The following is a 141,409-nucleotide window of genomic DNA, read 5'->3' on the forward strand; positions in this document are numbered from 1 at the left end:
TGCGTACTAGAGAGGTAATGTATAATAATGTCATTTGGCTCATTGGAGATGGCACAACAGTTAAAATCAGACATGACCCATGGATTCCACAAATTCAAGGACATCTACCACAATGCATTCAAGAACTACCACAAAACATATTTTGGGTTGCGGATCTAATCAAGACAGACTCTATTACTTATGAGTGGGATGCAGACATGCTTACAACATATTTTGATGAAGCTACAGTTCATGCTATTATGAATATCAGGCTTCCGCAACACAGACAGAGAGATAAACTTATATGGAGTTGTGTAGAAAGTGGGAAATTTTCTACGAAATCATACTATCATCAAATTAAAACTACTCCTATCCTTACAGAAGAAGCTTATAACTTTCCAAGGAAAATATTTGCCGAATTTAACTAACATTAGCTTGTTCATATGGAAATTGGTTCATAATGGTTTGCCGAATTTAACTAACATTAGCAGTAAGGTTGATAACGTACCAAATATTTGCCATCTTTGTGATAGACAGGAGTTAGAGACTAGGGATCATTTGTTTAGTTCCTGCGTCAAATTCAAGGAGCTTATCATACACACAAATATACCAGATCTGGAAGAACTCACTGTCGATTTGCTTGGTACACTCAAAGGTATGCTTTTAAAAGCTAATGAAAATAATATGTGGTTACATGCTACTTATCTTCTCTGGTCATGGTGGAAGTCAAGAAATGACTTGATCTTCAATGAAAACCCAATAGACATAGCTGCTTGCTGGAGGCGTACCCGAGAATCACTAAGGTATGTGCTCTTAAACTCGATTTCTGAAAACCCTAACCAAGATTTGCAGGTCTCACCATGGATCCCACCTCCAGAAGACAAAATCAAGATAAACTGTGATGGATCGTTCCGATCAAATGGTGGTTCATGTGCTGCAGTAGCAAGAAATAGCTTCGGATCTATCTTAAAACAAAAGACAAGACTCATCTTTCCATTAACGACCTTACAGTGTGAGATGGAGGCCATCTTCTTAGGTTTAGAAATTGTGGCTGAAATGGGAAGAGGAGCTTATATAATAGAGACAGATTCTAGGGTTTTAGTGGAACTAATCTCCTCCGTAGATCCAATTATACCTTGGCGCATCTGGACGGCCATCAATCATTTGCGAGACATCTTCTCGGGGGACTACGTTGATATCATGCACTGCCCACGTTTGCAGAATCGGTTGGCACACGAATTGGCTGCCTCTTGCTTTAATCCTCCATGATCTCTAGGTTTTGGTTATGATACCTGATGTTAACTCACATTACAGTTTGATCCTTCCTTTGTATTCCATCCTTTCATTAGGATTAACTCTGTAATATTGTTGGTTTTAATGTAATTCCGTTTTAATCAAAAAAAAAAAAATAAAAAAAAAAATAAACAGTGTTGAACATATCCATTCCTACTCATACAACAAATTTGATCATCAAGATCATTCACACATCTGGTTCCTCCTACACACACAAAGATTGAATTTCAATCACCCAATTATCTCTGAACCAAGTAATTGACGATTAGTAAGCGAACTATAGATCCGAGATCTAAACATTTCAGGAGTTCAAATGGGTTTGATGATTTGATCTTTTGATTTCAGGTAACACAGCAATGAGTGCTTGAGTCACTTCTTAGAGATCAAATGGTGTTGTTTGGGAATTGGGAATTCGATCCACCGATTCTAAAGAACCCATTTCCTGAAAATGAGAAATTTGGACACATTTGGCAAGGTTATGAGGATAGAATGATTCCATATATCATATATAGTACATAGATATGTTTCACAGAAGCTTCCATGGATCAACTCAAGTATTCTGATCTGCTTGATTTCTAGTTCAATTGATTTCATTTTATCTTCTGATATACAGAGCCGCGTTCTAAAGGCATCCTTTTCTGTCAGTCCAAGTTAGGAAGAGAGAAAACTTTTCTCTCTCCTGACAGCACGTTCAAGAGACTTAAAAAGTTTCCGATCTTTTAGTCCAGGTGGCACGGACGGTTCACTTGACGGGCAGTTTAGACGGTCTCTCTAGACTTATTTGTTCATTAATTTGACCCACGTAACATTCTTATCAATGAGTTATGAGGGACTCATTAACTTCTAATAAGAATCTGATACCTAAACCCCTATACTTCTTTGCACTGCTGATGATACCCCATTTAATGAAATGCATTTTATGATCTTCTGTATCATGTCCCCACCAAAAACTTGTTTCCTCTCTTTCAAATTTGTTGATAATGGTTTTTGGAACCATTTGATAGCTGAATGGGTAAGTGCAATAGGAACCTAGTACTGATTTGGTGATGACTGTTCGACCTGTTTGTGACACTAGACCTTGTTTCCATCCTGCAAGAGCTTTTTAAACTTGTCGATAAACCAAATGTGTGTTTCAATTCTATTTCCAGGTTTCAAGAATAATGACCCTAAATACTTTGCCTCATATGTCATTCAGGGGCATGTAACATGGTTGTGAATTGACTCTGAGTTTCAGGAAGGACCCTCGGTCAAAGAAAATAGAGGACTTTTCAAAGTTTACTGTCTGTCAGAGAATCCGACATACTCTTCCATGAGTTGTAATATGGTTGTTAAGTTGGTTTGATTTGCCTTTGCCAATAGTGTTAGGTCATCTGCAAAACGCAAATGAGAGATAGGAGGGCAATTTCTATCTAACTTGTAACCTGTAAAGATATTCTGACTCACATAGTGATGAATCAATAGGGATAGGACTGTGATGTTAGGATGGAAAGGTAGGGTGATAGCGGACACCCTTGCTTGAGAACCTTCGAGGCTTTAAAAGCCCCACAAAGACCCCCATTAATCTGGATATTAAATTGAACAGTAGTAACACAGGATAAGGCTCAAGATGGGTCCATTTATACATGTGGCCTTCAGGACTTGTGTCAGGAACGACCAATGAACTCTGACATAGGCTTTGGCCATGTCCATTTTGAGTGAAAATCTTCCTTTTTTTGCTTTAGACCCCTTGAATATAATGGATCAGTTCGTCGGTACTAACTATGTTATCTAGGATTTGTCGGTCTGGAACAAAAGCGCTTTGTGTCCACATTATATTATCTTCTAAAAAAGGTCTAAGTCTCTTGGCCACCAATTTAGTGATGAATTTGTATATAGAGTTGCATAGGAATGTTGGTCGAAAGTGAGAAGCCAAACTCGGATTCCTGACCTAGGAATAAGGGCAATAGTTGTAAAATTAAGAGTTGGGTCTATAAAGCCCGATGTGAAGGTTGCCTGTATGTATTGAGTAAGACATGCTCCGATTACACCCTAATTGTGTTGGAAGAACATGCACGGTAATCCATCTGGTTCTGGGCTCTTTAGAGCACCCATCTCGAAAACGACGGTCTTTATCTCCTATGACGTTGGGGGTCCTCGAGACGTGGCTCAGATCTTCGTCCGATATCACCTTATATGCTTGTAGTATGTCTATCGGAGGTTGACTCACCGTCTCCTCTGTAAACAAATTCTGAAATTGTTAGTTATATCTTCAGCTATTTCTATTATTTTAGTAGTGATAAGTCCTGATTGGAGCTGAAGTTGGTGGATTCTGTTTTTTTGACATCTCTGTAACATAGCCACATGGAAAGCTTTTGAATTTCTGTCATCATTTTGAACTCATTTAGATTCTGCTCTTTGCTCAAGTTTTAATCTTTCAATTTCCTTTAGGTATAAAATTTCTTCTTGAAAACCATTCCCTATTTTCAGAACTTCAATTGTCGGATCAATAGTTTGATGTGTAGTAGTCGATTCAAACACTCAATTCTGTTTTTGATCATGTTGAAAGTTCTTTTACTCCAACTTCTCGTTTTGTCCTTGACCTCCACAATTCTATCATAGAACTGACCAGAACTAGAGTCAAATTCTCTTGAAAATTGTACGTGTGTTTGGTCCAAAAGGCTTCAAACCGATTAATCTTATTCAGAATTTGTGTCTCAACCCGAGTCTTCATCAAAATAGGCGAATGATCACTAGAGTATCTTGGGAGATGGAATAAACCTGAATCCAGGAACTGTAGAATCCAATCAGCATTACAAAGGACTCTATCCAACCGTTCCTTCGTTAGATGATGCCTAGATTTGTTATTGGTCCAAGTGTAAGCCGTACCGTTAAAATCCAAATCAATCAGACCCCCATTCTGAATAAAGGCTTGAAAATTTTCGAGGAAAGGAATCCTGGTAGAACCTCCCCATTTATCTGTTGGGCATCCCATCACATTCATGTCTCCAATACAACGAAAAGGTCATGTTACACTCAAAATGCGAGTTAATAAGTCGTTCCAAAAAGAAGATCTGTCTTGTAGCCTAGGAGGTTGTACACACAAAAAAGTTCCCACGAGGGATTGATATTAGTACATATAACAGTAAGGTGAATAAGATTAAACGGAGCATGATTAATAAAGATATTTAATGAATCAGACCACAAAAGTATCAATCCTCCGTCTCTGCCATGGGAGTGAACATGAAGCTTATGATGCAAATCCACATTATTATAATTAGGTAAAGTAAACATGTTTAAAAGTTTTGTTTCTGAAATAAAAGCAATAACAGGCCTAGTGGCCTTAAGGAACTTATAGAGAGTGTTTTTTGTCGCCTCGTTCTCTAAACCGCGACAATTCCACGATAATATGCTCATTCCCCCATCGACTTTGCGGTAGCCGAAACCGATGTCTCTGTTGGGTTAGCCGAAATTTGCCTGACCATACGCTTTAATTGTCTGCGAAGTCGTTCTTCTCTTGTCACTTGAACTTCTGTGAGGATACCTTCTCTTGTAACCTTTTGATTGTTTTTTTTTTGAAACAATTGAAACCATATTTCATTCATAAAGTGATTAAATCCCTAATATACATGGATAAATTGATTATTCCTCTTGGTTCAGCGACATGAGAGTTACATAAGTAAATTCTCAAAACTTCGAATGTAAAGTACCTCATGAGGTGAGAGAAATTGACTAGACTCTAATGAAAAAGAAAGAAGAAATATGAAAGAATCCTAAAGATCACGGATTAAAAGACCCTAAAGGTCGACAAAATTATTACAATAATACTAATAAAAACGAAACAAGATGTTTTCAATCCCCTTTCTTTGCACGAATCCGTATTCTATTCGACTATTCCTATCTCCTTGTGTTGTAGATGAAAAGAGACTTAGTCTCACTAAAATCACTTGAATAGAAGAAATAGACTTCAGAAACCGAATGCGGACTGCTAGTAACTGCCGAAAACCGCAAAAAAAAAAAACAGTTGCTATTGCTCCGGAAACATAATCAGAGATTATTCCGATAATCCTCTTCAATATCACTTAACCAGATCTCTTATTAGGCAAGGAAAATTACTGATCTCTCACTGAAAAGTATCAAATCTTAGGTATTCAAAATGATTACCCAAAAGAATCAGAAATTCTTAGATCAGTAGGAGAGAAAGATCAATCTGATTATATTGTGATAGAATTGTGTGTCTGATCCAGATCGAATCGAGATTGTGTGTAAGAATAATAGTATTGGTGGTAGTAGTAGAAGAAGATGAAAATCAAGGAGATGAAGTTGGTGAAGTAGTTGATGAACGAACGGTTATACTGTAAAAGAGAGAGAGAGAGAGAGAGAGAGAGAGAGGAGAGAGAGGAGAGAGAGACTATAAAGAAACTATAAAAAGGTTCCAGCGAAGGGAGGGCCCTTCGCCGGAAAAATCTTCAAGATCTGAAACGGTTTCCTTTTAGAAACTTAGAGGGAGAGAAGGAGAGAAAGTTTTGAATTGAAGTCTTTAATATTTAACGTTCTGTTTGATTGTTAATTGGATCAACAACGGTACTGTTTGTATATCTGATAACCGGTGTGAACTGTGAGGGTTGCGTCCAATTTGTTGTCCCTCCTTGGTATTGTGATAGTCGAGTACGCTTTACCTGCATTAGGGGGAGTCCTTTCCCTCGGATAATCAGACAATTCAGGGAACTCCCCTAAAATACCAACGTTGAGTGACTGATCAAAACAGGAAAATGACCCCAACCGATGTTCGGTTAATGAGGGGTATTTTGTACTGTTCTGGATAGTTCGGCTCCATAACAAGTTGGACTAGGGTCTTGTGGTCTTCAGTGAGCGGTTGTTTTAAAAGGTCACTGAATTAGCTATGACCAGACAGAAATTAATCGAATTTCCGATCCTACCACAAGATGAACAGAACTTGGGAAGGCGCTCCACCCAAAGTTCGACATATATTAGTTGGGTGTTAGACAACTTGAGATTGACTAGTTTTGGGTAGGAGTCGGATATGTTGAATTCGACGTTGACCCTTCCATAGACTGTCCATTTAGCAGCTTCTTTCCTAGTTGTTGGCAGGGGCGGAGCTATAACCCAGGCTATAGTCTGGGCTACTAATAGTTCCGGACCACAAGGTTGACACTAGTGGGATTTAGCCCGGTTGGTTGAAGGCAGCTGCTTACACACCCAACATCATGGGTTCGAATCCACCTAAAAGGGAAGTTTTTCAAATGTTTTTTTCAGCTATTGGAAAGGAGTAATTCAGTTTTGGCCCCCAATTCATATCAGATTTCTGATTTGGCCCTTAACTCGTACGTAACTGTCATTTTGGCACTCAATTTTGTCAAAAACTTCCTTTTTGGCCTCCATATCTTTTTGTGCTTATTCTTTTTTATTTAATTGTTTTTCTTCTTTCATTTTTATTTTCTCTTATCTTTCTCTCTCGTATACTTTATATTTCTCTCTCGTATACTTTATGTTTCTCTCTCGTATACTTCATCTTTATCTCTTCTTCTTCGTCTTCCTTCACTTTCCTATTTTCTCTTAGTTGCTACGCCGAAATGTAGAGTCTCCTTTCTCAGATTTTTCTTCTTTGTAAACGAGTAGCGTAGTATGTTTATCGTATTTTATTTCATTTATTTAGTAAAACAGAATATTTTATAGAGTTAATTCCTATATGGCCCCCTACTTTGTGACCAGCTTCCTTTATGGCCCCCTTTTTTTCGTAAATTCAAATATGGCCCCCTTTTTTGGTGTAATTGTCCTAACTACCCTTCTTAATTCTAAATTGAAAACATTTAAAAAAACTTATTTCCACCTCACCCCTCTCTCTCTCTCCACCTCATCTCTCTCTACAACTCACCCCTCTCTCTTTCCAACTCACCTCTCTCTCTCTCCAACTCACCCCTCTCTCTCTCCAACTCACCTTCATCTTCTCCGATTGAAGTCGCCGGCCGGAGATTTTTCTGGCCGGCGACTTCCCAAAAAAAAAAATTTCCTCTCATCTCCCTCTCTCTAAAAATCCGGCGAAGGGGGTTTCCCTTCGCCGGAAGCCGTGAACAGACCGATCTGGTCTGTTCACGGCAGACCTTCAAAGAGAAGATGAAGTAAACCCACGGTCACTCCATCTGGCCGGATACCCACCCCTAACATTTTCGTGGTTCTGCCAAAATCATTTCTTTGGCTCAAATCTTTCCCGCTCATTTCAAGAAATTCCTCATTTTTTCCCTCATTTTCTTCACACAAAACTACCCAAATTTAAGTTACAGTAGTAGTGAGAGAGAGAAAGTGAGTTTAGAGAGAGAAAGAGAGAGATGCCGGCTCCTGCAATAAGGAAGAAAATACAGAAGACGTTCAAATTAAGAGGTTACATCTTAAAGGTAGAAGCCCTAGATGAGATTCTATCTTTTTTGACCGAATTCGATGAAGACGTCCAAGACGAAGCAATCGGACTCTTAATTGATGAAATCAATAAAGAATCACTCAACTCTGGTACCCTAAATCAATTAAATCAAGCAACAATGAAGAACTTGAATCTACCACACGGAAAGAATAAATACTCAGCTTGAAAAAGAATTCACCCTAAATCATATAGTCCAACCATCTTACTAACAAAAAAAATCCATTGATCAATGATTTATGCCAAATCTTTAACAAAATCGAATACAAAAGTAGCACGACATAACAGAAACCCTAATTCTCACTCCAAATAACGAACGAAGTATGATAAAAGATTAAATCCAATAAACAGAAAAAGAAAACGATGAATAATACCTTATCGTCTGGATTAACTTCAAGATCGAACTTAGAACCGCTAAGGGTTTTCACAGAAATCTTCATCTTCTCTATAGATGTCAAGAGAGAGAGAAAAGGAGAAGAGAAATGAAGTGTGGAGAGAGAGAGAGGGGAATATATAGAAAATCTGAGAGAGTACGAGACCCGTCCGAATTCTACTTGTTTCCCTTCTTCCTGTGTGTTCGCTTCGCCTGATTAAAAAGGGGTTTTTTTTTGGGAAGTCGACGGCCGGAAAAATCTCCGGCCAGCGACTTCAATCGGAGAAGATGAAGGTGAGTTGGAGAGAGAGAGGGGTGAGTTGGAGAGAGAGAGGCGAGTTGGAAAGAGAGAGAGAGGGGTGAGTTGTAGAGAGAGATGTGTGGTGGAGAGGAAATGAGGTGGAATTATAATTTTGTTTTTATTTTTAATTTTGAAAAAAGATTTAAAGGAAGGGTAGTTAGGACAATTACATCAAAAAAGGGGGCCATATTTGAATTTACGAAAAAAATTGGGCCATAAAGGAAGCTGGTCACAAAGTAGGGGGCCATATAGGAATTAACTCTATTTTATATCCTATTTTTTTGTTTATCTCGACGAGTCTAACTTCAAAAAATTTTCTCCGCTTCTCAAATCCTAGGTATGTCTATTAGTAGAAAAATAAGAAAATATTATCATAAAATGAATAAGTGTACAAAGAAATTGTAATTGAATAAAAAAGAAAACGTCGTTATTTTTTGCAAGCACTAATGCGTTTGAATACAAATTCAATATCCAAATTTTAAGCCAGCCCTAGCTAGAACCAAATCCTGGCTCCGCCCCTGGTTGTTGGTTTGAAATTCCCTAATGATCCTGCAAGACGATTCACAACCGTTGATGTTAAGTGGTTGATAGGAATTCTGTGAAAATTAGACCGAAAACCAAGGAGTTTCGAAAACATGACCCCCCGGAGCCTTGTACATTCTTGGAAAATGATCAGTTCTTCAAGTACAACCCATGATGATTTGTCAATGGCCACACCTAACTCTGTCCTTGTCCCGAACCGGATCAGAAATAGGTTGTCCTTGATTTCTGTTAAGATGAATTTGTTTTTTTTTTTTTGTTACTAAAGTACATTAAGTAAACTTAGAGTAGAACATTATTACAGTACTTATGAACTAAAAAAGATGGAACAACTTTCCACAACTTAGACGAATTCTTCTTTCTCGCCCATTTAGCTAGCTTGTCTGCTTTATCATTCAGCTGCCTGTTGGTGTAGTCGAATTGGACCCTGTCCAGTCTTCTTGCAACTTCCTTTATCCTCTTGATGTGAATATTAGAGTACCAATGGATGGTATGCTTCTTGTTATTGAGATGGTTGATGAGATTAATATTATCACTTTCGATAATAATATTCTTGTGATTGTTTTGCTGGGCCCAGAGGAGACCTTTTAAAATAGCAACTGCTTCACCTTCTTCGCTATTTTTCGCTTTCTCCACGGATGCATAGGCACCCAGAAATCTGGAATTAGCATTATGAGCTATGAGGCCTATACCAATATGCTTAGTAACAGAGATGAAAGATGCATCTACATTGATTTTGATGTAGGGGTCTACAGGGGGTTTCCAAGTAGCTGACTTTGAAGAGTTATTTCTTTTCTTTTCTACTACCTTTTCAGGAAAGCTCTTAATGTTAGTTATGACAGATTTGGTATCCGAAATGGTCTGTTGGAAGCAGTTATCACATCTCATTTTCCATATAAACCAAAGGATCGTCGCAAAGTGGGATCCATTAATGGTAGTGGTTCTCTGAGGGGAGTTCTGCCAGGAGAAAATCCAGTCTATAATCGAAGTGATATTTTCTGTGATAACATTAAAGTAGAACCAGATGTTAAGATGAATTTGTTAGGTCCTTGAATCACCCTCGATAGTCCGATTCATGGCTAACCCGATCTCTATCCGCTTTGCACTTAGGAATTTTATCACACCATTCTTATTCACCCCGCTGTCAATTGTGTTGAAGATTTGAAGTCGTCCCAGTCAACAATAGTCTGAATAGGGCTTTCCTCTGTTGTTAAGGCGGCAAAACCTTGTATGAATTAGTTGTTAGGAGTGTCCAGGGCTAACTAAGATCGAAAGTAGACTGAAACAGAAACCGCTATGAACAACTGTAACTGCTCTCCAAACTGTCAATAACTACTCCTGAGACCACACAAGTGGTGGCGCCGCCTGAAACGAAAGAAATAATCGTTAATTTCCATCGAAGATTTCCCCTCATCTTCAGATTTTGGCTCGATTCACCCACCTCATCATCGACCCTCTTCCCGACGATTGCCCTTTGGTCTCTTCTTCTCCGGTTAGTGTTTTCTTGATCTTAAACTTTATTTTTATGTCTAAATTCAGCTCTTTTAGAATCATCTAATCTAGGGTTCAAGATATTTCTCACTTTTTCTTGAAGTTCAATTGCCCAATTGTGAAATGGCTTCTCTTAAATTTGCTCTAATCTAGGGAACCCATTAGATAAACTTGATTCATATTCCTTCGCTTTCTTGTTTCAGGCACTTGATTTCTCTGTCTTGTGAGAAAAGAAATTTATAATGGTGATGGATTTGGATGATCTTGATGACAATCTCATCGGTGAAATCCTAACGAGATTGCCTGCAAAAAAATTAGGTCAATTAAAAGTTATTAACAAAAGATGGTATTCTCTAATCTCAAATCCCCTTTTTGTGAAGAAACATACTAGTCTTCAAACAAATTTTGGTCACCTTTCTGGTTTTTCCCCCGATTTGCCTAAGTTCTATGGCGATGGTTTTGGTGGAACCATTGATGAGTTAGCTTTTGATGACTCTTTGATAGCTAAAACCACTGTTTCGTTAGACTTACCTGAAGGGTTTAGTGACACTGTTATGGCTTTCACTGAAGTTAGTTTTCATGGTCTTCTTTTGATAAACCTTCCACAACACATTTGCATTTTCAATCCTCTAACGAAGAAAAAACTACTTATTCCTCCTCCTCGGAGACGATTATATTGTCGTTACGGGATAGTCTTTGATCCAACTTCATTCTCCCCATATCACTACGATGTGGTTTGCTTGGTTGAAGCAGGACAGACTTTTAAGTTCAAGATTTTCGTGCCCGAGCAAGGGAGTTGGAGAGAATCAAACAAGTCTACGATAAGGTATGGTGGTAATGCTCAATTGTGTCTGCAAACATTTTGCACATGTTCTAGTGCTGTTTGCTTTCGAGGGAGTGCACATTGGTTAACTAAAGATGGATATATTATTGCATTCAATGTGAATATAGATAATATCAAGACGATTGAAATACCAAAGAGTGTAATAACGATAACAAAAAGATGGTGGGATAGCGTATGGTTTGGAGTTGTAGAAGACGAAGTTGGTCTTGTTATAGTCACTGCTAAACTAGAAATAATAATATGGGTTCTCTGTGATTATGAAAACAACAAGTGGGAAATTAAAAGAAAAGGTGTGATGAGGATGGGGAAGAATATGGGTGAAGTTCATATTCAACCCGTGTTCTTTCGTGGGGATGTATTGATTTCAAACCTAATCATTGGTGGGGAAGGTCTGCCGCTATTGGAGTGGCACACATACAATTTTCAAAGTGGTGTGTCCCTGATATCTTCATCAACTTTTAAAAATCATGAACGATGTGTTGCGAATATAAACACCTTAGTTGAGGTGGTCGATGAGCGGCGTCTTTGTGAGATTCGTCTTGAAGACTGTTTTGTACTCTTAAGCAGGTATATCTAGAAACCTATATATACGTAGAGATCTGACTAATCAGTCAACGAGTTCTGTGTAAAACTAAATATTTCTTAATTTTCTCTTGGATAGATTCCTCAATGCACTTGAGGCTGGAGGAGGGGCATCTAAGCTTGCAGAGGATGCTGGATCGACGAATGTCAAGTCTTGGAACTATCCGCTTGATGCCCTTATTGTTGGTATTCGTCAATTGGGACACTCTGGTTTCAATCCAAAAGAATGTATCTGTATTGAGAATGAACTACTTACATGGAAAGAAAGAGGAGTATCTGAAAGAGAAGGTACACCCTGTTATTATTCCGTGTTTCCACATGAGTTTTGAGGACATCTTTCGGTTAATTGTGGATCGTAGATGATGTCTTCTAGCATTTTTTTACTCTTTTTATGTTGTATTGGACACTTATACCTCATCAGGCAGCGAGGCTGGCAAAACTATTTGGGCACTGGGGCTTAAGGCTACTCTTCATAGATCGAGAAGGCTAACCGAAGAATATTCTGAAGTACTCCTTAGTATTTCCCCCCGCAGAGTACAGGTTTACATCTCTATCCTTCCCATCTTTAGGTAGAGGGCTTATAAGGGTACACCCACAATCTCCTTGGAACTTGTCGAAGTTGTCACTATTGGATTCGGGTCGACTCAGTAAAAGTGCTACCTGTCACTTCCAGATTCTAGGAAAAGCTCTTGGGGTACCCGAAAACAGTGTAAAGACATATACTGAAGCTGAGATACGTGCTGGGTATGATATTGTACTTTCTTCTTTGTTATTCCGTTATTCACTAAAACTAGCCTTCTTTTTATCGTTATCAAGATTTGATAGATAAATAAATAACTTCCTACTTGCAACTGCCACGTCCAGTGTGATTTTTCAGGTCTCAACACTTTGTACAGTTCTTTTAAAATCTCTAAGACAGACACTAGGATCACAAGGTTGGGACATTGTTGTCCCAGGAGATGCTGTTGGAACTCTAGTAAAGGTATATTTTAAAATACACCACTTCTAATTTGCGAATTTTCGGAGGATTACATGATTCTGGTTTGATTTGTATGAGAAGACGAACCACGGTTTATTATGCTATTCAGGCAGATCGTATTGTTCCTGGGTCGTTGCCATCATCAGTCACAGAGCCTGTTATTCTTGTCGTCAACAAAGCTGATGGAGATGAGGAAGTTCGAACTCTCTCCCTCTTCATTTTCTGTATCTCTAGATATTCATATTTAGTCGAAGATCGGTTGAATATACATTTTCTGCATTTTCCAGGTAACAGCTGCTGGGTCCAACATTGTTGGGGTGGTTCTCCTGCAGGAATTGCCTCATTTATCACATCTTGGTGTTAGGGCTCGGCAAGTAAGTCCTATACTGTGCTTCTCTAGGGTAACCGTGACTCACTCAATGGAAATGAAATTTTAATGTCGTAATATCTCGTGAAACTTTCAGGAAAATGTAGTGTTTGTAACATGCGAAGATGATGAAAATAGTGTTCACATTCGAAATCTTGATGGCCAAATTGTTAGGTTATTTTCTGTGACATCTTTATATCTGAAAACAAGATTTCATTTATTATTTATTTCCTTCTTTAATTCAACGGATGGGTATCGTTTAGGTTGGAGGCATCCTCTACGAGGGTTGATGTATCACCATCTACCTTAAGTAGCAGTAAAGAAGCTTTAGATATTAGTGAGATTTCCAGTATAACAGAAGCCCAAGAGCCTCAGTTGTCTTTATCCCATGAAGTCCAAGTACCCTACTCGTGTCAGGTAGAATTTGGTATACTGCCAATTCCCTCTCTACCAAGTCGAATCTTTTTAAGGATTTGATATGTTGATTTTTTGCATCTCAGAGTAATGCTGCTTCGAGCGTTCTAGAGCTTGCAGATGCCAATACCGTCCTCGAGCAGAAATTCGAATGCCCGCAGGATGTGGAAGGATGTGTGGTTGGGGAAGACATCAACATAGTTCAGACTCGCCCTACATAGTTCCGACTCGCCGTCAGCCCCTGTAAATCATTTGACAAGAAGAGGTCTCATATCAAGACTAATTGCTCTAACTTTGAGTTCCATCAATGGTGAGTTCTAAATACATAGTTAAGAAGTAAATATATGTTAATAATGACAAGTGTTAAATAATAATTGATCTTTACCTTGTGTATTAATGAAAAACAAGAAGGTAATGAAAAAGGAAATGAAAAAGGAGGTTATTAATAAAAAAAAAAAATCCATGTTTTAACTACTTTGAAACTTGAATTTGGTCTGGCATAAGATTTGAACTATGACTGGAAGTACAAGTTACTTGCTTTTATGAAAATAAATACAGAAATGGTATGATGATGATGATATCTTCATTATATTGTATTTTAGAAACTTTAAACAACACAATTTAATTAGAACTATCTTAATAGTCATAATAAACCTTTAGCTTCTAGTCGAGTGGTGATATAGTTAAAGGGTTTTCTTAAGATGGACACATATTAAGACATATAAATTAGAGATATTGTAACGGACAGAACTAGTGACAGAAGTTGAACTTTAAATTTTGAAGTTGTAACTGGCACTTCACCTAATGATCAAGTCTAAGCCTTTAGAATTAGTTTAAAGGACAAAACAATTGGGTTTTGAGTGAGTCAAGAGGTGATAAATTAGAATGAGGCAGATTGAAAAGCTAAGCCTCCTCTGAAATGAATAGAACAGAAAAAGTTATGAGAGAGAAAGCGGTTACTGATTAGAATTTCGGTTTTGATTATCCTTGTTGGTCTTTAGGGCCTATTTCTTTTGATCTATAGGATCTTCTTTTCTCTCTTGTTTCTTTTGATCTATCTTCTCTTCTCTTTCCCTGTTACCACCTCCACTATGGATTCCGACATACAGTTTTTACAACAACTTGCTACGCTCTCAACAGATGACCCATCACCGGTGATTGCTCAAGGTTCTAGTCAGAAGGTGGTTTCCGATAACTATCGACACTGTTGTGTCATCAAAGTCCTGAGTTACAAACAGTTCAAGGTGGAGCTTCTTCAGAGGAAACTAAAAGGGGTTTGGAATCTTCCGCACCCCCACAACTTCACGGAAGTAGCGTATAACCTGTTCTTAGCAAAACTAGAAACCTCAGGGGAAGTCGAGCTAGTGACGAAAAAATCGCCATGGATCATCAATGACGACATCTATCTAGTAGAGAGATGCGAGGCTGACAAATCTCCAATAGAGCATGAGTTTCATTCAGCATAGTTCTTTGTTCAGTTCCACGGCCTCCCAGTCTCGCTACTCCATGCAAATACTGTAAACCTTCTGGCCAGTAACCTGGGTGATTTCACTCCGGCGACCCAAGAGGAAGCGGCGAAATGGTCGGTGTATGGGCGGGTAAGGGTTAAGATTCCATTAACTTCCACCCTCCCAAAAGAAGTAATTCTACAAATCAAGGAGGCTAAGTCGTCTTACTATATTCAATTGAGATTCGAGAGGATTGGTAGGTTCTGCTTCTACGGTGGCTTTTTGGACACTCCATGGATTTCTGCCCTGCTAGGTTAAAACTCATGGACTTCCTGGAAAAACAACTTACATAGACACAACGAACAACTGGACTAGAAAAACTTGAACCAAAATATCCTTCCTCTTTTGAAATCTTGCAAAATTGAGAATCAGAGAAAAGCCAAATTATCCGATCCAGCGGAATGAAAATACAACGGAGGACGTCCATCCTCTCCGGGAGGAGGCGGCGCCGCCGCGTAGTGACAGTGCTTCTCCCACACCTGCGGTGCCCTCCAAAGATTCCGTTACACAAATTGTAACTGCCTCCCGACGTACTGCTGACCACCACCCCACAAAATCAGGTACACAAACTCTTTCCCTCACTAATTGGTCTTCTAATTCAGGGACCCCACAAGAGGTAGTTATGCTTAAGGGACAGAGTAGTGGAGAATCTCTAATAGAAATTCCCATTAGGTTGTGTTTGATTAGAAGTTGGGGAAAGGAAAAAAAATAAGGAAATTGTTTCTCAAAGAAACATTTTCACTGAGAAAATGATTCTTCTAATATTTTTCTCAAATTTCCACTGTTTGGTTGGTGTAGGGAAAAGTGTTATTGTTTTATCTTTCTTGACTTTACATGGTTTGTTCCGCATGGAGATAAATAGTATTTCGTATGATCTCTATTTTATACTTATTATTTCAATTCTCATTATATTAAAAAGATTTTTAAAATAGTTTTAACATGCATGTATCCAAGGGATCAACAAGAGTTGTGAGAAAACCCAGTAAAAAATTGCTGAAGTACACATATACAACCAATAACTGACAATTTTTAATTTTTTTTCAATAATCAAAGAGTGTATCACATACGAATTATATAATTTTTCTTGTCTCATGCTAATAAGCTATGGTTTTTCAAAACTCGTTCAATGTCTCTCATTTAAATGCACAAATAAGTAGGAGGAGGTTATCGTATAAAAGAACTTCAACATGAATTTATTCCTTTACTACTTCACAAAGCTTTAACCCAAAGAAAAAGTAGGAAAAGCGAGTGGACTTTGTTTGCATTTCGTCGCTTGCTACGCCCTTCCTCGTCTCTGGGTGCCTAGGTATCCACCGTAAGCTTTTCCTTAAGAATGCGACATTGTCTTCTCGTTCTAACTTCTAAGGTCCTATTAGAAAATCATGATCAAATGATCGTTAGCTAGTAATAATATAACATTATAAAGTTCAAAGTTTGATTACATTAACCAATGCTACTGCCTTCTGTCTATATGAGAATAGTGAATAAATTGAATGATCAAGTATAACAAGAGTCTTTATGTTGATTTTCAAAGTCGGGAAAAATTTCAATGAAGCACACTAGTATAAACTTCTGAATAGTCATTAAATGGCAATTTTTAGTCTAATCCTTGTCTTGAAAATGTATTAACTTGCAGGTGTTGAACAAGAATACAGTAGATGTGAGTAACAATACCCTAGGAAAGGCCTTCCAAGATTCATACCCAGGTTTTCCCCCCGTAGTGCAAATTCAAAATCGTAACCCCTTTTTGAAACAAAATCAATAGCTAAACTAACCAAACTCAAAACCTGAACCTTAATCTTATGTCAACAATAAAAAAAATTCTCAAGTAGAAGATACCAAAAACTAAAGCAACAACATCGCGATGACAAGTTCCGACACCAAGATCAAACATTCTCCGACTATTAAATCCCATTGGACATCTGTTCCTACTCAAAATCAAGGAATTAGTATTGTTTTTGTTCCTCACAAGAAGAGATCTTCTTCTTCCATCTTTGAAGAAAACAGATTTTGGACGAAGAAACTGATTGAGAGATGTTGAAGATCAGATTTGATGATGATAAAGTTAGATAGATGTTTACCTCAAGATCGTTCGGAAGCTTTTGAGTAAAGAAGATCATGAAACTTTTCGGCTGAATACATTGGGTTGATTAATTAGTAGGTATATTGGTATATTGGGTCAAAGTTGTTGAGAGGAATATGGGAAGTTGGGAAAGAGATTCTTAGGGGGAGGTGGGTCAAAACTTTCCCCTTTTTTGTGGAAAATTTAGAAATTTTTGTCACGTGAGTGAAAATATATGATTCCCTAAAAATCCTAACAAACAGATGAAAATCTAATATTTTAGAGAAATTGTTTCTATTTTCTCCGGGAAACTTCCAATCAAACACACCATTAGTGAAAAAGATCAGCCAACATCAAATAATGTCGAAATTGAGTATTCTACATCAGACTTGATTGGCAAAAATTTGAAACGACAAGCTAGGGACCCACCCGGACTGGTAGTGGTGAAACAAGCAAAGGGTGAAACTGCTAGCAATGCAAGGGTCTTGGCGCCTGCTCCCAAAGAGCCGCAAAGACGATGTTAGTCCTTTCATGGAACTTTCGAGGTTTTGGGAACTCTGCGACAGTTCGTACTTTGCATCAATTCCACCGGGCAGTGAAACCTGACATTCTTTTTCTGTCCGAGGCTCGTTTAAAGTCATCATCTTGATCACTCAATCTTGAAAGGTATGATTTAACAAACAAATCTATTATCCCTTTCTGTTGGTAGAGGAGGAGGAATTGCTTTATTTTGGACTGATTCAATAGACCTGACGGTCATAGCTAGTTCGGCAAACTTAACTCATGCTCAAATTAATGATGAAGATTTTTGTTGGGAACTGTTTTGTTTATATGGTCCTCCTAGATCAGGAGATAGACCAATATTTTGACAGGAGTTGAAAAATCTGGTAAAGGGTACTTCTTTACCTAGTTTATGTATAGGGGACTTGAACGTTATCTCTTCCATAGGTGATAAATGGGGAGGTTCAAACTCAGCAAACTCTACAACTATTTTATCGGCTTTTATTGAAGAAGCAGGTCTAATAGATCTGGGGTTTAACGAGCCAGCCTACATGGACTAACAACAGGAAATCTCACAAATCTGATTCAGGAGAGGCTAGATAGAGTCCTTGCCGATTCAACATGGTTGGACCATTACCAACATGCTAGGGTATTTCACTTACCTCGATACAACAACGATCATTGTCTAATTTTACTCAAAACTCAGGTGCAGGTGTCAATTAATACCAGAACAGACAAATTCGAGGCTTGCTGGATGAAACACCAGAACTACAAGGAGGCGTTATCTCAAGCTTGGAATAACCAGAATCAGTCATTTAATGCAAAATTACAGGTGACAAAAGGAGAGTTACGAAATTGGAGCAGAACTACCTTTGGCAATACAGAAAGAAGACTTGATGTTCTACGCTCACAATTGATGCAGGTTCAAAGACTACCACCAAATCAGAATACATTGGAGAGGGAGACAACGTTGCAAGAAGAGATCATGTATATGGAGGAAATTCAGAGAACTAAAATAGAGCAACGCACTAAGAAGTTTTGGGCTCTAAACGGAGACCACAATACTAAGGCCTTCCATACATCTATATCTATCCGTAGAAAGGAAAATCATATTCACTCACTTATTTCTTCTACAGGGGTGACGATTACTAGGGGGATGCCATAGCGGAACAATTGGTTGATCACTTTCAGAAATATTTCAGGTCTATCCCAGTGGAACAAGTCCCGACAGACGTATTGCAAAACTATCAGCAGTTGACGGTCGATAATCAGTATTCCCTATCAATGATTCCAACAGAAGAGGACATCAAGGAGATCGTGTTTAATATGGGGCCTTTAACAAGCCCGGGGCCAGATGGGTTTCCGTGTGTTTTTTATCAGAATGGTTGGGAGATCAATAAGACAGCCTTGGTGAACTTCATTCAAACCTCTTTCAATCGAGGGTCTTTTGACCCAGAGCTCAACAGATGCAACCTCGTGCTAATACCCAAAATCGATAACCCAACTTTGGCTACAGATTACCGCCCTATAGCTTTGGGCAATAAATTTTACAAATTCATCACGAAGTTGATCGCAAATAAACTCGGACCCATGCTGGAAGACTGCATTAACTGGAATAAGAACGCTTTTCTCCCTCAAAGACATATAATTGACCACATTGTCATTGCTTAAGAGTGTCTACACTCGATGAACCACTCCAATGCAAGAAAAGGGGCCTTTGCCTTGAAGATGGACATGGCAAAGACATACGATAGAGTAGATTGGTCGTTTTTACATACTGTCTTGACTAAATTCGGTGTTCCAGATAAATTATTATCCCTCATAATGTTCTGTGTTTCTACTCCGACTTACAGTATGGTCGTTAATGGTAATCAATGGGGTAATTTTACATCAACCAGGAGATTACAACAGGGTTGCTCTCTATCACCATATCTCTTTATTCTGTCCTCACAGTCGTTATCTCTTCTGATCGACAGTTATGAAAAAAATGGGTTATTTTCAGGTTATAGAGTAAATTGATTTGCCCCAAGAATCTCACACTTGTTGTTTGCTGACGACCTTCTCATTTTTGGCGAGTCCACTACTCAGAATTTAGATGCAGTTGTTAAGCTAATGGACTCTTATTCGAAATTCTCAGGTCAGGCGATAAATTACAACAAATCCTCATTATTTTTCAGTGCAGGTGTTCCTACTGATGTGAAATCGGCTTTTCAAACCACACTCAACTCTCCTCTGATGAATGACTTTGAAAAATATTTGGGTACTCTCATGTTAAAGCCGAGGAATAGGATTCATGCGCATGAATTCCTCATTGAGAAATTTAAAGCAAAACTGGCCGGCTAGAAAAAGAAGCTTATGTCACAAGCAGGTCGCACCACTCTTATAAAGGCGATATTGAGTCCCATCACAACTTAATTTCTTAGCCTCTCCATTATTCCTCAAGGTACCTTAAATCGTTTGGGGAGGATAGAACGCAACTTCTGGTGAAACCATAATGAGGATGAGAGGAAAATGCATTTTTTGCCTTGGGAGTTGATTCTTAAACCCAAAGAGTTGGGTGGTCTAGGTGTGCGGTCGTTGGCTAAGATCAACGAATCTCTGGTGGCTAAGTTAGCCTGGAGATTCATTAACCAACCCAAAGCCATTTGGGTTAAAGTACTGAAAGCAAAATACATGGTTACAGGAGATTATTGGACAGAATCGAAAAAATATAATGCTTCGCCAATCTAATCGCCCTTGTTGTTTGTCTGTGACACTCTCCGCAAAAAGGTGTGCTTCCAGGGAGGGAATGGTTCAACAATCAACATACATCGTGACCCATGAGTTCCTCCGGTGCAAGGGTTTAAACCAGAAGTTAAACAAAGAAGACATACAAATTTCTTTATGGTTTCAGACCTAACAATGAACCATAAATGGAACGAAACCCTCATCAAAGATTTATTTGAACCAAATGCAGCCATGGAGATCCTCACAATTCCACTTTCGAGATTTTGGACCAAAGATAGACTAATATGGACACCACATCAAAAGGGTGAGTTCTCTGTTAAATCTTACTATAGGGAAATCACTCCCCAAATCCAGAATACCAGAACTTCCTCTCCCTTTCCATGGATGAAACTCTGGAAACTAAAGTGTATTGAACCAAAAATTGCATTATTTCTATGGAAACTAGTTAATGATGGACTACCTTTGCTATACAACATTAGTAGAGGACAACCAACAGTTAATCCAACTTGCCTCCTTTGTGGTCAAGATTCAGAGACGGTGGGACACCTCTTTGGAACATGCTCAAAATTTATAGATATGATCAACTCGGCGAAGAACCACATGCAGATAACAGTAGAATCAGATCCAACACTATTCATCAAGAAGAAAATCAAAAATCAACAAAATGAGAAGGATTTGGTCTTCGGAGTTTACCTGTTGTAGGAATTCTGGAAAGGAAGAAACAATCTCTACTTTAATTAGTAAAATATCAACATTCCCTCCATAGTTGTTCAAGCTTTGAGTAGATCTAGAGGTCATCTTAACAGATCAGGACCTTCGATAAGTATGGAAGCACAAACCACCTGGATGCCTCCAACAAGGGACAAACTAAAGTTGAATTTTGATGGTGCGTTTTCTTTAAATGGAGCTGCTATAGCAGTAGTAGTAAGGGACCATGAAGGTAGAAAGGTTCATCAAAGATCAGAGAAGATAGTAGCGTGCTCGGCTATGGAGGCGAAAGCCAAAGCTTGCTTACTGGCTTTAGAGTTTGGACAAGAATTAGGGCTCCAGCATGCTTTATATGAGGGTGACTGGAAAGTCATCATAGATGCAATTTCGAACGGTTGGGATGATTACACGGAGGATCGAGCCCGATATCCAAGAGGCAAAGAACCTGATGGCTCAAAGGAATCTGGGGGCACTTCGGTTTTGCCCAAGAGAAGCAAACGTGGAAGCCCACAAATTGGCCCAAGAAACCTTATTACTTTAAGTTTGTTCTTGTCTTGAGGCACTCCACTCTATGTTGGGAGTTGTTTTTCTAGCGTTAACTTCGTCTTGTAATCCCTTTTGGCCTTTGTGCCTAATTAATGAAGTTAACTGTTTCCAAAAAAATTGGGTTTTGAGTTGGTATATCCTTCTTTTGTTGTATTTCGCAGTTGCATATAAAATACAACCGAGGGCGCGCTCTCCCAAATTCTTCCCTGGTCCTTCCTCACTCTCACCGTCCTCACGGGTTGGGCAGTCCGAAAGCACTCGAGAGACACTCAAACTGTTTTTGGTCTGCCCTCACTTTTAGCGCATCTCCAATCTTAACCTGTCTTAGGTCGAAAAAACTATTTTTTCATCCAAAATTTTCAGCCTCAACTTAGTGTAAAAAATTTAGCTCCAACACCTGTCTCTCTTTGGGCCTAAAATTTTTGCATGTGGGAAATGCGTGAGTGGGCTTCTTGTAGGTGCGCGAAAAACGTGTGTGATTTTGTGTATGTACGAAACACGTGTTTGGACTATTTTCGAAATAAATTTTCCGTTCAAGGTTAGAAAATTATTTAGGGGCCGACACGTTGTTGGGATGCATTTTAATTATTATTGGGTGAGTTTTTTGTCAGAGTTTAAAAAAATTAATCCTAATTAAAGTTAAAAAAAAAAAAAAATTAAGGGTTATTTTCCAAATAACTCCCAACTTTATGACCAGCTTCCTGTCTAGCCCCCTACTTTATCGGAAATACCCAGATGGCCCCCCTTTTCAGTTACCGTTAGAAATCCGTTAACTAGTCATCACCTCTTTCTCCTCCATCTCATCACCTATCTCTGTCACCTTATCTTCTCGCCACTTCATCGTCTCTCCGGCGAAGGTAGTTGGTCGGCCAATTTTTCGACCGACGACCTTCAAACATAAAAAAAAATATATCTCTCCTGTTCTCTCTCTCGTTCACCAAATCAATAAAAATTGATTTCATAAGCTTCAACTCTTCTTTTGTCATCCTCTCAAGCGTCTTCCATCCAACCCCTTCTTCTCTTTATCACCGTCACCTTCTCTATCTCTCTCTAAAATTCCTCCTCTCTCTCGAATTTCTCTCTTCTGCAAATCAATTTTTGTTGTTGTAGATCTGTTATCCTCCTAATAACAATGGATCTTCAAGCTGAAGAACTCCAATTTTTAACCGTTTCTGACATTTTCAAAGAATCAGTTTCAATCCCTAAGCAATCCCCAAAAACTTTCTCTCTCATAACCCTAACCTTACTTTTCTCTTTTTCTTTCCCTATTCTTGCTCATTCTCTCTTCACTCATCCTCTTACACTCTACTTTCAAACCAAACCTTATCAAACGCTCAATTTCATCAATCATGGACTCTCCTCTTGATCTACCAGTTCTTTTACCTAATCTTTCTTTTCGCTTTCTCTCTCCTCTCCACCGTTGTCGTCGTATTCACAGTCGCATCTCTTTATACTTCTAAACCAGTTTCTTTCTCCTATACTCTCTCCGTCGTATTCCCGAAACAGAAAATGTCTCGGGAAAATGTCGCCGGAAAATACAATAAGAGAATGTTATTGGGCAAGGTATAGTCGCCGTAGGGTTGACTGTTAGTCACCGGTGATCAAGAGGACAGCAGAGGTGAAGGGCGGTGGTGGGTCAAGGAGGAAAAAAAACCTTAATGTTTTCGACGAGATAGATAAAACTCTATTGCAAGAAAAAAAGGGAGATAAACTCTGTATTTTGAAAGTGACCTAGGTTTAAGTAAACGGGTAGGGCTATTGGCTCAAAAAAAATTTGGTTGAAACGGGTGGTGCTTATAGAGCTTTGTTTAATTTAAAGCACTGTTGAGACCACTTTGTGGTGCCGATAGCAAAACCAGACCCCAATGGGTTTAGTACATCGAGGCAGGTTTTCAAAAAAAGAGATGTCAAAAGTCTGACCTTAGAGCATCTCCAATGCAAAAAAAATCTGTATTCGTCCTATGTGTCAAGTTCCAATTGAGATTCTCGCTCCTAGGTGGCGTCAATAGAGATCCTCAAATTTTTTGTGTCTCCAATGCAAAACTTGAAACTTATCTTATTTACTTATGTGTCATAGTTATTTTTGTAAATAAATAATTAGTTATTTTATAAAATATAGAAGACTCGATTTCTATTGGTTGAAAATCAAATATTGATGAGGTGGACAATTAGAGATATCTCAAGAGGACACTCTAGAAATAGATTTCTAGGATTTATGTTGTATGGAATCTTTCTCAGGACTGAGTGTTCTTCATCAATTTTAGTTTTTAGAGAGAGAGAAAGATGTGAGATTCAAGATTCAGGGGACAAGTAGTCTATAAGAAATGGGTAGTTGAAAAATCGGACGGCTGTTAATTGCCAACGGAAGAAATTTCCAACAACGTGGTTCCTTAATAAGTGTGCCGGGTATAGTGGCTGAGTCAGCCATCCAATTCAGTCAGAGTCACTGTTCGATCCAATCGAGCTGCTGACGTGGCGTAGTGTGAAGCCAACAAATATCGAAACAAATAATATCACCATTAGCAAAGTTGGTTTCTACAATCTTACAAAACATTATCAACACATTGTCTCACCTGTAATGTGGTTTTAGAGATTGTGTTGTAAGCAATTAGACATCCATGGGAGACGTGGGAGGGAAATGATAGAGTGCCTAGATAGAATGCCCAAATTTCCTCATTTAAAAATAAAAGCGGTCTTCACCGTAATCAAATTTTGAAAAAACCTTGTCTTTTAGTGAATCCACGTCAGCTGAACATTTTAGTGGGCACCGAGCTGGGTACTTTAGCATCTCCCGACATGGGATGCCCCCTTATAAAGATTTAAACACATTGTTTCCAATGACATTTTAAAATTTTGAGACTATGAAATGTCAAAGCAAGATTTATTTGTAGCAACCATAAATGCTGGTCCGTATGGCGGGATTAGATGAAACAAATAAGGGTGGCAAGAATAGGATCGAATATACATCTTGCTTGGCCTTTAATGCGTCCATATACTTCTTGCCCCTCCACAAAGCAAAGTGACCCTATTTTACGGATTTTTTTATTTTTTTTACCTCAACAAAAAAAAAAAATAAATAAATCAGTAAAATAGGGTCACTTTGCTTTGTGGAGGGGCAAGAAGTATATGGAGGAGCATTCATGATTTCTCCAAGATTTTGCTTTGTGGAGTGGTTAAGGAGGTGGTTGGGGGGTAGATCTAGGAATTGTGTGAGGTAGTAAATGCTAACTTTCTATGAGATAATGCTGAAATAGGAATTGTGCATACGAATAAAGGTTTAATTTAGTTTTTTTTTTTTTTTAGTAAAGCTTATCTTGTAGTTAGTAGACTGTTAAGGGAGGTTCTATTCTAGTTAAGTGGTGTTATTAGTCTGTTTGCCTAACTTGATTTAGGGGGGTATTGGATTGGGACTTTCGTGGACATTTGAGAGTCCGCGAAAGTCCGAAGCATTCAAACCAGACATTTGAGAGTCCACGAAAGTCTGAGGCATTCAAATCCAGACATTTGAGAGTCCACGAAAGTCTGAGGCATTCAAATCCAGACATTTGAGAGTCCACGAAAGTCTGAGACATTCAAATCCAGACATTTGAGAGTCTATGAAAGTCCGAGGCATTCGATTGTCTTCCAAAATGTCTCAGACTTTGGTGGACTTCATAGTTTGATGGATTTTGTGAAAGATTTGAGACAAATTTGGAAGCCAAATGTCTTTCAAAAAATAGGAGACATTTGAAGTCCATCATGTGATCAAACAACAATAATAATATTAAAATAATAAATATCTACCAAATGTCCACCAATGTCCACAAATATTCACAGATGTCTACGAAAGTCGAAAAATATATATTTGAAATGTTAGTATAAATATATTATTTCATGTGATTAAACAATAATAATAATATTAAAATAATAAATGTCTACCAAATGTCCACAAATATTCACAGATGTCTACGAAAGTCAAAAAATATATATTTGGAATGTTAGTATAAATATATTATTTCATGTGATTAAACAATAATAATAATATTAAAATAATACATGTCTACCAAATGTCCACAAATATTCACAGATGTCTACGAAAGTCGAAAAAATATATATTTGAAATGTTAGTATAAATATATTATTTCATGTGATTAAACAATAATAATATTAAAATAATAAATGTCTACCAAATGTCCACAAATATTCACAGATGTCTACGAAAGTCGAAAAAAATATATATTTGAAATGTTAGTATAAATATATTATTTCATGTGATTAAACAATAATAATAATATTAAAATAATAAATGTCTACCAAATGTCCACAAATATTCACAGATGTCTACGAAAGTCGAAAAAAATATATATTTGACATGTTAGTATAAATATATTATTTCATGTGATTAAACAATAATAATAATATTAAAATAATAAATGTCTACCAAATGTCCACAAATATTCACAGATGTTTACGAAAGTCGAAAAATATATATTTGAAATGTTAGTATAAATATAATAATATTAAAATAATAAATGTCTACCAAATGTCCACAATAATAATAAATAATAATATTAAAATAATAAATGTCTATCCCCAAGACATTTTGTTTATGGATCAAATGTCTTGAAATGTCTATAAAGACATTTTTTCTACACACTCAATGTCTTGAAAATGCCCATGAAGACATGTTGTCTATAAAAAGTCATCTGAAATGTCTTGAAATGTCTACGGAATATTTTGTCTATAAAAGTCTGTGAAAGTTCCAATCCACTACCCCCCCCCCCCCCCCCCCCCCCCCCCCCTTAGAAATTAGGGTTGCGAATTTGGGGATCTATGTTGAAAGGAGAGGGAGGAAAAACGTTATATGCTGACGTCGCTCCAGACACTCTCTCCTCAAATATATATTATTTTTTTGTTGAAAGCTTCTCAAAAAACCTAGTTGTCTACTTATCAATCTCGTCCTTGTCTACGTATCAATCCCGTCCATGAACTCCACGAGGAACTCCATGAACTAAAAGTATCTTATGTAAATCATGACTTGAATAATACTTTTAAAACAATTTTTTTTTAGTCCATGGGATTATATTTTTCCTTGGCTCAAAATTTATATTTTTAAGTCAACCGTAAGTCTAAGGAGGTGGAAGGAGACTCATTCAATGTCCACATCTTCTTGAATGGAAAACAAAGCTCAGTCCACTGGACCGCGATCCACATCCTAAAGGAAATCAAGCACCTAGTTTCCTCTTTTGTCTCTACTTCCTTTTTGTTTGTAAGTAGAAAACTTAATAACAAGGCTAACAACCTTACTATTAGTAATAGGAGAACTGGACTGAACATCTTTACTTGTATGTCTAACTGCATTCTATCTCAGCATAGCTCTCACGTAACTCGCCTTCATTATATTCAACAGATGTTATGTTATCAAAAAAAAAAAAAAAGTCTAAAGAGGTACGGAAGAAGTCTTTTTGCTGTTTCTCGATCATGATTTTACAGATAGACTGAGCTAGAACTCCCTACTGCTTAGAGTAGAATTATATACTCTTTCCAAGAGACATCCATTTACTAATATATGTTCTTCCTAGATAAATATGCGTCAATAGAATTGATATTCAACACTGTGTTGTGCAGTAGCGCTATTATTTTATAATTTTATTTAGATATAAATAATGGCTCATGTGACAAATAGAGAACTAATTTTGCTATCTTTTTCTATAGTTATTGATGGTTAAATTTAGAACTTCATTGCATCATTAGCCAATAGCCCTAAACTTTACTTCCTTTTCAAGAAAATGCGATATTTAGGTACAATGAATTATCTATAATTCTCACATTTATTTTGATTTTGACTTTTGTCTATCTTTTGTAGGACAAATATGTTCGTTTTAATTTATGTGCTTTACATAGGACAAATTCTCAATAAGTGACGCAGCGGAAAATTAATAAAAGAGTCTTAGATCTTCGTCTAAAGACTATAGAACCGAAATTGATAACAAGAGCAAGGAATGAAAAATCGAAATATTTCGGTCGAAATGACCGAAATATTTCGGTTTTTCAAGTTACCGCAACGAAACTTCACTTACAGAAGTTTCGTGTCAGGAAATCTCGAAAAGAATGCTAATTTTCGAAAGATCAGGTCAATATATCATACCTATTAGAATCCAAACTTGTTAGAACTGAAAATCAGATCAAAAGATCATACCTTATCTCTCTCTTCTTCATTTTTTGGTTAATTACTCAATATTTCTTCACCATCTCTTCATACTTCTTTATAAAATCTCTTCACTTCTTCACATATTTCTTGTAATAGAGAAGATTATCAAAGTTTTAGGGTTTTAGTTTGAAAGAAAAGCTCGAGAGAGATGAGGAGTCGTTTGATCTTCGACGGCACTGGTTTGGAGATTTGATATTAGGGTTTGTTTTAGGGTTTATTTGTGGGTAATTATAAAGGCGACTTTGTAAAGTATTATTGGCGCCCCTCACGATTTTCTTTTAGAAGGAGACCAAGAATAAATGGGGCGCCAATACAACTTGCCTTTAGAAATTCTCTTAATTTCAAGGGATGACCATATTTTCAGGTAAACCCTCAAAATAACAGATGTTATTTTGTGGGTATTATTTTTCATAAGTATTTCAATTTAGCCCCCAAACCTATCTATTTTAGTGCAGATTAATCCTCCAATTAACATATTTTGTCACATATCTATTTTAGCCCCTTAGATTATGTCTTCATAACAATCTCACCCTCAAATTAACAAATGTCGTTACAAATCCGTCTTCAATAGTGTTATTCTAATATTTATTTTAATTTCTATCACGTAAATGCAGAACCAGTGACATTGGCTGGCAATGTCACAAGATTGCATCTATTTTATGCTTATTGATGATTAAAGAGTTTTGCTATATACAATTGCATGATATTTTTATCGTTTTCATAGATTTGTAAAACTTCCACACTGACCGAAACGTTTCCACGAAACGTTTCCACTTTTGGGCCGACCGAAATTTCCACCGAAACCGAAGTTTCATTCCTTGAACAAGAGTACTAAAATACTGAATTTTATTGATTGAATGAATCACTGAAACAACTTCTAAGCCCTCTTTATATAGACCTAGGGTTTTCTAATCTTGGTCAAACTCCAATAGCAATTCCTAATAAAATAAAATACTAGAATAGTAGTAATCCTAAACTGATAACAATTCCAAAAATAGAAAAAAACTAGTAAAAGTTTGTTTTGAGGCCCTAAACGATGGAATTTGCCCCTCAAAGTGGGTCCGTTGTGGCAAAGCGACAACGAATGACCGGAACGCTATTTCGCACCATCCCTCAAAATTTCGTCCAATTCCGACACACGTAGCTTCGGTTTTGGCCGTTTTAGTCTGTCACCTTTGAATTTAGCCGCTTCTATTTCATCCATGTATTTCTCGGCCAATTCCTCTACATCAATAAGTGTCAGTTACATAATTCAAATTAAACACTGAACTTATTTTGATTATTTTTTTGTTGAAACAGTCTTACATACATATTAACTAGAAAGTAAGGTACATTATGTCAAGTCTTCGTTCTGTTCTTTTTCCTAGTCCATTTCGATAACTTGTCCGCAGGGGAGTTGAATTTCCTGATCGTGTGTTTGAATTGCACCTTTTCCAGCCTATTCTTGACTTCGTGAATTTTTTGTACGTGCATTCTGGATTGCCATTGTACTCCGTGTCTGCCGTTCTTTATGATTTTTTATGATGTTGATGTTGTCACTTTCTATGATGATGTTGTTATAGTTATTTGCTTCTGCCCACAGCAGTCCATTAAGGATAGTTATGGCTTCACTTTTCTCGTTGTTTCTGCTCCTTGTTATAGATGTATCCGCTTCTATGAATTTAGAATTCGTATCATGTATTATTAAACTGATTCCTGTAATAGATTCGACATTTATAAAGGATGCATTTACATCAATTTTCATGAAAGAAGGTTCTGGGGGTTGCCATTTGTCTTGCTGGATTAGATTTTTATTTGTCTGATGGGACTGGTTTTTTGGGAAGTTTTGAATCATATTTATCACCGTCGTAAGGGAATTAATTTCATGTTGGAAGCAGTGATCACATCTAGTTTTCCATATAATCCATAAAATAGTGGCATAATGAATATTATTAGCAGTTTTACTATATTGAGAAGTATTTTCCCAAGAGAAAATCCAATCCGCCACTGAAGTGATATTGCCGGATATGATATTATAGTAGAACCACACGCTTCTTGCAAGAGGGCAGTGGAGCAGCGGGTGTTCTATAGATTCAATTTCTTTGCAGTTAGGACAGTTCAGATTATTGTCAATATATTTACCAATTCTTTCTCTCACCGGGAGAGCTTTAGAGCATATTTTCTAGATGAATATTTGAATTTTAGGCATAGGCACAGTAAGGATAGACCATATAAAATTCCAGTTATTGGATTGGGGCAGGGGGTATTCATGCCAATACATAAGTGTTCAAACATAGATTTAACTGTGAACTTACCTGATTCAGTGAGAGTTCATTTCCTTTGGTCTTCACCTTCCTCATTAATGGGAATAGCTTTGATGAGGTTTTTCGTCGTGGTATCGAAGTTGCAGTTTAGAGTATCGTCGTTCTAATTATTATTCGAGATGAGCTGAGAAACAGTGGTGAGATTGGAATTATGATTATTGTTGGGGGGATTATGAAGAGAGGGGATCCAATTATCTTCCCAGATATTAATCTTTTCTCCGTTGTGAACTTCCCAAGTCGTTGGATCCTCGATGTGATTGAGGTGTTTACTAATGATTTTCCAGTTCCAAGAGTGGTGGGACTTGGCTGGACCAGGGGTCTCCATGTGTGGGAAATACTTGGCTTTTAACAATTGCATCCATATTGCATTAGGTTCTGATTTGAGTCTCCAGGCTAATTTGCCTAGCATAGCTATGTTGTCTAGTTCAGGACGGTGAATACCTAGACCACCCATGTTTTTAGGGAGGCAAATTGTTGACCAAGATTTGGTGCATATGCCTCTGGACCTACCCCACCAAAACGACTTTTGGACAGTCGAAATGCTTCTGCTTGTGCCTTTAGGGATGGCAAAGCATTGCATTTGGTATCGGGGTACGATCGCAGCTATTGCCGAAATGACAACAGTGGCCCCTGCTTGAGAAAGGAAAGAGCGGTTCCATTTTTCCAGTTTGGTTTTGATCTGATGGATGATCTCATTGAAAACCTTCTTCTTCTGTGCCCCTATGAAAAGCTGGGCGCCAAGGTACTTTTCTGAAGTGGACACATATTTGACTTTAAGTGTGCGCACGATTAGCCGCTTGAATTTCGGATGAGAGTTCTTTGAATAGAAAATATTAGACTTATTGTAGTTGATCATCTGACCCGAGGCTTCATAAAAGATGTTAAGGATGGTTTTGAGGATGTAGATGTTATCTAGAGAGTTTCTGCCAAATATGATGCAATCGTCTGCAAAGAGGAGGTGAGAAATCACCAGGCTAGGGTTATTGGTGGCAAAACCTTTGAAATTACCCGTGTCGTGATGAAATGGTAACCAAATAATTGTTTAGGATGTCGTATACATGAAAAACATATAAAATTATCATGTCCCCATGTGATTATGTCATAAAATTAACAAAAAATGAGCGTTTGGTTCAAAATTTTGGGGGGAAATTGGCCTTTTGTCCCTTCTCAGCCAAATATGCATTTCCAGTCCAAAGAGGGAAGACAGCTCACACTTTTCTGTGACAGCTCACACTTTTTTGTGACAGATTTTTAAAAATCCCTCTATTACCCTTCCTCTTACTTCCTGACGCCTTTGTCAGCTGATGGAGAGGGAGCAATTAATACCATTTAATGAGGGATGGAGATTTGACGTTAATTGTTCCAAAAATCTCTCTAAACTCTGGCAATCACACCTAAATATCTCCAAATCTCCTTATTTTTTGCTTATTTCTCTCTCTAAATTCTCTCAAAACAGTTTCATCTCTCTCTATTTCATTCAAAGTTCAAATTTTCAGCCAAAATTTCAGCTAAAATTTGAAAGCCCGCCCATAAGTTAGAAAGATTGAGTCTGAGAAGCTTATTTATACCGAGATTTTGGTCATTATCTTCCCAACCTCTGCTCTTCCTCTGACTTTGTTTTCTTCTTTCAGGTGAAACTTTCTTATTCGTTATTCCTTTGACTTCAATGCTTCTGATTTTTGTCTTCAATGCTATCCTAAATAAGAAACCCGAAACCATGAGACCATTATCTTCTTTGTCTTCAATGTTATCCTAAATATTTCACCTGAATATTTTTGACTTTCTTAACTAAACTTTAATGCTCTCCTAAACCATTACCTTCAAGGTTTCACCCTGAATGTTTCTGATTTTTTTTCAAACTTTCTTATATTCCAGGTTTATTTGTTGGCGTTACATAATGGATGGCCTTGAAGAAATAACCAACCTGTCAAACACAGGTTCATTCACGTATGGAAGTAAATTGATATTGTTATGTAAAAACTGAATCCTTGTTGATAACAAGATTCGTATTCTCATTTTCTTTTCTGTTTTCCTTTCAGTCAAATGCTTTTGAACGTTGGATCAACCGGTCCTCTCTGGTGAATGGATGTTTATGTTACTTTCTTTAATACTTCTCTTTTGCTTTTACATCGATTACTTGAATGAATGTTTACTTGAACTGCTCAGGGTGGAGCGCGACTTTTTTTGTTCTACCCCTCCTCCTGTAGCTGTAGCACACACTAGATATGCTCAACAGGAACGACAGCGGTAGTCTACTTTAATACTCCTCATATTTCATAATAATTCATAGTTTACTCATTGATTTCCATTGCACAATCTGGTTTCTTATAAAGTAGTAATTACCCTATTTAGATAAGTGCGTAAATTGTCTTATTTAAAGTTAACTCTTTGATTTTCAGTAAACCAACTGGTTTCTAGTAAACAAGATGATTTTCTGTCAACTACATAGTTCTCTAACCATATACCTGCGTAAGTTGTGTTTGTTTTAGTAAAGTCGATGTTTCCCGTAAAACTAGTCTGTTTCAAGTAAACTACCTGGTTTCTAGTAAACTTGATAGTTTCTATTCATATTATTTCCCATTAGATTAGAACTTATCCACTTTTCACTGGACACCTAATGGTTTTTTACAATAAACTCAATTTCCTGTAAAATAAGAATTACCCTATTCATATATGTTCGTAGTCTTGTTTACAATAAACTCATTGGTTTCCGGTGCACTAACAGGTTTCTGGAAACCAGAAAGATTTTATGTGAACTAGATTTTCTGGCTATTGACAATTGTTATGTTTCATGCAGTTTCCCACAAGATTTTATATCTCCCTCTTCAACAACTCATGCTGAGGCATCTACTGCGCTCGTTAGGAGTGAACCTCTACGATCAGATAGTTGGCCAGAAGTTTTTACATCCATTGGGCAGGAATTTCCCGGAGGTGCTCCTGCGTTTCGACAAGCTCTTAGTCGATATTCCATAAAACATGGATACAATTATAAATTCCTTAAGAATGATCTATCCCGGATAACTTTTATATGCAAAACCCCCAGCTGTGGTTGGACCATTCATGTTGTTGCTCCTCTAAAGTCCCGTTCCATGTTTGTTCTTAAAACTTTCAACCCTGTCCATACGTGTGATGATTTTGTATTGTCTACTCGTAAGCCTAGGCTGTCTACAGAAGTTGTCAGCCAGTTAATAGCTGATGACATCCGAGAGAATCCTACAAAGAGTACGAAAGACATTATAACATCATTTAAAAAGGATTATGGTATAGCTCTTAGCTACTACTATTCATATAAAGCTCGGAATGCTGCTATTTCTTTAACATATGGTGAAGAAGAGGATTCATATGCGAAGCTCCAGTGGTATGTGGATGCACTATCTCGATCTAACCCAAATAGTCATATTGATCTTCAAGTCGATCCAGTTTCTCGTCGTTTTGTTAGAATTTTTATTGCTCTTGGAGCGAGTATCGAAGGCTACAAGCACTACCGACCGTTAATATTTGTTGATGGTACCTTTGCCAAAACCAAATACAATGGATGCATACTTGCAGCGGTAGCAAAGAATGGAAACGATGGTACGTACGACCTAGTATAGTTTTCGGAAAACTACCTGATTTTCTGACCACTACCCAGTTTTTGAAAACTTTCTGGTAAGAAAATAAAATAAATGTTTGTTGCCTACGCTGACTCATTACTGATTCATTGCAGGATTGTTTGTTATTGCCTACGCTGTTGTTGATGTAGAGAACGATCCAAACTGGACATGGTTTTTCTGCAATTTGGGACGAGTTGTCGCTAATAGTCCAGAGTTGACGTTTATGTCTGGTCGGCACCATGGTATTATAAATGCAGTTTCCAACATATTCCCAGAGGCCCACCATTCATATTGTGTTTGGCATTTACGCAACAATATGAATTCACGTGTCAAAAATGGTGCCAAGAAGTCTGACTACTTCCAGTCACTAATATTTAAAGCTGCTCGGGCGCTAACTGTTCCAGACTTTCAAAAGTACACTACTGAACTTGTTGTCATGGGCGGCAATGGAGTGCAGTCATTTTTGTACTCTGTCAATCCTAAAAACTGGGCCGATGTATATTTTCCAGGTAATAGGTATGGTTTGATTTGTTCTTCTCTATCGGAGTGTTTCAATTCTTGGGTAAAGGACGAGAGAGTTCTTCCCATTTCGGTCATGCTCGATATGTTGCGGGTAAAAATAATGAACATGATGAACGATCGAAGGATTGAATCGGCCTCCTGGAACTCATTCCTATGCCCAAAAGTCAATGAGACAATGAAGTCCAGATTTAATGTTGCCTGCAGTTGGAAATGTCTTCAGTCTTCTGAATTCAAATATGAAATTATGTCGAACCCCAGCCACTCCGTTGATCTTGCTAATCTGACTTGCTCATGTCGTAAGTGGCAAGTTCAAGGTTTTCCATGTGAACATGCTATCTTGTGTATTAAAGTGCATGGAGGTGATTCCTCAAAGTTTTTGATCCTGCTGTCACAACGGACGCTTATTGTAAGACCTACAGTCTTTCAATCAACCCTGTCCCTACTTTTGATGCACCAAAGTCTTTCGATAAAGCCAACATGATACTTCCTCCCTTAACCAAGAAGCGTCCCGGGAGACCGCGAACTGTTAGGATTGAAAGTGCCGGGAACTTTCGGAAAAGACAGAGGGTATGTGGTCGATGTAAACAACTTTGTTATCACAACAGTGCTTCGTGCAACCAACCTATTTAGTGGTTGTAAATGTTCTTCATTTAAGCTGGGGAAGAGTGTGCACCGGGCATTCTACAATTTTGAATAGCTTCTACAGTGTTGAAGTTTTTCAGATTATGAAGAGAGTCTGTGTTTTTTGTTAACATTCTGATGTTCTTTTTTTGTGTAACTTATGTTCCACATAAGTTAGTAAATTTAGTAATGTGTTGGACATTGAACTGTTTCCTGGAATTTTGTAAATGTACTGTCTCTAGGTTTCCTTCATTGTTTCTAGTGAATCTGGTAAATGTACTAAAGTGAAACTTGTAAATGTACTGTCTCTATGTTTTGAGTTTCCAATCTATGCCTATGTTTTTGTTAACATTTTGCTCTCCCTTTCTTGTGTAAATAATGTGTCATATAAGTTAGTTATTTAGTTCCACCAACCTATGTTTTTTAGGATTCTATCTTGTTTCCAGTAAATTTATAAATGTGTTGGACATTGAACTGTTTCCTGAAATTTTGTAAATGTACTGTCTCTATGTTTCCATCTACAACCTATGCCAGTGAATCTGGTAATGTGTTGGACATTGAACATTATTTGTGTACTAAAGTGAAGCTTGTAAATTTACTGTCTCTATGTTTTGAGTTTCCAATTTATGTTTAAAGTAAATTTAGTAGTGTATTGGACATTGAATTGTTTCCGAGAATATGTTGTAGTTAGACACTTTTGAACTTCGATTAATGAACTTAACAAAACAATGATCCAAATATGCCAATGTCTTAAGTGACAAACCATTAATATTTCAAACACCATATAATCCATTCCTAAGTAAACTTAACAAAACAACACATAAACTTTTAGATATTTAAATTTTTAGTTTTCTTCTGCAATACTCCTCCTCCATCCGTCCTTTGACTCCTCCAAAATTTGGTAGGTTACTTCTGCCCTCTTTCTCCTTGCTCTGTCTTCATATTGTTCCTTTTGCGAGCACTTTGGCGGGTAATTATGCTTGATGCTTTCGAGAAATATATCTTCCATCTTTATCATTACGTAGAGACCGCAATCATGACTGTTTGTTTTTAAAATTTGAGGAACACACAGTTAGTTTCATGTACGGAATAACATAGTACTGTAATGGTCCAAAATCTGGGCTCACCTGTCCCCTTGTTGGGGGCATTCAACATCTTTAATGAATGGGATTTTTGAGGCAATTTTTTTCCTTCCGCACTTCATCTTTATCATCTTTGCTGCCAGGATTTCTGCTAATTCTTTTGCATTGTAGTTACATCTGTTTCCCAGGTCGACGTCACGAAGTAAGGAGTTGAAGTGCGTCCATTCGTTCTCCTCAAAATCATACACCAACAAAGTCCAGTGATGGCCCTCCAAAGAGTCATCAGTGGATGCTGAATTAAGTGGAACACACAACATTGCTGTATGATCTTTGATGAAGTGCTGCTTAATCCGATCATCTAATTAGCTTTGATTGTTCTTTCACTGCGCTTCTGCCTTATCATTGTCTGCATTGTGTCATTTTTAGTTTACTATTGAATTCACAAAATCCTCTTTAAATTTATTATAGTAATGGCTAAGAAACTTACAAATAGCAACGATGATAGGAATAGCACTTCACGGTCGATGTTCGAATCTGCCAACATTAAGCTGTCTGCAAACCAATCAATTATTTGAGAGTCACAGCCTCTATTCATCATCAGCTCGTCTAAATCTTTTGTTGTTAGGCAGTGATGCTGTTCCTTGTTCCAGACATCGAGGTTGTACAAGACAAAATACAATTCATCAGTCACTCAGAATAATTAACTAGAAACTGGCTAGTTTACTAACCACAAACCAGTTTACCCGGAACCTTCCTGTGTTCCAGACACACACTAATTTTCTGTCTGAAAAAAAAATTATGAACCAAAAAAATTATGAAGGAATAGATAATACCTTGTCCATCCACTTTTCATGAACTCTTCCATCAATGGTTTTTCATTCTCTTTCACATATGGCCATATCCCCCCTATTCTCCAGTTACTCAATTTCACACGGGGTTCTTTCTTCAGTTTAATCATCTCCAAATCAATAACCTGCACTTCACTTGTCCCTTTTTCCGTTCTCCTCCTCACCCTTGGATTATTCTTAATCCTCTTCACAAGTGATGTTGGTACTAGCGAAGACCCTTTCCCTTTTTTGGATGCTACTCTTTTGGGAGGGCTTACATGGGGTGATTGATATTGTCTTATGTTTGCGGACACTTCTTCCACTGATTGTCTTCCCATTTCAGCGATATATTCGAAATTTTGAGCCTTGGGTGTACACTCTTCATCTTCTTCAATCTGCACGGGAGACTTTTTTGGTGGAGTCCACTCAATTAGTTGAGTCTGGAGTTCCATGTTGAGATCAAAACTAGGATAATCATTGTTCGGATCCACCATCCTCTTTACATTATAATCTGTAAATAAATTACATGTGGAGTATTAAATTTCTAAATTCCGAACAAAACTTAATGGTGGGGACAACTTAATATCAGAACGTTACCTCTTTCTTTTGGAAACTCCTTTTCCATTGTATCTTCAACCCAGCCCCCCTCCTCACTTGACAAATTAATTTGGATCTCCTCTTCATCAGAATCCTCATTACTTATTTCTGTTGTAAATGGATATAAAAGAAGAATTTTAAACTTGATTTTGAGGACCATTTAGTAAAGTTACGTACAAAATTGTGGGTTAAGATAATTGTTTGCCTTGTTTACTCTCAGCATCTCTTTCCTTGCTTTCATCGCTTTCCTCGCTATTCTCTGATATAAGTTCAGTGAAAACAACACTAAGTCATTTCCGAGACATATAATAATTTACTGTGAATCAAAAAGTTTCCTATAGAGGATCTAATGAGCGTAATTAGAATTTCAATACTTAAAACCAGCCAGATGTTTACTATTTTTGGAATAAGAATAAAAACACTTGCAACTAACTGAATACGAAATGTAGAGAACAATATTAGATTAAACCAAAATAAATTCTTAATCTGAAATTAGAGTTTGCCTTTTTTCGCAGCTTTGCTTGCACCCTTGCTTTTTTCCTTTTTTTCATCCTTTGTCTTCTTATCTTCATCCTGTTCTTCCTCACTCGCTTCATCTTCTTTTTCTTCTTTACTGCCTTCTGAATCATCTTCCTCACTGTTCTCATCATCATCTTCTTCACCATCATCTTCTTCACCATCATCTTCTTCAGCTTCTTCTTCCTCACCTTCTTCATCATCCGTATCATCTTCTCCACTTTCGGAATCTTCCTCCTTACTCACTTTACCTTTTTTATTATCTTCCTTTCCTGCAATTTTCTTTACTTCCTTTCCTGCAACTTCTTTACCTTTTCCCTTATCTTCCTTTCCTTCAACTTCTTTACCTTTTGCTTTCTCCTTACCTTTTCCTGCAACTTCTTTACCTTCTTCCTTACCTTTTCCTGCAACTTCTAAACCTTTTCCCTTATCTTCTTTTACTTTCTCCTCTTTTCCCTTTTCCTTTACTTCCTTTACTTCTTTTCTCTCTTTACCCTCTTTCTCCTGAGCCTCCTGTTGTTGTTCTGGAGCATTCTCTGTATTCATTTCCATTACAGGCACTAAAATGCCATCCGCTGATCGAACATAAGTGGCTACTGGAATCATTCCCTCTGCCAGTAGATCTGAATAACCTTTGAATGCATCGTGCCTCTCTTCAATAGCTTCTGCCAGTTCTGCCTGAAGTTCTTCATTTTCTTTCCTAAGCTTTTCATTCTCTTTCTCCAGCTGGTCATTTCTTAGCTTAAGTTGGTCAATCTCAATAATCAAGTCACTTACGTTGGACTTGGTCTCTATTGTTTGCACCAACTTGGTTTCTTCTTCGTTGAGGGGGAAAACAAAATCTTCAGTTACCTGAAAGAAAATGAAAAACATTTCAGTAATAACCATAGCAGTAAACCAATAAATTTCCAGTAAACCAAACAGTTTCCAGTAAACCAAACAGTTTCCAGTACATAAGTTAGTTTACATTCAACCCACAAGTTTAGTGGTATGTAAATGTTATTTTATATCTGTTCAGATGTCAGGCTGGCTAGTTTCTCGTCAAACGTATCTGTTATTTTCACAAGAGACCACCTTACAATCCTTGGGATTTCATCTTTATACCTCTCCTCTCTTTCATAGCATAGAGTATGCTCACAGAACCATACCTTTAAATAAGACAAACACATTTGTAAATTCAATAAGGCACTTCAATTCTAATATATAATTGAAATAAACTTAAACATACTCACAGGCAGGAGTAGTAGGCAGCCTGAAGCTTTAATCGGGTCGTTCGGGTGCTTATTCATGTAGTTTATCATGAATTGGTGCACCACCACTGGCCAATTATAACTCTGAATTGTTTCCATCGATTCCAGGTACAGCAGAATATGTGGTGGAATCGAGTACCCGGTTGTTGAAGGAAACAAAACATTGGCAGCAATGAACATGATTATCAACCTGATGGCATCCAGCTCATCCTCTTCATCAACCGCCATCCTCAGTGCATTAGCCATCATAATGCATGTTACTTTTGGAGGCACCTCTCCAAAGTACTTTACACAAAAATCTTGTTGTGGTTTCTTTAGTGTTTTGGTGGACGAGAAAAGCTCTGTCACCTCCCCTCTCAATGGCATGCCCAGAATCAAAGAAACATCCTGAGGCTTCAGCTTTAACATTTTCCCAGCTAGGTTGAAGGTTTCTGTGGAAGAGGAATACAAGCAGAGGAGTTCAAATATCGCCTTGTTTGGTCTGCTTGTGCTGTCTAGGCCAATCCTGTCATTTAGAAACGCGTTCACCAAGTTGTTGAAGGGAGACTCTGCAAGCAACTCCTTCTCCCTGCTTGTCAATTTTGGATATGTTACTTTCAACTGGGTCCATGTGTTTTTAAGAGAAATCTTGTACACCTTGGACAACTTGGTTGCCAAATTTTCGGGTCTATTTTTTGGCTCACTTGGAGAGCCAACCCAGGCCCTTGCAGAGTCACCTTCAGGTACAGCTTGTTGTGTCTTCTTTTTTGGCCTTCCTTCAGGTTTTACATTTGCCATTTTTCTCTTTCCTTTTGTTTGTGGCACCACTGTTAAGGTATCATCTTGTGAGACCTGAAAAAATTACAAACCATTGTCATTAGAAAGAATTGAATTTCGGGCAATCATCTGTGTGTTTCATAAATAAAACTTAACTATGGTAACCATTCAGTGTACAGGAAATCAACTGGTTTACTGCAACTTTTTGTTCTACCAGAAATCAACTAGTTTACTGCAACTATTTTGTTGTACTAGTACGTAGTAAAAATTTTTGCGAATTCCTCTATGTAAAATATACAACTTTATAAAAAAGAAAACTACAAACCACTCACATAAGAAAGAGTTGAATTTTTTGAAAAATTTATCTGTTTCTTAGATAGTTACGTAAGAAAGAGTTGAATTTTTTTGAAACTATCCAGTGTACAAGAAATCAACTGGTTTACTGGAACTATTTGGTTGTACCAGTACACAACTTTATGAAACAGATCAATCTACAGGAAACATTATTATGTACTCGGAATAAGTTTATGAAACAGAAAATTGTTAAAGTTTTCAGTTACATACCTTTTTTCTAGGGCTCATTCTTCTACTTACTTGTTCTTCAATAACTGTCTTCGATCTGCTAGACCGAGGTTCATCAATGGATACTTTCTTATTTGATTGTTTTGATGAAGTAGGCTTTACCATCTGTCCAAAACAAAGTAATATCACACAGTAACGAAATCTCTTAGTTGTTCATGATATAGAGATAGACAGAGAGAGAGAACATTAGGGCTTTTTTGAATGAAAAATTACCAGAGAAAATAACAATAACGTATGTTCATGATATAGAGAGAGAGAGACAGAGAGAGAGAGAGAGAGAGAGAGAAAACCTACCTTTGAAATGAAATCAGGTGAAAGAGGGCTGAACTAAAATCGGGTGAAAGAGGGCTGAGACGAGAGAGAGAAAACCGTTCCTTCTTGGCTTCTGTTTATGAACTGAAATCAGGTGAAAGAGGTTTGATTTTAGAGGGATTTTGTGGCTTATAGTTCTTTAATGGCTGGTGGTGGAGAAGTTAATAGAAGAAGAGGGATTTTGAGAGAGGGAACGGTTTCTGAGTGATGGAGAAGTTAATAGAAGAAGAGTGAACGTTTTGCTTGCGTAAAGGCGTGGGAGAGAGAGAGTGATGGAGATGGGACGCCTCCACCTGCAACGGTCACATCGGGCCGAATTTTTCAGATTTTTTCGCGTTTCCCGGGCAATTTGAGTGGCAACTATCGTAAATATTGAGTGGCACGAATCGTAATTTTTGAGTGGCACGAATTGTAATTTGTTAATAAAGTAAGGGTATTTGGTTTCTCCAAATTCAGATCTGACACAGAGGACCTCTTTTACATTTTTTCCCAACTTTGGATCGGGCCCTTATTTTGGGCTTAACTTTGGGCCTTTCATCCATTCCCTCTAAAATTAAACAGAAATAAGCTCACGATTTATTTATGATCAAAACTAAAATAGAAAAGCAAAGCTGGATAGAGGTTGAACTAAAACAAAACCCTAACTTTTGTAATATTGGGACAGGTTAAACAAGCAAAATTGGTAGACCATCTATATAATAAAAGACGAACCCCTTTTTTAATCATGTATATTATTTAGAAACCCTTCCTCATTTACAATATAGTCCTCCTTAAAAACAAGCTGACCTATTTAAAAAAAATAATAGAATAACTTAGAGATTAAATACAAAAGGTTAAACAAACAAAACTAAGCCCGTCGCTTACTCAGACGCCATGAGTTTGGCTCATGATATCTGTCGTATAATGGCTCGATTCGTTCCTGTCTTTTCCGTTTGCTAAGTTTTGTAGGATCTGCAGCTTTAAAGAATCTAGGTGCCAAATCGACCAGCCATTTTGGGTCGATAACAGTGACTTCCCGCATATACTCTTTCGTAGTCATAACAAGCTCGTGATAAATTACCCAGTCTGGTTGACGTTGAAAAAGAGCACTGCTCGGATGAATATAAACAGGCTGGTTCTCTACTAACGTTCTGTATCCTTCCTGTGGGTCCTTTCTCGCTGCGTGGAAAAAGAATCCTGCCGCAATTGCTTTTCTAATTTTCATGAAATTTTTCCCGGCGCAAACAACGTCTAATTTGTACCTGAAAAGACAATATTTGTCAGATTCTGTTTTATTGATCTGTATTGGTTTGCCTGAAGAACAACAAAGAATCAGATAATGATATCCCCCAGTAAATATTTAGTCAAACTAATCCAATGTCATAACAGAAAAGTATCCTGAAGAAGGATTTGTGATGCACAAAGTAACAATGACCAAATAAACAAGGCAGAATTGATATCAATATCAATATTGAAGAAGTAAACTCTCTTCTACCAATTTGGTGTACGGGTAGAACTAAAGTTCAGATTATTCGGGTTCCAATTAGGCATTTAGTCACAAGGAGAAAGTAATATGGTACATATTTAACACTATAACAATAGAGATCTCTAGCCGAAAAATTAGACTTGCAAAATAATAATATCATGGGAAAAGTAAATAATCAAGTAATAACAGTAACACCAACCATAGCTAGAGTAGTAGATATACCTGTCCATAATTGTAAGAAGTTGTTTCCTGGCATCTTGTGCTCTCCTCAAAGATCTCGATTGGACAAAATTCTCAAAACACCATGGCCCAGAAAAGTTTTTCGCTTTCCACGCCTCATAAACAGCTAGCAATGTAAGATGATCTCCCTCTGGCTGGAAAAATTTTGCTCTTTTCTGATCAGCTTGTGCTTGTTTCTCACGGGGCCTGTAAAAAATGTTCCCAGTCTGAATCATCGCTATAATTGTTAGTATCTCGTCACTGCACCCAAGGTCGACACTGGCTAGGAGCATCTTTGACAGAGGAGGATCAAGTGGAAATTCTGCCATTTTCCTACCCAATTTTGTCAGAAGCCCCTCCTCGTCGAGAGCTCCCAGACTGTACAGTTGCTCCATGGCTGTTATGAGAGCCTGTGGTGAGGGAGGGTCCATAAAATCGAAAGACAAGAGATCATTTACACCCATAGCCTTCATTGTAAGTGTTGTCATCCCGAGGTTTATTCGTTGGATTTCAGGAATGGAAGTGGGTAACATCTCATTACGATAAGCACTTTCAGTGTAAAGGCGATAACATTTCCCAGGTCCTGTACGACCGGCACGCCCAGCTCGTTGCTTGGCAGATGCTTGTGAGATAGGAGTGATAATGAGTGAATCAAGCCCTTGTTTTGGGTTATATACATTCTGCTTCGCAAATCCAGGGTCGATGACATAGCATATCCCATCGATAGTCAACGATGCCTCGGCAATATTGGTAGCCACAACCACCTTCCTCTTTCCCGGCGGAGCGGGATCAAAAATCCTTGATTGCATTTCACTAGGAAGAGCACTATAAACGGGTAAGATTATCAGCTCCGGTACATTTTTACCCAGCCCTTTCATTCTCTCATAAAGGGAGTGACATGCATGATCAATTTCCTCTTGACCAGTTAAGAAGAGAAGGATATCACCTTCTGGTTCTGTCAAGTGAATCTGCAGAACAGTGATCAGTGAAGCATCTAGATAATCACTTTCGGGTTGTTTCGTGTAGAGGATCTCAACCGGAAATGTTCTCCCAGGAATGGTAAAGATATTACAATTGGAAAAATACCCAGAGAACTTCTCTGCATCTAATGTGGCAGATGTCACAATCAACCGAAGGTCGGGTCTCCGTTTGATGAGCTGCTTGAGTAAACCAAAGAGCACATCAGTATGGATTGTCCTCTCATGAGCCTCATCAAGCATGATCACTGAGTACTGGGAAAGCTTTTCATCAATCAGAATCTCCCTAAGAAGCATACCATCAGTCATGTACTTAATTACAGTATCAGGTCCAGTGCAATCCTCAAACCTAATAGCATAACCAACCTCTTCCCCCAAACGGCAACCAAATTCCTCAGCCACCCTTTTTGCTACTGACATGGCAGCAACCCTACGAGGCTGAGTGCACCCAATTTTACCTTGGGCTGTGTAACCATCTTCAGCCAAATACTGAGTAACTTGAGTTGTCTTCCCTGAACCTGTCTCTCCAATGACAACCAGTACCTGGTTATCGCGCACAGCCTGAACTAATTCTTTCTTCAATTTGTATATTGGGAGGCTCTGCCTTTGCTCCTGGATGGAGAGTTTAGACATTTGCCCAAAAGTTAGTGCTTTCCCATAAGCATCTTTCTTCCATTCAGGCATATCATAAGCTGATAATCCAACTCCCCTAAGCTCCTGCGCGAGATGCCTCTCACCAGTCTCAGGCATTGGGTCCTCCCAAGGACGATTGAGATCCTTTGGAATCGAATCGAGCATTGTTCTCTGCTGCTGCTCTCTCACTTCTCTACGCTCCTTAATTAGAGCAGATTGAAGTGCTGCTGCCCGACTTAAAGATCCTTCAGGGTTCTTAAATATCTTAACTGGTGACATATCTACAGAATACCGGGTCTGACCTTGCAAGAATGCAGGTTCATCTTCATTCAACTCAACCTCGAGTTCTTCTTCTGCACCTTCTTCCTGATAAATCATTCCATCCCCGTCTTCATCATACATAGGGAAGTCCTTAGCATCCAGGACTCCTGATGCAATCAGTTGCTTCGCTTCCCATTTTTCTGGTGAGCTCATTCGCTTCAACGGCCGGCGTGAAGGAACCATTTCATCCTCTTCCACAATTCTAATCCCCGAAAGCCCCAATCTACAAGTAGAACCATGTGTTGAGCTCTGAGGATTTGTTTGAAGGTTTAGTTCATGTGACACAGATTGCGACCTCGGAGGAAGAAGATCTTTCCCAGTGTCCTGATCCACATCCCTCATTGATAGACTCATCTTCTGACCCAACACAGAGATCACCTTGACAAACACATTTTGATCCCTTTTCACTATGTCCTTCGCATTTGTAATCCTCCAAGTTGCAATCCGTGACACATGAACTAAACCTTCTTTACCTTTGAAGTCACACAGCTGCACAAAGCATCCTGTATCCATCACTCTTGAAACCCTACCAGCATAAACCTTGTAGAGTTCAGGTTCATCTGAATGATGCATATCTATCTTCCTGTCTCTAAGATCTCTCTGTTCCTCCCTGCCTTCTCCACCATCCCTGTAGTCATCATTATTGTCCCTCCTTTCTCTACCATGAGAGACTCTTTTCCTCCTACTTCTAGAATCACTTCTACCGCCTTCTTCGACATCTCCTTTGCGCCTTTCACGTCTTTCATCCACATCCCTATCTCTATCGTCCTCGTAATCCTCTCTAAACTGTTTTCTTCTATCAGCCGTTTCATCCTCATACTTACCCCTATGTTTATATCTTCTAATATCACCATCTTTATCTATATTTCTGTCTCTGTTTCTATTTCTATCTCCCTTCCTGTACTCTTCGTTATCCTCTATATACCCTTTCCTTCTATCAACCCTTTCAGCCACATGTCTCTCGCTATCCCTATCCGTACCTCTCTCTTTTTGCTGCTTAGCTTCTTCCTCTCTTCGGCGATCCATGGCCTCTCTCTCAATCTCCCTCTCCAATTCCTTTACTCTCTGCTTACTATCAGCAATGGCAAGAGATCGAAACACAGGTTTATTTCCGTCCGATTCTGGATCGGAATTTGATTTCAAAGGAAGAATTATATGAATAATAGTAAAAAGCGTACGAACAAAGTAATCAGGCATTTCGGCACCATTTTCTTTCAATTTGGTATTGAAATCATCCACACTCCCAGAATTACGACCCATCTCAGTAATAAACTCAGCCAAAACTTTGTCTCCAAACCCTAGATGAGAATCGAGTTCAGTACATACCTTCGAAACTAACGAGAGATACTCCAGTTTCATCATGCCTTCATCCTTCATGCCTTCATCCTTCATGCCTTCATCGTTCATGCCTTCATCGTTCATGCCTTCCTCGTTCATGCCTTTCTCGTCTATTGCCATTGATGGAGCTTCAGAGAAAACTTACAAATCAGAAAAGCTAAAAGAAGTTAGAAGGGTTTTAGGTTTGACGAAGGTCAAAACTCACAAAAACATATAAAAGTTTATGAATCAAACAACAACTAATCCCGTTATATAGTGTGAGGGGTTTCCTAAACTTAATTAACAATTTCTAAATAGTATATTAATACTAATTTTCTAAACCTAATCAAACATAACTACTAAAAGATATAGAAACTACCAAAAAGAAAAATTAGAAACTACCTCAGAATTCCTATAAATTATCTAACTTTTAGGATCCGTTTGATACATTAAAAGGTCTAAGTAAGAATTTCTGATGGGAAATAAAATCAACTTTTTTTCATATGAAATTAGGTTTCAAGTGTTTGATATAAACATAGGAAAATGGAGTTGCCTTCAGGAAATGATCAAATAATTGGGCTTTAAGATGGTGCCTTATACTTTTTGCCTTAATCTCTTCTTATCAACCCTCAAGGCCCAGATTAACCTAGAGAAAGAGAGCAAAAATTTTTTTGGAAGACGACTACGATATACGTACGTCGTGATATTTGGCATTTGATACATCATAGATGTGATAAGCTCGATAACTGCCCACTCAAACATTAACAACATCGGGCCTATAGCTCAACAAAGACAATGGCCTGAAGCCCAACAACTTTATTATACTTACATAATCCCAATTCAAATAACCAAAAATTCCACCTTCTCTAGGATTCGAACCTGGAACCTCCAGGGATTTCTGGAGTTTACGTCAACACCTTGGAACCACTAGGGCTACCAACTGTTGGAGAAAGAAAGCAAATTGGTAGAGAGAGGGAGAGAGAGAGAGAACATATCCTAGAGAGGGGGAGTGAGCAGATCGGGAATGAGGGATACCAGATGCTAGTTGTTTTATGAGGGAAACCTTCCTAACTATATCAATCTTCATGCTTCTTGTCTTCCCCAATACTAAGTCCCAACATCAAGTTCCAATTGTTCCTTCATCAAAACCAGATAGATTTAGGTTTTGAGTTGTCATTGCAAAAAAATAGGAACAAATAGATTTAGGTTTTGAGTATTTAGGGTTAAGCAAGGGGTTCGTCCAATATTGGACATGTTTAACAAAATCATAAAACTTGATTTGCAAGGGTTATATTCTGAGATTGAATCATAATTTTTTATATTTTTTATGGATTTTAGAGACTAGATAGAGAAAGTTAATGTTGTTGAGGTTTGAGATCGAATAATCAGAAATTGTGATTCTAAATTTCGGATTAGAAAGCAGTTTTGATTCTTCTACTCGTTTTTACACCTATGTTTTTGAACTTTGCAAGCTCAAAACGATATGTGAGAGTTTAAGCGAGAGGAGAGAGAGTGTAACAAGTGAAGATGATGGGAAAACTGTTTTGACACCTTTTTTGTGGAAAAACATTTTGGCTTTTTTTCCCACTCTTTTTTCTCATTTGAATTGCACTTTCACACCCTTGGGGGTTATCAAACAGCGGAAAATCGATTTTCTTACAAAAATCGATTTTCCTACCCCATTTTCACACGTATCAAACAGACCCTTAAGTAAAGAGAGAGAAATGTTGTTTGGAGGGAAGAAGGAAAAGCAATCAAATGGGAGGATGCCAAGTGGCAGAGAAAAAGTAAAGACCATGTGATACTCTCTAATTATAGAAATATTATACTTAGATCCTCCAGTCAACAGTGTTTAGCTTTAGGTCCCTAAATAAAAATATGATCTGGACCGTTGAGGATGCCAACAGTCCAGATCATATCAAACGAACCTTAAACCCAAATCTATTACTCCATATAAAACAGAAGGGAAAACGCTGACTAGGACAAATCTCCATATATAATACTAAGATATTGTCTAGAAGTCCTTACGCATTTCTAATGAAGCCCTTTTTTATTTCGACGATCTGGATAAATCATGTCGTTTGTCATTTGTTTATTAAAATAATAGTCGTTTGTCTCACTTCAACTCAAATCCTAACCTTCATATTCAATCTTCCCTAATAAAATATTATATCCATTTAGTCACTTATAATGTCCTATTGATTGGTGGTAAAAACAGAAGGTTTCCTCTTTAAAAAAAATTTCTCACGAAACACTTGCAACCAGTGATTTCTACCATTCTGGTTGATTTGCACCAAACAGACAACTAACTATTTTTGAGATACTGTGAAAGGGCATGTTTTTACAACGAAACAACTAACTATTGTGATTTCTTGAGTAGGAGGGCTTGGAAGACTTCGCTTTCGTTTGCTTTTACAATGGAAACAATCAACTATTTTCGAGATTATTTCTTTTCTTTATTTTAGTTGTCTCTCCTTAACAATGAATATTGTAGTGTCTAGAAAAATATGCCAGAAGTTTCCGTTTCATCCTCATCTCTCTTCATCTTTCATCAAGGTAATCTCTCATTTTTTTCTCTCTTCCGCTTTTTCCTTACGCTTTTGTGATTTCTACCATTTTGTTTCTAAAATTGCTTTCTTTGTAGGAATTAATTGTCACTCTCACTTCTAATGTCGTACTCTTTGGTGTTGAATTCTTTCTGGTCTTAAATCAAGCTACTATTTGTTGGAATCAGAACCGATTTCGGATCGGTTCAAATCGTCAAACTCAGAAACGAAGCATACCATTGTGTTTGTCTCGTTAAGCTTTTAAGTTTAGAGCTAATCACTCAAATCCGATTCCGGATGAATGAGATATTCAAGTCTGAAGTTTGGACGACGTTTGGTTAATTAAGGGACTAAATCGCAATAAGAAAAAGTTGGTTTGGGGGCCATTTCCACAAAGAGAACACGTCCAGAACGGACAGCACGCGTTCACTCCATGCAAATGCGCGCGCCAGATCCAACAGATCGCGTTAAGCCCGTGTCGGGCACGGAGTGGGATCATCCCGAAACTCCATCCAACAACTGATCTCCTTTAGATTTCGGGCTAGTTTCGGGATAAGTCCATAAGATCTAACGGGGGCGTTTCCTCCGCGCTTTTGACCGTGATCCGACGGTCCAAACCCCAACCGACATGTCTGTTGCTAAACAAGTGACCCGTCACTTTACTTTCTCAACATATGCGTCCCAAAACCCAATAGAAGTAACTCTAATTAATGTGTTTATTCGAAACCTATGTATAGGACCCAAATGAACTCCAAAGTTCATTCCATTTTTTCCAGAGCATTAAGCATTTTTAGAAGATCATAATAGAGTGTTTAAGAAGAAGAGTTACCAAAGTTTTCAAGGAGTTTCATTGCAAAGAAGTTTGGTCCATTTGCATTAAGTCAGAGGTTAATATACTTTCAAGTTCGACTGCTTTCTGATTTGAAGTACCATTGAATCGAAAGGTTAATCATTGTATCCGGGGAGACAAATGCCGGTAACTGTTTGGTACTATACAGGACGTCAATTGTCTTAAGGAAAGAGGAATACCTCGCCTCGATTTAAAAAATATTCTTCTCCTTATCCTCCGATTTTTCTTTTCCTTTTTAGTCTATCTGATTTCTTAATCAAAGACATTTTGATTTTTCAAATCAGAAGTGTGTTGTTTTTAAAATGATAAATCAGAAAACACAAAGGGAGTACAATTCATCTTTCCGATCTTAAATCGATAGTGAGATTCGACTATGAATCATCTGTTCTGGATATAACATACATTATAGGTTATAAATAAGAAAGATATTGAGTTGTCATATTCTTTAGTCTTTCCCAATAATTTAGAACGAAAGTGTTTTCAATTGATTTACAAATAAAATCACAGTAGTAACCAGTGATCATGTTAGAGACTCGCTAAGTCAATTCGTTGAATCGGTATACATAAAACCAACAATCTTAAGACAATTGAATTTACTTCGGTATACTGAACTAACCAGGATCATATGCATGAACTAATAATGAACTAGAAACTGAAAGTAGAATATATGGATTCATTTTCCCATGAACTAGATTCCAATGACTTTATCCCGAAGAAGATGAGATCTCCAACTGTTGCTCCTCTACTTGAGACACCCGAGTAAATAACTTGATCTCCCTTATTTCTTGTCTGCTAGAACTCCATTGAAGGTTGAGAACAAGAACCATTCTTCTTTGAAATTTTAGGCTTGTAGTCCAAAAATCAGACCCTAAACACACATTTAGTCCTCTATAAACCTAAAAAAGGTTTGTAAACCAAAATATTAATGTAAATGTATATCTAGTCCATTTGTAACCATCTCGGGAGAAAACATAAATCCCTAGAATACATATTAAATCATAATACCTAAACTAACCTTCATTATATATAAAAAACTTATTTCCTTCAAAATCTCCAAGTATCTGTTTCCACTTTTATCTCCCACCTTATCTCTCTAATCACGATTCTATGAAAAGCAATCATTATCTTCATTCTTCTCCAAAACGTAAACCCTGTTACTTTTCTCTCTCTAAAACCGAATCATCTACTCAACCTCTATTTTTTAGTCTTGAAATATGCTTCATCTTTATTAGACCAGCTGAAAACTCCATCGTTTATTTCGATTTCCATCATCAAAGATTCACGTTCGAACCATTGTTAAGATCAACATTTGCTTCTGGGGTTAAAGTAACAAGTTTAGTCTTTCTTTTTAATGTTTTTCATCATCATCTTTAAAGATAGTTATGATTTTCATTATAATCGATTTCATCTCTGTATCATCTTTTCAAATATTCATCATTATTCATGATTTTCTCTCTCTAAGATCTTCATAACCGATTTTATATGTTAATATTAAATCCTTGTTTACTAATTCATTATCTTCAATTATGTTATGTTTGTATCCATGTATTATTTTATTTTTCATTTGATTTAGGTTACAGATCTTGATGTTTAGAACGTCTCTTGATATCAGATCCGGCAACGATACCATTTTTTATCCAGAGAAGATAACGTACGTTTTTTTTGTAACGGAATGTAAACGATGTGTAATTTGTACGAAATCATGTGTACTTTATTGAACATCACAATTTTGTACCAGAGAAGATTCCGTACATTTTTTTGCAACAGAATGTAAACGATGTGTAATTTACATGGAAGTATGTCCATTTATTGAACATCACACACTTGTACATAGAAGATTCCGTACGATGTTACTGTAACAGAATGTAAACAATGTGTATTGTGGAAAAAATTATATGTACTTTATTGCGCTTTACACATTTGAACCACTAAAGATTTCGTACAATTATACTGTAACCTATGCTTTAAAAGGCGGCGCCGCTTACATGCTATGCGGCATAGAGCCGCTCGACTAGGACTCGAAGTCCTAGAAGATTTCACTAGACGAGTTAGCCGGCGTCTGAGAGCCGACTAGGGTCGACTCGGCTAGTCGGCCAGGCGCCGACTAACTCAGTTACGGCCAGCAGATGAGATTATTTTAAACCCAAGTTCTCAACAAAAAAAAAAGTCCTTTCACGGTATCTTTTTTTTAAGCCCGAGGGATAAATGAAGAGTTTTTCTAGGGGTAAATGAAGAGATTTTCCGGCCGACGACCTTCGTCGGAGAAGAGAGGCGAGTTGGAGAGAGAGAAAGGGGTGAGTTGGAGATAGGGAAAGGTGACGTGGAGAGATAAGTGTGGGGAGAAGGAAATGAGGTGGAACTGAAGTTTTTTTTTGTATTTTATTTTGAAAAAATAAATATAGAAAGTGCAGTTAGGACATTTAAATTAAAAATGGGAGTCATATTTGAATTTATAAAAATAGGGGGTCAAAAAGAAAGTTGGTCACAAAGTAAGGGGCTAAAATTAATTCATTTTTAATTGGAGCGGGTATGGTAATGGAATATCCACCCCTTGGGACGGTTATGGTAAAACCCGCTTACTAATGGGACGAAGTTGGGAAGGGGATGAACGGTTCTAAACCGGCCCAGTTGACATCCCTAGCCACAAATGACCATTCTATTGGTTAACCGTTACAGCTAATGGATTATGTTCTTCATCTTTCGTTTCCCTCCAAAATTCAAACCCTTCACCGGAAAATCACTTCCTGGATATCCATATTCTCTCCGGGAAAACCATGTCACCGGATTTCTCACCGACCCAAAACCCCTAAACACCAAGATAACACAGTACATGAGAAATGGGTTGTTTGAAGAAGCTCGGATTCTGTTCGATAAAATGCCTCACAGAAACACAGTAACATGGAACTCAATGATTCGTGGGTACTTTCAAAATGGAGAATTTAATCAAGCTACCCATTTATTTGATCAAATGCCTAATCATGATCTCTTCTCATACAACACAATGATTTCTGGATTAATGCAGTATGGTGAAACTGATTCTGCTAAGCAATTTTTCAATCAAATGCCATTTAAAGATGTTGTTTCTTGGAATTCTATGATTGCAGGTTACATTAATAATTCTTTGATCAATGAAGCAATTGTTCTTTTTGAAGAAATGCCTGCAAGAAATGTGATATCTTGGAATTTGGTTATGTCTGGCCTTTTGAATTTTGGATCATTGGATGTTGTAGAGAAGTTATTTCATGAAATGCCAAATAAGGATATTGCATCAGATACTATTATGATATCCGGGATTTCGAGTGTCGGTCGGATTTTTTTAAGGTCGTATATTGTTTCAAGAAATGCCCGAAAGGGATGTTAAAGCATGGAATATGATGGTCATTGGGTATATAGAAAATGATAGAGTCGAAATTGCACAAGGGCTATTTTGTAAAATGCCGGAGCGAGATTCAGATACTTGGAATGAAATGATAAATGGGTTAGTGGGTAGTCAACAGATAAATGAAGCTGTGAAGCTTTTCGCCGAGATGCCCGAGAAGAGCCCAAGGTCTTTGAATTCAATCTTGTCAGGATTGATTAGAATTGGGTTCGTCGGAGAGGCTCATGCATTTTTTGAAAAATACCCGCTTAGTGAATTGTTTCATGGACAAATTTATTAATTGGGTATGTGAGTTGGCGGAGGTTGATATGGCTATCCGGCTATTCCGACTGATGCCTAACCTAGATGAAACAGCATGGAATGCGACAATCCACGGATTAGGTGAAAATGATCAAGGAGAGGAAGGACTTAAGCTGTTTCTTAGGATGAAAGAACGTGGTCCTTGCCCTGATGAAGCTACATTTACAAGTATTTTAACAAGGCCTTTAACACTCTTCAGTCTTGCCATCCTTAGATTTCGGGAAACAATCTCACGGGCAGATTATCAAATCAGGTTTTGATTATATTACAGCAGTTTGTAATGCACTTATAACCATGTGTGGCAGATGTGGAAGTATAAGTTCTTCTCTATTGGGATTCTCTTACGCACCAAAACACGATACTGTTTTTGGAACTCGATAATCTGCATTTTCGCAACATGGGCATGGTTTTGAAGCACTAGAGATGTTCAAACAAATGAGATCGACGGGTTTTAAAGCCGACCAGATAACTTTTGTTGGTGTTTTATCAGCTTGTTGCCATGCCGGTTTGATTGATTATGGTAAGTACTACTTCAACATCATGATACATAAATGCTTTATTAAACCTACTTGTGAGCATTGCACTTGCATTGTCGATCTATTAGGAAGATACGGTTGCATAAACGAAGCTCTAAAGTTTATCGATGAAATGAGAGAAGACGGAATTGAACCAAGTTCAAGTGTATGGGGAGCTCTTGTTGGTGCTTGTAGAATTCATATTAACATCGAAGTGGGGGAGATGGCAGCAAATAAGGTTTTAGAAAGAGAACCTAATAATGCTGGAATATATTTAATCTTAGTTGAAATGTATTTGATGAGCGGAAGGAGGAACGACGCAGAGAAGATTCTTGTCAGGATGAAGGAGAGAGAAGTAAAGAAGCAACCTGGGTGTAGTTGGATTGAAGTGAACAATAGTGTGAATGTGTTTCTTGCAGGAGACGGTTCTCACCCAGAGTTCAATAGAGTTTGCTCTGTTTTAGATTTACTTAGTATGGAAATGGAGATTTGAGTTCTCGGACGAGTGTTCTCCAATATTGTTATTAGAAGGCGGGAAAGCACTCAAAGTTGCGACTACCGAATAGAAGCTACAACACAGGCATGCATCTAGCTTACAAACCGGAGCTAACATGCGAAGGGGTCCGAACATAAGGCAACTCGAGAAGACAAAAAGATAGTTTGGATCCAAATAAGTGAAGAAGAAAAGCCTTGAACCGTCCAACTTTTTCTATCCTTTATCTTTAAAATCATCATTATAATGTGAACATGTAGTTTTCTCTATTAGATTTGTTTAGGATGGTTAAATATAAGATATATTTTTCAAGTCCACCTTTGAAAAAAATATAGTTATTTAGGTGGTGTTTTTTTCCCATTGTCTGACTCTAGCTTGTATGAAACTGAATGCTCTTATTAAAATGGAGCTAAAATCAACCCAGGCGAATCAGAATCACTATTAAAGAAAGTATTAGAAAATGTTACTCGAGTCAACTTGGACCTAGAGTTAGATTTCGTGTGACTTAAGAAAAGTACTAATTCTATTTTGGTCTCTCTAAAGATGACTAAACTCACCAAAATACCTTACTAACTACCAAAATATACTCATTTTTCAATTTTTATTCAAATCAACTTCACGGTTCGATGATGCCAACCACTGGTAGCTCAATTGGTCAGCGCATATACTCTGCAATGCGGAGGGCGACTACCCTTTGAAGGGGTGTACTATTTTTCCAAGAGTGGTGAGTCTCAAGAGGAGGAAAGAGAGAGAAGGGCGGTGGCTTGGAGTGAGTCAAGTGGGAGTAGAAGAAGAAGAATAACTGGTATCAAATTTTTGTTCCACAGAAAAGTTTCTTGTTTCTCCAAATCATCAATTTGTTTTTTGGGATTAACCCCCATCGTTTGGTGTATCAGCAAGCACCATCTTCAGGTACTCATCACTCTCTCTCTCAAATCTCTCTTCTTCTCTATTATGAACCAACATCTTGATGTACTTATCACTCTTCTCTCAAATCTCTCTTTTTTTCCATTATGAACCAACAGGTTAATGGTAATGGACAGCCTTGACGACAACCTCCTTGGTGAAACCCTAATAAAACTGCCAGCTAAAACATTAGGTCAACTAAAAGTAATCAACAAAAGATGGTACTCTTTAATCTCTCATCCTTTTTTTGTAAATAAACATACCACTCTTCAAACCAATTCTCATCATGTTTCTAGTTTTTTCCCCAATTTTCCAATGGGTGGTGGAAATATCGTCGAATTATCTTTCGATGAATCTTTACCCACTTTCGTTAATGAAACCACCATTTCTCTGGACTTACCTGAAGAATTCGCCAAGAGTACGACAGTCATTTCAGCTAATTCTAATGGTCTTCTTTTGATTGAGCTTCAAAACTACATTTGCATTTTCAACCCTTTAACTAAGAAAAAACACCTTATTCCATCTCTTCCTTCGGCTTCGGAACAATTATTTTGTCGTTATGGGATAGTCTTTGGTGGGTCAACATCCTCCGCCCCGTATGACTATAATAATCACTACAATGTGGTTTGCTTGGTTGAAGCACAAACGGCTTTTAAGTTCAAGATTTTCATGCCCGAGCAAGGGTGTTGGAGAGATTCAAACAAGTCTACGATGATAAGATATGGTGGTAATTGCGGATTGAATGAATACTCTTTGTACACTAGTTCTAGTCCGGTTTGCTTTCGAGGGAGTATACATTGGTTAACTAGAGAGGGATATATTATTGCATTCAAGTTGGATAAAGAAGAGAATAGGATGATTGAAATACCCAAGAGTGTATCTGAAATGGTAAATAAACCTATTAATGATAGGTCATGGTGGGAATGTAGTTGGTTTGGTGTTGTGGAAGATGAAGTTAGTCTTGTTGTAGTTACCACGAGATTTGAAATAATATTATGGGTACTCCATGATTATGAAAACAACAAGTGGGAAATCAAGAGAAAGGATGTGATGAAAATGGAGAGATATATTGCTGTAGTTGGTATTCAACCCATATTCTATAATGGTGAGATATTGGTTTCAGAGCTCGAAACCGTTCGTTGGAGTCGTATGTCGCATTTTTATTGGCACAAATACAATATCCGAACAGGTGATTCACCAATACCTTTATTAAGTTGTAGAGATTGTGGACGGTGGTTTCCTAATATAAGCACACTAACTGAGGTGATCTTAGGGAGCAACCAAGTTTGACTAGAGAATCAGTAGGAGAGAATGGGGAACTCTATTACCTCACTATGGTAAGAATATAAATTAATGTTTATTGCGTTCGGATGAACTCTAAATTGCAACAGGATTTATTATTTTCCTTCTTCTTTTTTCGGGAAACTGAACTAGTCTATTTATTTAGTTTGACCTATTTCAGAATCCCTTTGCTGCCTATTCCAAGTATCAAAGAATTTACTTAATATTTGCTTGTCCAAAGTTGCCTAAATTTTTATTAATGGATATTTTCTGAGGTTTATGGTCCTGGCTTGAAATTCTTAGTTCTTTAGGTTTACTTCATCTTAGATTCTATACTGAAACCGAACGGCTAAACTACCTCTGATTGCCACAATAGGCTACAGGTTTGCTTGATAAATCACCTACTCCAAGTACCAACTTTAAATCACTCTAACTAGTTTTCAGCGTGCCCACGGTTGAGCAGGCATAGGAATCATCGTTACATAATGGGATGTCTTAGGGCAGAACCGCATCAAACTGGTGTGGGTTACATCAACTGGGCTGTTAAGTCTGGTAGGTGTTACCTATCCCGTTCTGGAATTGTTGTTTTCTTTCGTCACGCTGAGTTACACTTAGTCTCTCACTTCTTCTAATCTATTTGTTAAAGCAATATCCATTGCTTTATTTTCTTTTCTGCCTTGATTGATTCTCTCTGATACCCGATTTAGACGAAACAGCATGAAATCCGACAATCCACGGATTAGGTGAAAATAATCAAGGAGCGGAAGGATTTAACTTGTCATTTAGAATGAAAGAACGAGGTTGATGCCTCGATGAAGCTACATTTTCAAGTATTTTAACGACCTCTTCAGTCTTGACATCCTTGGATTTTGAGGAGCAAGCTCGTGGGGCAGATAATCAAATAAAGTTTTTTATAGATGAAAATAAGAGAAGGCGGAATAGAAGCGAGTAGCAAATTCAAGTGTATGAGGAGCTCTAGGTGGTGCTTGTAAAATACATAAGAACATCGAAGTGGGCGAGATAGCAACTGATCTGGTTCTAAAAATAGAACCTTATAATGCTGGAATATATGTAATCTTGGTTGAAATGTATCTGATGAGCGGAAGAAGAAACAAAGCGGAGAAGACTTTTGTTAGGATGAAGGTGAGAGATTTAAAGAAGCAACTTGGGTGTAGTTGGATCGAAGTGAACGATAGTGTTAATGTGTTTCTGGCAGGAAATGGTTCACACCCAGAGTTCAATAAAGTTTGCTTTGTTTTAGATTTACTTAATAAGGAAATGGAGATTTGATTTCCATGTAGAGTATCCTCCACTATTATTCATATTATTATTAGGAAAAAATATTGTTATTAGAAGACAGGGAAAGCACCCATAGTGTTACGGCTACATACCGAATAGAAGCTTCACACCGGCAGCATTTTACTGGTGCGGGTTACATCTATTGGACTGGTAAGTAATCAAACGACCTCTTCAGTCTTGCCATCTATAAGTTTCGACGGGCAAGTTCTTGGGCATATAATCCAATCAGGTTTTTATTATTTTACTGCAGTTTCTATTGCAAGTATAACCATGTGTGGTAGATGTGAAGTATGGGTTCTGCTCTATTAGGGTTCTCTTATGCCACCTAAACACGACATTGTTTCTTGGAACTCTAAACTATCTGCCTTTTCAGAACATCATCATGGTTTTTGAAGCACTAGAGATGTTCTATCAGCTAATTGCGATGCCGTTCTGGTTGATTATGGTAAGTACCGACCCAACCAAACAATTTTGGCTCGTGGGGTGACGGGACGGATTCCTACCCTAATTTTGTGGGAAGGAATAACCCTAATAAACATGTTATAATGCTAGAAAAATGAACAAGTCCAGTCTGAATCGGACGTAGACAGTCTTTACCCACTTTCGTTACTAAAACCACAGTTCCTCTAGACTTATCTGAAGAGATTGCTAATAGTCGAACTGTAATTTCAGCTAATTCTCATATCTTCTTCGGGTTGAGCTTAAAAACCCATGTTCATTTTCGACCCTTTAACAAAGAAAAAAATACCTTATTTCCAACAACCTCCATGGCGGATTTGTCAAGTATGGGTTAGCCTTTGGTCCAACCGTCCAACTTCTTTTTCCTCTCCAATTTATTACTATAACAACTACAATATGGTTTGTTTGCTTTCGCATATAGACTTGATCTTGTTTCAAGGTTTTCGATCGGGACACTGGGTGTTGGAGATATTTTAAGAAGACTACAATAATAAGCTATTGTAATGGAACTCTGAATGTGTGTATTGAATTTTACCAGTTTCGGACCTTTTGCTGCCAATATTTTCATTATCGTAGATTCTAATTGTTATCTACTTCTAAAAAATTGCTTAAATTTTGATCCGTGGTTTTAGTTTTAGGTATTTGTTGTGTTTATGTACAAGTTATGAAGAATTTCATAAAAAAAAAAGGTTATGAAGAATGCTGAAGTAGTTGTTCTTTTCTTTTTGTTTTTCTTTTTCTTTGTTGAAAAAATTTGCATTAAACTATTATACTACAAACAATACAAAACATGAAAATTAAAATTAAAATCACATAATTGCGTGAAATGTCTTTGATTAGTAAGATATTCTGCATTCTGGTTGCCCAAGTGGTTGATAGTGCTAACATAAATTCTAAAATTGTGGAGGTCCCGGGTTCGATTCCCGGGGTAAGTGGAATCATGGTTATTGAATTTGGGTTATTAAAGGTATAAACAGTAATAAGTTTGTCGGGCTTTAGGCCTATTTAATTATTGGTTTCTCTCTCAGGCGGTTATCGTGACTATCACATCTTGAAGATGTATAAATGTCTTGTAATGACTAACGTAAATCATAGTCGACATCTTAAAAAAAAAATTGTATAATTGTTACATGAAAGATGAAACTTATATCGCCCTATTTAATTATTGATTTCTCTCTCAAGCGGTTATCGTGACTATCACATCTTGATGATCTATAAATGTCTTGTAATGACTAATGTAAATCATAGTCGATATCTTAAAAAGAAAAAATTGTATAGTTGTTACATGAAAGATGAAACTTATATCTTAACATCATGTAATATTGAAGATGGATAAAACTGACACTCAAAGATGATTCTGGATTATCCTGACAGCGTTCTCTAAACAATAGATCGTCTCAACTTGAATCTCACATAAAAGAAATGAGTCAGATACCTGGTAACTGAAACCGTTGACATAGCCTGGGTATAAATATCAAACGAAGCTAGCAAATCTTCGCGAAGGAATTGCTAAAAAGGGTGAAGGTGATAAGGAGCCGAAAAAATAGAGGCAAACCATGTGTGACAACTAGGGAAGTACATATCCCATATATACCCTCGGGAATCAAAGGGAAATCTAGAAAATTAGTATAGCTTGCCGCAGCAAAGGAGCTTGCCGCAGCAAAGGGAGACAGTCCCTTAAGACGAGAATCAAGCTATGATCCCCTGTAAACAAACTTGGGTCCTAGTGTCACGGCCTTATTGTCCCGTTAGGTCGACCCGGCATATTATGCTCAAAGACACGGGTCGATAGTGCGGAATATCAAATCCTAACGTGCCGTGCGGCGCTATGCATTCCCTCCTAACGCATAGCCAGCCTTCCCGAACATATTCGGAGCATCTCGACTATCAAGTCACCTTGGTTCCCAACCAATAATGCGGCATGACACCAACGTGTCCCAAACTACGAGCATAGCTCGAGCCGTCCCGTATAACGCTTCCTTGAGTCATAGACTCTCGCCCACTATAAAGGATACCAACATACGTGCGGAGCACACCAAGCCGCATATGCGGATCTTGCCATCTAGTCTCAAGCATCCGTCACCTATCATCTCGGCTACCATCCGGACATTGGGCATAGGAGCATCCATCTCTGATAAGCTACCTCATGCCCAACATAGCACATCAAGGCTTGGCACCTTGAATAGCTCAATCCTCCTTATGGAATATGCTAGCACGACGCACGCCTCGCCATGGCATGAGAACATGCAACACCTTTTCCAAAGGAACCCGCAGTAACCTATCTCCAGGTACTGTCCCGAGCCATTTCCTATGACAAGGGAACCCGTGCAATATGCTTCTCTCGCATACGCTAGGCCGGCCTCATGGGTTGCGCCACGAGGATGCTCACTTTCGTGCATACCATGCTAAGGATGGGCGAGCTCCCATCCACGAGGTCTTGGCATATGCTGGATGCATATGAGGAAGGGAGACCACCCCCTCCTAAGGTGCAAACTTCTTGTTTTGCCTATTTCCACAAGGAAACATCAATCCTTTTAACCAGGCATACTCTCGTCCAAATGACCCTTCGTATCCTTGACAAAGTCTTGAATGCCACGGGCGTCCCGTGCATGGCCTAAGGAAGCTTGCTTGGCACTCTTGCCCTATCTCGACCTCGTATTTGAAGGATTTATTCGTTCGGTCTGAAGGAGATGTCCTTCCGAAGGAGTGTCCTTCGACCAAGGTGGCAATGCGATCAATTTGTCAGTTAGGATAACGATGACCGCACGTAAAGATCATCCAGTCCGGTCCAATTAGGGGTCGTAATGCTTTGCTAGAAGCCAACTACGATCATCGGATCAAGGAGTTGATTCGAGGCTAACATAGACCGGATCCTACAACGGGTTACACATAAGAGTGGTAACTTGATCAGAGAGTATTGACTAGACGGGAACTGGCTTAAGTTGGATGGGATTCAACCGGGAAGGCCAAAAGGGTCCGAATGGAGATTCGGGACAAGATAGAAAGGAGGCTCTTTGGGCCGGCCATGAGATGGCCGACCAGAGTAAGTGGGCCGGCCATATAAGGCCCATAGTGGGCTGCCCTGGCCGGCCACACTTAAGGGGATTATCAAAATACCCCAAAAAGGGTATTTTGGTAATTATCTTTTCTGTGACCCAGAAAATAGAAAACCTAATCTGAATGAGATTCTAATTAGGGTTTGTCTATATATTGGGTCAGTTGAGAACAGAAAAGGTGTGGATTTTTCTCTAAGGAAAATTATATAGCTCTCTCTCTCTCTGAATATACAGCTATTGGAGAGAGAGGAATATAGAGAAAAAGTTCCCATTCTATCAATCTAGTCAAGAAGAAGAGTTCTTCTCAACCTTCTATTAAGTCCTAGCAGTCTGAAAGGAAGGGAGATCAAGTCTATTCACTCGGTGTCTCAAGTAGAGGAGCTACAGTTGGAGCTCTCGATCTTTGCATGCGATTGGAATGGTTCGAGGGAAAAACGCGTTAAGGTATTTATCCCTCTCTAGTTCATTGATTAGTTTATGCATATAGGTCCTGGGCAATCTAGTGTTAAACATGAGATGTTTGAGATTCCGCTTACAACACTAGGTAGTGTATGAGATACACAAAACCCTACAGTGGCATCACGAGCCGGTTGCATGAAACTATCTCTGACTAGTCGAATTAGATTCGAGCTTGATTGATTAGATTATTTTATGTTTAAATAGGGATTTAGACATAGAATTGATTAGTTTAAATTAGATTTAGACTTAATCTGATAGAAGATTGAAAGAGTTTCAATGGAAATCTTTAAGATTTGGTGTTTTTGAAAAGAGTTTTCAAAATAAAATTTTAAAGTGGATGGTTTTTTGAAAAAGAGTTTTCAAATTGCTGAGTTTTGGATGAAGAATCATCAAAACAGCAGCAAAAGTTGGAGTTTTTTCGAAAATTAGAGGAAAACAGGGTGCTGTCCAGAGACCGGACTGACCAGGACGCGTCTGGCCAGTCGCGGACGCTCAGGACGCGTCCCAGTCCTTCCCGGACTGGGAATCCGAGAGCGTCTCGGATTAGGACGCGTCCGAGAGTTTCTCGGACAGAGGACGCGTCCGAGAGCGTCTCGGACTGGGAGTCCGAGAGCGTCTCGGACAGGGATCCCGAAGGATCCGCGTCCAGCACCTGAGGTCGCGTCTTCCAGACGCGACCACAGAGACATGTCCGGACGCGTCTCGGATTGAGAATCCGGACGCGACCAGGACAGACCTTCTATATAGCGTCTGGGACGCGTCTGGTGAGACCAGAAGCTACCTCGGACTGGGAGTCCGAGGAGCACAGACTTGGGCAGAGCGTCTAGGACGCGTCTGCTGGGATGGAAGCGTCTGGCCTAGGGCCAGGACGCGACCACCTGAGGGACAAGGCACGGTCTGGAACGTGCCAGTCCGGGTCTGACCTTGGTTCAGACCTTGACCGAGACTTGACTGGGTCAAGTCAAAGGGTCCCTTGACCAAGTTTGACTTAAGTCTTTGGAGTTGGACTCGGGTCTTTTGGGCCTTGACTTAAGTGGGAGGTTATTTTCTTCTGCCAACTTTGACCATATTTTTTCCGAAAGCGACCCGGGCCCACCAAAGCCCGAATCGGAGTTTTTCCAAAACGATTTCAAAATCTTTTAGGATAAAACCAGAACGAGCCATTAGTCAGAATTATGAGATAATTAGACTTAAGGCACGTTAGACATAGAGATGTCGGTAGTATCTCCCGAATAGTTATCTAGAACATAGCAAACCTAGATTCGACCTAAGTAAGCGAATCTCATACATACTTGGGTGTTTTATGAATGTCATATTATTATGTGTGTATGGATGTGAATGCGGGTTCTAGTATGGCCATAGAATTGTTCTATCTTGTTTTTAAGCACGGATGGGTGCCCGTTGTAATTAATTTAATTTCAAGTTTTATACGATCTGCGAATCGTTGAGTCTTGTAATTAGAGTTTAAGGGTACAATTGAGTCCATCGAAGAGCCAAAGGATGAGATCGTGGTTCGAGTGGGAGAATTCAATGGATGTTTGAGGATGGAGATCCAGGCGAACGGAGGTTAAACAAGCAAAGAACCTAAGAAGATTAGATCTTTTAGGTTAGGGGCCATACTAGGATCATATCTGCTTGATTTATTTTCTCGCGCGCATTTACTTATTTACGTTTTGTGTGGTGTATGATTATGTTAGAGTTCACAGTAATGCATGCAAACAAAAACGTAAGAGTCCCCAAAAAGAATTTTGAGTAATGCCTACCCAGATTAAGACACCTGTTGCGCCCTTGTTCATCGATGGTGGGTCATGCCAAAGCAGGGTGCCATCTTTTACCTCGGGACAATACGGGTAGACCTATGAAGAGGTCTACATGTCTAAATGGTTATTCTCAACGAGTCAGCAAAAGAGTTTTGGATTTCGAGGCAAAAGGATGAATTTAACACATAAGTGTTATTCATCAACCAAGAGTCATATGAGATATGATCAGTAAGGAGTTACTCACCCAGGAGGGTGAAGTTAAGGGCAGTGCCAAAGTACGCTTAGCTTCACAGGAATGGGGTCTTGGAATCGTATTATTCATAGGGGGACGTTTTTCGTTGAATAATATGGCAAAAAGTGTTTTTGCGAAAACATTGAATGTAGTACTTAGCAAAATCCTTATTTTGTTTCTGTAGAGTAGAGATGGCAAATAGGATTAGTTCACGTTTAGATAGAGATCTATACGACTTTCTAGATTGGGAAGAAGATCAGAGAAGAGTTCTCGATGCTTCAAAGAAAGAAAGCGTAATAGAGCTACCAGAAAGGGAAGTGGAAGTCGGTGCCTATGTTATAGAGGTCAATTTGGCAGATATGGCTGACTCTCCCTCATGGGTATATGATACCGGATGTGGAGCTCATATAATTTCAGAATTAGATGAGCTCAAGGAGGTCAGGTATCTGACAAAGAGCGAGATGGTTCTACGAGTCGCAAACAAGGCAAGAGTTGCTGCTGTGGCTGTAGGAACTTTCGAGCTCAGTTTAGAGACTGGGTTGATATTAGTGCTACGTAATTGCTATTACGTACCGACTATATCGAGGAACATCATCTCTGCGTCGGTGTTAGACAAAGAGGGATATCACGCTATAATAAAGGACAAGAGTTGTTCTTTATACAAGGGTGAGATGTTCTACACCAGTGCTAAGCTGCGTAATGGTCTTTATGTTGTGAACATAGAAGACGAAATCCTGAACATAGACACGAAACGGCTTCGTACTCATGATTCTAACCAAAGTTATCTCTGGCATTGTCGTTTGGGTCACATTAACATGAAACGCATGCAGAAGCTTCATGCAGATGGACTTCTGGGATCGTGTGATTTGGAATCGTACGATACATGTGAGCCATGCTTAGTGGGCAAGATGACAAGATCGTCCTTCAAAGGGAAAGGAGATCGGGTGAGTGAACCCTTAGGACTGATACATACGGATGTATGCGGACCTATGAGTACACTCGCGAGAGGTAACTATGGCTACTTCATTACGTTCACTGATGACTTCACTAGATATGGTTACGTGTATCTAATGAGGCATAAGTCGGAATCGTTTGAAGTGTTCAAACAATTCCAGAATGAAGTAGAGAATCAGCTTGGCAAGAAAATAAAAGCCATTCGATCGGATCGAGGTGGTGAGTATTTGAGTCAAGAGTTTGAGGATCATCTTCGGAGTTGTGGAATAGTTTCACAACTCACTCCTCCAGGAACACCTCAGATGAACGGTGTGTCCGAGAGGAGGAATCGAACATTGATGGACATGGTTCGATCGATGATGAACTTAGCCGATCTTCCTAACACTTTCTGGGGGTATGCTCTAGAAACGGCTGCTTTCACACTTAACCGAGCTCCGTCAAAAGCTGTAGAAAAGACGCCACATGAGATGTGGACTGGAAAGGTTCCAAAGTTGTCTTTTCTCAAAGTCTGGGGTTGCGATGTTTATGTAAAGCGTTTACAAGGAGATAAACTAGCACCAAGATCAGACAAGTGTCTCTTCGTCGGTTATCCGAAAGAGACAAAGGGGTATTACTTCTACAACCCGTCAGAGAACAAAGTGTTTGTTGCTCGTGATGGTGTCTTCCTTGAAAAGGAGTTCCTTTCCAAGAAGACAAGTGGGAGAAATATAGAGATCGAAGAGGTTCGATCTGAGCAACAAACTGACACCGTTGCACCGATGTCAGAAGTCGCGATTCCTAACTATTATGAGCCGATAGAAGAGGAAAGAGGGGATGAGATGGTAGATCTCGGAGATCCTCCCGCGCAGAGCGAATGTGATTCGCAGGAGAACCCTCAAGGAGTTGAGAGTGTCTCACCTGTTGTTCAAGCCCCGCGTAGGTCCGCAAGGCTGATTGAGTTGTCTCAACGACAAGAGTTGTTGTTGGTAGAGGATAACGAACCCAGCACCTACGAAGAAGCTATGACGAGCCCAGACTCCGAAAAATGGCTGGGAGCCATGAAATCCGAAATGGAATCCATGTCTGAGAATCAAGTTTGGAACTTGGTTGATTTGCCCGATGGAGTAAAACCCATAGGATGCAAATGGATTTTCAAGATGAAAACAGACAAGGATGGAAACGTGAGCGTTTTCAAAGCTAGACTGGTGGCAAAAGGTTACAGACAAGTCCAGGGTATAGACTACGAAGAAACCTTTTCCCCTGTCGCGATGCTTAAGTCCATTAGGATTATTCTAGCAATTGCAGCTCATTATGATTATGAGATTTGGCAAATGGATGTCAAAACCGCCTTCCTGAACGGTAAACTGGAAGAGGATGTGTACATGACACAGCCTGAGGGTTTTGAGGATTCCGGGAATGCTGGAAAGGTTTGCAAGCTTCAAAGGTCCATCTACGGGTTGAAGCAAGCAAGTCGGAGCTGGAATCTTCGATTCGACGAGAAAATCAAAGAGTTTGGTTTTCTGAAGAATGAAGAGGAATCTTGTGTATACAAGAAGGTTAGTGGGAGCAACCTAGTTTTCTTGGTCCTGTATGTGGATGACATACTGATCGTTGGAAATGACGTTCCTATGCTTGACTCCGTGAAAGAGTGGCTTAGGAAGTGTTTTTCAATGAAAGACCTAGGAGATGCAGAATATATATTGGGCATCAAGATCTATAGAGATAGATCGAGGAGGATGATTGGACTTAGTCAAGAGACTTATATAGATAAGGTTCTTGGGAGGTTCAAGATGGAAGACTCTAAGAGAGGATTCCTACCCATGACACATGGTACGACGCTTAGCAAGACTCAGTGTCCCCGAGATCCTGATGAGCTAGCACACATGAAAAAGGTGCCTTATGCTTCGGCAATAGGATCTATCATGTACGCCATGGTCTGCACTCGCCCAGACGTCTCATATGCTTTGAGTATGTGTAGTCGTTACCAATCTAATCCAGGGGAGAAACACTGGACCGCAGCCAAAAATATCCTGAAGTACTTGAGAAGGACTAAGGATCACTTTTTGGTGTATGGCGGGAAAGACGAACTAATCGTGGAAGGCCATGTGGATGCGAGCTTCCAAACAGACAGAGATGATTTCCGATCGCAGTCGGGATATGTCTTTTGTCTAAACGGAGGAGCAGTAAGCTGGAAGAGCTCAAAGCAGACTACTGTAGCAGACTCTACTACGGAAGCAGAATACCTTGCCGCTTCGGAAGCAGCGAAGGAAGGAGTTTGGATAAAGAAGTTTATCTCCGAACTTGGTGTAGTTCCTAGCATAGAGAATGGGGTTACTCTATATTGTGACAACAATGGAGCTATCGCCCAGGCTAAGGAACCAAGGGCACACCAGAAATCCAAACATATCCTAAGGAAGTACCACGTGATTAGGGAAATCACTGAGCGAAAGGATGTGGTCATTTGCAAAGTCGATACGGACGACAACGTTGCCGATCCGTTAACTAAACCACTGCCTCAGCCCAAGTATGAGAGTCATAGAAGGGGCATAGGTATAAAGCGCATCGATGAATGGCTTTAGGTTGTAATTGGATTAATGAAAAAGGGTTTTTCATGTAATCAATTAGCTACATTCAATAAAAAGAAATAAAGAGTTTATTTCTGTCGTTAAATAATGGTTTAGTGTTTAATGACGGTCCAAAATAATGAGGAATTCCAGGTGGGTTTATCAGATACGTGATCTGGTGAATGGAACCCCACTAAGTGAACGTGGAATAGATTCATTATTAAGTCCCTAGTCCAGGTCATTGCATGGACAACAATGACTTAAGAAGGCTAGCATGGGAATTGACTGATAGCGCAGTTCCATGGGCTATAGGAATATAGTATTTAAGTCAATTACATGGATGTAGATTGGGGAATCTACATTGGATTAACCCAAAGATGAGAGTTTTTCCAAGGAGTTGGAAAAGGCGTCACAAACTCTCATAGGCAAGATTGGAGAGATTCCGTAAACATGAGTGCTCCACTCATCTTATGTAAGGAATGTCGAGCTTTGGTACTGTCAAACGCCGCGCCGTAAAAGGAGGTTATAAAGGCAGCATACTGGGGGAGACAGGATAGACATGAAGTTAAGTGGGAGTACAAGACTGGATGATGTCCTCCTATTAAGTTAGGGATAAGTATCTCCGGGCCACTTGAGGAGAAGCAACTGGAAATGTGTGGCCACACTCAAATGGATTAAGAGTTAATCATTTGGTTTGACAGTTGTTCTCTGGATCAAGAAAGTCTGAAACGTGTGACGTATCAGATGGGATACTAAGCGACATGGGAATCGAGCATTGCACTTGTTCTAAGTACAAGTGGGAGACTGAAGGATTTATTCGTTCGGTCTGAAGGAGATGTCCTTCCGAAGGAGTGTCCTTCGACCAAGGTGGCAATGCGATCAATTTGTCAGTTAGGATAACGATGACCGCACGTAAAGATCATCCAGTCCGGTCCAATTAGGGGTCGTAATGCTTTGCTAGAAGCCAACTACGATCATCGGATCAAGGAGTTGATTCGAGGCTAACATAGACCGGATCCTACAACGGGTTACACATAAGAGTGGTAACTTGATCAGAGAGTATTGACTAGACGGGAACTGGCTTAAGTTGGATGGGATTCAACCGGGAAGGCCAAAAGGGTCCGAATGGAGATTCGGGACAAGATAGAAAGGAGGCTCTTTGGGCCGGCCATGAGATGGCCGACCAGAGTAAGTGGGCCGGCCATATAAGGCCCATAGTGGGCTGCCCTGGCCGGCCACACTTAAGGGGATTATCAAAATACCCCAAAAAGGGTATTTTGGTAATTATCTTTTCTGTGACCCAGAAAATAGAAAACCTAATCTGAATGAGATTCTAATTAGGGTTTGTCTATATATTGGGTCAGTTGAGAACAGAAAAGGTGTGGATTTTTCTCTAAGGAAAATTATACAGCTCTCTCTCTCTCTGAATATACAGCTATTGGAGAGAGAGGAATATAGAGAAAAAGTTCCCATTCTATCAATCTAGTCAAGAAGAAGAGTTCTTCTCAACCTTCTATTAAGTCCTAGCAGTCTGAAAGGAAGGGAGATCAAGTCTATTCACTCGGTGTCTCAAGTAGAGGAGCTACAGTTGGAGCTCTCGATCTTTGCATGCGATTGGAATGGTTCGAGGGAAAAACGCGTTAAGGTATTTATCCCTCTCTAGTTCATTGATTAGTTTATGCATATAGGTCCTGGGCAATCTAGTGTTAAACATGAGATGTTTGAGATTCCGCTTACAACACTAGGTAGTGTATGAGATACACAAAACCCTACAGTATTCGGCCCTACGGCCTATATGCTCGTACGTGCTCCTAGCACTTGTCACGTCATATGCATGCTCAACAATATGCACGTGACATACTCCCCCACTTGTAATGTCGACGTCCTCGTCGACTAAGTTTGGAGTACTTCAATCTTCTGCCTCAACTCCGATGCTACCACTGCACCTTCATGTCTTCGGCATACCGCACCTCCGTGCGAACTACACAGTCTCATCGTGTAGGCATCCCGCAGGATTACTTCAGTCTTCTACTCTGCATCTTCCAATGCCTTAGGATAATGGTCTTCCGTACCATTCATCCATGCTCAATGTTGCCCTCTTTGGCCTCAAATGTTGGCTCCCCCTCGGGTTCGCCCTCTTCGTACCGGCCCTTACCGCTCCTCGACTCAGGTACCTCACCTCCTCGGCTTCACCTTGAGTTGGCATCTCGATTGTCACTTTCTATCTCTGCTTTTGTGACCAATCTTGCCATGCGTATCGCAGTGAACTGCGACACAACTCATCACCCTGGTACCTCAGCAACCGTTGCCTTCACCCGAGTTAGCATCTCGACGCCACTGCGTCTTGCCATGTGCTCGCAATGTTGCCATCGCGAAGCAACTCGTCTTCAATGTCACTCACCTCTGGATCAGACCCAACGTACCCATGTACTCCACGTTCTGACTCCTTGGTTTGCTTGTTCATTGAGACCCTCGTTTTAACCACTGTCCCCAACATCAAGTGCACTCTAGTACCTACGTATCCACTACTTGTACCCTTGAGTGTATACCACTTGACCTCTTCACAATGTCGCCCCTCTCTCGACGACCCTTGCCTCGTATGCGCCTCCGCGCCTGCACCTCTGTGCACATCTCAAACCCGCGCCTCCGCGCTCGCGCCCCATGCGCCCGGCATCATCCGTGCCATCCCTTCCTCGGGAAATTGTCGTGTTGCCTTCGATGTCCACTGAAACGAGCACGGTAGCTTCTCTCTGCGAGAACTACATGGTACCAAACCATCCACCATTGGCATACTCTGGGGAACGTCCTCTCTGACTGCATCTAGACACACACTTGCCATTTAATCTTTGGCGATGCTCCTTAACCCGAGCATCTTGGTAGGCTCGTGTCCCTCTTGAACACATCCGAACGTACCACCGCATAAGTTCCAACACATCTCATGCAGCACCATACGGCTTACAACTCAACTGCAAACTCGACGTTGTCATATGTATCTGACGATATGAACTTAGTTCCAACTATCACCAGAATTGGACGATGCTCAATGTCACCACGACACACCATCCTGAAATCCCAAACGTGAGCTGATCTCTTCTCAGTCACCACGTACTCATTGCACACTGTAGGCTTGAACTCGGTTCCAACTTACCTCCAATGCATAACTCAAACATGGGCCGATCCACTTCAGATACAACGACCCTCATATTACTTGACGGCTTGAACTCGGTTCCAACTACCATCAGTACTTCACTTGGTCTCGTGAATCTGTCATCTAGACTTCACACCAATATGTCCATAAGCTTCAATGTTGGTTTCGGCTTATAGCACTCATGCGACATACCACACACAAACGTGTTAGCATATCCATGTCTCATCTCAAGTGAGTCCGCTCTCTTTGGAACTCAAATGCGCTTACAATGCTCCGTGCCGAACTCTATCGTGCACCATACCACATAAGCACAACTTGATCTAGCACCAACTTGTCCAACGATGTACTCTGTCCATCTATCTTACTTTTGACCACTGTCTTCTGTAAGTAGCTTGAACTCACAACATCACAAGTCATTCGATGCTACCTTCGGCTTAAGCATAAGAGAGTATCCTTCAACACCTTGTTGCCATACCCTGCTCTAACGCTCAAGTATCCCTTGGATCAACATAGCTCCACTCTTGGATGCCAATCCAACAAGCTTACTCAGACTAGCTTACCACAAGCTCTCAGCCTGACTCTACTTGCCATCTTGGTAAACTTCTATACCAAGCATGTTGTCCACTCCAAGGACTCTATATCATGATGTACCCAATGCGCACCAAATCGTACTGAGCATTACTGCACTAAGCTCGCACACGACTCACCGTGCCATTCTCGGTTCATCCCATCTCTGCACTTGTCCTTACCTCCAAAGGACTCAAGTATATATGGTACCTTCTCGCGCACCAAGTCACACTGAACTCTTACAGCTTGCACATGACTCCTTGTGCTAATACGGTTCCATCTCATATCTAGCATATGTCCTTCTTGTTCAAAGGAACATAGACCCAAGTATAGCTACCACCGTAGCATCCGTGCACACGGCCTATTCCTTCCATCGGGACTCTCGTCGCCTTATGCACCATGCATCCCTCGACAAAGGCCCCCTCTCTTGCATCATAGCTTCAGAGACCATATCATCTTGAATGCATCTCACTCTGAAAGCCTTCTCTTGGAATCATGCTCTCAACACAGCTCTCCATACACACTCCAGTATACCACATACCATAGTGGGAGAATCACTAAGCTCTTCGTCAACTCTTCGAGCATAGATACCATCTCTTTGAACCTGCCCTCCAGGCTCTAGAAGTATGCTTCCAAACATACCACATGTTCTTATGCATATCTTCGGGCTTGTATTCTCAAGCTCCCAAAACACATCCATTTGCCACTATAACTAGGCTCTTGGAACATATCTCGTAAGCTATCAAGCTCTTGATCCATCTATCACAAGGACCAGAGCAATATACACGTTGCCTATCCACTAGGCTATTACACCAATTGTTAAATGGTTATCAGGATGCAATACATCTTCACTCGTGCATCTTCATCCTGTAGCTCAGGCTCTGACATCCATTTCTCATCTAGGATCAGAGCGCAATACTCTTGCCTGTCACCCAGGCTCTGATCACAATTCTCATATGGGATCAGAGCACCATAACCTATAGCCTGATATCCAGGCTCTGATACCAATTGTCACGGCCTTATTGTCCCGTTAGGTCGACCCGGCATATTATGCTCAAAGACACGGGTCGATAGTGCGGAATATCAAATCCTAACGTGCCGTGCGGCGCTATGCATTCCCTCCTAACGCATAGCCAGCCTTCCCGAACATATTCGGAGCATCTCGACTATCAAGTCACCTTGGTTCCCAACCAATAATGCGGCATGACACCAACGTGTCCCAAACTACGAGCATAGCTCGAGCCGTCCCGTATAACGCTTCCTTGAGTCATAGACTCTCGCCCACTATAAAGGATACCAACATACGTGCGGAGCACACCAAGCCGCATATGCGGATCTTGCCATCTAGTCTCAAGCATCCGTCACCTATCATCTCGGCTACCATCCGGACATTGGGCATAGGAGCATCCATCTCTGATAAGCTACCTCATGCCCAACATAGCACATCAAGGCTTGGCACCTTGAATAGCTCAATCCTCCTTATGGAATATGCTAGCACGACGCACGCCTCGCCATGGCATGAGAACATGCAACACCTTTTCCAAAGGAATCCGCAGTAACCTATCTCCAGGTACTGTCCCGAGCCATTTCCTATGACAAGGGAACCCGTGCAATATGCTTCTCTCGCATACGCTAGGCCGGCCTCATGGGTTGCGCCACGAGGATGCTCACTTTCGTGCATACCATGCTAAGGATGGGCGAGCTCCCATCCACGAGGTCTTGGCATATGCTGGATGCATATGAGGAAGGGAGACCACCCCCTCCTAAGGTGCAAACTTCTTGTTTTGCCTATTTCCACAAGGAAACATCAATCCTTTTAACCAGGCATACTCTCGTCCAAATGACCCTTCGTATCCTTGACAAAGTCTTGAATGCCACGGGCGTCCCGTGCATGGCCTAAGGAAGCTTGCTTGGCACTCTTGCCCTATCTCGACCTCGTATTCGGCCCTACGGCCTATATGCTCGTACGTGCTCCTAGCACTTGTCACGTCATATGCATGCTCAACAATATGCACGTGACACTAGGACAGGGGCGAAGTAAGAATGTAAGATGTTACACGAGATTGTTCTGATTGGAGACTAATCATTGCCGACATCTGGCTGATAAATAGTCGGAAAGCTATCAATAGAAACGGATGTTGGCCATAAAACGGATACTAATTTATCCCGGATGCTGGCTAGATGCTTATAGAGTGCTCGAGCCAATGATCATTGACCCGAGTCGAACAAAATCGCGCCCACTAACAACAGTTTTGTAGTATGCTTTTACCAACACCTAAGGTGTCTTCAAAATATTTAACATTTTGGAACAACAAAAACTAAACATACTGATCCACCAATCTAAAAACTACGGCAAGCCACACAAGGTATCTGGCTAATTCTTGTTCCTTTAACTTTACTTGTCCCTCGCGGTGGCGGTAGTAAATCAGTCCGGACTGGAGGGAAACAAACACTTACTCAATCGATCCGGGCGGAACAGGCACAAGTCTTAAGTGTCCACTCGGACATCCGGACAAAATGAGCAGACATTTCAGATTTTTTCCAACAAAGTGTCTGTCCTTTACCAGTCACTAATGAACAAATAAAGAAATTTATATTCGAAATTAAAACTGTTTAGCAGCTAAATACAACTTTCTAAACTCCCAGTTTATAATTTTAAAAAGTAAATAAATACAAAATTAAAAGATAATCATTGAGCTCTCATGGATTACAATCGGTTCTATTCTTCTTCTCATGGATTCCGATCGGTGTATTGTGGATTCTAAGGTTACTGATGAGATATTGAGATTTTGGAACAGAGAGAGACTAGAGAAGTAGAGAGGCAAAGAAAAGATAAAGAAAAGTTATTTCTAGAGTTATATATATTTTTACTCTTTAAATCTAACGGTTATAGCTAATCCTAAAAATCTAAGGCTTAAAATCAATCATATAGGCTGGCGGGTGTAACGGGTAGGATAAACGGACGAGTATGGACGTGTTCGATCGGGCATACTATATAAGCGGGCGGACTCGGTCAGATCACCGGGTAAGGACCTATGCCCGTGTCCGCCCTCTTAAGCTCTTTCGGTCGGGCGAGTACGGACCGACTCGGGCATCTGACGGTCACGGACCCTTCGGACTCGGACAATTCGCGGACGGGTTTCGGATTTCCAGGCCAAAATCCCACCACAGAGTTAATGTCTTCTTTTTACGCAAGTTAAGGTAAAAGCATAGTTCCTTCATTTCTTCCCTCTTCCCTTTATTTTCTTCTCTCTTCAAGAACCGCACTCGTCACTCTCTTTCTCTCTACCTCTGGATCTCTTTTTCGTTTTGTCTTTGTTGTGAAGAAACAACTTAATAATAATAGTGGTGAAGTTGGGCGAACTAGGCGACCATCTTAAGTACGAGATGAATTGGGATGCAACTCTAAATTTGAAGTATCATGAGTATCAGAAGTAATTTGTGTATCCTTTGGTTAGAGATGTATTCACCAAAGGATGTGATGAGAATGGAGAGGAATATTGTTGTAGTTCGTACATGACCCATACATATACTTTGGGGTGATATATTGGTTAGAGGTATGTTCACGGAAGGGTGTGATGAAAATGGAGAGGAATATTGATGTCGTTCGTGTATACTTGTATTCTTTGGGGGTGATATATTGATTTCATACCTAACAGCTCGTACTAGTGTCACTTCGCAATATAAGTGGCACAAATACAATGTTGAAAGTGGCGTTTCACTAATACCTTTATTAAGTTTTAGAGATTGTGAACACTGAGTAGTTCGCTACGGTAAGAAACTATTTTTACGTTTATTGCATTGATATGAACTTTAAATTGCATCAGAATTTGTTTTTTCGCTCTTTTTTTTCAGTTTGACTCATTTCAGAATCTCACCTATTCCAAGTATCAAAGGATTTACTTAACATTTTATTGTCAAAAGTTGTTTGAATTTTGATTAATGGAATTTGTTTGTGAGGTAGTTATGGACTTTAAGTTTTTATATAATCGAGGCTTCATGGTTTTAGTGTGAAATTCTTAGTTCTTCAGATTTACTTTATTTGTACTTAAACCTAACGGCTAAACATTGAATCTTGATGACATAACTGGAGTACGAGATGAACTGGAACGCAACTCTAAATTGAAGTATCATTAGTATCAGGAGAAATTTGTTATCTCGGTTAATTGAGAATCTGAAGCTACTTTCTTAGTATCAATATTGATACCATTTTTCTAACAAAAAAAAGATCTAGAACTTCAAATTTTTAATAAGAATGGTCCAAAACTTGATGATCTAGGATTTTTAATGTCCCGGTACATAAAAAGTTTCACCACCTAAAAAATCTGGACCTTCAAAATTTTAATAATCTTTTTTTTCTGGAACATAAAAAAGCTTTTGAGATCTTTGAAGATCTGGACTTTGAAAATCTAGTAAAAAGACCTTAACGAATAACATGCTCTAAAAAATGAATAACGAGTTCTTTTAAATTTCTTAAATAAAAGTCTGAACCAATAACACTAAACTTTGAAGTTCTTAAGTAAAGATCTGAACCAATAACACGAAACTTCAAAGTCCTTAAAAAAAGGTCTAAACCAATAACGCTAAACTTTAAAGATCTTAAAAATATTGAAGATCTCACAAAAGTTCAGAACGAATAACCCCCACTAAGTTATTTCTTTGTCTCCAAACTAGCAATGATCACATGAAGTTCATGAACTGTAAATTGTTAAGTTTAATTTTTCTTATGTTATTTATGTTTGAACTATTAATGAAATTTTACGTATTCAGAAAAAAAATTGCTTCTCAAACTACTACTTGTCACTATATGTATAAAAGAAATGAAATTTTGCCTCTCTAAGCATTTTTTTTGCTAGTCCAGGATAACTTTAAATCCTGGCTCCGCCCTTGGGTGTTAACCCTTCACGTTCTCTGGACTTGTTGTCTCTTCGAATGAAAGAACGAGGGCATTGCCCCAATGAAGCTACATTCACAAGTACTTATGTTTCGAGGAGCAAGCTCATGGGCAGATAATCAAATCAGGTTTAGACTGTAACCATGTGCGGTAGATGCAAAGTATGGGTTCAGCTCTATTGCTTTTTAAACTCTATAATATCTGCATTTTCAGATCAGTGGTCATGGTTTTGGAGCACTAGAGACGTTCAGAAGAATGACGGTCTGATTAAGTCAATGCCAAGGTGTAAGATAAAATAAATATGAGAGGGAGAGAAGAGTTGTATTGATCGTTTTATTTAGCTATTACATCTTTGGCTCTTTATATAGGCTCTACAAGAGAGTCACAATATTAGCCCATCCAATGTGGGACTATTCATTCAAGACACTCATAGACTATCTATTCTCTAACACAAGGTTTAGACTCAACCAAACAATTTTGGCTCGCAGGGGCGGCGGAACAATTCCCACCCTAATTTTGTGGGAGGAATAGCCCTAAGAATGGCCTTCTTTTAGTTGATTATCGAAACCACATTTGCATTTTCAACCCTCTAACAAAGAAAAAAATACCTTATTTCCCACTACCTCCATGGTGTTGCCAAGTATGGGTTATAGCCTTTGGCAACTTCTTCCTCCTCTACAAATGACTCATTGACTCCTATAACAACTATATTGTTGTTTGTTTGCTTTTGGAGGAACTTTTTTTCGTTTCAAGGTTTTCAGTTGGGACACTAGGTATTGGAGAGATTCCAAAAAGACTACCATAATAAGCTATTGTAATGGCTGAACCAATATTCGGTAATAACCATTCCACCCTTTTGTTTTCGAGGGATTAAACACTCTTTGGTGCGGATAAAGAAGAGAGCAGGATGTTTGAAATACCCAAGAGTGTTACTAAAATGGCAACTATGTTCGCAGTGCCATGGCAGATGATTATTTGGTTGGGAGTTGTAGAAGACGAAGTTAGTCTTGTAAGGTGTAATGGTTACCATAGATGGAGAGGTTACCCCCAAAAATTGAAATAGTAATTTGGGTACTCTATAATTAAGAGAAATTTAAGGTGTATGAAAATCTTTCTAAGTGTCCCTAAATGGTTTAGTTAGGATAAAACTACAAAAATGATTGAAAAACTTTAAAAAGTATCTAAGTCGTAAATGAGAATAACCGTCCATCAAGAGAGTAAAGAAGTCCGTCAAAAAAGAAAAAAAAAAAATTGACTCGAAATGAAGATCCTTGATTTCATTCACGGTAGAGTAAACTTAGATTTTTAGTTTTTTCTAGCATCGCTCTTAAAATTAATGGTGTGTTTGGATGGCGGAATCATGAATCCGCGGATTCACGAGTCCTTCGGATTCATGATTCCACGGATTCACGAATCCAAGTAACATTTTTTGGTATGTTTGACAACTAATAGGAATCCTATGATTTATTATTATTTGAGTATTTTCAAACGCTTCTTTAAAAAATATTGAATCAACTTTGTTTTCGAAACTCGTTTTTTCAAATATCGTTTCATTTGAAAACTCTCAGTTTTCTTCGTAATTTTTTTTGGAGAACCGTTTTTAAACATTTTTCGTGAACATTTTTTTTTCAAAAATAGTCATTCCCGAAAGGCGTTTTTTTCTCATAAAAAAAAATGGGATGACGGTTGTCGAAAAAATCGGATTTTGCGAAAAAAAACAATTTTCGGAGAAAAAACGCCTTTTTGAAGAAAAAAAATGATTTTCTAAAAAAAAAAAAAAACAGATTTTTGTGGAAATTTTTTTTTTTGAAAAAAAACACTAATATTTTTAAAATAATTATTTTGTATAAGGAAATACTTTTTTTTGCTTTAAGTTTATTAATCCAAAATCCTAGTGGGTAGAGTGAGATTTTGGTCCAATACAAAATTTGAATAGCCAAACGGACCAAGGATTCATGATTCTTATCAAATCTCACTTTTGATAGGAATCCCACTTAGGAATTTTGCAACCAAACATACCGTAACATTATTGTTAAAAAAACTATTGTGTCCGGTATTGTGAAAAATAATTGTCCACAATGTGCACCTATTGGTACTATCTGTTTTCTAGATGAGTTTAGACCACATAACTTTCAATAATCTTAGACCACATAAACATCTAGAGAGAGAGGGAAAACTTGAGTGATTGAAATGTCTACATGTCAGCAACACATGACCTGCCAAGTCAGCACTCCCACCCAATCATATTTGTAAATCAGATTGCCCTATCTTCAAAACCAACCAATGAGAGCTAGATAACCAAAAATCCAATTGAAACAACACTCTCAACCACTATTATATCAGCCATTAGCTTCCTCATTCATTCTCACACTTCTTACTTTGGCATTCTTAACCTTAAAGAAAAAGAAGGGGAAAATTCTTGCAGCTCCATGGCTTCTATTGCAGCTACCTCGACAGCCTTGGCATCCGAAATTCTTGGTACACGACTAAATTTCGCCAGCCAGGCTAGGTCATCCCCATCGGCATCAACTCCGTCTACGTTTAAAACCGTAGCTCTATTTGGTAAGAAGCAAGCTGCCCCACCAGCCAAAACAAAGGCAGTAGCTGTGCCGGCCGACGATGAGCTAGCCAAGTGGTATGGTAAGTATTAAAAACGTCGATGAATGACAAATCATCATTTCATTTAAGTTTTTTAAGAATGTGCAAGAAATGTTTATGTTCTAATAATGTTCCATTTGTGTGGTTTAGGCCCAGACAGGAGGATTTTCTTGCCAGATGGGCTCTTGGACCGATCGGAAGTTCCTGAGTACCTCAATGGAGAAGTTCCCGGCGAGTAAGTCTTCAAAAACTTTTCCTCTTTCTCTTTCGAAAAACCACTTAGATTAGTCTTAATTTGCTAATTTTTTCTATTTTTGGTCTTACAGCTATGGTTATGATCCTTTTGGCCTAGGAAAGAAGCCAGAAGACTTCGCCAAGTAAGCATATCCTATATTTTGTAAATGACCAAAATACCCCTTTTCCGTTTCGGTACTAAACAAGGGAGTGTTTGGATTTCAGATACCAGGCATTTGAGCTAATACACGCGCGCTGGGCAATGCTCGGTGCTGCTGGTTGCATTATCCCGGAGGCCTTCAACAAATATGGAGCTAACTGTGGCCCTGAAGCCGTTTGGTTCAAGGTATGAACATCAATAATTCCGTGTTATAAACATCGTTAAAAGTCGAAAGGAAATAATGAAGCATTTTAACGATGTTTTGTATCAGACCGGAGCTCTACTCCTTGACGGAAACACATTGAACTACTTTGGAAAGAATATCCCCATCAATCTTGTTCTTGCTGTTGTGGCTGAGGTTGTTCTTGTAGGAGGTGCTGAATACTACAGAATCACAAACGGCTTGGTACGCAAACTTCTTCTTTAGACCGTAAAATTTCAAGATTCATAACAAAAAACATAACCAATTACCTTGTTTTCTGCTGTTTGTACAGGACTTTGAAGACAAACTTCACCCAGGTGGACCTTTCGACCCATTGGGCCTTGCGGATGATCCAGACCAAGCAGCATTGTTGAAAGTGAAGGAGATCAAGAATGGAAGACTTGCTATGTTTTCCATGCTTGCTTTCTTCATTCAAGCTTATGTTACAGGTGAAGGGCCCGTCGAGAATCTCTCAGCCCATCTAAGTGATCCCTTCGGTAACAACTTGCTCACTGTGATTTCTGGATCGGTCGAACGAGCTCCTACTCTATAATTTTTCAGTCCTGTACTCAGATGTCAATGTACTGTAAATCCAATTTAGATGTTTCAAGGGTTTTCAATCTTTCTACTTGCAAATCTCAACAACTATGTTTTAGTTCATAGAGCAATCCAGTAATCTCTTAATGATCTTGTTCTCGTTGTCGGTTACTTAACAAGATTTCGATTAATAAACGAAACTATTGAATTCATATCTTAAACATTCAGCCTGAATTCAGATAACATATGTAGCATTATTTACAAGTTTGGGAAAGATCAACACGTAACTCAATTCGAAACAAGGCAGGAGAAAGCATAATTGCCCATAAACCAAAAACGAATACTCTATAAATCTAACATATACTACAAGTGATTGAAGAACAATACGACCATAATCAATGCGTGTGCGCATTAACATTAGAACTTGACTTCGCTTTTCTAAGACAAGTTTTTGGCTTTGGAACAATTAGGTCTGGACTTCGCATTATGTTGAGGTAAGTCTTACTTCCACTAGATTCTTTCGGCTCTCTTCTAGTGTTTAACGGGCTTCTAGCTTTCTTCCTTTCACTAGTCTCCTTCGACTCCTGTCTGGTATTTATCGGGCTTCTAGCTTTCATACTGTCACTAGTCTCCTCCGACACTCCTATGATTTTTATAGGGCTTCTAGATTTCTTATTTTCCGTTGTTCCTTCGGGCTCCTGTCTAGTGCTTACCGGACTTCTAGCTTTCATACTGTCACTAGTCTCCTCCGACACTCGTCTGATTTTTATAGGGCTTCTAGATTTCTTATTTTCCGTTGTTCCTTTGGGCTCCCATCTAGTGCTTACCAGACTTCTAGCTTTCATACTGTCACTAGTCTCCTCCGACACTCGTCTGATTTTTATAGGGCTTCTAGATTTCTTATTTTCCATTGTTCCTTTGGGCTCCCGTCTAGTGCTTACCGGACTTCTTCTGGCATTGACAGAGACTGGATTCACCTTCACTTGAGAATTCATGTTTTGGACTGAGCCGTTCTTTTTCAAAATTGAAGATCTCCCTCTGGTTAACATGTTCATGTGTCCAATCATCCCATCGTTATCTATTTCCAAAACATGAAAACGTCTCCCATTAGTTTCAATCGTCAGAGAGAAACACTAATCCAGAGTAGAAAAATAATGTAAGGGAGAACACCCCCCCCCCCCCCCCCCCCTCCCTCCCCCCACCAACTACAAGAAGGGGTCGATAAATCATAAATAGAACATCTTAAGATCGATCGAAGATTGATATAACAAATGGCTAAGTTAAATACCATATTAATATCATCTTAAGCTTCAGTTCTGTCTTGGTCTAATCGTAAAAGTTAAAGAACTAAATGCAGCAATTAGTCAAATGATAGTGGAATCATTGATTACTTCATTTCAGATTACATATGATTTCGGTTTTCTCCTACTCTATTTTCCTCAAAAGGTGAACTCTTTCCTAGTATTTGAATCTATTGAGATCGTAAAAAGTATATACCCGGGCTAGATAAGACAGCACGAGGACGTGGAACTGAACTAGCTTTAGTGTTGGATCCTTTATCATCCTCCATTTGTTTCTCGCCTTTTGCATCAATTGCATATCAAGGTATCGATTTATCAAAATACCACAAACATCCCTCTGTGAAAGAGTTTAGGCGAAAACTAGATTAAGTGAATTTATACCTTTTAATGCAGAAATTGAAGGTACAACTATACTTGGGGTATAATCCTTTGGGATTCTCGCGATTAATGGAGGAGAACCACTTCGATGCTCCTTCCCTACGAATATGGTAAACCTGTCTAGTTAAGAACTTACATACTTCATATGAATGAACCCATTAATCAAAGTCACAAGATTGCAAGTATAATATCTTATCTTAGGTATCATATTACTATTATTAGGGTAAGATCAAAATTGTTTCGCCCCGAAGAAGTCTAACTTAGTAATCGAAAATCCATCAAAGATAAATACACATGAAATCGAATTTGGAAAAGACTTTTAATTCTTAATTTAGTTTGATCAACTCAAGGGAAACTGGAAATCAAGGAGCTCCAAATTGCTAAAAACATAAGCCATCAATTACTCACAGAGAAAAACAGATACCCCAATTATTTAAAAGTCAACTCTTAATCTAAGTAACTAAATCTAGTAATGGGAAAAGGGTATTATACCTAGAGAAGGAATATGATGATCCTTTAATGAAAGGGATTTCTCAAAATCCTTTAACAAAATCAAATACTTTCTCTCTCCTTGTACATCAAAATCATCACCATCTTCTTGGAATTCTTCTCTCACTTTCACCTTTGGGTACACTTCAAAATCACCCATAAATCATAAAATCAACAATAACCCAAATCAGAAAACACATATTTCTATCAGAACTTGATGATCTAAGAAACCAAAAACAGAAAAACTAAAAGTAATCAGAGAAAGAAAATTAAAACCCATGGTTGGGAAACTTGCTTGTTTCAAGGGTTTCTTCTTGTTCTTGAAAAATATGATTTGTTAGGAATTGAGATGAGCTCTGTTTTAAATAGTGAGTTCAATTTTGGGGTACTCTTAAAAGTTAGAAAGATTAAAGAACATTTGATGATTTTGAAGAGTCAAATAGAAGGAATGAAACGGCTCTGAATGTGGGGTGGAAATATAAAATTGAAAAATTAGATCTATGGAGCATAATTTGGTTACCCACTTTGGCAGAGTGGGACCTTCCAAATCTGTAGAACTCTACTTCTGATAAAAGTGGAAACTAATGAGTCAAAATCAGTGCATACTTTACCTAACGTGGGTGAACAATACCTCTTCATATTATTTGATGGAGGAAGTTAGTAGTAACCAATAGAATGGTGGTGTTTTTACCCATGTTAAATGTGAATCTAGCATATTGAAGGGGAAAAAATCTTGCTTTGTTTAGTGGCAATGTCAGATAGGTTGATTTATTCAGAGTTCATCTCATTTGAGATGATATCTTGTTTATCAAGAAGAAAGGAGATGCTCCACTTTGGTATGCCTCTAAGTTATGCTTAGATTACTTCCCTTGGTATGACCTTAAGTTGGAGTATCTAGATTATGCAATCTTATGGTTTTCTCAAATTGGGATATTGTATTTAAGAGTAATGTAATTATGAGAGTCTAGCCATTTGAGTTCTTGTTCAGGTTTCGGTTTCAGTTTCCTCGACTACCTCATTTAAAGATAAACTAAAATAGTTGGATGATTAACATGTCAGGTTAAGATTGATCATTTTAAATTGAGTTAATTCCTATTTGGCCCCTACTTTGTGACCAGCTTTCTTTATGGCCTCTTTTTTTCGTAAATTCAAATATGTCCCCCTTTTCTTAACACCGTCAGTCAACTTTTATTGTTAGTCTTTTTGTTTCCATTATTACCCTTGTTTATAAAAGAGATTTTGGAAATTCAAATTTGACCCCCTTAAAAAATGGGTTGATTCTCAAAAAATTTAAGTTTAGAAAAAAATTAGGGGTCAAAACAGAATTTCTTTTTAAAAATACCAAAACACACTTCTCTTTTTAAAATAGAAAATTTTGATGAAAGGCCCAAATTTTGGGCTCAAATAAATGTAGACTGACTTAAAAACATTATGTTAAATGTTGAAGCATTCTGGTATTTGCTTCAACATTTCTAACTTCTTTTCAAGCAAAGACAAGAATGTCAACAGAAGTAAAAAATTGTGTGAGCATTTACTCACTTGACCCAGCTACTTGGCTCTTTGTCTGCTCCTGGTTTTGCACATCCCCTGAAGATTGACCCTTTACAAACTCATCAGAAATTGCCTTCTTACTCTTGTTGTCAATTTCCGCTTCTCCAGTTTGGGCTTCGTCATTACTTTCTTGTTCGTTGCGGGCTTCTACATTTACTTGTTTGGGATTTTTTTGTGCTACTTCCTGCTCCACTACATTATCTCCACCATCTCCACTGTCTACCTCTTGGCGAACCTCCACCTCCTGTCCACCTTGTACGTCCTGCCCACCCTCCACCTCCTCTCCACCAATCACCTCCTCTCGACCAATCCGATACCAAAATCAAATTCCAAAACATCATTCTTCTCTTCTCTCTCTTTCTTCATCATCTCCAATTCCTCTCTTAATACTTCTCTCTCTCTCTTAACCAACTCATTCTCTTCTCTCAACCTCTCAACTTCCTCCTTCAATTTTTCAACTTCCTCATCATTCATCTCCACCACCACCCTCTCAGTGAACTTTAACACATCTTCCTCTTCAACAGTCTCCGGCACCAACTCCACCTTCACCTACAAGGATGGATACATATGGTTATTATCTCAACACTTCCCAAAATATGCATACATTTAATTAAATGCGTAAACATTCATGAAAATGCTCCAACATTTCAAACAATGTCACTCAAACATCAATTATATTAGAACATTTATTCAAATCACAGAGACATTATAGTAAATGTTAAAACACATTACCTGCTCCTCTGAAATGCTATCCAGTTCTGCTTCCAGTCCTGTAAGGAAGAATGGCTCGATCATCCATCGAGCTATTCTAGGACTTACCCCTACTTCTTCTACCAGGTCCTCATGGATCCTGGTATGCATGCAATACCAGTACTGCAAATAAATTAAACACAAATAGGTCAGAAGTGTTTTTCTGTATCATCACAAGGAATGGAAAAAAATATTATAAGATTCCCAAACATTCTGCAAAATGTTTCAGCATTGTATAAGTCCCCCAAAATAATGATGAAACATATTAGAGAATGTCAAAGCAAACTAATTTTACTTTTATCATTATAAGAAATTATGAAACATTTAAGTGCATGATCAGGAATACTTACAGGCAGCAGAGTCAGGCAGCCTGAAGCTTTGGCCGGGTCTTCCGAGTGCTTGATGATTCTCTCCATCATGTAGGAGTGAATAGCTCTCGGCCATGAAACTCTATTTATCATTCTCTCCGTTTGGAGATTGTGATAAAAACTCCCGACCATCGAGGAGCCGGCCGCTGAAGCAAACAGGAAGGTTGCTGCCATGTACATGATCCAGAGTTTCAAGAACTCAATGGCAGGAGCCTTTGTTCTGGCAGCCACACTCAGAGCCCTTTCGATGCTGGGGCCACCAAACGATGCAGACTTTCCCTCTACAATACAGTCTCTGAAATACTTGCTCAGAAACTGGTCCTTTGTGGCATCTATGGTGACATTGTTTGGGAATGCTTAATATACCTGTCCTTCCATGGGGACTCCCAACAGCAAAGCAACATCTCCGGGAGTGAACTCAATCATCTTCCCTCCGATGTTGAAGGCTTGGCTCTGTTTGTCGAAGTAGTTGAGCAGATCAAATATGGCTTTGTTAGGCTTCTCCATCACATTCTCTTTTCGGAAAGTCCACTGGTCAGTGCCTTAAAGAAGGCCCCGAATGGGGAAGCAAACAACATCTTCTTTTGCTCGTCAGTAATGTCCATCATTGATTCCCGCGCCACCTTAAAAACTGCTTTTAAATTACATTTGTAATTTAAAGCAGTTTTCTTCTTCTGCTCCCTAGCCTATGTTGGTTGAGCCTCCACCGTCGGCTCTCTCGTTTTCGATGTATACGCTCGATGTTTCACACAAACAGTAACAGATATGTCAGGGCATTCAACAAAATGGTCAACACTACACTGAATGCTACATCACTATAAATAAGCCTAGGCCAATGGTCTACACAATAAGCCTAGGCCAATGGTCTACACAATAATGATAGATCATTAAGTGAAGCAACATTTTACAGAATGACAACACACTAACTAATATGCCAAACCATTATAAGAATTGTGAGAGCACAAACATTAATTAGAGGACATTCTCACGGATGATGGCTCTTCACTAGCCCTCTTTCTAGGGCTAGCCCTTACTGGAGTCTGTTGTCTGGTTGCAGGACCATCTCCTTTTTTGGTTGCAGCTTTAACCATCTTTGTAAATTTATCTGCAAAATTTGTTATGTTTGTATTAGACACCCACATGTTTGAAACAAACCCAAAATGTATGTACACAACCAAAATGGCAAAACATAATACTAATTTCTTTTACACAACCCTGAATGTTAAAAAAAAACCATTCATTTCATCAACAAAGACAAATACCCATAAATCCAAAACAAAGTACTAAATTTCTCCACAGAAACCTAACTTTCCTATCAAACCCCTATATGTTAAAACAAACCTAACCTAGAAAATTGATGAAGATTCATAAACACCCAAATTACCTTCTGTGAAGATGCATGCTTCCGAAATCACAAACAACTATCAAATGTCTAAACATAATCCTAAATTTCTTTAACACAACCCAGAATGTTAAAACAAATCATTCATTTCATCAACAAAGACAGACCCCCAAAAATCGAAAACAAAGTACTAAATGTCTCCACAGAAACCTAACTTTCAGATCACAACCCTAAATGTTAAAACAAACCTAACCTAGAAGCTTGATTAAGAACCATAAACACCCAAATTACCTTCTGTGAAGATGCATGCTTCCGAAAGCACAAAACAACAACCAAAATGTTTTATCACAAACTGTAGAGCAACTTAACCCTAAAACTTTTTTTAAAAACAACCCAAAATGTTTTATCACAAACTCAAGATCAGAGTACTGAACTTGAAAGAATAAACCCTAATTGTTTGGAAACACCCCCAAATTTTCGAACACCCCTAAAACTGTACCAACAACCCTAAAATATTACCAACAAACAAAGATCTGAAACAAGAAACCCCAAAAATGTTCTAACAATCCCAATAATTTACCATAAACAGAGAGAGGATCAAGATTTAGAGGAAGAACAAAGACGTACCTGTGTTTGAAAGAGAGCGAAATAGAGAGAGAAGCACCAGATTTGTTGAAAGAGAGCGAAATAGAGAGAGAAATGAGTAGATCAAGTTGCTTAAATAGCTTTGATAGAGAGAGAGAATCGCCTGTAACGTTTCGATTCTCAGGGGTTAATGGCTGCAATGGTTTCGGTTGAAAAAGAGATCGAGGGAGAGAGATAGAGATGAACCGTTTTGAATGAAGAGAGATAGAGTTTGATCGAGATAGAGAGAGAGATAGAGAAGAATCGTTTGAATGAAGAGAGATAATGGAGAGGTTTTTTGTGTCTAATCAAGAGAGATGTGTTTGAATGAAGAGAGAGAGCGCGGAGACCGAGAGAGAAAGAGAGAGGCTGGCATGTGGGTTCGGATCTAAGCAAGTCAGGGAGAGAAAGAGAGAGGCTGGTTGCTGGCGGGAAATGAGTGAGGGACATAAGGGCAACTCCAATGTGGGGCTCGGGCTCCCAATTTTGGGAGCCCCTGAATTTTGGGAGCCTCGGGGCTTAGAGCAACTCCAATGTTGGGCTCCCAAATCTAAATTTTGTACATGTGTGGTGTAAGTGTGTGAGGTTTGTGTTTTAATTTTCACCCATTAAATTTTGGCTCTAATATTTTAAATTTTACCAAAATTTTGGGGGAAATTTGAATTTCAAATTTTACCAAAATTTAGGGGGGAATTTGAATTTCAAATTTTACAAAAATTTTGGGGGGAATTTGAATTTCGAATTTTTTTACTTTTTGTTCACCTATAAATACAACCACTTATCCATTAAGTTTTCTACATCTTGTTTCTATATTCTCTACATTTTCTTTCTACATTCTTTCCATCTTCTCTCTCCCTTCAATGGATGATAGTTATGAGTTAGCAAATTTGATCATTCAACAAGAGTTAGAAGATAGGGAAGATGATGAACTTTTATTTGGATTGTATCTAGAAGAGTTACAAGAAAGGGATCAACGACCACGTTCTCGTCATGTTGGTTCTATTCCGGGTCGTCGTACGATAAATCGTAACAGAAAAGAGGGTCATGAACGACTGATGCGTGACTATTTTGTTGAGAATCCACTTTATGATGCTGCTACATTCCGAAATCGATATCGCATGAGTCGTGATTTATTTCTTTATATCCTAAATACGTTGGTTGCTCATAATCACTATTTTGCACAAGAGCTAGACGCCTTCGGCAGAATGGGTTTATCGTCACATCAAAAGATAACTGCGGCTTTGAGAATGCTTGCTTATGCGACACCAGCAGATGCAATTGACGAATACCTTCGACTTGGAAAGACGACTACAATCGCTTCACTACGAGAATTTGTATCAACGATCGTCAATGTGTTTGGACCTCGTTACTTAAGGTCTTCTAATGAATCTGATATTTGTAGGCTTTTAACACTTGGTGAAAAACAAGGATTTCCTGGGATGCTCGGTAGTATAGATTGTATGCATTGGGCGTGGAAAAATTGTCCGACCTCATGGCACGGACAGTATACTGGCCATTGCCATAATCCAACAGTCATACTAGAAGCTGTTGCATTGTCGGATCTTTGGATTTAGCATGCATTTTTTGGGTTGCCTGGATCATTGAATGACATCAATGTGTTGGAGCGTTCTCCAGTGTTCGATGCAATTGCCACAGGTAAGGCTTCAACTGTTAATTTTGAGATTAATGGTAATCAACATGATACGGGTTATTATCTCGCTGATGGGATATATCCACAATGGGGTTGTTTTGTTAAAAGCATACAAAATCCGTTAACTCCGCAAGAACAATATTTTACGAGACGTCAAGAATCGGTAAGAAAAGATGTTGAACGAGCCTTTGGTGTATTGCAAGCACGTTTTGCTATCATCCGAGAACCGGCACGTCTTTGGGATGTAGAAACACTAGGTGATATTGATGGGCCTAAAAGGTTACCCTAAAAGGTCTCCACCCGCAAGTATACGGACGTCAAGTAATAACCCGGTAAGACCGGGATCGATCCTCAAGGATAGGGGGTAATTCGAATACCGAAAGAGTCTAACCCACCGGTTTAAGTGTCAGTCACTAACTCAGACTAAAAACAAAAAGAGAATAAGTTGGGTTTTTGGATTGATTTCAAATAAATAAACAAATAAGACTAACTAAACTAAAGGTGAGAGATTCGGGAAGAGTCGAACAAGAATCGAATGAGAGGGATACTTCGATCCACAAAGTCGATAGTGACTATTACTAATAATCAATAAGCATGAAAAGTTAGTTAACTTCACCCATTTAATTGGATTGGTCAACGAACTCTTTGTATAACTCAGGTTCTAGTCCATGAACGGTCTAAAAACCCGGAAGATTTCATCATTAAAACTCATTTGTCACATCAAAACATGTATCACGAGTATCCGAATACAAAAGTTAGCTAGACATGACGATATAAATAATAAATGGGAAGAAAATAAAGAAAGACATGAGTTAAGGTGAAAATCTCCCTATTCCGATGAGGCGCGAGACTAAAGATCGACGGGAAATATAAGTGTTCAAGTGCTGTCGATCTCCCTGTAACAGAATGCAGGGGTCCTCTTAACAGTATGCAATGGGTGTCCTCTCAGCAGAACTTGACCTCCCCTTATCAGCCAGTATCATCTTCTTCCTTAAACAAAATCCACCATTAAATCTAGCTTCAAGCTTTCTCTCACTAGGAATTGGCAACCAAATCACAATCAAACACTAAGAAAATCAAGGCAATAATATGTCAATGAAAAGCCCTAAGGTTTCCAACCCAATTGATGGCCGGAACACCTATAAAATCCAACCAAGAGAGATGAGATTCCGGCCAAGAAATTGAAATCCGAGCTGCTCTGAGGTTCGGCCAAGCTTCCCGTATGCGTCCCGTGCTTCACAAGCTGAAACCCGAGCTGTTCTTCCAATACCGAGCTATGAAAGCTCTGTTCCCTCTCGGTTGCTGTGATGTGCTACCCGAGAGCTACTGTTACGAGATGAAGAGCTGATGTTCCGACCTATCCTTCTCACCCGTGAAGCTGCTGGTTGTTTTCCCCGGCCGGCCAAGCTATGGCCGGCGGTTTCTCTTCTCTCTCTCCCTCTCTTCTCAACCCTCAACTTCCCTTCAAACCCTAATTCTCTAATCGAGAAAAAAAATCCAGACTTCTTTTTCTTTTTACTAAAAACCTCCTTGACTTAGTCTATCTATTAAGACTATGTGGACCTAAATAGAGGTGCTCATAGAATCTCTGTTTATGTTTTCTTCTTTGGAATTGTGGGCTTGGGTTTAGGCTTTAATTTAAAAGTCATGGGAGTGCCTTAATCATTCTCTCTACATGTCTAATTTTTAGAAAAAACCAAAATAGCCTTCGACTTATTTCTTCCGTAATTTTTCCGTCCCAACTCCGATTCGACTTCCGTCTTCGCCGCCGGATTCGCCATCGACTCCACTTGCCACTTAACTTCTGATCTCTGCCAAAATGACCAAAATACCCCTGGTCTCTCTTTCCTTCCAGTCTCTTCCACATGAGATAAAATGTGATAAATGTTCCGTTTTATTCCGAATGAAGCGTCAAACTCCAAATAAGGTACCTACCAAGAAAAACTTATAAATAATTAGAAATAAAACACGAAAAGAACTAACTCATCGAAGTTAAGCGATCCAAATGTGGCATTTTAACGCCACATCAAACATCCCCAAACTTAGAATTTGCTAGTCCTCGAGCAAACAAACTTAAAGTAAAATCCTAACTCACTTTCGGAGGAATCCCGATTGCATTTAGCGTATGCAATAAGCCGTTGAACCCCTAGGTTACCCCTAGTGGACGAGTGTCGTCTCGTGAGGGTTTTCAGAGAATATACCCACAAAATTCAAGATTTCAAAGACATAAAAGAGTTCAACATCGATGTAAATAAGATAATGACAACTAATGACACACTCAAGCATGCTAAACAAGCGAATCAAAATCGATAAACGCATATAAATGTTAAAAGTCTCCTCACTAGTAATCTCATCCTAAAATGTAAGCTTCCAATCATAATGAGCATCATCTAAGTCTAAAGTTGCAAAACCTCGATTCCTATCTTAGTACATTTCGCCCCGACTTTAGCCTCACGGTCATACACTCTTAAACATGAAATCACTCAAAAATAGATAATACGGTTCACTCCAATGTGTGAGCATGGAATAAAGAGAAACTCAACACATACAAAACAAATGAGGATAACAAGTTTTAGAACGAAATGATCTCGAAAGAATGGAAATAACCACTAAAATGGAGTGGGGAAGTTCACTCACCCTTCTCACCCACTATACCCTCTAACAATGCTTCCTAAAGGTCAACGGATACAAGTAATGAGATGAAAGTAGTGAAATCCCGAGAATGTCGACGTCTTCAATAAAAAGAACGCTCAAACAACTACTAAATTTAGCTTTTGCTTTGAACACTTTATTATTCACAACACAAACAAAATAACAAGTAAACTCAATCTTTGTTTTTTCTTTTCACTTCTTTTTTTTTCATTTTTTTTTTCATATTTTTTTTTTTTTTTACTTTTTTCATAACAAAACAAGAACACTAGTACTGGTATTCTCAACAAACAACTTTTTTCTTCATTCTCACCTTGTTTCACATTCTTCTTTCTACAACTATCATGTCTTCATTCTCGAGAGTAAAATGATGAATAGATGGTGGAGTATCCGTCTACCTAGACACTATTATCGGGTTTCATGGACTACAAGAGTAAGGTCGCTATCCTGATGTCACTCCTAGTGGCTAAGAAAGTTGAGCTCATGAGATCTTCTAAGCTCTTTTAAAAGTTACGAGGTTGAGTAGCTCTTCATTCTACTCAGAGTTAGCGCAGAAGAGTACACTCGAAAACAATATAAAGGCTCAGATATCTCACATGGGTTTAAGTCTCCACTAATGACTAGTATAGGTCCCTCGGAAATGTTTCTTCTTCCTTAGGATGCTGCTCACATGATCAGACAACAAACGCTAAAAGACTCGACATTCATGAAAAAGACTAAGAACATGCATAACATTCATCAAAACTGAAACACATGCATCAACATACTTAAGCATACCGCTAAAGTCATATCAAATCTACCCAAAATTTTTCAAATTTGGTCGAATTATTGAACCCTCTTGTCTTTTGAAACCCTATGGTCATGGCTAAAAGTCATACCCCATCTCCAAACTTAAAATTAACATTGTCCTCAATGTTTCAACCGTATACTCACCAAAAGATAAGACATATTAATTTAAAGAGAAGAATGGAAAGATATTACCATAGCCGGAGGAGATAAGAGATACTACTACCGAGACTCGTGTATGAACAGGTTCCAAGTTGATGTCGAGCTCGTCGCCATCCCCAAACTTGGAACAAACTATGCCTCAGAAGCAAAACAAGTAAGAAATGCTCCTATGATCAACAAGAGATATGAGAATGAAGCACATAAGATCATGACCATAAAAATGACCACTAACGCGGGTACACACGATTGCATTGAGCTATGCAATTAGCCGTTGATTCTCTTGCTTTCGCAAGAGCACGAGTTCTGTCTCGTGGAGGGTTTCCAGAGATGATACCCACAAACATCAAGACCCATCTCAATCAGTCAAAGATCATACAATAAGAGACGGAAATTTTGGGGGTCAACCCAAAGAAAGCTATATGCCGGTGCTAATCGTCTCACAAAAAGATAAAGAATATGAAGTGCACATGAGACGATAGAAGAAAACAAGCCATCCCCAAACTTAGTGGGTGCACAGTCCACTAAGTAGGCATAAATAGAAGGAACGACAACAAAGAAATCATCAAAAGGATCGACATACATGTGAAGAGTCAAAATATCAGTCGAAGGCAAAAAATCATCTAGAAGCTTAGTGGACAGAATATCCACTATGTCCATAGACGTCTTTGGAAAGACGTCTGAAATGTCCCAAAAGGGATCAACAACCGAGTTTGAGATCATGTGGAAAGTCGAACTAGACTCTAAGGGTAAGGCAATAGGCTCGGGGACCAAGTCAAGGTCCATGGTTTCCTTAGGTAAATAGTCTGACGAACTATCCAACATGTCTCTAACTACTATGTCATCAACATCCTCAAAGGCATCTGGAGCCTCGCAGTCAGTTATAATATCAGGCCTTCCTAGCATTGCATCTAAGACTGACTCCTTACAAGTGTCAAAAATCGGATAGTTCATAATCGTGTCATCCTCAAACTTGCTCGTAGAGCCATCACCCTGAACATCAACGTCTAATGTAGTCCTATCATGGTGAGACGACACTGGTGGAGGAAACAAGACAACAAGGTCATCAGACCGTTCAGGCTCTAAGGTACTATCAGTAAATTCATCGACATTTAACTTAGTACTAGGGTTAGACGTATTACCCTCGTCATCGTACCTAGTACCCTCTTGAGTTTGGGGTGGTGAAACCCCTTCCTCGTCGACGAATAACTGTGACTTAAGCATCTTTACCTGTTGAGTCAATGACTCAATCTCCTGCGTCGTTTGAGTCGCAAATTGTGACATCATCTCTCTAAGACGACTCGTGGACTCTTCAAGAGTCTCCTCATAATAAGGCTCACTAGTGTAATTCAATGACGACTCTTGATCATAACTCTCATCGTACATATTAGGATCATACCTGTCTCTAAAATCATTGGTCTCAAAATAGTGTGGACTATAAGGTCGCTCATACATATTTGGTGTCAGACCATATCCATCACTAATTTGACCATCTCTATACAGTTGTCGGTATTCTCCTAATGTCATACGAAATCGATCAGGTTCTGGTCTACTCCACTCACTAATCGGACCGTTTCTAGACATTCGTTGATAATCCCCAAATGTCATACCAGGTCGGTCAGACTCGTTTCTACTCATCTGCTGGTATTCCCCGAAGGTCATACCAGGTCGGTCAGACTCGTTTCTACTCATCTGCTGGTATTCCCCAAAGGTCATACCAGGTCGGATAGTGATGGAACTCCTCAGATCAAGGTCATCATCAACATGGAATGGCCAACCGTTAGAATAACGTGCCATGATCTCACAATGCTCAAGGAACTAACAAACAAGCTATCAATGCAAATCAAAACTTATCCAACCAATCACACACAAGTAAGAAAGAAAGAGATAGAATACGATACTAGCGGATGCTCCTCTCGTTTCGTTTTTCCTTCGATTTCTTTCTTTTCCTTCGCTCCTATTTCTCTTTTTGGCTTTTTTTTCTTAAAGTAGTTCCTGAAAACAAGAAAGAGTCAGAAACTACGAAAATAAACAAAAACGTCTAAGTTAACAAATAACACTAAACTAATGAACAAAACAAACAATATCCAAACTACTAAACCTATCCCCGGCAGCGGCGCCAAAAACTTGATGGGCCTAAAAGGTTACCCTAAAAGGTCTCCACCCGCAAGTATACGGACGTCAAGTAATAACCCGGTAAGACCGGGATCGATCCTCAAGGATAGGGGGTAATTCGAATACTGAAAGAGTCTAACCCACCGGTTTAAGTGTCAGTCACTAACTCAGACTAAAAACAAAAAGAGAATAAGTTGGGTTTTTGGATTGATTTCAAATAAATAAACAAATAAGACTAACTAAACTAAAGGTGAGAGATCCGGGAAGAGTCGAACAAGAATCGAATGAGAGGGATACTTCGATCCACAAAGTCGATAGTGACTATTACTAATAATCAATAAGCATGAAAAGTTAGTTAACTTCACCCATTTACTTGGATTGGTCAACGAACTCTTTGTATAACTCAGGTTCTAGTCCATGAACGGTCTAAAAACCCGGAAGATTTCATCATTAAAACTCATTTGTCACATCAAAACATGTATCACGAGTATCCGAATACAAAAGTTAGCTAGACATGGCGATATAAATAATAAATGGGAAGAAAATAAAGAAAGACATGAGTTAAGGTGAAAATCTCCCTATTCCGATGAGGCGCGAGACTAAAGATCGACGGGAAATATAAGTGTTCAAGTGCTATCGATCTCCCTGTAACAGAATGCAGGAGTCCTCTTAACAGTATACAATGGGTGTCCTCTCAGCAGAACTTGACCTCCCCTTATCAGCCAGTATCATCTTCTTCCTTAAACAAAATCCACCATTAAATCTAGCTTCAAGCTTTCTCTCACTAGGAATTGGCAACCAAATCACAATCAAACACTAAGAAAATCAAGGCAATAATATGTCAATGAAAAGCCCTAAGGTTTCCAACCCAATTGATGGCCGGAACACCTATAAAATCCAACCAAGAGAGATGAGATTCCGGCCAAGAAATTGAAATCCGAGCTGCTCTGAGGTTCGGCCAAGCTTCCCGTATGCGTCCGGTGCTTCACAAGCTGAAACCCGAGCTGTTCTTCCAATACCGAGCAATGAAAGCTCTGTTCCCTCTCGGTTGCTGTGATGTGCTACCCGAGAGCTACTGTTACGAGATGAAGAGCTGATGTTCCGACCTATCCTTCTCACCCGTGAAGTTGCTGGTTGTTTTCCCCGGCCGGCCAAGCTATGGCCGGCGGTTTCTCTTCTCTCTCTCCCTCTCTTCTCAACCCTCAACTTCCCTTCAAACCCTAATTCTCTAATCGAGAAAAAAAAAATCCAGACTTATTTTTCTTTTTACTAAAAACCTCCTTGACTTAGTCTATCTATTAAGACTATGTGGACCTAAATAGAGGTGCTCATAGAATCTCTGTTTATGTTTTCTTCTTTGGAATTGTGGGCTTGGGTTTAGGCTTTAATTTAAAAGCCATGGGAGTGCCTTAATCATTCTCTCTACATGTCTAATTTTTAGAAAAAACCAAAATAGCCTTCGACTTATTTCTTCCGTAATTTTTCCGTCCCAACTCCGATTCGACTTCCGTCTTCGCCGCCGGATTCGCCATCGACTCCACTTGCCACTTAACTTCTGATCTCTGCCAAAATGACCAAAATACCCCTGGTCTCTCTTTCCTTCCAGTCTCTTCCACATGAGATAAAATGTGATAAATGTTCCGTTTTATTCCGAATGAAGCGTCAAACTCCAAATAAGGTACCTACCAAGAAAAACTTATAAATAATTAGAAATAAAACACGAAAAGAACTAATTCATCGAAGTTAAGCGATCCAAATGTGGCATTTTAACGCCACATCAGATATCATGAAGGCATGTATTATATTGCATAACATGATAATCGAAGATGAAGGACCTAATGCGACTAATGATTTTGATGGAAGAATTCCAGAAGAAGTGGTTGTTGGGGGAAATGAAGAAATGTTCAATCGTCTTGGTCGAGTTACAAGCAAAGATTTGCATACACGATTAAGGGCAGATCTTGTACAACACTTGTGGAATACTAAAGATCGCAACTACTAAACGAAACTATTTCCGTTATTTTACTTGTTTTTATGTATTTCGATTATGTGTTTGTAGGGAGTTATTATGTATTTCGATTATGTGTTTGTAGGGAGTTATTAAGTATTTCGATTATGTGTTTGTAGGGAGTTATTATGTATTTCGATTATGTATTTGTAGGGAGTTATTATGTATTTCGATTATGTGTTTGTAGGAAGTTATTATGTATTTAAAAACAAAATACATAAATTCCGGGTTTAATCAAAAACAACTAAAATTCATACATAATCAAAACAACTAAAATTCATACATAATCAAAACAACTAAAATTCAAACATAATCAAAACAACTAAAAGTCATACATAATCAAATCAACTAAAATTCATAGATTTTCCTTTTGCCAATTTGAGAGCAATATCCTATGAATAGCAAGTTGTTCGGGTTCCATTTTTGAAGTATCTTTGCCCGCCAAGTCTATCCCCATTTTCATCCGTTCAACCTTATTGTTATCTAGTTGCACGTCTAATTTTTTTGCTTCCACCTCTAATTCCTTATGTTTGTAGTCTATTTGTTTCTCTTGAAGGAGCATACTTCCATTGATAAGTTTATCTCTACTATCTTGTTTCTCCATTTTCTCTTTCCAAAATTCAAGCACCGCGGAAATTTCACTACCTTTGGATTTATCTCTAGCCTCCTTGCTTGCTTTTCTTCCAAGTGGTCTTTGTTGGGTTATTGAGGGAGATCCTTCGTCTTGGTCAAAAGAATTTTTTCTTTTGTGTGACGAAGATTGAGATAAATTTAATGACCATTTGGGATGGTCTTTCAAAATTTTATAACAATGTTCGAACTTAAATTCTTTGTTGCCGTTTTGTTTAAACATCGTCATTGCGGATTTTATCTACAAAAATAAAATTTTAAAATTTCAAATATGTGTCAAAAATAAATCATAATGTTGTCAAAATGTAAAATAAGAGTAATTACCCGATCATTATCATTTTCTCCTCTTTTTGGGTTCCTTTGCAACAATGCCAAATACCCACAAAACTTCGCGCATTCCTTGTTAATTTCGCCCCAACGACATTTAAGACCTTTTGGTACACGATTTTGATTTGTACGTTCGTTGAAGTGTTCGGCAATTTTGCTCCAAAAAGTACCCGCTCTTTGATCATTACCAATAATCGCATCGGTGGCAATATGCAAATAAGCATGAACGAGCACAATATCATCATCATTAGTATAACGCTTACTAGAAACCGATGACATTGGCGTTTCATTACAATCAAGATTTTCTTCGACCCTTTCTTCGATCCCATCATTGGATAAATTAACTTCATCGACATAATTGAAATCGGAGTTCAACATTTCCATATAGCCTAAATTATGTAAGTTGGCATTTGGATCCATTGAAAAAAAAAATTAATGGAGGAGAAATTGATAGAGAGAGAGGAGATGAAATAGAGAGAGAGAAAGAGAGAGAGTGAATGAATTTTAAAAAAAAATTGGGGTGGATCCCCTATATTCTCGTTGGGAGTTCCCAACGGGAATATTATTGGGGCTGGGAGCCCCCAGCCCAGGCTCCCATTTGGGAGCCAGGGAGCATGGGGCTCCCAGCTCCACCGGGAGCCCAGCCCCGGGGCTCCCGGGTTGGAGCATGTGGGCTGGGGCTCCCAAATTTTGAATTTGGGAGCCCCAGTCCCCCCACATTGGACATGCTCTAAGAGGTAACCATTTCTTTTGGAGGGATAGAGAGGTAATATCACTTTTTGGGTTTTTTTTAGATATTATTCCCTATTGGGTTGGATTTGGTATTTGGACTCCTTTTTTGGGCCTTAGATTTATCCTCTCTTATTTGTAATTTGATGGACTTTAGGCCCCATGATCTAGAACGTCTAATATCATACCATTATCATATTTATGGCATCTTGATAATATATTAATGACTCGTATAAAAGGGTAGTCAAACTTCCCCAATAAAATATATAATTTGTAAAAATAAAAATTTAGTATATTCCGTAAGCCCCAAACAAACCGCTTTAGGGTTTCTTCCGACCTTATTTCTCCTTTTTGTTTGAAGAACTTGTTCCTCCTTCAATCAACCCTCTCTCTCTCTTCGGAAACAGAAAACGATGGCGTCTCAGAGCAAAAAAGGGGGAATTTCTTTACCAGAAAGGCGTGGAAGTAAAAACGAAGGAATCCTATCTAGGGTTTCAAGCACCGTATCTGAATCAACAATCGTCTGTCAAGGGAAAAGGGTTGCCTCCGATGCAGTTTACGTCGGACAAAAACTATTGAAAAGTACCGGAAAAGCAGCTTGGATTGCCGGAACTACCTTCTTAGTTCTTATCGTTCCTCTCATTATACAGATGGATCGAGAACAGCAGATAAACGAGCTCGAGTTGCAGCAAGCTAGCTTGCTTGGAACTCCACCTGTTCTCCCTCACAGCAAGTGAATTCATTGATTATTCAATCAGGTCAGAAAACAAACTGTTTTTCCCTTTCCCCCCTCTAGGGTTTTTGTTATTGAGATTAGGGTGTTACGGAACTTGTTTGATCGGTTTAGGGTTTTATTTTGATCATCATAAGTATGGGTGTAACAGCTAATTAGACCCCCTGATTTGAATGTTTAAACAAGATTCATAATCTATGTTCTTTGCTTTATGGTAAACTATATGAATCAATACATTTTGTTTGATTAATCTTCTCTTGCAATATTACATATTCAGTGAATTCGTAAATCGTAATGATGATGTATTTGAATTTTCGTGAACTTTGGTTTAGGAGTACTCCTAGTTGAAAAACATACACCCATATAGCCCTAGTTTTATTTTGTGTGGTGTAATAAACTGATAATTGAAGAGGGACAAAACATAGAACCCTAGTTTTGTATTAGTTGGTATATACTAAGTAAGAGATGAGAGTTGAGACGATTTCTTTATCCATCACGCCATTTTTCTCCTTGAGAGCTCGCTCTCGAAATATTCATATGACACTTTATCTGCTTAATTTAATCGATCCATTGTGCTAGTGTGTTTTATACCACAGTCATGAACTCATGATCTTTTTTCCGTACCTTACTCTGATATACCTCAAAATCTTCTTCAAGAGATGGGGCTATCCCTAAAAGAATGGCGACGCCGAGGCTATAAGATAGTCCCATAGCTATACGCTTTTAAGTGTACTTTGTACAGCACATTCCGAGGATAGGTAACATATAATCTCGAGGCGTAGGGAGTCTTAAATATATTTTCGGGCTTGTATTTGTTTTAGTTGTATAGCCTCTTCTACCTTTTGTTTCGTGTCCCTATTTCCATGTATGCCTCAGAATATCGAACCTAGATATCACTATTTCAAGTATGAGAGTTGCTACATTCAATCCGGCATTTTGACCATAGCTTCAAATGTTTTCTTCGGAACTGGATGCTCTGATGAAACCAAAGCCCCATTCGAATATCTTTCTTCATAATCAATTAATGTTCGTCGAACGGTCGAAGGAACAAAGTGGGCAAAAACTGAATAAGGTAGCACCATTGTTGAAGATCTTAGACTATTTGTGATTTTGGTAGATAGCTAGGTGGACAGTTAGAGCCTTAGAGGAGTAAAGGTATATGAGGCCATAAGCTTCATTGAGGGAAAGGCGATGAAAAAGACCGATAAGTTTCCATGGACAATAGAATAGCTCTTGATGATGCTTTTGCTTTTGCTTATTTACGTAATGTTTGAATGTACATCGAGCCTCTAATCTTGTTCTCATAGAACCGTGTCGGACATTCCTCTTCACAAAGTGCTTTAGGGTTTATCTGTTGGAAGAATCTTTTCATTCTTTTTGGCCTTTTGTGTACATCAGGGTCTGCTGAGTTTAACGCTAATCTGCAGATTGCTCATGCCTCTGCCTTCTAGTTTGTAAACTATTATATTTGTTCAGTCTTGGATATTTCTGTTGAGTTTCTAGGGTCATTTGTGCCGTAAGCACGTCTAATCAGTCCTAGTTCCACATACTACCTGGTTTCTCTTTTCTTTGCATATACCCGCGCTAGACTGATCCAGGCTTACCCACTAGACCTGTCTACACCACAATGCACCAATGTGAGGGTCTCCAGCCTTCCCCTCTAGACCTGTCTAGGTCACAATGCACCCAATGTAAGGGTCTAGAATGTCTTCCTAACCGATGTCGGACTAGTTGTAATGTTGTGAACCTTTTCGACGTCACTCAAGTCAAGTGTGAAATTCGAGTTCAGTCATTTGTTGATCTTTGATCTATGCCAAAATGCACCCAATCAGGGGTCTAGAATGTCTTCCTAACCGATGTTGAACTAGTTGTAATGTTGTGAACCTTTTGGATGACACTCAAGTCAAGTGTGAAATTCGAGTTCTGTCATTTGTTAATCTTTGATTTTCAAATTAGGCCTCATATGATTCTCAAATAGCTCCTACCATTGTTCTATTTTTCCATACCTCCGGAGCTATTTCTGGTGCTTGGAATGAAATGCTTTAATTGCATTGGGGAATGATGTTCGAGACACAAAAATGCCTTAGATATCCTATTTCTAGCCGAATAAATTCCACCTTAGAGAGATGATCTTGATCCCATGAAGTTGGTGGATTTGCGATTCTCTTTCTCTTGAAATCGTAGACTGACAAAATTGTTTCATCTCTTGTCCCTCCGTTAGGGTTAAAGTAGGGTTTCTTTAACGGTTATCCCTATGTCCTCGTCTTTCTCCAATATTTTAAATTAAACCCCATGAAATAAAATCAACTTTCATGATCAAAACAAATATTGGTCCTCTTTGGATGAACAATGAGCCAAAGAATCAATTGGGAACAAACATGAAAAAGACAAGCCATGTGAGACTTGAAATGGGCACAACTGCACATGAATGTAGTACAAATTTGTTTACTCAAATCCAAGGCAAAAGACAAGAACTTGTTAGGGTTTCTCTTGAAATCCCAAATGCACATTTAGGTAGCCCCAACAAGCCAGTGAACGACAATACTACCAATACATGCTTTGTCAAATGCCAACCCATCCCCACCTCTCAAAAATAACCTAAGTCCATCTTAATATGCTAAAAAGGTTGCTTATAAAAGAATGTTTTACTTTTGCAGGTCTTTAGGTTAAACCCTACTTTAATCAAATAAAATATGTATAAATCAATGATTTTATTGAAATTTGGGCTAATTAAATATTACACCACTTAAAATTTTTAAAGTTTTAAACCCAAAGAATAAATTATTTTCCGTAGTATGTAGATATGGCATAAGATGTTGTAACTCTTCTTCTCATTCTGTAAACTTTGATCTATAAATAATATGTTTACGGATTAAAAAAAAGCTATGGCATAAGATAATTAATTTTCAAACTAATTTGTAATCAATTGATAATCCAAAAACTCCAAAATTGAGAAACTTACCCAAGTCTGAGTAAGATATGTATATCAAAAGAGAAATTGATTCAGAGGATTTTGAAAATGGAGAAAGAACCCAAAATGAGTCTTCTTTGAACACTCAAAATGATATTCCCTTTCTTTATACTAACATTTCTCATTCTCTCTCTAAACTTTGCTTCTTCTCTTGAGAAAGTGAAGACTTGAAAATTGTAACTTCTAAAACACAAAGAACACACTTCTCTCTTCTAATCATCTGCACATAAAAGCATACAACAAAAAAAGAAACAGAGTAACTAAAACAATAAAAAAAAACAGAGAAGAAAACAAAGATAAAAGAAATAAAAATTGAAAATCCAACTCAATGGTATTTAATATTTATAGTAAATCAATACTTACCATCATGTTTCTTCATTATAGATCTAATGAACATCAAACAAATAGCTCCAAACCCAACACCAGCTGCCCCTCCTACCACAATAGCTATTGTCTTCCCTGTATTCTGTGGTGTCCCTCCTATTATGGTTTGGAGAGAGAGTTGAGAGAGGATTAACGGACGAGTAATGCTAGGGAACAAGAAAAACTGGACAAACTCTGAACTTGCAGTGATTTGCAGTTCAGTCGATCAAAATCATAGGAAACACAAGTCACAACAAGCCACCTAAGATTTCTATCTAGAGTCTGTCTATTTTTTCTTGTTCCATAGCATTTTTCTCAACGAAGAAAGATCAACGAAAACTAAAACAAACCCAAAATCTAAAATGACTTGAAAAACAAAAAAAAAACATACCTCCTGAAGAAGATTTCTTTGAGATACCATTTGGGTAATAAGAATAACTCATAAAACATTTACTAAAATAAACTTGACCAGATATTGAATACCCACATTCAACTTGAGCTCTTTCAACAACTTCTTTAACACATTCACTACAATCTCCATTACTCAAGCTTCCTTCACATTGAGCCATGGCATAAACAGATTCATAACTACTAGTGTAAAACCCATTTCCATTAACAATTCCATTTTCAACTTGTGATAATGCTGTATCTCTTCTCATCTCAAATCCACTTCCTTGAGCTCTTGAATCACCACAAGATTTATAAAGCATTTGAACTCCTGAAATCTGTGGAAACCCAGTATATTGATATGACATATAACAACCATATAATTGAATCCTTCCAGCTATTGTTTTCCCACATAATCTATCTAACATTTCAGGAATTTTACTCACACAGTTATAACAATCTCCATTACTTAAATCTCCTCTACATTGATATAAACCAGTGAAAGAAGTTTGTCCTCCACCATTACCTGTATTTGTTTGATAAAATTTTGATTTTGATGATTGAGAAATCAATGAATCAAATAGAGCTGGTAGAACCCCATTTTGATCTGAAAATGTTTGGTTTGCACAACCTTTGTAGATTAAAGTAGTGGAATCTGGTTCAGAGTTTGAACAAGGAAAGAACCCAAATCCTGTTAGAAGAAGTAAAGTTATTAGAAAGAGAAAATGGAAGGGTTTTCTAGAGGAAAAACCCATTTTTAATGTATGGGTTTTTCTTTACTTTTTGAGTTTAAATCATCTTGACTGGTTTTTCAGAGGTTTAATGGGTGGTTTTGGAGAAATTTGAAACTTTTGAAATGGGTAACATTTCTCTTATCTTCATTCTTTTCTCTTCATGTGAAGGAAGCTGTTTTTACCTACACAGACAGAACAGAGAACATTCTTATTAGTAAATAGTATATTACAGCTGGCATATGATCCCTTGTCACGTGTTTGTCTAGTTGGCAAAACAAGGTTTTTGCTGACATGGCAGAACCAGAGTTCAATCAAACCAGAACAAAGAAAAAAAATTTGGTTCCTTTGGGTGTTAAGTTTCTCACATACAGTGACATGCCAACACACTCTTGAATTGGTATTAGATGGTGGTGTTTTGGAGAAACAAAATAATTCTTGGTACAAAGTTTTAGGTGGAAATAAAAATTCTTTTGTAAGTTTTCGTTTCTTTCAAACATCACCCATTTTTTAATTTTTTGAGTTCTTCCTCCATTTCTCCTCCAACCTCTACCGTCTCCGGCGACCTCCACCACCAACTCTGACGAACTCTACTATAAATTACGGCGATTTCCACAACCAAGTTCAGTCGTCATAGTCGTTCTCTTTTCTTTCCTTTTACATAAAATAAACAAGAGATTTAAAAAATACCAAACAAAAACCGAAAATTTCCATAACACACACACAAGAGTGTTGAATAATAATTTAAAGTAAAGTTTGGATATTGAGATATGGAAGATATATTAGTTGTGGTGACTACTAATATAAAAGATATGGAAGATATGAGACGGATCGAGATAAAGAGATCCGACGATCAAGAAGGGTCCAAGATATATGAAGATGAAGAAGTATTTAGTTTCATTGTATTTAGGATCTCTTGTAATTATCTTTAGTTGAAGATTATATTATTTCTTAGTTTAGTTAGGAGAAACTAGTAACCCCTAAACTCTAATTTCTCTATAAATAGGTGAGGGTTCTAGGATTTAAATCATCGAGTTATGTCTGACCAATGTAATCGATCACCTCACAATTGTATGTGGTGGTTATTAATAAAGAAATTATTTTCCGTAGATGTAAGTCATGATTATCCGACCCAACCACGTTATATTACCATGTCACTATTTAACTTTATATCTCTGATTATTATATAATCGCGATTTTAACATTAGAAACCACTACCCAATTAAGAAAGGGAAAAATCTAGGATTGTTTTCTACCATCATAATTCCAAAGTTGAAAGAAAAAAATTAAAAAATAAAATTAAAACGGAATCAAATCAAAAGAAATAGAACATGAAATGTTCGAAACAGAATGGGCATCAACTTGATTCAATTTGGAGGTTATTACATCACAAAAGAATGAAGAGATTGATGAATGTATTGAAGATAAAGAAAATGTTGTATTTTCGTCTGGTAAAATCCTTCCCTTTCTCTCTTTCTCTCTGCTAAATGTAACGGTGTAGATTGTCGTTGGTGGGGAAGTAAAGGAAGAAGGAAAGAGAGAAAAAGAAAAGAGAGAAAAAGAAAAAGGGAGTGCTCTCAAGTTTTTTTTTTTTTTTTGTTTTTCCACCACTTGAAAGTTTGTATATCGTAAATTTTTCTTATTTTCCCAAAACATCAATTGTACTAAATATATGCATATAATGCATTGCTCTTTTCGGACTCGAAACTGATAGCTTATTTGATCAAAGATGATTAAATAACAGATAAATAATAATATAGTTGGAATTGAATCGTAAAGTTAAGCTAGGTGAAAGATAAGGGAGTGGGAGAAGATAAGGATTTAGAGGGATATTCATCGAAAAATGTCTCCCAAACATTTCAAGACATTGACTTTATGTGCAAAATGTCTTGTAGACCTTTAATTTATGGGTAAAATATCTTGTAGATATTTCAAGATATTTGGAACATAGACATAATATTGAGTGGACATTTCAAAGTATTAAGTCTAAAGACAAAATGGGACATTTCAATACACCAGCAGGAAACTCAACACTCAAGCAGACTCGCTAGCAAAATGGACAAGGAAAAAGAATAGATCCAAGGCTTGGAATAACGTACCACACTTTCTAGTTAAAATGTACTGTAATAATATTTTAATGGATTTTTGAGTTTAAGGTCCAAAAATAGGGGGGGTAATTAGTCATATATCCACTCCTAAATCAATAAATAAAATAAAACCAAAATAAACCGAAAATGTAAAATAAGTCCAAAAATTCACTATTTGGTGGGCCCCATGCATCAATCTTTTAATTTTCTCTCAATTTTGTCCTTTCATAAATATTTTTTAACCATTGGTAAACCAAAGGTTTATAATGGTTGAGTTAATACAATTATTCTTTCCATAAATTTTATGAAAGAATATTTATGGTGGATACTTAATGTTAATCTTTATTTCCAAAACTTATATTTTTCTAAAGCAACCTACCAAATCAATGGATATTTACCTAAAACTAGTTTCTCTCTCCCAAACACGAGTTTCCCTTTCTGTAACTATATGTTCTTTGAATTTAAGAAAATATATTATTTCCAAAACTGATATTTGTCTAAATTAACCTACCAATTCAATGAATATTTACCTAAAACGAGATGCTTTATCCCAAAAACGATTTTCTCTCTTGGTAACTCTATGTTCTTTCAACTTCAAGAAAGCATGATTTTGTGATTTGTTTTTTTTTATCTCTACCTCGATCCAATTAAACATCTACAAATTCTTTTGTGAGGTTAAAAAACAAACTATTTTGCTAGCATCTTACTGATTCTACTAGCATATTTTACATCCTACTAGCATCTGATGAATGAATTAGACAAAGTAGTTTAAAAAGCAAATACTATTTAGCTAGCATCTTATTGATTCTAATAGCAATTTTTACATTCTATTAGCATCGGTTGAATAAATTTGAATACAGTAGTTTAAAAAGCAAGAATATTTTGCTAGCATCTTATGAATTTGTTACAATAGGTTAACAAATACTTTTTAGTAATTTTATGAAAGAATATTTATGGTAGATATTTAATGTTAATCTTTATTTCCAAAACTTATATTTTTCTAAAGTAACCTACCAAATCAATGGATATTTACCTAAAACTAGTTCTCTCTCTCCCAAACACGAGTTTCTCTTTCTGTAACTATATGTTCTTTGAATTCAAGAAAATATATTATTTCCAAAAATGATATTTGTCTAAATTAACCTACCAATTCAACTTATATTTACCTAAATCGAGATGCTCTCTCCCAAAAACGATTTTCTCTCTTTGTAACTCTATGTTCTTTGAACTTCAAGAAAGTATGAATTTGTGATTTGTTTTTTATCTCTACCTCGATCCAATTAAACATCTACAAATTCTTTTGTGAGGTTAAAAAGCAAACTATTTTGCTAGCATCTTACTGATTCTACTAGCATATTTTACATTCTACTAGCATCTGATGAATGAATTTGATAAAGTAGTTTAAAAAGCAAATACTATTTAGCTAGCATCTTATTGATTCTAATAGCAACTTTTACATTCTATTAGCATCGGTTGAATAAATTTGAATACAGTAGTTTAAAAAGCAAGAATATTTTGCTAGCATCTTATGAATTTGTTACAATAGGTTACAAATACTTTTTAGTAATTAAAATATATTATGTGAAATTGTTTTTGTTACATTTTCAGTATTTTACTAGCATTTTCTTGATTCTGTTACCATCTGATATGAATTTGTTACAATAGGCTGATTCTAATAAAATTTTATGCTGGTAGAATCTTATTGAGTCTAACAACATTTTTAACATTTTATTTTAACGTTTGTTTTTTCTTACTCTTCACTACTGTAAATGATGAATGAAACCATCAATCAATTCTCTCTCTCTCCCACTCGATGCTTTCACCTTTTTCACTCGATTTAATTTGGGCGTCGATGATGAATGAAATCAAAACCTAGTTCATATATTAGAAAGTGACGATGCTCTCTCTCTTTCTCTTCGATTTGCTTTTGCCCAATTCTAATAGAAATATAAAAGAAAGTATTCTGCTAAAGGGTAAAGGCAACTATTTTTCCGGAAGGAAAGTTTGTTTTTGAGGAAATCATTTAATGAATCTCTAAATATTATGGTATATATTATTTTAGGTTATTTTTTTTAACTTAGGATAGGTTAGGCAGTAAAAGAGAATGAGGGGATAGACATGTAATTTACTTTGAGTGGATTTATTTTCTATTTCAGATTATCTTTGGTCTCTAGACTCATTGATCATGCGATTTTGGACTTAAAACACATCCCCCGTATTTTAATTCCATGTAATAACTCTTAGTCTTTTTAATAAATGAATACATTTCACAAAAAAAAAGACAAAATGGGTAGACAATAGATTATTAATTATTATTATTGTTGTCATCTCATCATTGATGGACAATTAGGAGATATTTCAAAATTACATTTTTTGATTTTCGCAGATCTATGGATATTTGTAGACATTTATAAACATTGCTGCATATTTATTATTTCAATATTATGTCATATGAAATAACTATTTTTTTTTACAATATTTCAAATACACATTCTTTTTACTTCCTACATGTTTGTAGATATTAATGGATATTTAGTAGGTATTTATTATTTTAATATTACAATAAACATAGTAATATAATAATATTACAACATTATAATAACCTAGTAATACGATAATACAGTAATATAATAACTTAATATATAATATAATGTTATTAATATAATAATAATAATAATAATAATAATTTTATTATTTTCTTTACTAAAATGTCTCTAAAAGTCCACGAAACCAACTTGTCTTGAAACGTTTGTAATTTCGCGTTTCAAGTCAATAATAAAGACACTGAGACATTAGAAGTGTTTCATACGAATAACGCAAACATTGAGAGACATTTGAAATCTATCAAACGAAGACATTTCAGGACATTTTAAATGTCTCAAACAAATAACAATGACATTCGGCAACATTTAAAATGTCCCACATGAATAATATAGACATCTGATGACATTTCAAATATCTACAACCAATAACACTAATATTGGCAGACATGACAAATATCCACGGATTTTTGGACCCACTACCCCTAATAAATGTTTGTCAAATTGGATTTTACAAGTTATAAGAACATCTCTAGTGGGACACTTTGTTAGACACTCTATTATGAGGTGGACACATTTATTATAGAGTGTCTAGAGAGAGAAACTCTAATACTAGAGTGTCTCTTTGAGACTCCCTTAGTGTCACTTTAAAATTTAAACCAACAGAAATCTTTTCTTTTCAACTATTTTTTCCATATTCAATTTAAGAGTAACATGTGTATTAAGTAGAGAGATTTCAAAGATCTCCATTGGAGACCAAAAGAATTTAGAGTGTCTCTATATTGACACTCTAAATTCTCTATAGGAAAGGGAATCTTTATTTGACACTTGACAACTAAATTTTAGAAAAAAAATTTGTGTCTCGTTTGAAATGCTCTAAGAATTACAAAATTTTAGGAGTTCCCTTAGTTAAATAATCTAAACAAATGCCTAGAAATTAAACAATTTTTAATGGGGGAAACATTCATGGACTTAATTTTTGGTTTACAGTTTTGATGTGTTGATTAAGGTCATAAAAGTACTATATCTTGAAATTTACTTGCTACCATTGGTACTTTATAATTTGATTAATTGAGGAACTATTGCTTTTCATTTTTTTATCTTTGAGATGTTCAACATTCTTTGGCATATGGTTGTAAAGTGAAAAAGAGACAAAAAGTATTTACATAGATGATTTATGGGTTACTTTGAAATAATGAAAAATGATACTTCACTCCATTTCATTCTACCAGTCAAACCATATATTCTTAAACGGTTAGTCAAAGGTGTAACGGTTTAACGTCATGTTTAATACTATATTCGTTTAAGTTTTCCTTCCAAAAAAAAATATAGACTAAACAAAAACTACTATCTCTTGTGAGGCAATGCTATAATAATGACAATTCCTATTTCAAATCAGATTAGACTCTAAGGGGGGTAGTGGTTCAGGACATTGGAGGACACTCAGAGACAAAATGTTCCAGAGACATTTCAAGACATTTCGGGACATTTGTCCGTAGATAAAATGTCTTTATGGACGTTTCAGGACATTTGATTCATAGACAAAATGTCTCAGAGACATTTCAAGACATTTGGTTCATGGACAAAATGTCCTGGGGACATTTCAACATATTGAATCATGGACAAAATGTGTAGTAGATATTATTATTATTATTATTATTATTATTATTATTATTAGTAGAAACAATAAATTGGACATTTAAAGAGAATCAAGTAATTATATAGTATACAAGATATTATGAAAATATAATAGGAAAATTTGACCAATTTTCCAACAAATTCAATATTCTCTAGTTCTTGTAAAGATTTGTGATTTTCAGGAAATATTGGCCTTGTAGAAAATTTTGCCTATAATCCATAGGATTTACTCACGTGCAAAAAGACATCCACCTCACGTGCGTAACGAAAAAAACGGACGATATAAATTACTATCAGAAAATAAATAAGAATTCAAAACGAAAAGAAATTCTTTCTCTCAACACCTAACCTTCTTCCCCTCTCTCCCTCTCTATAAGTTTCTCTTTCTACAGTTTACACCAACGCTTCTGCTTGCTTTCTGGAACAGACCTTTGTTCCAAGCTATTAGGGTTAGGGTTTTCATTAACCAATTCATTACATTGTTTCGTCATCATGCACGCATTGAAAGAAAAAGTTGCAGACAAACTCTCTCGTATTCTCGCTGATTCTCCTTCTTGTGATGATTCGCCTGTTCCTACACCTAAATCCGCGGTAAAGTTTCTTCCTTTTTCTTTTTTTTTTGATTCTTTCTATTACTTCGATTCAAAATTGAAAAAAAGTTGATTCATTTCAGATCTGATTTAATGTTTTCGATCTACCCTGAGTTTTAAATTTGCTTTTGATTGAATATTTTGTGTTCAATTAACATACCCAATTTGTACAATTGATTTTATCAGTTGAATTGGATCAATTGAAGATCTTTATTTGGTGTCAATGGTGAATTATTAGCTGACATTGAGCAATCCTGATTGTTAGAACCCTAGAATTACATCTGAAAAATCAGAACTTTACTTAGCAATTAGATCTATAAAGCAGATTTTGGTGAAATTTAGGGTAATATCCTGATTACCCAATTCAATTAGTAAACTTTAGGTTTTGTTTTAGAATTGCTTTCCCTAAAAAGTTTGTATTTTTGTGGAATTTATTCGTTCGTGTTCCTGTATTGCAGCCTGGTCCTCGTTCTAAGCAGGAACGATATGGTTCTGATAGATCGCTTTCGTCATACCTTTTGTCCTTCTTCCCATCAGCTGGGGTTGATGGACAAAAAACGAGTAAGTCTATGCACGACGTTAGGCCTATCCGGTCGCTTCCCACTACATGGAGAAGCAAAAGTTTCACATGGAGAGATAAACCCCTAGAGATTGAAGAGATGGAGCCTGAATTTCAGGCAAAAGATGTACCGGAGATTTGTAAAAAGGTTGAAGAAGATGACCAAGGCGTGACAAACAGTAGTACTGAGAAATGTGAAGAAGCGTGTACCTCAGATACTTACGTGAATAACTTCCAAAATCTTATGGATGAGTCTTCATTTATATCTGAGGATCTGTATGAGTTCTTGCACTCAACTCTCCCGAATATCGTAAAAGGATGCCAATGGGTCTTGTTGTATAGGTAAATTATGTGAATTACATCGTTTCCTTTAATCTTGGTTTTGTTAATTTATACTTTACTTGATTCTTAATTCTATATTGGTTTTTCAAATGAAGGGCAGTACCTTGAAACATGGGATATCACTTCGTACGCTTCTTCGTAAGAGTAACGATCTTCCCGGACCTTGTTTGCTGGTAAGTTCATGTGATGCAGAATTGTAGCTTGATTCGTGATATTTAGCACATTTAGGTTCTGTTTTCTCCGGAAACTATACTATGGACTGATTTACTTATTTGGCACGGCTAATTGTGTTGGATGGCGTCCCTTGTTTTGCAGATCGTTGGTGATATGCAAGGTGCTGTGTTTGGTGGAATGGTGGAGTGTCCCCTAAAACCTACTGCGAAAAGAAAGTACCAAGTAAGTTATAACCTGAAGACGGTCTCACATGCTTCTCTGTTAGTTGTGAGTGATTTGATTCTTTTACATTTTAGGATGCTAACTTCATCTTCTTATTGCTTTTTTTTTGTCAGGGAACAAACCAAAGCTTTGTATTTACAACAGTATACGGCCAACCCCGGCTCTTCAGACCAACTGGTAGGTATTTCCTTGCCAATTTTATTTTACCAACATTCTTTTAGTAGATGACTTGGTGGAGACATCATATTCTTTTATCCATCTGCCGATTATATTAAAATTGAGGTTAACTGTTTAAGAATAGGAAATCAAACTGGCTCTTTGAAGGCAAATCTATTGTTCTTCTTCCTCCCCCCCAAACATCATATCATTCTTTAAATCTATCTCTTGCTTGCTCCGAACTTATATGATTGAACATTAGGGTAGACTAGTTGTTTCTTCTGGATAATTCAATGGTTGACACTGATACATTGACCATATAAAATATTTGAACAACAATAGATCCTTACAGCTTTAAATAGGCACTCATACATGTTGCATTGTAAAAGTAACATGGAGAATCTATGAAGGATAAGCCGTTGAACCTGTACATATCTCAAAACGATATTCATTTTATTTTTATATAGGCGCAAACCGGTATTACTACATCTGTTTGAATGACTTGTTGGCACTCGGTGGAGGGGGCAACTTCGCGTTATGTTTGGATGGAGACTTGTAAGTTACTTGATCCCTTTAAATATGACAACTTCAATCCAGTAACCTTCAAATGAAACAAAATACCTTGTTAGAACTTGTACATAAGTCTGTAAATCTTCTGTCTACTAGGTTACGCGGAACAAGTGGACCCTGTGAAACCTTCGGAAATTTATGCTTGGCAAATACTCCAGAATTTGAGTTGAAGAATGTAGAGGTAATCCCAGACATTAGTTTTGGGTAAACTTCCTATCAAATTCTTCATACCCGGTCCCTCATTTTGTTTCTCTGCTATCCTAGTTGGCTTATATGTTTCGATTAGCTTGGTAAATTACCCTCTCTATTTCATTATTCTAAGCTACTACTTTTGCCATTCATACAGTTATGGGGTTTCACACATTCATCCAAGTACCTAAAATGATAGTCGACTGTTGCAGAGATCGAGGCAGATTTGCGGATTCGGAATATCCCATTTCTTGTTCATGTTTGTTTATCATGACGTTCCTTATTCTTTCTAGTTTTTTTATCTACTTATTCATGGATAGTGTAAACCTCATATATGTTGTATTAGGGTTTTATAGCAGCATGGGCAACATTTGCCCACCCTAAAAATGGATTAATGGTAATTTGGGTCTTAATATATTTGACCCAGAGAGAATTTATTCAAAACAACCAGTATGTACTAGAATGCTATTATTTTTGGCATAACATTTGATCATGTGTTATCTTTATTATAAATTTCACTTTCTTGGATGTTTTTTAGCTTCTTCGTAAGTTTAACTTTGAGAGAGTGTGTACTTTTTTTTTTGTTGAACCAAGAGAGTGTACTTTGTTGACGTAAATATATTCTACCACATAAAAAGTTGAGTAGTTCTAGAACAGGTTACAAGTCAAAGCCTACTCTAGATCTACATGAAATTAGCGATTCCATTTTCAAATCAACTCTCTCTCGATGAATGGATGGATGGACGGTTGATTCCTATGTAGGTCAGGAGTAAATTTACTTTTGTAACTTCTTCTATCATTTTTCTCAAAAATTACGCTTAGTTGCCTAAATCTATTATACAAAACAAATCCTTGTGACTAGGACACAATAAATACTCCTAGATGTGACTAGGACAAAAGAATGGTGAGTTGGACGCTGACTTGGACACCCACATAAATCCATTTTTTTAATCTGGACCGTTCAGTCTAATCTAACATATAAAGCCCCTTGATCTTAGCCGCTGGATCCTACTTGACACAGGTCAATTGAAAAGACTACATTAAATACTTGCCGTTTAAATCTCTTCCTCTTCTCTTCCAAAAAAAAAAAACTCCCCCCATTTGAATTCTCACATATTTCATCTTCTTCTCTAAAAATTCGTTCTGGAAAGACCAGCCCATTGCTTCCTCTCCAAGCCTTCTCTCTTCATTTCGCCCTAAAATTGAAGTAGACGGTTTGAATCGATGGACCAATTGGATTCAATGGAACCGTCAATCGAATGGGTAACCCTATTCTTTTTCTTCACTAATCAAACTAATTTTTCATTCATAATCAAAATCTTTCAAGAGAAGTAAAACATCAGTTGTTACAATCTTCATCTCGTTCTTTACTTAGCTTTATATTTGTAATGAAGAAGGCCCTAATCAGAGGTTACAGTTTCATTTTCCTAGCTTTTCTTATATTTACTACTTCTTGATTTAAATTTTATTTATGGTGTTCAGGATATATCGAGGAGTTCTTCCTGATGGTAGAGAAATTACTGTTAAATTGATGGATCGAGCTGGTAAACAAGGGAAAGATGAGTTCAAAATGGAGGTTTAGTAAATCATACCTTCCCCAAATTCTTCCTTTTTTTTTTCTTGAACTTGATTTTGTTTTGGTAAATAATGACTAAAGTTCTTTGTGTTTTTCCAATTTGTAAGTGGAGTTGCCGAGTCGTCTCCCTTCTTCGTATTTGTTGGCTTTAGTGGGATACTGTTCCGATATCAATCAATAAATTATTGGTGTATGAGTTCATGGCAACAGAGGTATACTTTTAATGTTTTCTCTGTCTTTCTTGTTCCATTTCTACTTATATCGGTGTGTTTCAATGTGAAAAGAAGATCCCTGCTTCAATTGGTACTAACATTTGTTCACCTTTATAATTTATAGTTTATATGTGAATGATTTCTTTCTCCCTCTTTGTTTTTCTTTATTGAGTTTTTTTAATCACAAAATTGAATTGCTCCATTGAGGGTGTAAGGAAAACAAATAATAGAATGAGCTCAAGTATGCATTTCTCATTACTGATTATAAAGAAAAACATCAGAATAGTTGTACCTAATCACAGTTGTAGTTATATTTTCTATGGATCGTTCAGTTTTCAGTAGTTTCACATTCGTAGAAACCTTGAATCCTGCCTTTCTTGAAGTAAAAGAGATTTAGAGCTAAATTTAGTTCTCTTTAATGTATTTAGACAAATGGGTTTTTCCTGGATAAATACCAAGGTGAAATTTAGGTCATTGTGAAACATGAAACATGATTTGCTGCCAACTATGTTGAAGTTCTGCATTGTCTTTACATAGCTAGGTACAACTATTTGTAATGAAGAAGGCCCTAATCAACGGTTACAGTTTCATTTTCCTGCCTTTTCTTATATTTACTACTTGTTGATTTAAATTTTATTTATGGTTTTTAGGAAACCATCGAAGAACGAAACAACTTAATCAGGTAAGAAAACTCCAATATAAGGTTACAGTTCCTGAATTATATTAGATTTTTGGTTGTTTCAGAAAATGAAACTCCAATAAAAGATTACAGTGAATTATTTTAGATTTTCTGTTGTTTCAGGAAACGATTTGAGGGTCCATCGACTTAATTAGGTAAGAAAACCTTAATCGAATGTTACAATTTCACTTTCCTAACTTTTATTGTAGTGACATTGATTTCCTAGCCAATTAGTTCCTGATTTAAATTTGATTTAAGATTTCTCAACTAATAAGTTGAAGGACGCAGCGACTTAATAAAGAGGCACTTGAAGGATGAAATTTCCTTTATGTGAACTTATTATGAACTTAACCACTTGTTGCTTCATAGATGATGTTTTTCCTTCAAAAACCTAATCACATGGTAGGAGGATATCATCTTTAATGGAAAACAATAAAAACAGGACTACCATTCACACCCGAAACTTCATTGTATTTCCTTAATACTATCTTAAATGGAAAACGAGGTTGTTTCTTTAGATGAAGTTTTCCGTAAAGTGCCCTGTATATTCTTCATTCTCTAATATCAAAGTTGTAGTCCTATCGTTGGTGTGCATTGAATTGATACTCTGTGAGCCACTTTTAGTTAAATTATGTTAGTGGTCTGCGGTGATATGATCTCAATAAATATTCCAACTTTCTTTCCACGGTCCTTCATTGATTCCATTTGTTATGAGGTTATCGTGGGGAATGAAAACCAAAATTGTTATCTCTGTGCATTATTTATTTTTAGAGCCCTCTTCTCTTTTTCTGAGAAAGAAGAATAGGAACGAAAGAAATAGAATTGCAATAAGAAAATGAAAAATACGAAATCTAGGCGGTTTAATGTGTTAACGGAAGCAGATGTTGATAGAGTTGTGCAAAATTCACTTCCAATGATTTTTAGGTTTAGTTTCATAAGCATGAGGGTTTGACAGATCATTCTGAAGCCAACCTTCTAATTATAAATGGTGGGTTTCTCCCTCAGCTTTCAGTAAACTTCTTGTCTTTCCAGAATGATTGTCTCCTTATTGTCTTTAAGCTATCACCTAAACTTTTGTTACATTTGGCTTGAGCATTTGTTCCGGAATGATGTGTTATCGTAAGAAAACATATATTAATAACATATTCTCTAACTGTTTTTTTTGTTGTCATAACATATTCTCTAACTGTTGGAGATGAGATTTTGTAGTTGAGGTAAATTTATTTTCTTTTTCAATTTTTCATCTCAGCTCAACCTTCTTATTAGATATGTCCAAAACTAAACTCTTGTTTGGACTCAACTCTTTGAGTTTTCGACTAATAGTGATATTTCAAAGATTTGCTAGAGCACATGTCCCAACAATTCCCGTAGTTGCTTATCCCCCGCCTTAGCGCCTCTACTGCCACCACTCTCACTTTCACACTTTCACTCAAATTTCTGTCGCTCGAGGTTATTACTGAAAGGGTTGTAAGGAATCTAGAAGGGAATCACAGATAAGATAGAAGACCAGGTTAAAGACGTCGTTGTCCTAAACCTGCAACCAGTAACAATGTAAACATCTCATTTTTATCGTCAAAATATTTTCTTTTCTCCCTCTTTGTGCGTTATTCAAGACAATGATGAATTGGGTTAAACACAGCTGAGTGTAACGATTTAGGTTTCAGAGACCTATTTTTTGCTGGCATATTTTCTCCTTCCATTTTCTGTAACCTACTCATTGTTATTTGATGTTGAAGCAGGTATATTTTGATTTGAAATGAAATATCACACGATTCTTCTGCATCTCTCCTCTTGCAGGTTTCTCTATATATTTTTCCAATTTGAGGCCCACCCGACCTGGTCCAGACTTGAGAGTTTATGCGTGCGACGTGGATTTGGGCAGGGGGCATGACTCTAGGTAAGGGATCGACAATTGATGGCCTGCGGTTATTGCATCGAGTTTGTCCTCATGTTAGCCTAAATGACTTGTTTGAGTTTGCTCCTCATCCTAGCCTAACTGACTTGTTTGGTTTCATCATATTGTGGTCATAAGCAAGTGCATAACCCGTTTTCGACAGGTTATGATTTTTTTTATTAATTATGTCATATCAAACTTACACCATATAATTTTTAGTAAATTATATTTATTCATTTATTAAATATCAATAATGTTCAATTTTTCAGATCCAACGATCGACACAAATGTGACGATTGACCATCGTGCTCCCAAGATGACTTAGGTTATTTAATAATCTGTCTTTACTTATGGATTTCTTTTAATTACGGTTCCAACAAAATATCATTAAATAACAATAATTTTTTTTATTTCCTATAAGATGTTTCTTCTTTCCAGTTGGAGAGTTTTTTATTGGAGAGGGAGAATAAAACTCCATAACGATAGATCTTTTTGTGGTAGCTAGAGATTTCTATTTGAAGTTTTCCTACTTGGTTGGAACCTCTATCATCATCCATTTACACATTACTATTGACATTAATGGGTGAAAAACATAGAATTTGACTTGATCATGATTTTTGTTGTTTTCATTCATATTAGCCATGTTTGACCTGTCTGATGCTAAAATAGAAGTGTTAGATATGTCTCTCAAACTATTAGTTTACATTTCAAATAAGTCTGATTTAACTAGGGGCGAATAATATTGAGTTAGATATTTTACGAATCAAATGCTCGATTAGTGATCATTGAGAAGTAAAATAAATTGAGATTAAAATAATTGTAGAATAGTTGAATCTTCTTAGTGGCATAGGCAAAAAGTTTTAACTTGCAACTCTTACAATACGACACATGAATGAGTTTCTATAAACACATAAAATAGAGCACTTGTGAGATATATTTCATACCTCAGAGGTAGATAAATGGAACTACATAATTTGTGTGGAACTTACCACAACTTCAGTCATTTGCAAAAAGAAATTGTGTCATTTGCTTAATTTCTCCATTTCAGATATGTTATGTCATTTATGAATTGAGTTAACTATATAGATGTTTTCATGAGTATTGGTTTCTCATTTTGACTACTCGTAGGAATAAAATAGCACGTGGGTTGGTTTAGGCGCCCCCATGATGTCTAAGATAAAATCAATGTTTATATAGGATGACTAGGACAACCACATAGACATCTAAAGGTGACTAGGACAATTAAAGAAATTTAACATGACAACGTATGCAAAGGTAATTGCTTTATCTATCGTTTACGACATTTTTTTTGTATTTATATGTGATTATAGAATAGTGGGCACTTCGTGATCATTATACCAATAGTGTATTGATGTGTGTAGTAGAGTATTGAGGGTCTATTCAAATATAAGAAGTTTTGTGCACACCACAAGCATTCAGAGAGGATGGATATAGGTAACATAGCTGTTCCACCATCTTCTAAGGGTACTACCATACTTAATTATGCGAGTACATAAATATTTAGCATGGTATGTGGATGTTGTTGAAGATGTTATCTGATATGTGACTATAGTTCTATACTCTCTCTTATGTTTATAACTATAATGTGAAAGAAGAAACATCTTATAGGAAATAAAAAAAAAATCATATTCGGCTGGTGAAAAAGGAAGGGGTTAATTTGATATTATACTTTTACAGTTTGGCACATGAATATAATGTCTGGAGCTCTCATCGTGCAAGAGCTATATTACGACATTTAATTTAAGTAAGTTCATTACATTTGTGTGCCTCTATGTTATCTTCAATAGTTCATATTATGTCAAAAATCTCAGTCGATTTTCTCTTTAAATTAATTCAATTTGCTAAAGAAATTTAACTTTAGGATGATTCTAGAAATTGTTTAAAGCGTTGGTTTCAACTTTTGCCCTGGACAGTAAGAAGTGGTCTCATTTTTTTGTTTAATAAGAATGAATTTATATAATTATATCTATAAAATTCATTCGAGATCTCATTTTGTTTCAAATTACTATTATTCTTACCTATTCGTTTATCCAGTATAAACCTCGTAATTGGATCAACCTAAGAAATGTAGTTGAAATTGTATTAACCATTCACCGTGATAGTGTATACCCAGATTGCTATAACTGGCTCAGAAAATTAAGATGGCAATCTGCAATGGTGGCAGATTTAGTCCCAACGTAACTTTCTCAAATAAAAATCTCTTGCATAAACAAATTAATTGAGGATACGAGGATACCTTCCATTATTGAGCATTTGAATTCATAAAATGAATGGTCATTACTGTTGTTCGCATCTTTAATGAATTAGAATAATAAGATACTTTGAATTTATTGTTGAGCAATTGAAATCAATTTTTAAATAAAATTGAAACTTAAACCTACAAACACGACAAAACGAACCAGATAAATATTGAGAAGTAGCTTACAAAACATCGAGAGAGAAAACTCAATCTAACACGGAAAAATGGGTAACCATAATGAATAATTAAAGAGTTATGTTGCACAAATCAAAAGACTACGAAACGTAAAACTAAACAATATGGACACTTCTTCAACAAAAATAAAAAACAATGTGGACACCTCAATTTCGTGGGTTAGATACTATGAGAGACAAAAAAGAAATAAGTACATTATAAAATACAAGTAGACAATTAAAAAAAATTGAACTTAAAACAAAACCATAATTATCTTGTAGAATGAAAAAAAAAGATTTTCAAAGATGATCTAAATGTAATGGTGTACTGTATTGCCAATTCTTCTTTGTCCTAGCTCCTTTCCTTTCTCAATAGACGCACATTCTATTCTTTTTTTCATAGATTCTCAACGAGTTCATCTTGTGAAGTAAATTATTTTTACAAATTCTTTCGTCTTTCTTTGAGAACTTGATATGTTTTTATTAAAATAATAGATATTTTAAATAAATTTAAGAACGTCAAAATTAAAAATAGTTTTATAGTCTCAAAATTTTATAAACTTAAGATAGATCTTATACCTCTAAAATACCACACTTATCTTTAGAGAGTATCAATCTGAAAAATTAAAACTACAATAAGAAAGTACGAAACGTAAAAGAAAAAACTAAATAATGTTATGACACGTCTACTTTTCCATGTAACGTAAATGGCATTTCCCCGCCCGTAGGGCGGGGATCATGCCTAGTGTTATACAAAATACAGAGAAACTAGAAAGCCATGAAAGGAAAATATGCAAATTTTTTCGGTGGAACGAAAAAGAGGGTTAAACAACCGAACATGCAATTTATTCACATTCGGGGGGCCAAACAGGAATTGGCCCTATAGAAGAGGATTTCAAACTCTTCTACACTTCTCTCTTTAAGCCCTAAGAGACCCAAATCAACAACCCATCCCTAAAATGCGCCAAGGAAACAACCCAATACCAAAAGGAGAAGATCCAAGGTGTATCCACGCCTATACAATCAAAACTGCACCCTATGATCGTTCCCTCTTCAATAACCTAATCTCCCTTTATTCAAAATCAAATCTCTTATCCGACGCTCATCGTATCTTCACTCAAATCTCATCACCAAACGTTGTATCATGGACGGTCATGATCTCTGCCTATGCAAACACAAACAAAGCCCTTGATTACTTCATCTCCATGCTTCGTCATCCTACTCTTCCAAACCAGCGTACTTTAGCTTCTCTTCTCAAAACTTGTGCTTCAACCTCTTCTTTCTCATTCGGTCTTCAAATTCATTCTCTCTCTCTAAAACTTTGTCTCTCTTATTTATCATTTTCTGGTTCTTCCCTCGTTCATTTTTACTCAAAATTTAATCACCCAAATGATGCACTCAAAGTGTTTGATAAAATTCCTGAGAGAGATGAAGTTTGTTATTCTTCAATTATAGTGGGTCTAGCTCAGAATTCCCAATCTTCTAAAGCTCTTTCTTTATTTGCTAAAATGAAATCTTGTAATGTTGGGTCAACTATGTATAGTATTTCTGGTGCTCTGAGAGCAGCTGCTGAATTAGCTGCACTTGAACAATGTAGAATTCTTCATGCTCATTCAATTTTGACAGGATTTGATTCAAATATAGTTGTGGGTAGTTCTTTAATTGATGGGTATGGAAAATCAGGTCTTGTTATTGATGCACGTCAAATCTTTAATGGGTTATTATCAGAAATGAATATTGTTGGTTGGAACTCTATAATGGCTGCTTATGCCCAACAAGGAGACAATAATTCTGTGATTAACTTGTTTGAGGAGATGAAAGTTAGAAACTTTATTCCTGATGAGTTCAGTTTTCTTGCAATTTTAACTAGTTGTAGTAATTCAGGTTTAGTTGATGAAGCTAAAAAATGGGTAAATAGTATGAAATTAGATTATGGGGTTGAACCAGGAATTGAACATTATACATGTTTGATAGGTGCAATGGCAAGAGCTGGGAAGCTTGAAGAAGCAAAGACTATGGCGATAGAAATGCCGTTTAAACCCGATGCTGCTGTTTGGAGATCACTATTATCAGCTTGTGCAGTTCATGGTGCATCCGAAATGGCTTCGGAAGTAGGCCAGAGACTATTAGAACATGACCCATTTGATGATTCGGCATTTGTGATTCTTTCGAATGTAAAGGCAGTCGCGGGTAAGTGGGCTGAAGTTGCAGAAGTGAGGAAGAGGATGAAGAAGTTAGGAGTGAGAAAGGAAGGTGGGAGAAGTTGGATTGAGTTTCGAGGTGAAGTTCATGTGTTTTTAGCTGGTGATAGAAGCCATGAGAGGGTAGATGAGATTTATGCTAAGTTAGCGGAGCTAATGGAAGAGATCAAAAAATTGGGTTATAAAGAAGTGGTTGACGAGATGTTACATGAAGTGGAAACATCGGAGAAAAAGGAATCTCTACGGTATCATAGTGAGAAGTTGGCGATGGCTTTCGGGGTTTTAATCGGAGCAGCACCGCCCGGAAAAGCTCTTAGGGTGGTGAAAAATTTGAGGATTTGCAGAGATTGTCATGAAGCTTTCAAGTATATGAGTTTAGTGATAGAAAGAGAGATTGTTGTTAGAGATGTTAACAGATATCATAGATTTGTTCATGGAAACTGCAACTGTGGAGATTATTGGTGATTTAGCAATAACATTAATAGATTTGAAGAATCATACATTCTTGAATCAGGGGATTGTTGTAATTAACTTCGATTAGACAAGAAATAAAACCTCAACGTATCGAAGAATTTCAATAAGCTAAATCAGCAAAGAAAACCGTGGCAATCAGTGACTAGATTTCAAGATTATTGCCTTGGAGTTTCTTGTTTGGATTGAAAGAATGGGGATTTGGATGCTCTGAAGAAGAAGAAGAAGAAGAAGAAGAAACCGGCACTAAGACCCTGAAACAAGACTAGCCGGAAGCATATGCATTCTTCAGCCTCATCGAAACGCTATTTGAACCCATAGCTTACTTTTTCGTTTATGTATTTTTCGTTTTTGTCTTTCACAATAAGTCTTTGCATATTTTCAATCACAACCTTGTAAAATAAGGTTCCAAGTTTATTTGAAGCATTTTATCTGTCATGTGGAGAAACCATGTAAAGTATCAATCGGAAGAGGGAGACACTTTATTTTTTATTTAATCTTACACTTCTTTTACACTTGTAGGTTTCCATGGATGTTAACCTAAGGGTTGATTCTTTTTGTACGGCTGAGTTGCTTACCATGTAGAATTATCTGTTCAAAATTATAATAACTAGATTACGGACTAAATTTGAATCATTTCCTTGTTGTACTTTCGAAGAAAAGTATTCCTCGTTTTTATGTCATGATTTTTTTTCTCTTTTATAAATACTATCATAAATATGGAGGAATTTAAGTACATAAGTAGCTTACAAACTCCTTAATTTATGTCTATTCAATGTGAAGAATATTTTGAGATCAAAAGTAGCAAGCAACATTGCAATAGAACATGATCCTTGAGGTTCAAAGTAAGAAGGATTTTGTACTGATTTTTGTTACGAACACATGGAACCTTGTCCTTGTTAAGTGCATAAATCGATCGAATTTTATTTAATAGAGCAAAATATGGTGATCCCCACCTAGAATGAAATTAGATAACAAACAAATATTCAAAATGAAATAAGTGATGGAATTTTTAGTCATATTAGGGTAAACACAAAATAAAATTTATCAAAACTTAGTAACAGGAATTTAGACAAGTTCATGTCCATGTTTTTTGATCGAATAGAGAATACTAAACGTGTCGATATAACACTGAGGGACATTTTAAACGCGTTTTTCGCATGGATTCTTGATTAAGACTTAAAGGTAGGGTTTGGGTTTTTTATGACTTAAATGGTAGAAAAATGAACCCTAATAATTAGTGGCTAGCTAGGCCAGAGGGTACAAAATGATTTAAAAGCTAGGGTTTAGTTTTTCTTTGACATTGCATGTGAGTTAGTATTAAGCCTTTTGAGTTCACGACCATAAAGAAAAGAGTTGAAGGGAAACAAAGTTAGAAGCATTTGGAGCTTTAGATTGAGCTTTGTTCCCTTACAAAGTATAGTTGTACTTTTTTTTAGGGTTTTTGAAGCTTCATTAAAGCTTTTCTTTGTTGCTTTCACTTCTTGTACCCCATTTTGTGATTCTCAAAGTTCCCAAAGTGTAACATTTTTGAAACCTTGGAACAAACATATCAATCCTAAGAACAAAAATGATGATAGGGATTCCTTTCACCTTTAGGACCCATTATACCCTTGTCAAATAGTTTGAAGTACAAGTTACCTAGGGTTGAGGTGAGGAGGACCCTATATTGGTTTAGGGTTCATAACTAGAAATTTGTTTCAAGACTGCCTTAATCATTTTTAATTTTTTCAATTGAAACACTCAGTCACTCACTTATTTTATTTTATTTTTGTTGAAGGACTCACTTAGTTGTTATTGAAAAAAACTTTCTAACACCATAGATTCTCTTAAACTAATTATAATTTTATTATTTAAATAATTAATTTTGAAATAAATTAGCTTTTAAAGGAAAATGTCACTTAAGACTACTTACTTTACTTAGACCTACTTCATAAACCGTTGAGGAAGTTGAATAATTTTCTTCACAATAAGCTTCAAATTGTCGGTATTTAAAGTGGAAGTTGAATAATTTTCTTCACAATAAGCTTCAAATTGTCGGTATTTAAAGTGGAAAAAGGTATATATGTTACCACCCAACTAAATTTGACGTTACTCCAAACGCTTATCTGCAAGGATAAATCATGTATAGTTATAGATGCTTTGGTTAGATTAACTCATATTGGATTCTAACCTAAGTATATATTTTATTCTCTATGATATTTTCTTACTACTTCAATCCAAGTTGTTATTCATCTCCATTTCTTTTGCTTTGATATTTTAACTAGTTTGGGTTGAATGATTATGATACTTACTATATAATTGAATTTAGCATGATTAAGAAAAGATGTTGATTTTAATATAATTAGAGGAAGCGAATAATTTCTCATTAACTTAGTTACCTAAGTTCATAGGGGTGTCTTTCTTTCATGTCATTCTACATCACTACATGGTAAAGGAATAACTTTAATCTTATTGCAATTATCCTAGCTACGTAGTATATATACTTGCTTCGCGGATAAAACTCATAGTGACGACTCCACTTCGTATTTGTTGTATAATTCTTTTTACATCAAGTAAATTACAAATTATTAGAGAATATATGCATAATCCAACTGACAAAAATCTAATTTATATTGGATAAACTTAAATGATGTTAAAATTTTATATTATCTCTCGACTGTTGATTAACATCTGTCTTCTCAGGTCTCTGTGTTACAGAGTCATTTTTTAGACCATTAAACACGAGTGAGATTTTCAGATTAATATGATTCTTCGCGTAAATGTAATGTGGGAGTATCTAAAAAGTAAATAATTATTGATGTAATGACATCCTTAAGATATGCAAATAATGTCATAATCTAGAGTTGGTCAAAATAGGTAAGGTCTTGGCCAGGTCAACCCCAATTATCCCTCTTCTCATAAAAGAAGAATATCCACATGACAGCAGGGATGATGCCTTCCACGTCAGATAATTATACACGTGTCAATTTATGAAAGGATAGTCAGAGTTATTAAATGACAAGGTGGCAAACACAGAATTAAAGGAGGGGAGCTAATTTCGGTCATAAATTTAGTTAATTCAGTTATTCCAGCTATGTACGGAAGAATTCTCCTCCCGCCTTATATAACTAACTTTATCCTCCCCTTTATTTTTTACCTTAGCTAAGGTCGACCTAAGCTATTTTCATACCCTCTTCTCTCTCTCTCTCTCTCTAGATTTCTCTCTCTTCTTCACAAATGAAGTCTTTGAGGATTCATATCTAAGAAGCTCAAAAATACACAAAAAATTAAGAAAAGTTGAAAATTACCCTTTTTCTATTAATATTTTCTCGAAATTGAAGTTTGGGTATTTGTGTATATATCAGAAAAGCAATCGAAAATATGTTGCAAGACGTAATTCATCCACCGTCAGAACAACTTCCTATTGTAAGTGTTCATTCATTCATTTTTCTTTCTCTGTTTTTCTTTTTCTTGTTTTTTTTCCATAGTTTTGATTTAGTGTGCTTCTTAATTTAGATTAATTTTGACATTTGCATTTCTTAGTTATATACATTTTTATGCTTAATAATTTGCTATAATTTTAAAGTTTGATTGGGTTACTAGTATTATTTATTATACTAACCTATTCGAAAAACGAAACATGGAGAGATTTAATTAAAAAACGGAAGTACAAACTCAAATCATTAGAAAAAAATTTCGTGAAGTACGTTGGAGTTTTAGTTCTATCGGTTTAGGTTTAGCTTATTGTTTCTGCCATTTTTCCCTTAAAAAAATTCATTTTTTTGACAACTATCTCATAATATTGAAAAGCATTTGTTGAACTTCTTCCCAGAAATATATTTTAAAAAGAAGTTCCTTTATAAAACTTTTTATCATTCTTTTTATCATGCATTTCATGGATGGATCATTATACTAAAAATTAACCCATTGCCTAGTTAGTTCATTATCTTGATATTTAGAAAACTAAAACAAAATTGTGATATTTATAGAACTTATGACTTTTTAAAACTTGTTGTTTAAGCATCCTAATTTTGTTTACCTTTTCCATATTTATCAAGTAATCATCATTAAGATCTTTAAAATGTGAAAATAAAAAAGTTTTAAAACTATAGATTTCTATTGTTTCTCTCTTTTCACACCTTCATAGTCCATTTATTTCCCCCTTTTGGTTGTAAGTTTCTTTTTCAAGAACAACATATCATGAATCTCTTTTATCTTGCTATGGTTCCAACTAGGGTTTCTAAAATTCCTTCATGTCACATGCATGTTTACTCGATACGCTTAACTATTTTCCAAACTATAAAAAGTTATGTTTGTTAGCACGTATTATTCAAAAATATCGATAAAATTACCTTTTCACTTTAAACAACTTTATACATTCTTTAGTGAAAACTCTAAACATAAATAGTTCGATACGTGTTAGTCACATTACCCATAAGGTAAAACGTCGTGTACATACGTTCTATGTTAAGTGAGTTTTTTAGTTTTTATATAAAGTTGATAGTTCTTTAATCTTTCATTTTGAAAACGATTTATTTTATTGATGAATTTAAATAAAATTTTCTAGTTGATGAAAGGCTTTGAACTCAATAAACTAAAGGCATCAAGTAAGTTCATTTCTTCAAAATTGATTTGATTTTCTTAACACATTTATGAAATTTAAAATAAAGTGGTTAAATACTTAAATTACAAAGGTTTTAGATTTAATTTATAGAGATGCAGAGTTTTTAATAAAGGGTTTTATGAATTTCTTAATTTAATTTTAGTATTTGAGTGAAACTATACGATGCTATTAATCTAATTGGATCTACATGTTTTGTGTTGTTTCAGGATAATATTTCAAGCCCGATAAGTGCTCAAATGTTTGAGTTTTGCGATTATGATTTATTTCCCGAAGGAATACAAAATTCTGGCGTAACTTCGTGTTCAAACTTCTGCTACGATGACAATTCTTCTTACACCACAAATCTTTCATTTCCTCCTGACACCCTAGAAAAGTATAACAACAATAATAGTTGCAGTAATAGTAATAATGACAACAATAACAACGATAACATTAATACTATCACGAGTAATAATCTATCTTCAATAGTTTTTGATTCTCACGAGGAGAATGGAAATAATAACATCTCATCGTCAATAAATTACTTTTCACCCCCTACATTTCCTATTCCTGAATTTCTTACAACCCAAGATGACCAATTTGATTTTTCCTCACTACAACCACAAATGCCGATCAACAACGATGCCATTAACGGGTTCTCACCCTATTCTCCTGAACCCGTTCACCCATTAAACGTATCCGGGCCTGGGCCTGGACCCGGACCACCATTGTCATCATCCATAGTATTTGAAGATGATTGTCTTTCTTCCTTACCTTGTTATGGAAACTTAGATCCATCTTCACCTTCTTGTTCCTTCCTTGATCCATCTTCTGCTTCATTTTTACCGGGAAACTTCACTTCTTCGTTATCGGGTGATGGGTCGGGTATTTACCCGGGAGGAATTTTAATGGGACCCGATTTATTACCACAAGATTTGGACTTCCAAGGAGACAATGGTGGTGTTTATGTTTCCGACTCCGTTCAAAGGGTTTTCAGCTCAGGAGATATACAGGTACAAACTGATCGACCTGTACTATTTAAACTCTAGTATTTTTCATTATTTTAGTGATATTTTTGAGTTTGGCTTCTAAATTAAACTATAATCAATCAAAGTTAAGGAAAATAATTATGGGTATTTTAATTAGATAACCCTCTCAATTAATTAAGTTTAATTTGAGATATCTCCTTTGACCATGACTAATTTAAAAGGAAAATATGGGTATTATCTTTTAAGATCATGAAAATATTCCTATCTTTGTTTTTTTCCATGAAAAGGCAAACATAGAAAGCTAAAGTTTAAGGTATCAAATGCTTTCTAGAACATTTATAGTTCTAAAATTTACTAGGTTGTAAAGGTAAATACTGCACTACTAAAACCTAAAAAGAGTGCTATGGAATAAGTTGTCAATTTGTCATGTGTTATTGTCGCCATAAAAAAAAGGTTCCTCCATTTGCAATATGTTTTGGGTTTCCGACCCATAATTATCGTGGCATAGGTCGTTAAGGTGATACACATCTCAAGAAGGTAGTAATTCGAGATGTTATCGAGCTTTCAGTGGCTCAGACTAAATCAGACGTTAAGTTTAGACACAATATACTTCTCCGTGGACCGGTCCACGAGTCTTCAAGAGTGTGTAAAATGGTTATAGAAAGTTTTGCTTTCATATATTAAGTAAATTAGTAGATATAATTATGATAATTTTCTATTTTTTTTTGTTTGAAAAAAGGCCCTTAATAATGATAACCAGCAACTAATGAATGGAGGTGGGAATAGTACTACAACTCCATTAGTATCAGAAATAACAAACCTAGAGGAATCTACCTACAAAGTTGGAAGGCTCTCAGTTGAGGAAAGGAAAGAGAAAATCCATAGATACATGAAGAAGAGAAATGAAAGGAATTTCAGTAAGAAAATCAAGGTATCTCTCTATATATCATTATCTATATACATATAATTTATGTATATAATGTGCAAAGTACATATAATATTATGTTCAAACATTTTAATATGCAGTATGCATGTCGAAAGACTCTAGCTGATAGTCGACCTCGTGTAAGAGGAAGATTTGCGAAAAACGACGAATTTGGAGAGACATCAAGACCAAATTGCAGTTGCAGCAATCTTGAAGATGAAGATGATGAAGTAAGACCTCCATTTTAAATCGTTTGTGACATTCTAACTTTCAAATAGAAAAATCAAGGATAAATACATGCATGTATCCCCCACCAAATAAAAGAAAACATTTTTTGCAACTTAGATATTGTTAATTGAATAATGGTAGTATTTCCGAAATTTAAGCTCACTTTCGTCAAATGATACTTTATATGTCTCTCTGCACCGAAATGATCATAATTCAAAAGATTTTGACAATTGATTACTCACTTTCACTAAAAGATTTTTTTTTTCAAGTTTGACTATAACCTAGACCGTTGTTTTACTTGAGTAACTCATCGAGTGAAAGACTTTGTCAAAATCATTTGTACACCGAGCATTCCCTTTATATAATAAGTAATGACATATAATCTCTACATAGAAAATAAAATGAAAAATATATCAGCCCAATTTCATGTAAAAAGAAATGAATCAATATTTCCTACTATAACCCATGCATATATTATATAGTTTATAGTACAAGTTATTGTTGGTTTCTTCTTCTTGTTTATTGTAATTTTGACAGGTAGTAGGAAAAGAGGAAGAAGAAATGGTTGATTCTTCTTCAGATATATTTGCTCACATAAGTGGAGTTAATTCCTTCAAGTCAACCTACTCTTTGCCATCTTGGATCTGAAATCTGAATGGAGATCATAATGAACTGCACTTTCAAGATAGGGGCATGTTTGTTTACAATTTTGCAATGGGATCCCATTTTTCTTTTTTCTAATATCACAACAATTTGCATCATCCAATAATAATTAAATAAAGGGTGATTTAATTGCTGTTATTTTTGGACATATATTAGATAGATAATGTGTGTGTGTAGACGGGTTAATTTTCGTATATGGGTTTGTAAATGACAGTATTCTAAACTTGTTATCAGTTTGTATATTAGTTGATATATTTTTCTCATTGGTTTAAGTATGTACGTATATTTCTTCATCAAAAAAAAAAGTATGTACGTATATTTATTTTTCGTATATAAGATGTATACTAAACGTATTTTCTATGCCCTTACTCCCGACAAACTTCCAACGTTCAATTTGCCGGATAACTTTATTTTCAACAAATTTTTGTATTTCATGCGGTCGAAAACTTTTGATTTTTGTAGTCTATCTTATATTATCATTGTCGTCTGACATATGGTATCATGGAGTTCCTTAAAGATAGACTTAAAAAAGAGTATGAATTAAGTTAGAGTTATCATTAAAATCATGGTCCCATGATCGAAATTTGGGCCATGCGCTTAGACAAGCTGATCCAGGAACAACCTCAACCTTGGACTCTGTGGATGAGCTGAGCTTACCCCAATAATGAGACCAGGCCGAGGGCCCACAAATATTAAAAAAGAAAAGAAATTTTAACCAATTCCTTTTCAAAAATTCAAAAATCCTATTTACATAAACGGGTCTCCAATTCAAAAAATAAATAAATAAAAATAAACGGGTCTCCAATTTCTTTTCTTTGCCTATATCATGTGTGGGTTAACTTTAAAAGAATGTTTTTTTAAAGAGAAAATGGACAGCTTGAAGAAATTTGAATTTTAACCAGTAAGTGTTATCAAACTCTTAGGTAATGGAGTTCAACAAAAAAAAACTCTTAGGTAATGGTGCTTGCCGATTTGAAATCTTTATGTTGGGTTACTAAAACAATTCCTTGTTTTGACTGGTTTAGTTTCAATTTGAGTGTATGAATTATTATTAAGGGTTTTTTAGGCGAAGACCTCATTTATTTAGTTATATTAAGAGGACATCCCTAAAAATATTTTCGTTTAGACATTAACCCCCAAAGTTCATTTTCTGTTCAAATAGTCATGAAGTAATGGTCGTGCGAATCACATGCTCGCCTACTGACGAAAATACTCCCGTTCTAATTTTTAGTATATGGCCTCATTTATTTAGCTATATTAGGACTACACCCCCAACCAAAATTTTCACTATAAAATTCATATTTTTCTTCAGTTTGTGGATCTGCTGAGTCTAAGCAAATGGATTCTTGTTTCAATCTGGAGTTCAACAATTTCTTGTTTTTGCTCTTCTTTATTGTCAACTTAGGTTCTGTTTTTTGCTCTGAATCTTGGTTAGTTGTTGAAGGACAATCTGAAAACCGATTTAACATGGATGAATTTTTTCTTCGGTTTCTTTTTCTTTGATTGCTTCTCCTTCTTCTTTAATGTCTTCTACTTCTATTCTAGATTTCAATTCAACTCTAGCAAAATCTTCTAAGATTTCATCTTTTCTTCGAAACTCATGTCTAAGAAATGAATACCAACTCCTTAAAACATGATTAAAAGATTCAAGATCAGATTTTTGTGAGAAACAATTATAAAACAGAGACTTTTGAAACCAATTACACCATTTTTGGTACAACTACTACTAGTTGTTCTTCAATTCTTTTTCGTGTTCTGTTTGGTGGATATTATAACTTGAACTTGACCCATAAAAGTAATTTTTGCGTACAACTACCTCGGACTAGTAAAGACATGATCCACGCTATCATCGGAGTACAAGTGACACCTCGGCCAGAATCACTCGCTGATTGGCTCTAGCTTGGGGAGAGTATGATCCAATCTATACCCGAACCTCATACTTATGAGACAGAGAACGTAACAAGGGTGAACCGACCGGAGTCACTCGTGGATTGGATCTAACTCTGGCCTCTGGCTAGGGGTGAGCATGACCCAGTCTATGGGCGAACCTCGGAGTTAGTGGTTCGACGTGTAACTAGGATAATTCAACCGATCGTGATATGAGAATGTATTGGCTCGGGATAAATTCGAATGGACAAAGTATCTTGGTTGGGGGGTGTAGTGCTAATATAGCTAAATAAATGAGGGTCATATACTAAAAATTAGGACAGGAGTATTTTGGTCAGAGATCGAACATGTGATTCGCACGACCACTACTTCATGGCTATTTGAACGGAAAATGAGTTTTGGGGGTTAACGCTTAAACGGAAATGTTTTTAGGGGTGTCCCCCTAATATAGCTAAATAAATGGGAGTCATTCTCTAAAAAACCATATTATTAATATATTTACGTTTTAACGGATTTAAAACTTTTGGATGCTTCATATTCGGTCTAGAAAATTAAATCAGAAATAAGATGAAAACCTGATATACTTACGATTTTGAATGAGAGTGTGAGACTCTGAATTGATGTAAATTAAGTTTATAAATTCATAATACAATATACTGATTTAAGTTCTGATACTGCGATGACAGGTTAATTTTTGTACTTTTCCTTTTGCCAACTCACACCAATGTAATTATAAAACGAGAATTATTCAAAAATCGACCTAACTTTCTCCTTATTTAATTAAAATTAGAAAAATATGTGAATTTCAATGATCCAAATAGTATTAAATTATAAAATTGACAATGGCATAAAAAAGTTTTTTTTTTTGTTGAAGGGCATAAAAAAAAGTTGATGTTGGTTATTTAAATGGAGCATTAGATCTCATAGGCGTAAAAGTTTGTCTCTTTTAGTGGAATACTTGTACGACTAGGATGATGCAACATGGTGGATACTAATACTTAAATAATGAAAAATTGACCAAAAATAATGAAGAATTTCCATGAATCCCATTAACATGGGGAGGTGGGTCAATAAAGTTAACAAAATTTCAAGTTAAAGGCAACTATAATTCATTGAATCTTGTCTGTTCACATGTTTTGTTTATTTTATGATAGTATTTAAATTGGAGTGATACTAAAAAATTAGAAGATAAAACTTCATTAACGTTATAATAACATTAGTGTAATTTATGTCAATTAGGTACATGAGAGAAATAGCCCTCTTCATCTGTAACTTTGTATATTGTTTGGAACTTTGGATGGCCTCAAACATTATCATAATAGATTTTAATTATATTTTTCCAACATTAGGTTGAGGTGCTTTTCTTTCTTATTTTATTTTTGTTTGAAATCATGTAATACTCAAATTCCTAAGAGACATCTTGAGATCCAATCAATACTAACAAGCATAATAGTCGTAAGCAAACAATCAATCAAAAAAGTGTCTTCTTAGTGTGAAACCATTCTTAAAAAATTCATGTATAAATTAGGTTGGGAGATGCTAGAGTGCCCAAATATTTGGGCATTTTAGTGCCCAGCTGATGTGGAATCACTAAAAAACAAAGTTTTTTCAAAGTTTGACTACGGTGGGGACCGCTTTTGTTTCTAAATAAGGAAATATGTCACCCTCTAAGTACCAATTTCTAAGTCACTCTATCATTTCCCAATTAGGTTAGGTAAGAGTAAAGTTAGGCTTGGATGGGTTAAAGTCAAATTCAGGTACTAGAAAATTACATTTCGAAGGTTAAAATGCAATATATGTCATGACACTATTGTCATATACGAGTTTACGTCAAAATGCTTAGTATCAGATAACTGAAAACATTTCAAAACTTTTTTAACAAAAGGAAGAAAAAACACATTTTGAAAGAAACAGTGTTCAACAGTAGTATACAATATATTAATTGGATATGACATATGATGTATGGACATTTGTTCTCTGTTTTTATTCACAAGTCTCCTAATTTGACAAATAAATAAATAGTCAAAAAATCAATCGCATTTCTACCGACAAAAATCAAGTTTTGTACTTTGTTAAATGATATCGTTTACGTCTCCAAATAGATAGATTTTAGGTTTTTTTTTTTTTTTTTTGATGAAAGAGATTTTAGGTTCTTGGTATTTATAGAGCAAAGTAGGGTCTTTACCGAGTAACTTTTTCTTTAAAAAATTACACTTTTTTTTTCAAATAAAATATTAGTATTTATAAATCATTTTAGAGAGTAAAATAATTTTCTTTTTGTGAAAATCAAAATAAAAACGAAATATAATTCAAAAATATTTTTTATTTCATTGTCTATAAACTCCAGCACCAGTAGTCTTTCACCATCCTTAGAGCATCTCCAATGCAAAACTCAAAAAAAAAAAATCTTTATTCATCATATGTGTATCGAGATTCTCATTTTTAGGTGTCAAAAATAGAGATAACCCTAACTTCAATTTTTTTTGTCTCAAATGCAAAACTCTAAACTTATCTTATTTACTTATGTAGCATAATTATTTTTGTAAAGAAATAAGTAGTTATTTAGAAAATATAGACTCGAGTTCTATTTGTTGAAATTCAAAAATTGATAAGTTGGACAATTAGAGATATCTCAAGGGGACACTCTAAAATAGAGTGTTTTCTCGAGATATCTCTATTCCATCCTCGACACGTCATATTAGAATTCCAAATAGAGTGTTGCATTAGAGAGAATTTAAAAAAAAAAAAAAAAAAACTCTAAAAATTATAGGTGGCACTCAGAATTTCTAATGTTGCACTGGAAACGCTCTTAACCCATATCGTTAACCCACAATTTTTGCCTCAACAACAAAAATTAAAATGGCCAGCGCTTTGGGGAAAGCAAAATAGTTTTCGGGGTGTAAAGACTTGGTCAAAAATTGGTCAATTTTGTTTCACAATTTTATTTAAGGGGAAAGCAAAATAGTTTCTCCACCTCAGCTCCCTCTCTCTCCACCTCACTTCTCTTTCTCCACCTCATCTTCTCTCTCCCCACCACTCTCTCTCTTCTCCGACAGATCGCCGGCCGGAAAATTTTCCGGGCGGCGACCATTAAAAAAAAAAAATTCACTCTATTTCCCTCCTCTCTCTCTCTCTAAATTTTTTTTTCTTCTCTCTCTCTAGAATTTCTAGAGAGAGAGAGAAGATCTGGTTGAAGGTCCCGAACCTTCAACATATCTTCTCTCTCTAGATTTGTTCTAGAGAGAGAGAGAAGGAAGGAAAAAAAATAAATATTTTAGAGAGAGAGAGGAGGGAAAAAGAGTGAAATTTTTTTATTTTTTTTAATGGTCGCCGGCCGGAAAATTTTCTGGCCGGCGACCTTGTCAGAGAAGAGAGAGAGGTGAGGTGGTGAGAGAGAGGTGAGGTGGAGAGAGAGTAAGGTGAGGTGGAGTGTTTTTTTTTTATTTCTCTTTAAAATTTATTTCCCCAGAAAATTTCTAAAATTCTATATATTCCCTTTAAAATTTCACACCCCGAAAACTATTTAGCTTTCCCCAAAGCGCTAATTTATTTCCCCAGAAAATTTCTAAAATTCTATATATTCCCTTTAAAATTTCACACCCCGAAAACTATTTAGCTTTCCCCAAAGCGCTGGCCATTAAAATAAGGAAGAAAATGAAGTGAGGGGGGAATGAAAAGAGGAATGGAACGGAATAGTGGAGTAGACTTGCATCATCTCCCAAAAGAATAAAAGAAAACAAAATGCATTTAAAGAAACCTCGGGAAATCGTCCCAAAAGTGAATCCACCAACACTTTCGCATTTAATTTTCTAGTCGTCCCAGGAAATTTGCTCTATCTCTCTCTCTCTATAGATTGATTGGGCCGATCTTTACTTTTTAGAGAGAGAAAGTTTTAGAGAGAGAGCGGGAAAGAGACAAAGAAGAAGAACACGTCAGTTTTAACAGTTTCAGTTTTGTGGTTTGTTCGTGGGGTGAACGAGACTATCGTGCGCACCAGCTCACCACCACCTCCCACTTTCTTCTTCCTTCTAACCTTTCCCCCCCCCCCCCCTCTCCACTTCCTCCTCCTTATCTTCATTCATACTCTCTCTCTCTCTCTACAAACCCATCTCTCTCTCTCTCTCTAGAAACAAACAGTAAATACCTACCCTCCACCAGAAACCCACATTTGGAATAGTAGTAGTAAGAAGAAGAGTTGAAACTTGAAAAAGACATCCACCAAAGTTGAGCAACAACAAATAAGACTTCCATTAAAGTGCCTTACAATTTCATTTCGTACTTCTTACGCCACTTACTATTTTTATTTGGTTAGTTTCATTTCATACCCTCTCTCTCTCTCTCTCTCTAGATAAGTTTAATACATTGAATTAGGGCTTACTAGTGATAGTTTAGTCAATCTACGAAATGGGGGGGTTCTTTTAGTTTTTTTCTATCTCCTTGTGGTTGTATTCATTTTAGTTCTAAGATCTGGTGGTTCTCTTAAGGTAAGAAAAAACAAACCTTGGGATTTTCTAACTTTTAGAACCTTTAGTTTTAAAAAGATGGGATTTTTATCAGCTTTATCTCACCCAAATTTATATAAAAAAGAAATGTTCCACTTTTCAAATTATTTAAAGTAAAGTACTCAAATTCATTCTCATTATTATGATATAAAGATGGGTTCTTTTTGTCTTGGGGTTTTGATTTTGTAATTGTGATTAGGTTATTTGATTTTGATACCAAACAGGATTTTAGAGTTTTTTCTCGATTCTTTTGTGTGATTATGTGATTGATTATTATTGATGATAATTTGTCTTCCTTTGTTGATTAGTGCTTAGAATAAGATATTAGAAAATCTTCAAGTAAACTTTTAGGTAGTAATTTTTTAGGCAAAAAGAAGAAGAAATCTTTCAGTTCACTTTCATGCTTAAATTCTCAAGTTTTGGAAATAGGGTTTGTTTCATAAGCCATGGGGATGTACTTGCTTGAAGAAATGGCAACTTAGGCAGACCCGGAAAATCTGCAAAATTTTTAGTAGTCTACTTTTCTTTTTATGTAAGCTAGCATTTTTCTTGATCTTCCTTTTTCTTCACTTATAATTTATGGGTTATGGTTCAAAATTCGATACTTTTTGTTTGAAAATTTTGAGTATTTGGGTCATTACTCTTGTGTATTTCGATACGATTTGAGGTTATTTTGTAGATCAATTTTGATGATTATGCTTCTTAGGGACAACACATTTTTTGGTCTTTAAATAAATGCACTTCAATTCTCCCAAATGCCATGTTTTTTTTTCCTAGGAGAGGCCATCATGATCCGTCCTATAACATATTAAAATAGCTTTCTTTTCTTTCTCGTATTGGTTCTGGTTGTTGGGTTATGATTATGATGAATAAATCTTGAATGTTCGTCCGTCATTAAGTGTTCGGGTACTAAATGAACTCCGATATAGAACGAACTCCATCCTTCAATTTTGTTTTCGGTTTGGCTAACCTCTTGTGTTATTTTTTCAGATTATTGGGGGTTTAGTATGTGAAGATTACAGTTATGTGCCATACAGTTAGTTGAAGATGGGAGAAACATTTTATAGTAAACAAAATGGCTGTCAAGACGATGGATCACAATTTAGTTTGAAAGAGATAGGATCAATGGGTGAGAATGGTATAGAGATTGACAATATTAAGCTCACTATGTTGCTTGAAACAGTATCAGTGAAACCGCACCATAGTATAACATCTGATGGCGGGCAACTGCAAATCGTTGAAAAACACTCTCGAGAATCATTTATTCCAAGACGACATGGGTTGGATTGCAGAATCCCTAAAAATGTAAGTTTTATAAGTCTGAACGAGAGATATCTTCAACGTTGCTTGGATCTTGTAGAAGATAAAGGATTAGACTCTGTACTATTATGTAGCCTAGAAGATCCACGCAAAATCTCCATGAACCCGAAGTCCCCTAGAGTGAAAATTTTGTTTGATAGTTCGGAACAAAGAAGTAATAGAAGACTTACAAGTGATTTGTGTGGTTTAGTTATTCAATGCCCGCCGGAAGCTGGACTTGAGAAGATAGTTGCCAGCACAGACAGAGATTGGGTAGTAGGTACCATACATGGAAAAAAGACTACGAATAATATCTTGAAGAGCCCACTAATCCACCGTTTTGGTTCTCCTGATAATAACACAAGCTTAGAGAGATTCGGATCACTTGATGTCAAAGAAATGAAATACTCCGAATGCACAAGCTCTCCTTCAGGTCCAAGTGTCAGTTTCCCTCAAAAGCTAGTAAGAGAAACTTCTCTTTTTGAAAATCAGGGGCATGGATCGGGTCCATTGCATAAGAAGCTTATTTCTATCTCAAGTACGGATTCTACGTGTTCAAATGAGCTGCCATCATCTGCTTCTGCAACTATTTCTCAGGGAATACTCCAGTGTATATGGAAGAAAGGTATTCCACAATTTACGTTTTCCATAGACGATCGAAAGGAGGTTTATGTAGCAAATATGTGGAAAGTTGAGTCCTCGGATGATAAAGATCTTGATTATATCTACTTGTTTCATTCAAGAACAAGTAGTCAAAAGGTACATGGGAGCTGTTATAATGCACCAGATCTTGTGGGTAAGATGCAGGTCTCAAATTCTTTGTCTCTGTGCTCGAATAATTCGAAACTTTTGGAGACCCAGTTTGTTTTATATCAAGCTAAAGAAAAGCATTTATGTGAGACACGAAGTTCAGTTGCTACAGTTGGGAAGAACAAAGGGACACCAAAGAAGGTTGTTGATATCTTTAGGACAAACAATTTTTTCAAGCATGGATCTAACCACAATGTCTGTGGAATAGGGCCGATATATGAGGATTTTTCTTGGAACCCATGTGAAGACACGTTCGATAATCTTGATGCACTGGGAAGAAGAAACCTCCTTGAGTGTTCACCCTGTCTCGAATTAGCAGCCATTGTTGTGAAAGAGCTTCTCCATGAGAATCCTCAAGAGGAAATTGTTGGAGGTTGGGGGTTGAAATTTTTAGAGAAAGCTAGGAATCTGCCAGCCAATACGCCCTTAGAACAGTCTGTTTCTTCTGATATTGGCCAGGAGAGTTGTAACAGAAATAGAAATGATTGCTCGACTACTAGTACGAGTATGACTGTTTTAATCCCAGATGGTATTCATGGAGGCCCAAGAACAAATCATGGTGGGCCTTCGAGTCTCACCGAGAGATGGCAATCAGGTGGAAAGTGCGATTGTGGTGGCTGGGATATCGGTTGCCCTCTTAGAGTACTCAATGGTAAAACAAGCAAACAAGACTCGCCCCATGCCGATGATACACAAGAAGAGTGTAAACCAAGGGATTTAGTGATTGAGGTATATTCATCCTTTATTCTTTTACTCTACTCCGCAAATATGGTCATTATTCGAATTTCGAGTAAACATCTCTGTTTTCTATCATATATGTTAATCATTTTAAATGAACTATTTCATTGAAAGGCGAGAACTAACATTACTAAGAATATATGTTTTTTGACAGGGTGGGAAGCAAGATTTACCCGCGATGAGAATGATGCAGATCCAAGACGGATCATACATTATTCATTTTCATTCTAAAACGATATCGATTCTGCAAGCTTTCTCAATAGGAGTGGCAAATATTCATACCCAAAATCCTACTCTTTATCCGAAAAATGCACAGAAATTGAGGAACAAAAATTAGGAGTGAGGTTAATGTAGTTGCAGACTTGCAGTTGTAATGTTTTTTCTTTGTGTATAATGTATCTCGATTATATCGAAAGTAACTATTTAATGGATATTTATTTTGATAAATTAAGTAAAGGTGGTGGATGTGTAGATGTTCTTAACTCTATTTTTGGTTGCTTTGTACTCTCTATTTGAAGAGAAATTATCATTAAATTGGGCTAGCTGCTAGCATCAAGGGGAAATTGAACAACTAAATTGGGCCCAAAAAGGAATGCATCTAGAGCAGTTCAACATCAAGTTAGGCGCATTCAGCCCGTCTCAAGTGATAAAGTTTGTTCTAACCAACTTTGTTAACTGATCAACTAGGTAAACATTATTGAAAAACAAAAGAACAAAGCTAGCTCTTAAGTTTATGATTATCTTCTGATAGCCAAGTGAGTTTTTTTTGCATAAATAGCCAAGTGAGTTGATGTCTTTTTCCTTGACACAAACTAATCACATCCTTCGAGTCTCCTACGAGAAACACGAGTCTCCTACGAGAAACACTTTTTCTTCACCCTCAGATAAATTTCCTCCAAGACACTTTATAGATGACATGACCAACAATTAGTGATTCAGTTCCTAAATATATAAATCTAAATTAAAATATTACGAAAAGACTTCGAATATATTTTTTCAATAAATTTTCACCAACATTGACGTGATGCCAAGAAAGCAGACGGGAATCCGACCTAGATGATTTTACACAAACCATCAAATGAGAGAAAAGCGGGTTTGGCCGTTTAGGTCGCATTTGGGTCTGCTTTTGGGGCACGGTAACATTTTGGCACGAGAGGAAACATCTCCATAAACAGTAGTGAGAGTGTTCTGAAGGAAAAGCTTTATAATCTCAGAAAGGCGGGAAGAAGCCAAAGGAAAATATACTCAAGGGATGGGTTGGTCTCACCCAGATATTTCTCTTGAAGATCTACTCAATCTGATTAAAGGGTTTGTTGATATCATAATTTTGACTTCTGGGTATCAATCATCTGGTTCTTCTGCTTCATGGGATTCCCTAAATATCAAAAAAGCCTTGAAATGGGGCATCTTCTTTGAAAACGTAAGTATCCCCCTTTTGAGTTTTTCTTCATCTTTCTAGTTTTCTCATAAAAAAAGAAGAGCATAAATTCTCTGATTGTTCATAATGTACAGGTTTTTAAGGGGTTAAAAAGTTCAGATGATTATCATGGGTCAGTTATTGAACTTGATGAAGCTCTACTTGAATTGACATCAAACCCTTATTTCCCCCAGGTTTTGAATTCTCATATATGTGTTTTATCTCTTATTTGCTTGCCCCAAGGAATGAAATTTCGGTTTCGGTGGAAATTTCGGTCGGTCCAAAAATGGAAACGTTTCGTAGAAATGTTTCGGTCAGTGTGGAAATCTTACAAATCTACAGAAATGATAGAAATATGATGCACTTATGTATAACAAGATTATTAAACCATAATGAAGCATAAAAATGATGTTTAACATTATCTATTAGTTTGAGGGAGTATTAACAATTACACGGTTACTTCCGGGGGTAAATTGAATAATTTTTTGGCTATAACACCCAAAAGATAACATTCTTACTGATAATAATTAACAAACTATGTTAGTTTGAGAAGGTATCGTCAATTACACAGTTATATTAGAGGTGTTACTAAGATAAAATCAATTTAGGCAGTTAAGTCAAGGCGTAAATCATTCAAATAGATTTAAAAACCATGGAAAACATAACATAAAAATCAAGAGAGATCTAAGAGAAATGAAGATGAAAAAGACGAAGAAATGGATATGTTTCTAGTATTAGTTTCTCCTATTGTTTTGCTAGATTTCTACTATGTCGGTCGAAATTTCCATCATGTCGGTGGAAATTTCGTTATTTCCAACAACTTCGGTGGAAATTCGATCATGTCGGTGGAAACTATGCAGGAAATAGTTGTAAGTGTTATTTCGTGCACCTAATCTCATTTTAGGAAACGTTTCGCGAAATTTCGGCGAAATTTCGGGAAGTTTCATTCCTTGGCTTGCCCATTGTTTATTACTAATCTGAGAATAAAATTCCAGGGTCTGAAAAATCTATCATCTCTAACTCTTGCTAGAGGCAAAGATTTTGTTTTGAAACATCTTATTCAAACTATACCTCTGAGAGATGAACATCTCACTGCTATTCTAGTTGCAGTTGTTGAGATGGATCTTGATGTTCTAAGAGGAACTGAATATGATTGTCTTGATGCCTATCTTGAAAATTTGACGCTGTTTAATGCATTTTCTAAACCGCAATCCTCTTCTTCGGGTTCTAAGACGAAGGAGACATCAATTTATAATCTGTCAGAGTTTGTAATTCAAGAGCTTTCAGAGAGGCAAACTTCAATGTCATGTGTATCGTCGGTTGAAGTGGGGTTGTCTGTTCTTTCTGGTAGCCTTGCGAAGAATAAAAAGTGGGTCGGGAGCCACATTAAGCTAACGGAAGAAAAATCACGGGATGACATTTCCCTCGTGTGAGTACACATTGCTTCTCATTTACTTATACCCTCTTGGGGTTGTCTGTTCTATTGTTACGATATGCAACTTTACTTGACCATAGATTATAGAGTTGGCTTTATGACTAAGAATGGTTGAATGTTGTCGATACTCTAGAAATTTGTGTCGCCTAATCATTTATAAACTGTTTGTGGTGAAACCAATCTAAAGAAACTATACATACTTGTTACTGGTAGGAGGAAGGAACTGGTGATAGAACTTGATCTGTGGAACAAGTGGAGGTCAAGGAGTCTTTCATATTTCCTTGATAGAAGGACAATTAAACTGGTCTCAGGCGCCAAGTTGATATTTTCGGCTCCTAAAGTTCAATGGCTTCAGGTGTTTGGACGATTGGACGTTAAAAATGATGACGATTTGATTCAAATAATAGTAAGTTGATTCAATAACTTAAATTTTACATATTGTTTGCGAGACAAATAAACCCTTTTTCATTTAGTATGAAAGTTCGAATTTAGTGATTATTTATGTTCAATTTCTGACAGGAAATCTCTTTATTGGGTTATGTTGCAAGTAGATGGAGTTGTGTAATTGAATATTTCATGTCAGGTTCTTATGATACTCTTCCCATCTCAATGCAATATCATGAGGTGAACAAGTTGCTACACGAGAAACCTCAATCTGTTCACACAAAGGAGGAAGCGAATTCAAAGGTCTACATTTATGTCCTGACCTTTTATGTGGAAAAGCTCCAACCCTAATTTGAATGAATGAGCTAATTGTTGTTTTTGTCTGCTGATTATTTAGTTTTTCTTGATTATTGTTGTCGTGTGAATAAGGAAAGTGACATTCTCGAGTATCTGGCGATGTTATTGAGCAGTCAACCTCATAAGTTGTGGAAATTGTCCCCGGTTCTTGTTGCAATTGCAATCCCTTCATGGTATATCTGTTTTCTCTTAACTATACCAATTCAGGATGACAAAATGCAACCATCTACAGTATATGATGTCGTGCTATGTAACATGACATTGATAAGGGTATGAGTATACAATACTGATATTAATAACTCGGATACCGTGAACAAAAAATGCCAAAACGAGGAGAAAATCGCACACACACACACACGATATTCTTGTCTTGGTTGACAGGTCCTTCATTTTACCTACCGTGTTTTGCTTTTGGGTCACCCACTACTATGTTATGTATGAATGATGTTAACACAGAGTATCCACACGGCAAAATACAAAAAAGGAGAAGACTTATTCATGTGCTGTAATTCATGTTGCCTTAATAGAGAAAGCTT

The 141,409-nt window shown here is 37.1% G+C and overlaps 12 protein-coding genes, 3 long non-coding RNA genes and 2 pseudogenes across 24 annotated transcripts in view; 14 read left to right on the forward strand and 3 right to left on the reverse strand.

Annotated features, from left to right (window-relative positions):
* The first annotated feature begins 9,748 nt into the window (after positions 1 to 9,748).
* LOC147550973 (uncharacterized) lies at positions 9,749 to 16,023 on the forward strand. 2 transcript variants are annotated; one of them, XR_015237510.1, is made up of 12 exons: positions 9,806 to 10,387; positions 10,590 to 11,797; positions 11,892 to 12,100; positions 12,234 to 12,352; positions 12,486 to 12,556; positions 12,677 to 12,794; positions 12,901 to 12,987; positions 13,079 to 13,165; positions 13,256 to 13,332; positions 13,422 to 13,575; positions 13,659 to 13,882; positions 14,713 to 16,023. XR_015237510.1 is itself a non-coding variant. In XM_086668754.1 (11 exons), exons 2-11 carry the CDS (start codon positions 10,629 to 10,631, stop codon positions 13,791 to 13,793), a joined length of 2,226 nt encoding a protein of 741 aa, XP_086524880.1. In that variant the 5' UTR covers positions 9,749 to 10,387; positions 10,590 to 10,628; the 3' UTR covers positions 13,794 to 13,994. The 2 variants fall into 2 exon arrangements, 1 of the variants encoding a protein (XP_086524880.1); XM_086668754.1 differs by lacking the exon at positions 14,713 to 16,023 and having other exon boundaries at positions 9,749 to 10,387; positions 13,659 to 13,994.
* Positions 16,024 to 31,950: 15,927 nt separating this feature from the next.
* On the forward strand, positions 31,951 to 34,361 carry LOC147550974 (uncharacterized). Its single transcript, XM_086668511.1, has 6 exons — positions 31,951 to 32,064; positions 32,157 to 32,195; positions 32,284 to 32,364; positions 32,915 to 33,690; positions 33,824 to 34,219; positions 34,279 to 34,361. The coding sequence occupies exons 1-6, from the start codon at positions 31,955 to 31,957 to the stop codon at positions 34,359 to 34,361; spliced, it is 1,485 nt and encodes a 494-aa protein (XP_086524637.1). The 5' UTR covers positions 31,951 to 31,954.
* Positions 34,362 to 41,336: 6,975 nt separating this feature from the next.
* LOC147550975 (putative pre-mRNA-splicing factor ATP-dependent RNA helicase DEAH5) lies at positions 41,337 to 46,317 on the reverse strand. Its single transcript, XM_086672551.1, has 3 exons — positions 46,110 to 46,317; positions 42,463 to 45,868; positions 41,337 to 42,016 (listed from the first exon to the last, which is right to left on the reverse strand). Exons 2-3 carry the CDS (start codon positions 45,846 to 45,848, stop codon positions 41,623 to 41,625), a joined length of 3,780 nt encoding a protein of 1,259 aa, XP_086528677.1. The 5' UTR covers positions 45,849 to 45,868; positions 46,110 to 46,317; the 3' UTR covers positions 41,337 to 41,622.
* Positions 46,318 to 51,750: 5,433 nt separating this feature from the next.
* Positions 51,751 to 58,435, forward strand: LOC147550976 (putative F-box protein At1g20795). 2 transcript variants are annotated; one of them, XR_015238554.1, is made up of 3 exons: positions 51,751 to 54,702; positions 54,816 to 57,426; positions 57,527 to 58,435. XR_015238554.1 is itself a non-coding variant. In XM_086671666.1 (2 exons), exon 2 carries the CDS (start codon positions 54,820 to 54,822, stop codon positions 55,984 to 55,986), a length of 1,167 nt encoding a protein of 388 aa, XP_086527792.1. In that variant the 5' UTR covers positions 51,751 to 54,702; positions 54,816 to 54,819; the 3' UTR covers positions 55,987 to 58,435. The 2 variants fall into 2 exon arrangements, 1 of the variants encoding a protein (XP_086527792.1); XM_086671666.1 differs by having other exon boundaries at positions 54,816 to 58,435.
* Positions 52,791 to 53,790, forward strand: LOC147550977 (pentatricopeptide repeat-containing protein At2g13600 pseudogene; annotated as a pseudogene).
* A 1,022-nt stretch (positions 58,436 to 59,457) lies between the features above and the next one.
* On the forward strand, positions 59,458 to 72,480 carry LOC147550978 (uncharacterized). The gene is made up of 3 exons (XR_015238397.1): positions 59,458 to 60,390; positions 68,515 to 71,230; positions 71,421 to 72,480. It is a non-coding gene; the product is annotated as an uncharacterized LOC147550978 (long non-coding RNA).
* A 4,939-nt stretch (positions 72,481 to 77,419) lies between these two features.
* Positions 77,420 to 79,291, forward strand: LOC147550979 (chlorophyll a-b binding protein CP26, chloroplastic-like). The gene is made up of 6 exons (XM_086671670.1): positions 77,420 to 77,988; positions 78,097 to 78,181; positions 78,273 to 78,323; positions 78,406 to 78,526; positions 78,612 to 78,746; positions 78,835 to 79,291. Exons 1-6 carry the CDS (start codon positions 77,778 to 77,780, stop codon positions 79,093 to 79,095), a joined length of 864 nt encoding a protein of 287 aa, XP_086527796.1. The 5' UTR covers positions 77,420 to 77,777; the 3' UTR covers positions 79,096 to 79,291.
* LOC147550980 (uncharacterized) lies at positions 79,270 to 81,702 on the reverse strand. Of its 3 annotated transcripts, XM_086671668.1 has the most exons (5): positions 81,543 to 81,702; positions 81,251 to 81,391; positions 80,762 to 80,857; positions 80,577 to 80,660; positions 79,270 to 80,157 (listed from the first exon to the last, which is right to left on the reverse strand). In XM_086671668.1, coding segments are annotated over exons 1-5 (1,005 nt in total). In that variant the 5' UTR covers positions 81,544 to 81,702; the 3' UTR covers positions 79,270 to 79,474. The 3 variants fall into 3 exon arrangements, with proteins under 3 accessions (XP_086527794.1, XP_086527793.1, XP_086527795.1); XM_086671667.1 differs by lacking the exon at positions 81,543 to 81,702 and having other exon boundaries at positions 81,251 to 81,538; XM_086671669.1 differs by lacking the exons at positions 80,577 to 80,660; positions 81,543 to 81,702 and having other exon boundaries at positions 81,251 to 81,538.
* A 4,976-nt stretch (positions 81,703 to 86,678) lies between these two features.
* On the forward strand, positions 86,679 to 95,432 carry LOC147550981 (uncharacterized). The gene is made up of 2 exons (XR_015238315.1): positions 86,679 to 86,896; positions 95,165 to 95,432. It is a non-coding gene; the product is annotated as an uncharacterized LOC147550981 (long non-coding RNA).
* Positions 95,433 to 97,236: 1,804 nt separating this feature from the next.
* On the forward strand, positions 97,237 to 97,919 carry TOM22-V (translocase of outer membrane 22-V). The gene has a single exon (XM_086670911.1). It carries the CDS (start codon positions 97,350 to 97,352, stop codon positions 97,671 to 97,673), a length of 324 nt encoding a protein of 107 aa, XP_086527037.1. The 5' UTR covers positions 97,237 to 97,349; the 3' UTR covers positions 97,674 to 97,919.
* A 2,653-nt stretch (positions 97,920 to 100,572) lies between these two features.
* On the reverse strand, positions 100,573 to 102,312 carry LOC147550983 (plasmodesmata-located protein 2-like). Its single transcript, XM_086670910.1, has 3 exons — positions 101,395 to 102,312; positions 101,004 to 101,120; positions 100,573 to 100,860 (listed from the first exon to the last, which is right to left on the reverse strand). The coding sequence occupies exons 1-3, from the start codon at positions 102,143 to 102,145 to the stop codon at positions 100,853 to 100,855; spliced, it is 876 nt and encodes a 291-aa protein (XP_086527036.1). The 5' UTR covers positions 102,146 to 102,312; the 3' UTR covers positions 100,573 to 100,852.
* A 6,388-nt stretch (positions 102,313 to 108,700) lies between these two features.
* On the forward strand, positions 108,701 to 111,716 carry LOC147550984 (uncharacterized). Its single transcript, XM_086671719.1, has 8 exons — positions 108,701 to 108,977; positions 109,435 to 109,877; positions 109,978 to 110,050; positions 110,193 to 110,273; positions 110,387 to 110,450; positions 110,897 to 110,984; positions 111,096 to 111,180; positions 111,346 to 111,716. The coding sequence occupies exons 1-8, from the start codon at positions 108,879 to 108,881 to the stop codon at positions 111,382 to 111,384; spliced, it is 972 nt and encodes a 323-aa protein (XP_086527845.1). The 5' UTR covers positions 108,701 to 108,878; the 3' UTR covers positions 111,385 to 111,716.
* A 582-nt stretch (positions 111,717 to 112,298) lies between these two features.
* LOC147550985 (uncharacterized) lies at positions 112,299 to 115,733 on the forward strand. Its single transcript, XR_015238570.1, has 6 exons — positions 112,299 to 112,451; positions 112,671 to 112,764; positions 112,872 to 112,976; positions 113,627 to 113,658; positions 113,779 to 113,810; positions 115,453 to 115,733. It is a non-coding gene; the product is annotated as an uncharacterized LOC147550985 (long non-coding RNA).
* Positions 115,734 to 118,768: 3,035 nt separating this feature from the next.
* On the forward strand, positions 118,769 to 121,169 carry LOC147550986 (putative pentatricopeptide repeat-containing protein At5g52630 pseudogene; annotated as a pseudogene). The gene has a single exon (XR_015238947.1). The product of XR_015238947.1 is annotated as a putative pentatricopeptide repeat-containing protein At5g52630 pseudogene (transcript).
* A 2,622-nt stretch (positions 121,170 to 123,791) lies between these two features.
* Positions 123,792 to 128,307, forward strand: LOC147550987 (uncharacterized). Its single transcript, XM_086671671.1, has 5 exons — positions 123,792 to 124,062; positions 125,467 to 126,252; positions 126,968 to 127,159; positions 127,255 to 127,383; positions 127,919 to 128,307. The coding sequence occupies exons 1-5, from the start codon at positions 124,018 to 124,020 to the stop codon at positions 128,027 to 128,029; spliced, it is 1,263 nt and encodes a 420-aa protein (XP_086527797.1). The 5' UTR covers positions 123,792 to 124,017; the 3' UTR covers positions 128,030 to 128,307.
* Positions 128,308 to 133,567: 5,260 nt separating this feature from the next.
* LOC147550988 (uncharacterized) lies at positions 133,568 to 137,727 on the forward strand. 5 transcript variants are annotated; one of them, XM_086671672.1, is made up of 3 exons: positions 133,568 to 134,238; positions 135,424 to 137,271; positions 137,435 to 137,727. In XM_086671672.1, the coding sequence occupies exons 2-3, from the start codon at positions 135,481 to 135,483 to the stop codon at positions 137,615 to 137,617; spliced, it is 1,974 nt and encodes a 657-aa protein (XP_086527798.1). In that variant the 5' UTR covers positions 133,568 to 134,238; positions 135,424 to 135,480; the 3' UTR covers positions 137,618 to 137,727. The 5 variants fall into 5 exon arrangements, with proteins under 5 accessions (XP_086527798.1, XP_086527800.1, XP_086527799.1 ...); XM_086671674.1 differs by having other exon boundaries at positions 133,595 to 134,965; XM_086671673.1 differs by having other exon boundaries at positions 133,887 to 134,415.
* Positions 137,728 to 138,084: 357 nt separating this feature from the next.
* LOC147550989 (fanconi anemia group F protein (FANCF)) overlaps positions 138,085 to 141,409 on the forward strand; it is a 5,519-nt gene continuing 2,194 nt past the window's right edge. Inside the window, exons 1-6 of the mRNA XM_086670433.1 lie at positions 138,085 to 138,700; positions 138,793 to 138,891; positions 139,693 to 140,126; positions 140,346 to 140,538; positions 140,652 to 140,819; positions 140,946 to 141,046. Of these exons, the coding sequence (XP_086526559.1) occupies positions 138,533 to 138,700; positions 138,793 to 138,891; positions 139,693 to 140,126; positions 140,346 to 140,538; positions 140,652 to 140,819; positions 140,946 to 141,046 (1,163 nt within the window). The 5' untranslated portion in view covers positions 138,085 to 138,532. The remainder of the gene's footprint in view (positions 138,701 to 138,792; positions 138,892 to 139,692; positions 140,127 to 140,345; positions 140,539 to 140,651; positions 140,820 to 140,945; positions 141,047 to 141,409) is intronic.

Source organism: Eschscholzia californica, unplaced genomic scaffold (assembly GCF_041429995.1).
Source record: "Eschscholzia californica isolate CP2 unplaced genomic scaffold, dmEscCali1.0.p SCAF_3, whole genome shotgun sequence".
NCBI lineage: Eukaryota > Viridiplantae > Streptophyta > Magnoliopsida > Ranunculales > Papaveraceae > Eschscholzia > Eschscholzia californica.

Excerpts from the sequence above, each read along its gene's own strand:
- LOC147550973 (XM_086668754.1), top strand. The coding sequence starts at position 10,629 with ATGGTGATGGATTTGGATGATCTTGATGACAATCTCATCGGTGAAATC. Across the intron at positions 12,101-12,233 it reads AGGAGTATCTGAAAGAGAAG|GCAGCGAGGCTGGCAAAACT; the intron begins GTACACCCTGTT and ends ATACCTCATCAG. Across the intron at positions 13,166-13,255 it reads TTGGTGTTAGGGCTCGGCAA|GAAAATGTAGTGTTTGTAAC; the intron begins GTAAGTCCTATA and ends TGAAACTTTCAG.
- LOC147550974 (XM_086668511.1), top strand. The coding sequence starts at position 31,955 with ATGTTTCTGATTTTTTTTCAAACTTTCTTATATTCCAGGTTTATTTGT. Across the intron at positions 32,365-32,914 it reads GCTCAACAGGAACGACAGCG|TTTCCCACAAGATTTTATAT; the intron begins GTAGTCTACTTT and ends TGTTTCATGCAG. Across the intron at positions 34,220-34,278 it reads GGCCGATGTATATTTTCCAG|GACGAGAGAGTTCTTCCCAT; the intron begins GTAATAGGTATG and ends TCTTGGGTAAAG.
- LOC147550975 (XM_086672551.1), bottom strand. The coding sequence starts at position 45,848 with ATGGCAATAGACGAGAAAGGCATGAACGAGGAAGGCATGAACGATGAA. Across the intron at positions 42,017-42,462 it reads CTTCTTACAATTATGGACAG|GTACAAATTAGACGTTGTTT; the intron begins GTATATCTACTA and ends TTGTCTTTTCAG.
- LOC147550976 (XM_086671666.1), top strand. The coding sequence starts at position 54,820 with ATGGTAATGGACAGCCTTGACGACAACCTCCTTGGTGAAACCCTAATA.
- LOC147550979 (XM_086671670.1), top strand. The coding sequence starts at position 77,778 with ATGGCTTCTATTGCAGCTACCTCGACAGCCTTGGCATCCGAAATTCTT. Across the intron at positions 78,324-78,405 it reads AAGCCAGAAGACTTCGCCAA|ATACCAGGCATTTGAGCTAA; the intron begins GTAAGCATATCC and ends TTTGGATTTCAG. Across the intron at positions 78,527-78,611 it reads CTGAAGCCGTTTGGTTCAAG|ACCGGAGCTCTACTCCTTGA; the intron begins GTATGAACATCA and ends GTTTTGTATCAG.
- LOC147550980 (XM_086671667.1), bottom strand. The coding sequence starts at position 81,407 with ATGGGTGATTTTGAAGTGTACCCAAAGGTGAAAGTGAGAGAAGAATTC. Across the intron at positions 80,858-81,250 it reads TCATCATATTCCTTCTCTAG|GGAAGGAGCATCGAAGTGGT; the intron begins GTATAATACCCT and ends CCATATTCGTAG. Across the intron at positions 80,661-80,761 it reads TTCAATTTCTGCATTAAAAG|GCGAGAAACAAATGGAGGAT; the intron begins GTATAAATTCAC and ends TTGATGCAAAAG.
- TOM22-V (XM_086670911.1), top strand. The coding sequence starts at position 97,350 with ATGGCGTCTCAGAGCAAAAAAGGGGGAATTTCTTTACCAGAAAGGCGT.
- LOC147550983 (XM_086670910.1), bottom strand. The coding sequence starts at position 102,145 with ATGGGTTTTTCCTCTAGAAAACCCTTCCATTTTCTCTTTCTAATAACT. Across the intron at positions 101,121-101,394 it reads AAAGAAATCTTCTTCAGGAG|GAGGGACACCACAGAATACA; the intron begins GTATGTTTTTTT and ends AAACCATAATAG.
- LOC147550984 (XM_086671719.1), top strand. The coding sequence starts at position 108,879 with ATGCACGCATTGAAAGAAAAAGTTGCAGACAAACTCTCTCGTATTCTC. Across the intron at positions 109,878-109,977 it reads CAATGGGTCTTGTTGTATAG|TACCTTGAAACATGGGATAT; the intron begins GTAAATTATGTG and ends AATGAAGGGCAG. Across the intron at positions 110,051-110,192 it reads TTCCCGGACCTTGTTTGCTG|ATCGTTGGTGATATGCAAGG; the intron begins GTAAGTTCATGT and ends CTTGTTTTGCAG.
- LOC147550987 (XM_086671671.1), top strand. The coding sequence starts at position 124,018 with ATGTTGCAAGACGTAATTCATCCACCGTCAGAACAACTTCCTATT. Across the intron at positions 126,253-126,967 it reads TCAGCTCAGGAGATATACAG|GCCCTTAATAATGATAACCA; the intron begins GTACAAACTGAT and ends GTTTGAAAAAAG. Across the intron at positions 127,160-127,254 it reads ATTTCAGTAAGAAAATCAAG|TATGCATGTCGAAAGACTCT; the intron begins GTATCTCTCTAT and ends TTTAATATGCAG.
- LOC147550988 (XM_086671672.1), top strand. The coding sequence starts at position 135,481 with ATGGGAGAAACATTTTATAGTAAACAAAATGGCTGTCAAGACGATGGA. Across the intron at positions 137,272-137,434 it reads CAAGGGATTTAGTGATTGAG|GGTGGGAAGCAAGATTTACC; the intron begins GTATATTCATCC and ends GTTTTTTGACAG.